Source organism: Ciconia boyciana, chromosome 7, assembly GCF_034638445.1.
Source record: "Ciconia boyciana chromosome 7, ASM3463844v1, whole genome shotgun sequence".
Lineage (NCBI taxonomy): Eukaryota > Metazoa > Chordata > Aves > Ciconiiformes > Ciconiidae > Ciconia > Ciconia boyciana.
This window is the reverse complement of record NC_132940.1, coordinates 39,350,680-39,472,575: the sequence shown is the minus strand read 5'-3', so window position 1 is coordinate 39,472,575 and position 121,896 is coordinate 39,350,680. Positions and strand designations below refer to the sequence as shown.

General features: G+C 51.0%; 1 protein-coding gene across 2 annotated transcripts; it reads left to right on the top strand.

Moving 5' to 3' along the window:
- The first annotated feature begins 6,768 nt into the window (after window positions 1–6,768).
- EPHB1 (EPH receptor B1) lies at window positions 6,769–83,181 on the top strand. Of its 2 annotated transcripts, none has more exons than XM_072867867.1 (16): window positions 6,769–7,000; window positions 33,097–33,161; window positions 37,616–38,297; window positions 60,634–60,789; window positions 63,883–64,218; window positions 67,294–67,475; window positions 68,681–68,843; window positions 70,991–71,099; window positions 71,317–71,381; window positions 75,287–75,409; window positions 76,479–76,726; window positions 77,029–77,244; window positions 79,418–79,567; window positions 80,181–80,374; window positions 80,894–81,049; window positions 81,416–83,181. In XM_072867867.1, the coding sequence occupies exons 1-16, from the start codon at window positions 6,943–6,945 to the stop codon at window positions 81,522–81,524; spliced, it is 3,012 nt and encodes a 1,003-aa protein (XP_072723968.1). In that variant the 5' UTR covers window positions 6,769–6,942; the 3' UTR covers window positions 81,525–83,181. The 2 variants fall into 2 exon arrangements, with proteins under 2 accessions (XP_072723968.1, XP_072723967.1); XM_072867866.1 differs by having other exon boundaries at window positions 68,591–68,843.
- The last annotated feature ends 38,715 nt before the right edge of the window (window positions 83,182–121,896 follow it).

Genomic DNA, 121,896 nt, shown 5'->3' with positions numbered 1-121,896 from the left:
CATGGGCCCACCCAAGGGCTGGGGCTGGCAGCTACTGCTAAGGCTTGAGGATCTAGGGGTATGCTGAGACTGTAGGAGTGGGGACAGACCTTCCCAGTAACCTGTGCTCAGGTGCAGAGCTTTTCTCAAGAAGCACCGCAAATGCTGCTGTCTGTGGGATGGAACTGCTGAGCTGCAGTTCCCAGGGCTTGTGCCCCTGAGGAGGGATGTGCAATCTGGAAAGGGGTCTGGGATGAACCTGGTGACATATATGGGAGAAATGCCTGCAGAGAGGCAGCATATGTGTTCAGACTTCATTAGGACAATTTCCTCTGTAATTAAAAAACTGCCTTGCTGCTCCAGTACCCCTTCCCGGTGAAGAGCATCACCTTCCCAGGCTGGGCTGTGGTCATCTCAAGTGCAAAGCTGGCAGAGAGGCAGGGGGCATAGGAAGCCACTCAGGTGGAGATTATCCTTTTGCCCACAATGAAGCAATCTGGTTGCAAGTGATGGTTTTACATGATCTGTTATAGCACATGCTTGTTAATTTTCAGAATTACTCCTGAATAAGTTTCAAGTTTTGGCTGAAAGATCAGAGCAGGCTTAGCTTTCTTTTTATCCAAACTCAGATTTTTCTATTGGTTTTCTGTAACCAAATCCCAGTATTTGTAAATGGAAACAATTTGGTTTCCTTGTTGGCTTTTTAAAAATGGAAATATAGGTAACTGTTAAAAGCTTTCTTTGCAGACTTTGATCAAAAGTCTTTGCAGGTTTTGATCAAAAAGTTGTGATTTTGGTCAAAAAAGCTGTTGTCTGTTTCCCCTTCCCCCACCTGTATTTCCCTCTCTGCTCTCCTACCCACTTCCACTTAGACACAAAAAATTTCCACAGGCTCAATCAGCATCGAAGAATCAGTTATTTAAAGGGGAGAAGACTATTGTGATGTTTGACTGCCTGTTTTGGATTCTGTGAAGGAATTTCATCCCCTCCTGGTTGTTGCGTCTCTGGCATCCCTCCCAGATCCAAATTCTCTGGAGGACGGAGGCAGAACTATCTCTGAGCTTTGCAGCTGCCAGATGTTAACCGATGAAACGGCAGCCTTGCTGCTTCCTTCTTTACTCTGGGTAAACCTCTGCCTGCCTGCCCTGTTTGAAATGCAAAACTTCCTCAAATCCCCTCTTGCAGGGTTCTTGACGTCTCTTGCCAATCAAGCCTGGCAGAGACTCACTTCATTGCTTTTCCAGCTACTTGCCTTAAGAATTTAACTCAAATGTGGCTGTGTGAAGCACCTGGGCATTGAGACCTGTGGTGTGGAGGGATGGGAGCTGAGAACTGTGCAGTTATCACATCCCTTGAAGATAAGTGTCCTTTCCTGCCTGTCAGAGTAACAAGACAAAGTCTTCCTCCCCTCCTTGTTCCTGGCACAAAGCAGAGCTAGGGATGTGCAGGTCACTAGCACGGTTATGATCATGTAGACCCTAGCTGCCCAAGCAGGAGGTTGTGCGTGGCAGGAGCCAGGATGCAGCATCTCATGGTCTTGGCAGCTGGTCCCCCAGGAGGGGCTGCAGGAAGGGCAGCCTGAATGTTGTCAAGTGACCCTGTGGTGCCCATCATCCCTGTTTGAAGGGGTCCACAAGTGCTGCTGGGGCAGTTTGAATGCATACCTGGGATATACAAAGGGTTAGCTTTGTAAAGACTTTGTTGAGATGCAGGTTTCTCTTGCAAGCAGTCAAATGATCAAGGCAAAACTCGCCGGGTGAGGCTTAGTGTCTATGCAGTCAGGTTAGGGGGTTGCAGTAGGTCCTTCTGGCCTTCACACGCACCCATCTGTGAGATCGATGATAAATACAGCAGGCAAGCTACAGTGCCTGCAGTGACATTCACTTGCTTGTATATGTGTCTAGCAAGTGAGTTTGTAGGTTTGAATATTCCTGGTCTTGTTCCCTTTATCCTGGGAAAAACTTGTGTTATTTTGCCCTGCTGAAGGCAGCAGTACCAGGCGCTGCGTGAGTGCTCATGTGTTATGCTCTGTGCAAGGGTGCAGGACACATGCTCTTGCCCTTGAGTGCAATCATCCATGTAATTACCCTGTGAGTGATACGAAAGGGGGAAAAAAAAATTGTATTACCCTTATGATAGTGTTCATGGGACCATTGATCAAGGTGACAATTGGAAATTCATTGCAATGTAGTAGGAAAAATGGGAACTTTCCTGTGCATGAGATGGGAAGCCGATCCAAACCAGCCATCACAGCCAGCTTTTTGCTCTCTAATGGGTGATTTCAGTAGAAAAAACCTCTGAACAGGACCCTGAAGCAGCAGATATGGAGTAGGCTGGACTGTTCTCTCTCCTCCCTGCTGCTTTAGATAGACTTGCACCCTAAAAACTTTACATCTCTTTGCTTCCAGAAGTAGAACCACAGCTCAGACGGCAACAAGCCAAATGCAGTGATAAAATGAAACTCCTGTGGCAGGTTTCCCTCCCCACTTTTTTTAAAGCTTCCAAAGATAAATTGCATTTTGCTTCAAGATAATGAAATTTCCTGGGAGGGGAGACATATTTTCTGAGCTTTTGCATTGGGAACATGAGAAGAGTTTTTATTTTAAATCTCTATTTAAAGTGTTTGTCTGTCTATATTTTGCTTTCTTCACTGTGAATGCTCTGACTTCACAGAGCCAGTGGAGACCCTGAGACAGAGTGTTTCTGTCACTTATTATAGCTTGCCTTGGCATAAAATTTAATCTTCAGATTTTTTTTGTCCTAAAGAAATGAAAGTTGAAGCCAGATTAGAAACAGATAAAAAGAAATCATTCATCCTCAGACAAGGGAGTTTTTGTTTTTCTCTTTTGCATTTGCCTTTGCTAATCCTCTGCCTTCAAAGGGAACAAAGAGATCCTTCCACCTGGAAAGACTGGAAAAAAAGGAAAAACGCAGAGCAAGTAGCATGCCTGATAGCAAGAAGCATGCGGAGCAAGTATGCCGGAGTAGTGTTGTCCTGCAGCTGGCATGTCTACTGGGACTTGCAATTGTCCTGAAAAAACCAGTTAAAGGGAAAACCTGGGAAGCAGAAATTGCAGCATCTATGAAATCAAAGTGAATTTTTTTGCTCCTAAGAGGAGAACTCACTGATCTTTACCTTGTCCTGCAGAGAAAGGTTGTCGTCCTGTCCATCGCTAGAGGAGCAGGTACCTTCCCTGGCTCTGTAGCTGGTGGCAGTGTAGAGTGGAGAAAGCTGTGGGTCCATTGTGTTATATGATGCCTGGTGTTGCACAGAGCCTGTCTTAATGCTGCTCTCATCTTTTGTTCAATCATGTGTAGTGATTAATATGTTCTCAGGTGCTGAGAGGCTCAAGGCACTTGGCACTTGACTGTCTCTTATTTCAGTACTTAATAAACAGAATATTCGACAAGAAGAACTTGCAATCTATCTTTTGCTACTGTGCAGGGAGTTACTCTGAGTCCTGGCTCTGACTGCATCTCTCTTTTGCCCAGGGAATTAATAGACTCTTCCATAGCCTAGCTCGCTCTGTTCTCACTCCGGTTGCCAAATTAACCTTCATCTCACCTTCTTTTTCTTCACATCTTGCTTCAATTTAGTCCTCAAATTGTTCACATGACAAAGGAGTCGTCCTTCCCACAGCCTCTACTTCTGTTCTGATAACAGACCTGAATTTTCTGTGAATGCCTGAAGAGGAGAATAACTTCTCTCCCTCCCTCCTTCTAGTTTCCTTATGGTATTTTAAGTCCAGAAGTCTCCCTGAGGTTATTTCTCCTGGGAGTACAGTAAGCAGTTTGGACTGCACTGTGCCAAGCAACTGAGTTGTGCCCTGAATACACTGAGCATTTACTGGTGCTAATTAATGTTATTACATCATATTACATTTACTTGCAGGAGGGGGTTTGACTGTGCAGGCGGTGCTGCAGGGGCTGGATGCTGCTTACCAGCATCGCCCATGCTTACCTGTCTCACCTGGCTTGCATGCTGTGGCATGCTAGACAAGTCTGAAATGCTGGAAAATTAAAGGAATCTGCTTTTCTTATCAGGGAGAGGATTTACCAGCTCCTCAGGCTTTGACTTCTAGGAGGATGCTGCAAGTGCATGCTTTTTCTCTGCAATCAATGCATGGGCAAGCTGCTGGAAGCAGCCTGCACTGCCCTGTCAGGATTAGGGATGCGAGAGCACTGCTGAGGACAGCTTCTGTGCTGTGTGGCAATCTTCCTGCCCTCCCTGCAGGCCTGGCCTCAGCTTGGAAAATAAACTGGGAGCATCACAGCTGCTTTAGAGCCTGTGCTTATTCTGGCTAGGGGAGGCTCCTGTGTCCCCTGCCAGCTCCTCTGCTCCACGAGGCTGACACAGGGGAAGGTTTGTTTGACCCTTATGCTGCTCTGAGCTGTTCCTATGTTAGTGAGTGTCTTGCTGGGGACCTCCTGCCACCAAGGGCACCTTCCCAGTGAGCCCCCTAGTCTGAGCTGGGCAGTAGCTCTGGTGCAGGACAGGAGCCTTAGTCACCCGCTGTGTGATGCACCTAATGTTGCAGGAGGTGTCAGGCTCTCAGGGCTCAGGCTTGCTGCTTTGCACCTCAAAGGATCTGGTGTGACCCCCCTCCAGAGCTCCCCATGCAGCATGGTACCCACCACCACACGGACAAGGATGCCTCGTTGGGATTCATCTTTGTGCTTCAGCTGGTCCCTTTGCAGCTGGTGCACTATGGTGGAGGAGGACAGGGACAGTCACAGGCTGTGACACCTGGTCCAGGGGTGGGGACCAGGTGATGGATAGAGTGCTGTGGGAGAGGATTCCCACCAACAGCTGACTCAGGGGGAAATGGAGCAAAATGTGCCAAAAAAAAGGGGCCAGATTCAATGTCCTTTGAGCTTCCTCCAAAGGGATGATGGTGGGCACAGCTCTGGGGTGGCCAGTGGCCATGATCCCACTGGGTGAGCAAGAAAGAGTGGCCCTGTGGCACAATGCTGCTGCTTTCCTGTGCCTGCCCTCCAGACGGCAATGCTTCCTCCAGGAGAAGTGAAACTTTGGTGTTCAGAGACTTGGAGCAAGGCTGACAGAATAGAAAGCTTTTTGAACAAACACAGCTGGCTTTTACCCAGCACAGCCAACTCTTTGGCCAGCTGAAAAGAAATCAGAAGAATATTGATGTATTATTTTTTTCCCCATACAAAAATTGTCAGGCTTTTTTTGGTCAAATGTTAGTTTCTGAATGCAAGTTTTTCTGTTGATAACAATTATTTGTGGAAAAAAACCCAACCAACCAAGGCAGTTCTCTGGATAACTCACAGGCTCAGCTCTTTGCCTCTTGTATTTTCAAATGATTAACATTTTTTTGCTTTGCACATCATGAATATTCTATACTTGAGCTGTTACTGAGTTGTGCTAGATCAGATAAATAACATGGTGTTGCTTTTGTGGCAGACTGGATAAAGATGCAAATAATACTGACATTTACTTCACAGTTTTCTTTCTGTGATCCTCTGAGTGAGTAAACTGGATTGCTGAGATATTCATGGGAAGGAAATGAAGAAGGGTTGTCAAGATGAAAGCAAATTTCCTTAAAACTTAGCCAGAATGTTCTTGGCAATTTTTTCTGTTATTTGCTCAGCTGAATAGGAGCTGCTTGAAATACATTTTGCACAACCACAAAAGAAAACTCTTGTTCCCGTGGCACCCCTGAATATTTTTTTGTGCTCTCTTTCACTGAAAAGCTGATGACTTTCCAGTGCCCAGTACCTCTGTAGGGTTGCTGGTCCCACTGCGGTAGCAGACACGAGCCCTGGCTGCAGGCAGGCGCCCGTGATCTGAACAAGCCCTTGCTGCCTTCCCTGCTCTCACCTTTTGCTCTCTCCTGCATGTGCTGGGATGCATGAAGCCAGCAGGAGGGATGGACAGGGTCAGCTTTGCACCATGCGAAGCGGCTGCCTGGCTGGGGAGAGTAGCTAAGGGGGACGCTGAGCCCTGGGAAGGGCAACCAGAGCTGGATTGGTGCAGTGCATGGGATGAGGGGAACAGGGCGAGTCTCTTTCTTGGAGGGCTCCTTTCCAGCAGCTGCGGGTGTAAATTGCTCCTGGCTGTGCAGGGGTGACATCCCATGCTGCCAAAGGCTCGTGAGCACGAGGACGTCGCCCTGGGTATGGGTGGCCTCGGGGGCAGGAGCCTTGGGCTAGCGGTGACAGGGGTGCTGGCAGGGGGATGCCGAGGGCTGGGGACCCTGGTGTCTCCCGAGCAAGGGAGGGCAGGCTGCTGCTCCCGGGTGCCCATCTTGCTTCGGGCCCCGGAGCGATGCCCTGCGAACGGTGAGGGTGCCGGGAGAAGGCAAGAGGCTGAGGAGACCACTGCATTGACTTGTGTGGCCGCTGTGTTCTGAGCCTGAAGTGGGAGCAGCCAGGTTTTGGGGGGCCAGGGGGCCCGCCTCAGTGTGGGGCTGCCTGTTTGCTCTAGCTTCCTTTTGGGGGCAAAAGAAGGGAATTGGACTGCGGCGGCCTGAGCCAGCCGGCCCCCCTCGCCCCCTCCCCGGGACCCGCGGTGCGGGCTCAGGGTCCGCCCCGTCGGGGGTCCCGCTGAGGGGAAAGGTGGGGGGAGGCGGCGGCGGCGGGCCGCCAGGGGGCGCGGGCCGCCAGGGGGCGCCGTCCCCCTTCGGACGGCAGCGCGCGGCGGGGGCGGGGCGGAGGCGGGGCGCGTTGCGGGGATTGGCGGGGCGGGGGCGGGGGCGGGGCCGGGCGGCGGCGGGGGCCGGCGGCGGCGTGGTCGCGCGCCCCACTCGCGCCGGCGATGTGACCCGGGCGGCGCGGGGAGGCGGCGCGGTCCCGTCCCGTCCCGTCCCGCGGCCCCGGCCCGGCCCGGTCCGCCGTGCCCCGTCCCGTCCCGCGGACGCACCCCCATGCCCGCTCACGGCCGCCCGCCGGCAGCGGCTGACGCCTGCGGAGCAGCGACGCGCGGGGCCCGGGGAGGCGATGGCTGCGGATCTGGTGGTGCTGCTCTGCCTAGCCGCCGCCGCGGCCGCCGTGGAAGGTGAGGCGGGACCGGGACGGGGGAGGGAGGTGGGATGCTGAGCCGCGAGTCCCTGCGCCCGCCGCGGCACGCGTGGGCTAGGAGCGCCACCCGCGGTGTTTGTAACCGGGGACCAGCCGGAGAAGCGGCTCCCCCGCCGTGCAGCCTACCGGGCGCTGCAAACCGGCATGGGGCTGGCTCCCGGCACGGCGCCCGTCCGCTTCAGGGGGCGCGGAGCACGCCCGCAGGCCGTGGGTAGCCTCGGGAAGGGGTAGGGGGTTTTCCAGCTCTCGGTGACGGCTTCGGGAAACCCGTCCGGATTTGCGTGGGACGGGCGGCTCCTCTGGATCCTCTACCCGGCAGAGCCCTGCCCGGGGTTGCGGTGGGGGACACCTCCAGGGTCCCCTCTGGATCCCCTCCCCGGCAGGGCTCTGCTCGGGGTCGCGGTGTGGGACACCTGCAGGGGCCGTGGCTGTGTGGAGGACTGTCTTTGGCCATCCTCCTCCTCCCGTGCCTCCCGACACCAGTGGGAGCTTTGCAGAAGAAGGGGATGGATGCAGCTGGAGGTGTGGGCAGGGGGTTTCCTTCCCTTGGGATGGACTGGGCCAGGAGATGCTCGGCCATTGGTGGAGCAATGGGGCAGATATGTGGCCATCCCTTCAGCAAGTTTAGTGCTGCTGGGCTAAAGTCTTTCCCACATCACCCTCCTGGTCATGCAACTTGCTGTACATCGGGACAGTGTCTGCAGCTGAGACCCAGCCTCTGGGCGGTGGGCCTGGCAGGACCACCAGGTCACCCCAGGCTCGTGCAGGTGATGCATTGTTGCTCTGTGGCCAGCATGGCTTTCCGAAGTATTGCTTATATTATTATTTTTTTTCCTTTATTTTGCCACTGCCTCCTTTTTTCCCAGGTACAACGTGGGTGAAAGGGCTTGTGGCAGGGGTTGCCCAGCGCTTGAGTGGTGGCTGTGAGCAGGGGATGTGGTGCGGCCCCTCTCCTGTTGGCAGCAAGAAGCGCGTGGTTGCAGAGAGATGATGCATGGTGTCTTGTGGGCGAACTGAGCTGCTGGCTGGTGTGGAGCTTGGCCCCTCGCTGGGGGGATTTAGCTGATGTGAGCACATTTGCGGCTGAACTGGAAGCTGCCAGAGCTGGCTGGAGACCAGTGGCTCGTCTCTGGACAGCACGGAGCCGGTTCAGGAGCCGAAACGCTGCTGTGATGGTTTCCGATGGGGTGGGAGTGGTGTTGGCCATGGTTGCCCTCTGCTCGCAAGCATGCCTGCCGGATTGTGGCGGGCAGGCCCACTTGCTGCGGCATCTGCTTTCCACTGGCTTTTGGCTGACCCAGGTGTTTGTTTGCTTTTCTTATTTGTCCGGCTTCCTCCCTCATTGCATCTCCGTAGAAATACCTTGAGATGGAAATGCTGATGGCTTGCCTAAGCGTGATGCACACAGGTGTGTGTTTGCTCAGTCGCAAAGCCGCACGTGAAAATGCAAGACCTGTTAGCAGCACTTTGCTGGCTGGCATTTGCAGCGTCAGCTGCTTGAGGCAGTGCCGAAATCGTGGCTGGCTGGAAGACCTCGGCTTGGTCCCTATCTGAGAGCACTCCTGGGTGTCATGTCTGTGTGTCACGCAGGGTCTTCTCCAGCTTGGCCTGAGCCACCCCTGGGAGCACATGCCAGGCTAGCAGAGCCAGCATCCCTGCCTGGGACCAAACCTGTTGAAGACTGGTGCTATTTCTACTCTGCTGAGGAGGTTACTTGGATAGTAAAGTAGTATCCTGGGAGAGATCTGAGATTTAAGGGAAAATTTTGGATGGGGAATTTCTGAGGCAGAGCTATTTAATCTGATTTGGAGTTAAGGCGACAGTGTCCTGGTGTGGTCATATAAAGAAAACACCTTTTTATGGAGCTTATTTAAATCTTATGGAGCCCCCTGGTGCAGGGGTTGAATTTGTTAGATTAAAACATGGATTTATCTAACCAAGCTGAAGCATCTCCTAGAGACTGACCTACCCTGGGGTCCAGATTTCCCCCTGGAGTGGCCACGAGACCAGTTTTGCCAGCAGTCCTCTCTGGCAGCAAGGCAAAGCTGCGGCTGGAGCCTGGCTCTGCCACGGGCTGCAGAAGCAGCTGAGAGAGGGATGGCTCCCTGCATCCCAAATAAGCAATCGAGACAAAAAGTCTGTTTTCCAGGATGATGGGGGGGAGACATCTGGGGGTCTGGACCCAGTTGGAGGGGGAGGAGGATGCAGCCAGGGTCAAACATCTCTCTTTATCCTCCATAAAACCTTGCTAACTCATTGCTTGTGGCACATGAACCTGGAGATAGTAGAGTCGCTTATCTGAGTTTTGTTATGGTTACTTGATTTTTACCAAATCCTGTGGTTTAGCTGACTGTTTTTTGCTGGATAACTGGATGTTTATAGTCATATAATTTTTTTTTTTGTGGCTTGTGAAGAGGAAGCGGGATGCGAGAAGATGACAGGAACAAATACTCCGACTCTCTCACACCCTGCAATCACTCGGGAGCCACTCGCGTGCTCTCTCTCGTGTTAGCTGAACCAAATATAATCACATTTAGCATATAGAGAGGGTGGTAATGGGCTGATGTTATACGTTTTAACTCTGGAGCTGTTAGAGTTTGAGGTGTCGGTAGGTCAGATGGGGCTGATGTCCATTTTGGTGCAGTTCCTCCACATACACTATTTAATCTGCCTACCTGCTTACCCATCCATCATCTCCCTGCCTTGCGCCTGCTCTTTTAAAAATGAGGTTTTTCTCTCTGTCTCCTGTATTGCTGCTTGCAGCATCACGATAAGCAAAGCATGGGGAGGGAGGTGGAAAGCCCTGCTTGGTGCTTGCGGATCTGGCTTAGTTTTGCTTCCCGTGCTTATCTGCTTGCTTGCCTGCCTGGCCTTTGGAAATGCAGCCTGGGAGAGGACCAGGGATGGGGGTTTGGTTCGAGAGCGACGTCCCTGGCTCCTGCTCCTTGTGTGCCGCCCGCCCCGGGCGCCCTCTCTCCTCCTGTTTTGGCTTGGGATGCACACATCTGTTGCAGGCATCCTTTGGGCTTCCTCTGCTTCCACCAGGCGCCGGAGCGGTGCCTGCGCCGAGCAGGCTGAGAGCTGGCGGCCACCCTGCCACCCTTCCCAGCACCGCCACCACCACCATCACCACGTGGGCTTCCACCTTTGGCCCAGCTGTTTCACCTGAAGCAGAGCAGTTTTCAAGGAGAAGCTAGAAATAAGTCTTCAAGAGAGAATTTTCAAGTGCTAGTATCCTACCATCCCTTTTACTTTTACTTTTACTTTTTTTGTACAAACTATCTGGGGAAAAGAAAAGCCCTAAGGGGAAAAACCTTATTCTTGGCATGATGAGTAAGCCCAGATTTTTGTCAGCCTGAAGGGAAAGCATTTTGTCAAGTCATGGAAAAGGGGCCTGAGACTGCAGATGCCTGTGTTGCTTTTTTTTTGACTAATTGCTGGTATCACTGACTCATTATGCCTTGCCTTAGACTTCCTCCTCCCTTCCCATTTCCCTCGTGCTTCGGGCTCGGAGATGGAGGTGAAGGAAAGGCAAAGTCTCCAAAGGTCCTGCTGTCCCAAAGCTGTAGGTGACCTCGGTGGCTCATGCCATGCAGTGTGGCAAAGTGCTGGAAAACCTGAAGAGGGGGATTTTTGTCCCTGGAACGTGCAAATGCAGCTCAAGTCCTGGTGGAGATGGCTGTCCCTGAATCATTGGCAGTCCCGCTTGAACCCCTCTTGCGGGCGACTTCACCTGCATCTTAATTTCGCGTTGGTCTCCGTTCTTAAGGTGAAGGTCTTGATTTATTTTTCGCCTTAATTAAAGCTTTGAATTTCAGTTTCCCTGAACATAGCGCAGCTGAAAGTTGAATAACTTACAGTGCTCTGGCGGCACAGCTCTGGAAGCCTATTAGAGATGAAAACGAGCACTGGCAATGATGGAGGGATCAGAAAAGCAGCGCTGAAAATGGAAAACCTGCCTGTTGGGCTGTTGTTATTAGTATTTATTTGATGCTGAAGATGGTCTTGGAGCAGTTAATGCAAATAAGGGCCCTGAAGGAGCTGTGTGAAAGGCAGGCATGAAGAAGGTGGGGTCTGTAATAAATATATTTATTTTTTTGCTCTTTCTGCTCACCATCTCTGTATGTAAATTGGGTTGCCACCCTGTGCTCCTATGTGCTTAGTAGCCCTGTCTGCTGCGGTGTGAGCTGCTGGGGGGTTTGCAAGGTGGCTTCTTGCCCATCCTGGGTGCAGCTCCTGACACAACAGGACAGAGCAAAAACCTTCCACTGGCCTTAAAAATCAGGAGACAATATTGATGTTTCGTGATGAAGTAGCCCAAATGTGTTTGGTTCTGGATTCTGGCCGCAGTGCTGAATAATAAATGTTTCTAGCAGAGATGGGTCCTGCAAGCTAAAGAAATACCCAGATTTGGTGAAAAAGAGAAAATAGTACCTTAGGCAATGAGTAACTCGATGCTAATCAGGTCAGCAAAGTCTTGGAGATGCTGGTCCCTGGTGCAGCAGGAGTGCTGTGGGATGAGTCTGATGGAAGAGATGCTCGGAGCAAGGCTGAGGCTTGCGGAGTGCTGTTCTTGTAATGCCTGTGGTGTGTGCTGCACCGCTCCGTCTGAGATCCAGCTAGCTGGAGGAGGCTTTTTTTACCTCTTCCAGCTGTGGGGTGCGAGCTCATCGTACCCTGGCGTGGAAATGGTTTCATGCAGGACACCCAAACTTGTATGATATTCCCTGAAGGGTGCTGCAGCGCTCCATTCCCTCTAAACAGACACAGTTGGTATAAGCAGTCGTTTAACAGCACAGTGAGGCTGAGTAAATAGTTGGGGTTGGGGGAGGGAATGTTTTCCCCAAATATTCATTAGAATTTGAAAGTGCATTTCAATTTGACCTTGTTCTCTTTCTGCAAACATTTGAGCTATCAAGCGTTGCACGCATGAATACTTGTGCAAGGCAAATGTTAAGCTTGGATATTTGCTGGTAGCAATTTGGAAAGGCATAGCCTTGGTTGTAATGTTAGGAAGCCGGAGTGTGTGTCGCTTACGGAGGTCGCTGGAGCTGGTGTGATGGAAGTGGTGCAGATAACCTGTGCAGTGGGAATTGAAGTCCACTGGTGACTGAGAGCACCTTGCAAAGTGGTGCTGGGTGGCGGGGATGGCAAATGAACATGAATCCAGAAGACATTCAGATGCATCGTGGTCCACCTGTAAATGCAGGGTGCTTCCGCTGGCTAAGCTCCTGGCATCCCTCCCTGCTTCCCCTCTCGGCAGAGGCTGGTGCTGGAGCAGAAATGTGCAGAAAGGGACAGAGCGATGGCAGAGCAGTGTCAGGAGAGAGCTGGGACCATGGATGGCCCCAGGACACTGAGCTGGTTATTGCACAGTCCAGCTTTTAGGGGCTAAAAATACAGTCTTTCCAAAAGCGAGTGGCTTTCATGAGAGGCTGCTTGGGAGTGTGCAGGGGAGGGAGCTACCATGGGGCTGATGCAGACACCAACCAGTAGCAGGTAGAGGCAACACAGCCCTTTCCTTGGGGACAACGAGAGCAAACTCTGGCCCAAATCAGCTCTACGGCTTTCCAGATAAGTGGCAGATGTGGATGGGCTCCGACCTGCACTGTAAATGGTCACTCCCAGCCACAGCTGATTTTTTGGGTTGGTGGTTGTTTTTTTTTTTTTTGTCACCATCTGTTTTCCACAAAGTCACATCATGAGAAATGGTGAGAAAAACGGGACGTGTGTTTGTAGGAGCTAAAGGATCTGTGCTTTATTTATTTATTTCTCATAACTTTTGAATTATTAAAGCACGTTCAGCAGAGATTAACTTTCCCTGCTCAATATTTATTATTGTTTCATTTCCCTGGAAGTTGGAGCTATGAGAGCTTTGATAAATGGACTGAAAGGTTCTGTAGTTTCTCTATAGCTAATCTAAATATCCCTGTATCCTTTGCTGAAAAGCTAATTTGTAATTTCCTATGGTAATGCTGCTTAGTGAATTATAATGATACACCGGGGTCTGCTTTTCCTCCTGGTTCTCTGCTGGGGGAATAATGCTACCATCGGAAAATGGTGTGAAACCTGGAAACTGGCCATTAGTCCCCTAAATTTTTGGTCTAATAACAAAAATCCAGAAAGCGTGTGGACCATATGGTCTGTTTTCTCACGTCTGGGCTGGAAAGCATCCATCTCCCCTGAGTTGGGTTTCTGCAGGAGGGATGGGAGCGGTGGCCGGAGCTGAGCCAGAGGTGGCACTGTGTGTCGATGCCACAACCCGTCCGCCCGTGTGGGTTTGCATCTGCAACCAGAGCCCGATGATGTACAAAATCCCTGCTTCTGGAAACCTCTCCCACCACCCCAATTATAAACAAGTGTTATCAGTCTTTTGAATAATTGAAGAGGCTTTCTGTTGAATATTTAATTACAATAATATTTCGTTAGTGGGGGTTGTTGGTGTCCTTTTGTGCAATTGAGAATTGCTGCAAGAAAACAACCTGTTAAAAGAAAATGTTGTTGTCTGATTTTTCTTTTTTTTTTTTTTTAAGCTAATCAGTTACTCAATTGAAATTGGTTAATTAGCTCAGCTCCATTAAGACTCTTTGGCATTTAAACTTGATGTTTCTAAATAATTATAGTTTTGCCTGCTAAGCCCACAACCCAGGGTGACCCAATTACTATTAAAGCATACGTGCTTTGGTCTGGCTTTAATAAGTTCCTGCTGGGAGCCCTGCGGTGAAAAATCACAGAGGCAACAGTTCAAAGGGGAAGGGGCTCTGCGCCGAGCCCCGGCCGAGCAAGACAACTTTCCTTCAGCCTCACTTCTTCCAAGCTAAACCTGGCAGTCGGGATGTTCCCAGGGGGAGGAGAGGAGCCCCAGAGCAGCTGGTCCCTGCAGCCCCCAGAGCATCCTCGTGGCCAGCATCTCTGTGCCATCCACTTTCAGGGCAGGTGGAAGGCGGTGGCAAGTGGTCGCCTGGAAGGGGAGAGGCCTGGGAGTGGTTTTAGATAATGATTGTAATAATTTGCTTGTTTTCTCTTCTAAGTTGTACCTCTTAATAAGCAGGTGCAGTCCTTTCAAGGTCTTGGCAGATGGGGGGGGAGAAAAAAATGCAGTATTAAGTTTATCTTGGGGTTTTTTACAGTATTAAGTTGGGGGGGGGGTTTGTTTGTGTTTTTTTTTTTTTTTTTTTTTTAAATTTGGAAATAGCCATGCCAAATAACTAGGGATAAGTAACACCTCAGTTATGTGCTGATTAGTGTAGTGAGAAAAACGTTTAATATCTGGGGAGGCATCCAGTCAGTGTTACTGGTGTTTGAAGCTGATTAAGCTTTAATTTGTTATGCAGCAAATAAAAGTGTTGTCTGGGAATAAGTAAGAGGCTATGGAAATCCTTGCTGTTTCCTCCCATCCCAGATGGGGGCTTCGTCATGACTTTAAAGGATTATTTAATGATATTTTCTACTGAAAAGTCCTTCTTGCATCCTGCCCACCTTTCTGATGCACCAGTACCCTGTGTGCTCCATCCCAGCAGCAACTGGGCACCAAGTTTTGGATTATTCAAACCCAACTAGCATCTTCCATGTATTGCTTTGAACATGGCTGGGTTTTGCTGTCTTTGCCTGGTGATTTTTTTTTTTTTTTTTTTTTTTTTTTTGAGGGAAAGGGCAGCTCAGCCCACTGCCCCAGTGTTTGGCAGCATTGGGTGCTCTCTGCTCCTGGCTCTGCCAGGGAGCCTTTCCATTCCTGCAAAGCCCAAGACCTGTTGCATGTCCATGTCTTTGCATCCCTTTTTCTATTTTCTTTCTGTTTGTAGGGCAGAGCGTGGGGACACCTTTTTTTGCCTGGCCCTGTATGCCAGTCCCGGAGCAGGGCAGGTCGCTTTCCTGTTGCCTTCCGGGCTCGACTCCGGATGGAGGGGTGCTTCTCCTTGAGCCCCAAAACCTGGGAAAACAGGGCTACAGTGTCTGCTTTTGAGTACAAGATCAATCCCCCCCGTGCCTGCTCCCTGCTGTGGGGTACTGCGGGTGAGCTGGCAAGCAACACCCAAAATGCACTTGTGTGTCAGAGTGGGAGGGACCCCGGGCTGGTGTTGGTCCCCTTTCTCCTGGTGCTAAAACCTACACCATGGGTGGAGAGATGGAGCAGGGAATGGCAACGATTGAAGTTTTATGGAGGTTTTTTTATTTATTTTTTTTGCAATCAGAGGCTGGGGATGGGCCTTTGATTACTAGAGGCCTCTACTTGCTTCAGCCGCTTCCTTAGCTGCAGGGTCAGAGCTGACTCATTATCATCCTTGCTAGGGTCCTGTTGATATGAGGATAATTGCTTTTTGCTCAAAAGACATTAAATCACCACAGAAGAGGCAAAGGGGTGTGAATTACATCTTCCCCTGGAAAACCAGGAACCCAGCAGAAGAGTTGAAAAGGAAACGCCATCCTTGGGAGGCAGGAGGAGAATGGGGCTGGCTGAGGGGGGCTGCTCCAGTCCCGCTGGGCAGCCCCCTGCTCTCTGGCTGGGGGGAGATGGGAAGGGGGCAGCCTGAGGTACTGGGGACAAGCTGGGGTGGCCCTTAGATATAGTTGGGGGCTGGCTTTGGTAGGTGGCTGGGCACTTTAAATTTTTTTTTTTTTCACCTAACACCTGTAGCTTCATGTTTCCAGATGCCCATGGACATGGATATGGACACATAGGGACAGAGCAGGAGCGGGATGCTTTCAGAGTGCTCCGAGAGGTATCAGCTCTGCTTTTCATTTGAAACAAATGTGTTTGAAAAGAACAAAATTTGGCTTTTCAAGATCACTGGTGTATTGTCAGAAGTGCTTCTTACAGTATTTTTGACTCGTTCAGGACCTTTGGCTCACGTAGCGTACCCGCAGTGCCAGTGAGGTTGTTCCATAGGTGGTGTTTGCCTGCGGTACGTAGCAGCACGGAGATGCCCTCACCATGTGGCTGCTCCATCCCTGCACTTCTGCCGTAGTTATTTTTAAAGCAGTGATGTTGGGTCTCTGCATCCTTTATCAAGTGCTGGAAATCACGGGCACGACCTGGCTGCAAGTGAGCCCGAGATGCACAGAGCTGCTCCCCAGCCCGTGGGGTTTGGCTGAAGCTGTCCAGAAGCTTCACACAAGCGGGTGAACCCCATGGAGATGCATGGCCTCTGCTGTCCGTGCTTTGCCCCTTGAGATGAAATTGCTGGTGAGGATCTAAGTCGTTTGAGCCTGTCAGGCTCTCGACAGAGGCACTGTGAGGTCACATATAACGATGTTATTGGGACCAGATACGAAGCTGTAAAGCAGTAATTTCTGGTTTAATAAAATATAGGAGGATCAGCTCTATGCCGCGTTTCCTGGGGAGGGACATGTGGCTCCTTGAGCCATGTGCATCACACCAGGTAACCTTACTCTTGCTCAGTGAAATGGAGAAAAGCATCAGCTGTGCAGGAATTAAAGGCACCAGTGCCTTTTTTCTTTGGACCCATCTTGGGTAGGGCCCTCCCAAGTTCTGGCCATCAGCTGGTGATGCCCCCGCCGAGCCATGGATGCCAAAGCCAACCTTGCGGAGGAGAGGAGGTGGATGCAGGCTGGTGGGAGCTGTAAGGTTGCAAGCTAGTTGTGTTCAGTATCTGTCTAAAAATTGGCTTTTATTATCCCTCCTTGCGCCGTGCATGGGTTATTACTGAAATGGCTGGCACCACTGCGCACATGCAGGAGTCTGCTGCGCTGAAAGGCTTGCTCAAAAGCCTGCCAAAGGCTATAAAAAGACGCTCATTAGCTTCAATGGGCTTTGGCTGAGGCCGGAGAGAATGGGCTGCTTTGAGGAGGATGCTTAGAGTACCCTTCAGGTCTGCCTTTGTGTGCTGGCACTGGACTTTGCTCACCGGGGCTGACTGGGGATGGGGAAACCCCTACTTTTGCACGGTCTGGTCCTTAACTTGTGAGAAGATGGTCTGGCTGCCTCCAACGAGTGGGACCCACTCAGCAGCATCACCGGGGCTCCCTGCCGAGGGGGCTTGGGGAGTGATGGGTGGGTACATACCTTATCCTGTGCCCCGATAACCCCTGTGTTTTCTCACCCCATGCCAGGCACGGACCCCACTGGGCTGGTGTGCGACTCAGTCGCTCCCAAACGTGATCTCTTGAGTCACCATCCCAGCAGATTTTTGGAGGTGGTTTGCGGCAAGGCACGTTTTTATTTCTTTAAAGCTCTGTGACGTTCAGGGGAAACTGGGATGTCTTTGAAACGTTTAAAGTATTCCTAATAGGTTACCTTGAAAGCTTTCTTCAGTCTTGAATGAATCAAAGTGCAAATGTTTATAATGCAACACCCACACAGGCTGGGAGAGGAATTTTATTAAGGCAGGAGAGTCAGAAAACAATAATAATAAAACATGTTTTATGAAGTTGGCGAGAAACTTACAAACTAGGTGAAGTTTTACAGCATATGAATTTGATACAAGTTGTAAATTTGAATTCCCAGGCTGGTCCTCAGGTCTTGCTCTTTATTACCTGAAATAACATTCTCCACTGTTAATAGCTGGCTGCGGCAGAGCGAACACGGTTTTATCTTTCTAAATGATCTGCCGTGCGAGTCTCATAATCAAACTTTCACCTATCCTGAAGACTTCAGCCTTTTCCTTGAGCAACACAGTGGCTGTTGCTAATTAGCAAATAGCTGCTATTTGCTTTGCTGTGGCAGGGGGGACCTTGGAAATCCTTGCATACATCTCTTGGTCTGGATTATTTAGATTTTTCTCCAACAGAAACCATTTTACTGTCTGATAAGGTAATAAGTTTCGTCTTTGTTAAATCTTCAGCAAAAAGGGACTGAAAGATGCTCCCAATAAACCAATGCGCTGCACTAATAACCCGCTGCATTTTCCTGCTTGTGGCACTGCTGGTAGGGACGTGGGCGCTAGCTGGGGCATTGTTGCAAGGTGACCAATGGCCTTTCAAAGTGTCTGGGGCTTTGTTGCCATTTTCCCAGCAAGGAGGTTTCCTTGGGGTGCAATCCAGGGACTGGGGACACATTGCTGGCCAAGCTGGCTTTGGCATCCCCCTCCACGGTGCACGTCATCCCAGGCGTGGCTTCCTGAGGGTGGCACTTAATGACCCCTTGACGGTCTGCTGTGCCTCTGGCTCCTCTGTGCTGCTTGGCTGTCGGCAGCTGTATGTGAGGGAAGCATATAGAAATGGTTTGTCAAACCCCTATCCTGTGCATGCACATGCCGGCAGATTATTCGTCTTCAAAAAATATGTGATTACTTAACTAAAGCATTCTAGCTAATCGCCAGATTATTCCCTTTAAAATGGGAAAGTAATTAGGGATTTTTTTTTTTAAATAGGCTTCCCACCCTTGGATCTGCTGGGATTACTGTATGTGGGTGTGTAAATATTTAGTTTCCAAGGACTCTTCCCTTCCCCCCCCCCCCCCCCCCCTTCCTTGAAGAAACAGCAGTGATAAGCGATTGAAATGAGGCAGCAGCTGTGATTGGACACTTACCCCAGCATCCAAAATATAATTGAAATTAAAGATAACCCACAAAGGAAAACGAAATTGAAGTTTTGCTGGCACGATGCACCAAGCTGGCTTTCAAAACGAGGGTTTCCTCTGCTTATGTTTGAAGTTGAAGAGAAGAGGTTTTGCCTTGGGGTGCTGGGATGCTCGAGGTGATGGAGAACAAGTACCGCCCTGAGTCAGTAAGAGCTATGTTTGAGCGTGGTGGGCTTGGCTGAATCTTCTGCCTCTAGCTGCCCGCTAGCTCGGGGGGATTTTTGAGCTCATTTCCATTCATGGAGGTCTCTATTATCCAAACAATTTAGACTTTTTGCACCAAGGCACTTTGATGTTTGGATTCAAAACCACATCTTGTTCTGAAACTTGTTGCAGTGTTTGCTATATGTTTGTAAACCTGGGAAAGTGAGTGAAAAGAAGCTGAAATCAGAAGCAAAATATGTAGTTAGATGCAAAAACAGTTTTAACCGAGTGATCTGGTGGAGTTGCAGATTAAAGAACCAGCTGAAACCAATAATTCACGCAACTCTCCTAGAGGCCTGCATCCCTTGAGACCCCCAGAGCCATTCCTGCAGCTGACAAATACCCTCGCGGTTAGGGGAGGCCAGTACTTGCATTCCCCATCCATCTAACGAATAAATTCCAAGCTCTAGTGAGGCATCAGAAAGCCACCGGAAGAAAACCTGGCTCAGAAGAAAACCTGCACATCCCTAAGGTTTGGAGGTCAGGAGCCATCATCGGTGTGCTGTGTGGCTTTGGTCCCCATCCTGGCACCTGAGGATGCTTCTGGGCTGTCAATACTTAAAATGCTCATGCACCCATGGTTTCTCTTTCTGGCAGGGGTTATTTATTGCAGGTGTTAACCCAGGGCTGCCGTTCGGGTGCCTCAGTCTTTCTTTCAAAGATTGCATTTGTGCTGTTCAGCTGTAATTGGCAACTTTTGGACTTTTTGTTTGCTTGCCTGCGTGCTGGAAAGCCTTCAGAGGTTGTTTAGGAGGCAAAGGGAGCCTGTGGATGTAGATTTTTTGTTGTTGTTGTTGTTATATATTATTATAATTAAAACATATTTTTAGCAACTGAAATTCGAGCCCGTCTGGGTATTTATACAGCAAGATGTTTTAGATGAGGATTAGGCCAAGACAGTCACATGGTTGGGGCCAACGTGAAACAAAAGAATCCATTTATTATCCAGGCAGGAAATTTGTTCTTCGGGATGTTGTAGCTGCAGACATAATGATTTCATTTCCTCTGGTTCACCCAGATTAATGGTTTGTGCTCTTTTGTTTGTGTGCCTGTGTTATTTCTGCAACGCGGCTTCCCCCCTGCTCTGTGCTGGCATGTGTGAACACGTGTGCAAGCGCCCTGGGCAAGGTGGGGGATGTGGGGTCTCCAGGTTGAGCTGCAGGAGGCTAGTTGGGTTTTTGGGGAGGGATGGGATGCTGGGAGAGCTGAACGAAGGTTGTGGGACCCTACCTGGGATGTCCTTCCTGGCAGTGATGGATGTCCTGGTGCACATGCATCTCCAGGAGTCTCTTCCTCCTGCCATGGTTGCTGGGGCAGTGAGGGGTGTTTTTCCTATGAAGTTGAGATGAGATGGGGGAGACGGAGGGACAAACGTGAGTGTTGACCTTATGGAAGGCATGAGAGCAGCATCTCTTCTTCATGGCCATGCTCAAGGGGGTACATAGGTGTTGTGTACTTGGTGGGAAACGTGAACCTTTGCACCTTCCCAAATACTGTGTCAGGAAACAGCTCCTTTTCCTAGGGAGCCATGCTGATGTGCAGGGATGCGGGTGTCAGCTGCGTGGTGATTCGTGAGCAGCTCCTTCCTTGCTGGCTGGGTTGGCCTTTCATACCAGGCAGGTCCCAGCCCCTTGCGGGGCTGCTGGCCGTCTGGAAGCTGGTGGCACTTACACTCCCTTCTTGATTAAAAAAACAACAGACCTGTCTTTGTGGACACTACAAGATTAGCAGCAGCATTAATTGCTCCCTTTCTTGCTTTCTGAGGGTATGGCTTTTGAAAGCAATGTGACAGGCAAATGATGCCTTTGCGTTGCTATTGTCTGAGTGGTCCTCACAGGGTTTTGGCACAGAGCTTTTAATTTATTGTGTGCAGCGCGACCATGATCTTCTGTTCTGGATTAATCTGAAGTAACCTTGTGGAGTTGGAAGCGCCCATCTGTGATGAAGAGTTGAACATGTTGCTGCCTAGGATCCGGGCTGGAGAAGGTTTGGTGACCATCTTGTTGCCCCTGTGCCCAGCTCTTCCTGTGCCCAGCTCTTCCTCCTTCCCTCCCTTAGGTGTTTAAATTTGGGGAGGAGAGAGAGTTTCTGCCACCCCTTCTGAAGGAGGTTTCCCTGCAGGGACATACCTCACTGAAGGAAGACCCTCTTGGCCATCAAGGTGCATCTGCCATCTTCCATCTTCTGAGTGCTTGTGTGCAATGATCCCATCTTGCATGTGTGTTGCACCTTCTTTTGTTCTCCTGAGCTTTTGTGCCGTGAGGGGTGCGTGGGGCTGAAGGTGTGAGCCCACCGTCCGAAAGCTGTGGAGGAGAGGGTTGGGGAGCTCCTGGTACCCTGGTGAGCTGCAGGCACTTTCTCACCACCTGTCTGCCCTCCCAAATCGCTCCCATGTTGCCCAGGTGACAGAGTTTGTGAGGATGTGACAGCTCCGTTGCGCAGAAGATGATGAACAGTAATGAGATCCAGAGCACAACGTGCACTTAAAGTGATTTATTTCAGTGAGGAAACCACAATCAGGGAGGATGGGTCAGCATCATCAGGAGAAGAGGTGGGTATGGAGATGAGCTTAGAGGGAACTTTATCATCAACCGGTGCCACTTTAAAAATGAGCAGAGCAGGCGTTGCGTGAAATGGAGCCGTGCTGGTCATGCTGGGACCATCCCTTGCCCGTGGTGGACTGTAGGTACCTCCTGGGGGTCGGCTGGTGACCAGGCTGGCTGGCTGCCAGAGGTGGCTGTGGTGGACTTTGCCTTGCTTACCTCCCTGCAACCCCATGCTGAAGGCTTTTGGTGAGGTGTCGCCCATGTGTTAAGTCAGCTCTACCCGTGCACTCAGGAAGGAGACCGTCCTGGCGAGGAGGGGGGGGAAAATAATCCCCTGAACCTGCCTTGGCACGGCTCCTGGTGCACAGATGGCTGTCCTCATGCTAGAGCCTTTTCTCAGCTTGCACCCGCGCAGGTGCTGGGGCTGGAGGCAGGGGTGTGCTGGGCAGGCTGGCTGCCAAGTGGTGCCTCCTGCCAGCATCCTCCTCTTACTCCTCCTCTTCTTCCTCTTCCTTGCCTCCCAGGGCCGGAGGGAGCTGTGACCACTCAGCAGCTCAACTGGCCGCTGCAACTTGCAGGAAAAGCTCGGCGTAAGCACGGTCCTGAGCAAAATCTTGCGATTTAAGGCTGACTTAGAGAAGTGCTTGTTTTTCCTCTCTTCTCACAGAATACGGATCCCAGGGCTCCTGGTGTGGGGGAATGCGGGGGGACAGAGGACTTGGCCCTGCCTCTGTGCAGGCAGGAGCTGGGGGAGGCAGCCAGCAGTTTGCCCACTGCTCCTGGCACGGTTCGAATGATGCACCAAGAGCTTACGAAGATGTGTCCTGAAGCCCCTGCTGTGCACCCCGCTGATGAAGGGCATCTTCCAAAGGGGCAATTGTAGTTGCTGGTAGCTGTCGGTGTATTCAGGCAAGGGTTTTACACAGCCCCGCTGGCCCATCAGAGCTGTTATGGCACCTTGCGTGAACAGGCATTTAGAAATCTTGGCAAACACATTTTGTTATTTACTCAATGGACCAGCTGTCATATGCATACGTATGGCTCAGATTGATAGTAAAATTTTTGGGAGAGGATGTGGGATAGTTACAGATCCTGGCCATTGGCTGTTTTGACCAAATCTGAAAGTGGAAAAAGAAAAGAAGAAAAAGATAAGTCCTGGGCAAAGCTGAGAGAGCCAAGGGATGTGTTTGCAGGGCATTTTGGGAAGCAGAATTTGGATGTGGGGCCAGAGCAAAAAAAAAAAACCCAGTGGGATCTGCTCACGGGGTCTGCTAACAGGGTGCTCTGCCCTTTGTGAGAGACCTGTTGGCTTTGCCGCATCCCCTTTCCCGCGTGTGCAGCTTTATGGCAGGGAGGGCTGGGCAGGCAACGGGGCTCTCTGCCAAGGCATCCCCAGGGGATGCAGGCAGAGCCTTCCCCCATCCAAGCCGTGTCCCGATACAGGCTTCCCCGTGCTGCTGGCAGCTCCGTGAGCTGCCGTGGCGGCACAGATTTATTTCCCTTTGCCTCTCATGCTCTTTGCCTCATTTGCACTCGCGAGCTGACTCCATATGGTGCAAAAACCGGAGAGACGACGCTCGGCACGGTGGCCGGTGCTGGGAGGGGAGGTGGTGTGGGGAGCTGCTTGCTGACAAGCTTTTGCAGTTTCTTCCATTTGAGGTTCAATATTTCCACCTCTGCCCCTTGACAGCTGTGCTGTGGCGGCCGGTGCAGAGCTTGTCATTTCCAGCGGCAGCCAGAGCATCCCTGCACGTTTCCGCTCTTGCTCCCCTGCCTACCCCCTCTCCCCTCTGAGACTGCTAGTGCATGAGCGGGGAATCTTCAGGATGCATCCTCAGACCAGCAATGCTGTTGCTGTTGTTCGGTTCTTATTTACACCTGAAAATAATTGGCCGGCATCCCTGAAGGCTTTAGTACGTGTCGGATGCTGCACTGAAAAATACTGGATCAATCTGGCTGCAGTGGTTCTGTGCCGGAGCTGTGCTGGCAAGCTCGCCCTGCGCTTGCTCTGTGCTTGCTTGTCCAGAGCCGCGGTTTTTCTTTGCAAGCCTCTAATTTTGGCGGGGGGATTTGGTTTCTGGCTCGACTGAACCGTCTGGCTTTGACTGTTGGCAGCCAGTGGGTTTGTCTGGGTGAAAAGGGAGGCTTTTCCCCAGAATTTTGGTGTCGGGGGGAAATGCCAAGGACTTGGCTGCCTTTGGGAGGAGGTGTGCATGGGCGAAGGGATGCTGTTCTCTAACCCTGAGTCCCTCGATGGTGCTTTCTCGCTGTCTGAGCAGTCTGTCATGTTCATAGCTCATGCAGAATCCCTTTGACATTTTAAAATAAGATCTAGTAAATAGGAGCCGGACGATGCCAGGCGCATCTCTTGTCGTGAGGGCTCTTTGACAGCATGGCTAGCATTTTAGATTTAGGGCTCTGAGATGCATGTTTTTGTAGCGAGTGCTAAGCTTTTCTGGAGAATGTGGTCCAAGACAATGACTCATCCTGAATCTCTAAAGAAGTGGTGGCGTGTAGGGAAATGCAGGATAAATGTTTTGATTTTTAGAGCTTTCCTCATAGGCAGTGCTATCCTGGAGTAAGGCAAAATAAATCCAGTGGGGAAGGAGAGCAGCAGGGAAAGGGGACAGGTCTGGTGCATTAGTTCAGCAAAACTTACTGCACCTACTCCAGCGTTGCCTCTGCACTGATGGCCTTGAAGGTTGGCTTTGTAGCTGAGCATGGTGCAGCCATAAGACATGTGCGAGCATGCTGCTGGGGAGATCCCCCTGCAATCCCATGGGTGAATGTCCTGTGCATATCCAGGCGTGAAGACTGCGTGTCCTTTTAATTTATCCTAGTCCGTGTGATTGCAGATGCTATTGATGTTTATGGCTGCTCTGTCTTCTCAGTCAACTAATTCTGTATTTAGAGGCTATCATTTCCAAGGGAATCCCAGTTGATTAGGAGCCCAGTTCTACTGAACTCGTTAGGCTTCCATGGCCCTTGTCTGTGAAATCTCAAACCCTGCTCCCCCCTCCCCTCCCCACCCCCGCCTTTTTGGAGCTCCTTGCTTTCTCGTAACATGATGAAGATCAAGCCCCCTCTTCCCAAGAGGAGACCACCCAGCAAAATGCCCTTGTCTTGGGTGAGCTCACTTGCTTCCATTCATCCTGGCTGGAGCACACCATGTGCAGCCAACGCTGGTACATGGCTATTGACCAAGAAGTGAGCTACAGAAAAGTAGCAGAAAATACAAAGTTGTTGACATCACTCCCCGATGTTTGGTTTATCCTTGCCATCCCTTAAGGTGCTGTGCCCCTGGTGGGATGTACGATGGGTTTGGTGTACTGGATCCTCCTCGCTCACTTGGCTGGTGAGATGGTTGTCTAAGCCAGCTGGTGCCCACCCAAGGAGTCCAGTGGTGTGAGGCTGCTGTGCCCAGCTCGTGCCGAAGCCACCCGACTGTGTGACAAGGGATAGAGTGTCCTCAGGCTCCTGACCTTCAGCCTTCATCTGCTTTGGCATGTGCTCCTGGGTGGTGATAGCATTGGATGGTGAAGAGTAGACGATTGCCCTTCCCCAACCTAAGCAATCCCTCATTTAAGCCAGACCTACTCACACCACTTAGCTGGACCTCGAGCTGGAGGGTGCTACATCTCCTAGGCAGCCTCACAAGCTTTTTGGAGGGTAGGGTTTCTGGGAAAGCCTCTGCCCGTCCCTGGGTGGCTAAGCTCCTGTTCCACGTCTTCTGGAGGATGAAACGAGTAACTGCCAAGCTTGATATACAGTGATTTTTGGGGCAGGCTGCGGCATTCAGTGATGTTTGCTGGCAACCCAGCCTCAACAAAGCAAAGATGAGGATTTAAATGCATAATGACATTGTTCTGGAAAACATTCTCCTGAAAGATAGCCTTGTCATCTTACAGCCCTTTGGATTGCTCCTCTGGTGGTGGTGTGGTGGAGGAGCTGGGCTCTTGGGATGCTTGGGTCTGTCTTGGTGGGCCAGAGTGTTTGTTAAAGTGCTTTCTCAGCCCTGGGTTCTGCTTGACTTCGAGTTGCCAAACGCATCTGCACCCATCTGTAAATACTTATGTATGGACTATGATCTATGTGTATAATATGTGTGGATTTTGTATATCTGTGGCCTGTGTGCAATTACAAAAATTATGCTATTGGTGACTGACTTTGTTACTACGGGAGCAAATGAGGTCCTTATATTTGGAAAATATTGGGTTACCTGTAACATGCCGTCCTGAGATTTTCCCATTGCCTCCGATGTCTGGTTTGAGCTTGGTGGATTAAAACGTGTTCCCAAATTTTCTAAAATGGGTTTACAATTTGGAATACAAAAGATATTGAAAACCCTATCTTCTCTCTTATATTTGATTTGGTCCCCTTTGTCTTTTTTCCTCCATGATGTGTGCTTTTTTTGGTAATTCTCTGCTGTTTCCTTCCCTCTCTCTTATCTCTCCCTCTGCAGTTCTCTCTCTGTTCCTCCCCCCTTCTCCCTCCCCCCTGTAATTTATTTGCAGGCAGGTTGTCTCTTTGATTTACTGTATCTCTCCTTGGTAGGATTATGATAAATGGATTGTATGGCTCCGACTGAGCTCATCCAACACCATGTACCCGTGCTGGGTCAAGCGTAAAAACTGAGGGGAGATGCTGGCGCTGGGTCTCCTCTGTGTGGTCTACAGGGAGGAGTGACTGTTGGTAAATGGGACTTGGTCCTTATGGTCCACACTTCACGTCGCCTCCTGAACTTTTTTAGCCTGTGTTAGATGTGGGGCTTGGTGGAGGGGTTTTTGTCTGTGCTTTTCTCTTGCCTGATATGCTGGGTTTGCCGTGCGTGTGTGTATGCACGTATGCCTGCAAAAATTTAAGCAGGTATTTTATTGGGCACTTTCAAGCACATCAACCAGCATATTTCAATTTACTATATCCTGTTATGGATAGTGTTTGCTGCTTGTAATTAGAGTGTTTCATCCCGCAGTCACAGCAGGCAGCAGTTTATTGATAAAGTTGTTATATAGTTGCTGAGCAAACACCCCCAAATCTGAGCTTCATTAAGTTATTGCCTGCCCTGCTGCGATGCATCTTCATTGCATGCTGAAATCCATGCCATTGATGGGAGATCCCAGAGGAGGTCTGGGGCTGTGCTGTGTGGCCACAGCTTAATGCGTCCCGTCACAAATTGACACAGCACGCTCATCCTCAGCTGATATATATAAATTCTTTCCCTTCCCAACCGAAAGCGGGGTTTTTTTGGCCACTGCAGATCTTCTCCCGCTGGCTGGTGGCTGTGGATGGTGATGGCATGGCTGAGATGTCTTTGCAGAGCAGGCACGGCTGCTCCTCTCCCCGGAGAGGTTCATACAGACCCCAAAGCGGTCGGTTTTCTTTAAAATACAGGCAGAAAATGTTCTGTGTTGACTTGTTTTGTTGTTGTTTAGTGCATCCTCTCCCTTCTTGACTGGGTTTGTTATTCCGCAGGTAATCCTTCATAACAAACCCGCAGGAGATTGATGGGGAGAGCTCGTTATGTGCTTCCAGAGCAGTTTCACCATCGTTCTGTAGCAGCAAAATGCACCATTAAAGGCAGAGAGCCATGGGAATGATGGGACGTAATTAGTTGTTGCTGTAATATTTTTGATTGAAAGTGTATAGATACTGTAAGCGGCTCTTTCGGAAGCTGGTGCTCTCAGGAAACTGTTAAGAAGAGCAGTGCTTATCAAAGGGGAGAGGCTGATCCTGCTCTTACCTTGCCCGCCTCTCCAGTGCTGTAATTAAACCGTCTGGGAGATGTGACGGCGTTCGCGCCACGCAGCTGCCGGCTCCTTCACGGCACGAGGGGCAAGCAGTGGCGCTCCATCCCAATTAGGAGCAGGAAGCAGATGGGGAGGAGTCCTGCAGAAGAGACTTTTTGGTGGGTATGCGCATCCAGCAGCTTGCCACCTCGGTGCCTGTGGCAGAGCCTGTGGATCTTGTGTTCCTGCTTTTTCCCAGCTTAGTCTGAAGTTCAGGGTATATTGAAACCTTGCACAGGTGAACCTGGACTGTGTCTATGGGATGTTGTGGTCAGAAGCGTGGTCATGAAGAGCAACCTGGGATTACTTGGGCAACCTCCTGGTGTGTGCTTGAACCCCTTCGTCTATGGGGAATAGTGAGAATTAAATTCAAATTATTCCACTGACACCTGTGGGACTTTCCATTGACATCGAGAGGTGTGATGCAAACCATGAGCATGTAGGTAGCGGTGATGAAAGCCATGATGCAATCTGGGCTCGACTTGAAGTCACGACAGCCGCGGGAAGGCAGAGCTTGCAGCATCATAGCAGTTAATGTTATTTAGTACTAGTCTTTGTAATAAAGTGTCTTGGCTCTGTTTCTCTATTGTTCCCTTTCTCTGGTAATGTCACCAAACTTGGACAGAAGCTTCCCAAGCTGTGCGTTTGCCTTGGGCTGATTTTGCTGAAGCTCTCAGGAGAGAACGAAGGGGTAGAAAGAAAGCTTGGCATTTATGAGCATGAAATAGAGGGGAAAATATGGTGCTTTGCTTATGGAAAACAGTCTTGCTGTTGTTCCCCTTCATGCTATGGGGCTGGGACTGCCCAGGTGACATGCCCTGGGGCTGGACTGTGCACTGACCCCATTGGTGCTTGATCAGGCTTGCTTTGTGCTCTGTGCTGGCACATCGGGATGAGTCTCCGAAGATCCCACCTGCAGAGCATCCTCTGCCCCTCCGGACCATGGACCTGAGCCCTGCACAGCCACGTGCACCCTGCCCCTCGGTCGACAGCTGCCCTCCCATCTCTCCTCTCCCTCCGAAGGTTCAGCTATCGACACGCACTTCTCTGCTCCCCACTCATCTTGGGGGGCTTATTTCCAGCAGCTGGCATCCTTTCCAAATCTCCCTCTACCCATCTGTTGTTATCAAGCCTCCTCTCTCCTTATTTTGCTTAATTTCTGTCTTTTTCCTCTTGGTCGTCTTAGACAAGCCTGCGTCTGTTTGCATATGCCCAAGCATTTGCTTTCGAGTGCCTTAGGCTGGTTCCTGCCGTTATCTTCTTGCAAGAGCAAGAGCTGCTGCTTCTTGCCCTGGGAGAGGGACCATGTCCCCAAGGCATCTGTTGAGGAGTGCAGCACTCGTAGAAGTTTCTTCGTGGCCTCCCTGAGCACAAAATTTGTCATTGTATCTCTTTCTTTCCAGATGACAATGTCGAAACGCGATCAAGTTGGGTTGGCCTCCTTGCCTCCATCTCTCTGCCCATAGTCAGACGCTGCTCCCTGCCAGGGAGAAGTCACACCTTCTCATGGCGTGATTGGCAGGAGCCTTCCACACTGGGGAGGTCTGAAATACGGGTTTCAGGCTGGGGATTTCAGGAAATAAGTTCCGCTTTGTTTTGGGTAGTTCAGAAGGGTTTTTCTGGAAGAAGCTGAAATCCTAGGGTGGTTGGTTGGCAAGATGGCATCAGCTGGTGTGAAATTAAGGCTCCCATAGCAGATCCTGCACTGCCCTGCTCTGTGCCTGACTACTCTCACCCCAAATAACTTTTTATCCCTGCCACTTGAATAATGCAAGCCCACCCTTCACTTCTCTGAGATGCAGCTTATCCTGCCGCAGGCATCAGCTCCGGCTACATCTTGCACCCATTTGCCTGGGAGGGTGTGGGGAGCCTGGGACGGCAGCAAGTCCTCCCCGCCTGGATCGCGTGAATGCCATCACAGATGGATGCGCTGCTCGGCATCGAGGATGCTGGTGCATTCTAATTGCTGGCATCTTTACTTGTTACGAGTGTAATTGTGAGTAGACGTTTGTTTTTGTATTGATAATTAGGGACTGAAACAGATGGTGAAGGCTTAGTTTAAAGTAATGTGTCCATTAAAGAAAATCTACTGTATACAGCTGAAGATTCTTCACTCTAAGAGAGCTCAGCTCGCCGTAGCAGAGCTCGTCTTCTCCCTAACGAGGGCTTCAGCCATTACAGCCTGGTCAGCAGCCTTTGGTGGAGGCTCAGGTCCCAAAGACTCCTCCAAGCGAATGTGTCGAGCTCCTTCCCGGGCAGAGCATCCCTGGGGCATCTGCCATGCCCACATGCGTGGTCAGGCGTGGAAGGAGTTCCTGGAGGAGTGGTACCTTGAGCAGGGAAGGGGAAGGCGGCATCTTGCCCATGCTTGCCTGCTGGGCACTGAGCCTGTCCGCTGGCATGGTGGAGGTGTGGATACTGGCTGATGCAGGTGGACAGGCGGCACGTGGTTCACCTGACACGGCTAATGATGCTGTGCTAGATGTAGAAGGCATGGGAAGATGATGTCCCCCTGCGCTGACACCCGCATGGGGCTGCCCAGCCTGGGGGGACAAGCACACCCCTCCCAGCAGGACCCACCTGCCCCAAGCAGGGCCCTGGTTAATTAATACCCAGTGCCAAATAACGAGGACTGGTCTTTGCAGAAGGATGAGGCAGTCAAGAGGAGCGCAGGATGAGAGGTGCGAGGTGTCTGCGTGGCTTCTCTGCTGATTAATGATGCTCAAGGCACTGGCCCATGGTAATCCCCTCGTTAGCAGGCAGAGCAAAGGGATTTTACTGCCTGTCCTCCTTTGCCTGTTCCCAAGTGATGGATGGCTGGGAGGGGGTGATCCCCATGTCCCCTGACCAGCAGCAGTGTTTTGCAGCCGAGAGATGGAGACCTGAGCACTGGGTGTCCCCCCTTTCTCTGGGGGATCTTGAGGTGAGGGGCACCGGTGTCTGCAAGCCACCCCCTTGCTGAAGGCGAGTGCTCGGCAGAGCCTTAGCCCTGAGCTGCCTGGCCATAAACGTCCCTGCGAGGTTTCCCCCAGGGTCACAGTGTCAGTCATACATCCCAGAAGATGAAGTAAAATCCAAGATTTCCTCCGAGAGGAAATAGCAGAGGTCAATGGGAAGTTGCTTAGCCGAATGCTTCTGGTGCCAGTACCTCTGCAGTCACAGGGTTTGCGTGAGCTCAGCAGGAATTTGAGCTAAAAGGAGGGATTTAACAATTTTATTTTATTAAAAAAACCAACCAACCAACCAACCAAAAAACCCAACCAAACTGTTTTGCCAGGTTATGGATCTTCTTGTATATGGCAGTGTCCTTGGGAGTCAGGGCAGGATCTGAGCAGGAGATGGTCTGTAGAGGGTCAGGCTTTTAGCCGTGGCTCTCAGCCCTCTTTTTCCTTTGGTTTGCAAATTGCTTTAGAAACATAAAGCTGTTGAAGTGCAAGTTATGCATCTGCGGTGGAAACTTTGCAAGCACAACCTCCCTGACTGCAGGCCGTGCAGTTGCCTTAGGACTCCGGAAACCTCCAAAGTGAAAGCTTCTCTGTGGTTCTTTTCTATTTATTCATTTATTTCTCTATTTAGTTATTTTGAAGTCTCCTGCTTTGGGAGCTGCTGTGTGCCATTCTGGCATTGCTGTTGTCCTTCCTGCTTTCTTTCCAAAACGTGGAGCATTTGGGGAGGAACAGAACAGGAGAGAAGGGGTGAGATTTTGGGAGGGAGCCGCTGGGAGAGATCCTGGTGGATGCCACCTTGGAGCAGGGCTGGTCCTCGCGTGCTACCGTCCCGCACCGCAGCTCTACTTTATCAAAAGTACATTCCACTGTCATCACCCCACTGAAAAAAAACCCACCCAGGGAAGGAAGCTGTGAGTGCATGGGACAGGAAGGGAGATGATGGAGTGAAAATCCTTTCTGAATAAACCCTTGCAAGAAGTGCCTTTCCTGTAACTGAGCGTGTCCTTATTTACCCCAGAGGGTGGGTGAGCCGGGTCTGGGTGCCAGCCTGGCCACGTTCCCTGTGTCACCCTGGGCTCTGCTGCCTCAGTTTCCCCTGCATGGCACGAGGGCACCCTGTTTGCTGTGGGGAAAAACACCAAGCATTTTAGGGGCTCTCAGAGCATCTCTCCCCACGTAGCCCCTCTGGGAGGAGGGACTGGGAGATGTTTGCACAGCCTTTCGCTTCCACCTTTGCATTGATTTATGCATGGGCACGTCTGCCTGCTTATCTGAAGGGCCGTAGCGAGGATTAATGACTGCTTAACGAGGCACGGAGCTGTTTGCAAGGGAAGGAAAGCTCAGTAGCAGTGGGAAGGTGGAGGGCAGTGGCAGCAGAAACTCGCTGGAGATCTGGAGCACAAGCCCCCAGCCATGTTTGGGGCCAGGGAGGAGTTGCAGGTGGATGTGTCGTTTTTAGCTGGCTTCTGTCAAACAGAAAGGGGCTGAAGCTGCAGATGGAGATGTGCTGTGGTGGCGTGAAGGCCACCACACTTTTCTGTTCCCTGCGTGGACCAGGGGTGAAATGTCTCCTCTCCGGGGGCACTGTGAGCAGGAATGGGCACTGTGCAAAACATCACGCAAAGCGTGGATGCAACGGGCTGTGGGCTTTGAAGCAGACCCAGCAGTGCCACAGCAGCATCTTGGGACCCGTTAGGGGTGCAGAAGCTTTGCAAGCTCCCAAAGTGCCTTTTCGCTCCATCTCTGAGGGGCTTGCCTTGCTCTCCCTGCCTCCGTGGCCCCGCTCACCCCTCTGGGAGCCAGGCCAGGTCGGCAGCTCTGGCGGGGATTTCAGGAGAGGGAGTGTTTATCACTCACGGCAGGGCGGGGAGTTCCCGGTCATGCTTCTCTGGCTTCCCATCCTGGAGCAGCCGGAAAAAGGAGGGATGGGAAGATTAATAGGAATCTCATTTCCCGCTTGTGATTGCTGGAGCAGGCGCGGAGAGATTAAAAGCAGCAGTCCAGTGGCAGTTCATATTCCTGGGCTGATTTTTATTTCCTGACCTTTATTTCTCTGGTTGCACCTGTTTTCCTGGTGCTGCAAAGCTGCCGTGAATACCTGGGACCACAGGGGCAAGGGGAGGAACGGGGGATGCTCAGCTATGCCAGCCGGCAGAGGCACATCTCCTCCCATTTGGTCGAGACACAGGAATCGAGGAAATTAATCTGCATGTCTGCTTGCTGCAAACAAATAAATAAAACCTTGAGGATTTTTCCCATCTGTTTCTATATGTTGTTGCTCTCGCTATTATTCTTGTTGTGTTTTGTTGGTTTTTTTTTTAAAGAATAAAAGTAGGGAAATGTCAGCTGTATTATAGCTTTTAAATACTTCCCACCAAATCTGCCATCAGAAGACCCCCAGCAGAGGAACACCGCTCCAACGATGTGATTTTTATTTGCGTATTTGAAAATCACTCTGACAAATAATAACTGTGTGCAGTGACAACTCAGGGCACCAGACAGATGTAGTGCGTAAAAGAGGACGTCTAGCGTTGCAGAGTAAAGCAAGTAGCTGCGAGCAAGTCGGATGGGACCCACCGAAAAGCCTGTATGGAGGCGCTGGGGGAGAGAGTGCCCTCCGCCCACGGTGGGAGACTTTCCCCCAGCCTCTTGCTGCTTCCAGGGAGTTAATGCAAACTTACTGTTCAGCTTTAGGCAGGGTTTTGTACGTGCGTGTAATGACTTCATGAAATGCAGCATGATTCTTAATTTTTAAAATTTTTTTTAGTTGGTGATGCTATTTTCCTTGTCTAGGCTTGGGAGGGTCGGAGATGGCAGCGTGGGCTGCCTCTTTGCAAAGAGTCTTATCCTGCATTGCTTGCTCTGGAGTGAAGCTGCCCTTAGTTCATTAGATGTATTAGGGCACCTGCTGCTTTATTTCTGAGCAGCTCCAAGGTTCAGATGCATACTCTGTGAAAGCAACAGAATGTTTTTCTGTGGCTCTGTGCTCATAGTGTCATTAAAAACTTCAGGAGTAACTAGTTTGCTTTCCTTTTCTTGTGTTTCCTCAGAAACTTTGATGGATACGCGGACGGCGACAGCCGAGCTGGGCTGGACCGCCAACCCTCCTTCGGGGGTAAGTGCCACTTGTCCTGCAGATCCTTACATGATCTCATGGGGTTCACGCTATTTGTCTTAAAACGCTGGTGGGGAGCTGGGGAAGTCGCGGTGGGAGCAGCGGTGCCCCATTGGGCTGGTGTGGGGCGGCCAGGGCATTGCTGTGCTGAGCTGTGTGGCTGGTCCAGGGCCAAGTGTCCCTTCCCTGAACCAGTCCTGGGGTCTTGGTGAAGATGGAGCTTTTCTCCATCCCCGCGCTCTCTCCTCCCCTGCCTATCCTCCTCTCAGGTGAAGGGTCCGGCCCCATCAGTGCTCTCCATCCCCCTGCTCGTGCCTTCCCTCTCCCTGTGCCAAAAGGCTTGTAATTAGGAAACATTAGCAGGCTCAAAACAGCTTTCATACCTGGAACATCATCCGTAATTACACTCGGCAGTGCTCTTCCCTGGCTATTAATGTCACTTTTATGAAGTAATGAGGAACAAAACACCCTGAGGCACTTAAAACATCTTTTTTATATAATACGAGCCTTTGAGGAATGGAAGCATAAAATAACCTGACTCACATTCCCCTGGCAGAGAAAGTGAGAAATGGAGCCAGGGGGGAGAGGAGTGGTGGTGGGAGGGGATGCAAGTTGGTGGATGGGCATCACGGTGGGACAAGCAGCCAGTCGGGCAGGGATGAGTACAGCAGTGGGGTTTGTCCCCAGGGCCTCCAGGACATGGCATCAAAAGGGAAAGGATGCCAGCCTGTGTCTTTGTTAGGGTGTGACTGACTTGGCCAGGTCTTGAAAAGAAATGAGGTTGCTCACTGTTGCCAAAGCTGAACCACACATGCAGTGAGCATGAAATCCTCTCCAGGCACATCAGAGGCCCTTGAAACATGGTGCTTTGCCACTGAATTGCTTTGGAAAAAATCTGGGCCCAGATAAATCGCTGGCAAAATGCAGGGGGGCCGCACGCAGGTGATGGAGACGGGATATAAATAGCTGCCTGCAGCTGCTATCGCTGAAAGCCCGCGCAAGGCAGGCGGGGAGCTTGCGTCATAAGGCACGGTGGTCTCGTCCTCTGCAGAGCAGCAGAGTGAAGCCTCTCCCCAGCCCACATCCTTGCATCCCTGCATCCCTCCAACTCTCGCTCCTCTGAGAGTTACTGGTGAGTCTTCTCCTTTACAGGAGTGTATATTAGATCTTTCACAAAGTATTTTAAAATATCTAGTCCTTTATTTAAAAGACATAGGGTCAGTCTGTAGCGTGTGTTGGAGAGCGTGACTTCCACTGTGACGTCCCCTTGCTTGTGGACTGGGCTTTTCTTTCTAGCATCAGACGCTTTGCTGGGTGGATATGGGGCATCTTAAGGTGTATTTTGGACTCCTGGAGTGAAACCGCCGGTAGGTATCATGTCCCAGCTGAGGCAGGTTTTGGAGTAGGTTGGATGCCAGTTGAAAATAAGCAATGTCTTCCTCTTGCTCCAGGCATGCAGTAGTCTTTACAAGCTGCCTGGTTACAGCACTGAGTTTTAGGGTTTGTCCTGTTTAATAGTTCACAACAAATATTTGAGGGCAGATTTTTGCTGCTTCTTGGCTTGTCCCACGGTAATGACCAGTATTTGGGTGAGGCTTGTCAGAGTGCAGGTGCCAGGGAGGGTTTGCAGACTGTGAACCATCCAAGCAGCCTGGCATAGAGATGCTAAGATACGCGTGGGGATTTCTACTTGTGTTGGAGTCAAAAAAGACCCCAAACTTGGTTGCTCTTTTCTTATTTTTAGTCTTCAGTTCCCAAAAGCAGCTACCCTATGGCTGTGATATTTCTTTTTCACCCCAGACTGTTGAAAGCCGGGGTAAGAAACCAAAGCTTTCCCTCTACCATGCCTTCCTCCATCCAAAAAATGAGAGTGCGCCGGCAGCCTTGCTTTAGGGCTTAGCAACAAGCCATAGCATCACAGGAACAAGTGAAGAAGAGAGGAACCAGAGAGGGAAGCAAAGAAACAAGAGGGAGAAGAGCAGCAGCTCTCTATAAATGGGACCTTCCTGCTCCATGGGACCTTTATGCTCCTTGGGGCAGGAAGGAGGAGACAGGAGGATGGGAGAGGGGCTCCTGGCTGCTGCTGGATTCTCAGCTCATTCTCCCAGGCTCCTCTCATCTCTCTTGGGGCTGGAGGTACAGGGATTTGATGAGCCACCTCTCCTGACCCCAGGGTTGCCATCGGCATGGGCTCCGTGCAGGCTTTGGGTCCCTTTGGGTGGTGGCATCCCCCTGTGGCATGCTGAGTTCCGAGAGTGACTGTTCACCCTGGGTCACAGATGTGCCCTGAGGCTCGGCAGCGTTGTTGACGTTAATGCTGGGGCACGGATGCCAGCTGGGCGGCAGGGACTGTGGTCCCTGGGGACTGGCTGTGGTCGGACGTGGGCTCTCCTTCTGCTCTCCCCACTGGACGTGCTTTAAATCTCAGTGGAGATGGAGAAGAACATTGTCTTAATCCCTGGCTCCCTGTGAATTATTTAGTGGCATCTTGTCAAAATGATGCGTTCATCTCTGTTAGAGCATCGATGGCAGCAGCCGCTGGCACTGTAAGTCCTTCCACCCACGGGGGACCTGCTGCTCTTCAGTGTCCGGTTGCAGGAGCGCTCAACCCAAGGGATGCCCAAGGGAGCATCAGGATCTGTCCCCAAACCCTCATGAAGGTTTTCCAAGTGGCATTTCATGTCGTTTCCAGCTGTGGGCAGCCCTGTGTGCTGGGCACCTGAAGTGCGGCAGGGTCCGCTAGTGGGTTTTGGCTCTGAGTTTTGAGGCTCTGTTTGCAACCCTCCCGTGTCCCGCCCCCCCCCCACTACCCCCCCCCCCCAAAAAAAAAAAAAAAAAAAACAACCAAAAAAACCAACAACACCCAAAACCAAACCAGCAAAGCACAGGGGATGCCCAGTGGAGGGAGCTGGCTCCCTCATGGGCACCATGAATAAAAGGATAGCAGGTCAGGTCCCCTCCTGTGCACCTGGCTGGGGTACAGGAGCTGGCAGGCGGGATGAGGAGGAGGATTCCCACAGCAAAGACAGTGGAGCAGTGGGGCCGGTGTTACGGTGGCGGGCGAGTGCTGGAAGAGGCTCATTGTCTGGCGTTAATTGGATGACAGGGCTGTAATGCAAGGCCCAGGTGGGAACGGGAAACAATGCCAACCCCCTTGGTTGGGGAGGACCTTGCATCTTTCTCATGTGAAAAGGTGTCTGGAAATGAAAGGGCACTGAATCCGCACGTCTTGTCCAGGGTGGAGAGGGGTTTTTGCAGTGCTTTCACGGCATGGCATGAGAAGGGAGAGCGCTTAGCTGGATGTGTGAGGTTTTATTGCTGGTTTGGTAAACATCGCTTAACAACAATGTGCAACCTTGAGCTGTGATCTTTGCTTAAGCTTAGCAGAGTCGAATAGGTAGACCTGGGAGCAAATGTTCTGTTGTGCTTGTTGGCAGCATGCAGAGGACCCTGCTTTGAAAACAAAATAAAAACCTGTATATTTTTACATCAGGGCTGTGGTTTACAAGGAGGGAACTTGGGGAGCAGGTGAGAAACGTGGTTGTTTAATGGAAAATGGAAGAGGGCAAAATCTGTAAGGTTGCAGGGTTGGTTGTGGTGCATCAGCTCTTTGGGAAGACTCAACTCTACAGGGCAGGTCGGTGTCACCCATCTGCCGTTGTGCCCCCACGTAAGCACAAACATGTCCAAGCACTGCTACAGCATCGCTCCTGGAAATTATGCATGATATTCAAAGTGCTGCTTAAAGATTGCCATATGAATAATGCTGTTATGAGGAGACTGTAAACATGGATTAGTTAAAATGAATGGATTATGAGGTTGTAAATCTGTCTGTAGGACTCTAATGCCATCATAGACTATTCACAGTTTGCCGCTGTCCCTTAATTGAAATTGTAGCCTGGATTATATTAATGCCCTTCTATAAATCGAATTGCAAATCTATATTCTCTCATGGCGGTAATGTTTTATTTAGTTAGTTTTCTTTGCCGGGGGAAATGATCCCATCGTGCCGAGAGCCTGGGGTCAGGCTCACTCTCCAGCCCACGTACTGGCTCGGGCTTTAATGAAGCCGTAGCCTCGTATGCTGGTCTTGCCTCTGAGTGCCTGGACCATCTTTCTTCCCATTTTTATGTCCTCTCCAGGGCAGCTAAGGTGATTGCCCACATGGAAAAGATGTTTTAGCATTAGCTGGGAACGATGGGGAGAGGGAGCAGGCATGCGTGGGCAGGGGCAAGAGGGTGAGGATTTCTTCTGGTGCTGACCCAGGTGGTGTTCCTGTACGTGCATCCTGTCATGTGTCCATGACCATGATCCTGCCCCCCTTTGGCGCTTTGGAATCCTCCTTCCAGCCCAGCCCTGCCTTGTGCAGGGTGAGCAGCACCTCTGCAGCTCACGGGCCCCTGCCGGTCCCTCTGCCACCCTCTCATGGCCTCTCTCCCTTCTCCTTTCTGCAGTGGGAAGAAGTCAGTGGCTACGACGAAAATCTCAACACCATCCGTACGTACCAGGTGTGCAACGTCTTCGAGCCCAACCAGAACAACTGGCTCCTCACCACGTTCATCAACCGGCGTGGAGCTCACCGCATCTACACCGAGATGCGCTTCACTGTGCGGGACTGCAGCAGCCTCCCCAATGTCCCTGGCTCCTGCAAGGAGACCTTCAACCTCTACTACTACGAGACAGACTCTGTCATTGCCACCAAGAAGTCCGCCTTCTGGACAGAGGCACCCTACCTCAAAGTCGACACCATTGCTGCTGACGAGAGCTTCTCCCAGGTGGACTTTGGTGGCAGGTTGATGAAGGTGAACACAGAAGTGAGAAGTTTTGGGCCACTGACCCGCAATGGCTTCTACCTGGCTTTCCAGGACTACGGGGCTTGTATGTCTCTGCTGTCCGTCAGGGTCTTCTTCAAGAAGTGCCCCAGTGTGGTGCAGAACTTCGCCATCTTCCCGGAGACGATGACAGGAGCGGAGAGCACCTCTCTAGTGACCGCCCGTGGCACCTGCATCCCCAATGCTGAGGAGGTGGACGTGCCCATCAAACTGTACTGCAACGGGGATGGGGAGTGGATGGTCCCCATTGGCCGCTGTACGTGCAAGGCTGGTTATGAGCCAGAGAACAACGTGGCTTGCAAAGGTAAGGTTGGCCTTGGGTAACAAGGCACTTTTATTGTTTTTAAGCTTTGCTAACAAAATGTTTGTCCCCAAACAAGCTGTTTTGGGCAATATTTGTTTTGAAATCGGCCTTGCACCTTTTACCTGCCCTAGGCGGTTTTGCTTCGGGGACCAGGCAGGGATTTGGGAGCAGTGGTTAACCTGTGGCTTCTCGGTGTGCTCTGGTCAGCGACCAAACTCGGCGAGCAGTGTGGCAAGGACACGAGTGCCAGTGCAGCTGCCACCGCAAGCCTTCTGGAAGCTGCATCTGTGATCCGCTGCCTTCAAAGTGCCATGTGGGCCGGCGCTTGCCAGCTAAGCTGCTTTCATCTGCCTCGTTATTTCCCCAGCAAAGCTGCGGGAGCCGGGCAGCCGCTGTTGGGCCTGACTGCAGCAAAACCACTCTGATTCTTGGCATTAATTGGAATTTTTTTGCTGTTTTTTTTTGGGTTCCCCAAGCCACGCCGCCAGCATGCTTCTGCCTGCTGGAGTCCTCTGCAGCACAGGGTTATAAATACGGGAATAACGCTCGTTGTTTTTAATCTCTGTGCGCTGTTCTGATGAATATTTCTCAAATAATGTTGAAGGATTTTTTTTTTTCTATTAGCTTTACTCTCTGCCCTTTCCTTCTCTCCCAAATTAAGGTATTGTTTTTGTATGCTGCTTGGAAGGATGGAAGAGGAGAGGGGTTTTTGAATAAGAAGCTAACCTCATTTCACTGGCGCTTTCCAAATAGCTTCTAGAAGATGGGCCCCACCAGGTCCAGGAAGGGTTGGGAAGAAGGAGAAGGTCAAAGTTAGGTGTCAAAGTTCTTTAGGGCTGTTTTTGGGGGGCGGGTGATGGGAAGAGGTCCAACTTGGACCTCTTTTGGTGGAGGCGGCAGCACATGTAGCACCAGGCTTGGCTGTGATGCTCCTTGGGGTGACCACCACGGTGTTTCTTCTCTACCTGTAACTCTGGGTATATGAAAATGACAAAGCTGGGATTCAAGCTATGGAGAAACTTGTTTGTTCCTTTGCTTTGAACCTGGGAGCTTGTGTAGGTTTTCACCATGAGAAACCACATTCCCACCTGGCCAAGGTGGGGACAGCGGTGCCTTCCCATGACAGGGCTCCAACAACTGTGAAACGACCAGAGTCTGTGCACTCATGCCTTGCTTTGACATCAAGCAGCATCGCAGGTGGATTCCTTTGAGTTTTGCGGTTGACCCTGAATGTGGTTTTGTTCCCACCAGGAGATGGTCTATTCCTGTGAGGAGCTGAAGCACTCTGTTGGAGGGAGGGCTCTTCGCAAATGGGAGCATTTCTGGCGAGACGTTCCTCTGCTATTGAATAAACAAACAGAAAGCGCACATGGTTTTATGGCAAAATTACATTTTCTCATCATGGAAAAATAAATACTAATTTTAAAGACTGGAATTGGGAAATAATGTCATTTTGCCAGAAATTTAGGAAAACAATGATAAAGTAAAACTGCCACAGGTTTTGGTGGTGTTGACCTTTATATCCACTGCCAGCCAGGGTGGTGGTGAAAGCTGGGGTCTTGAATGCTTCTAACCCCCCCGGAGGAGGGTGTTGCACCTACCCAGTGATCATAGTTTGGGGCAGGGCGGAGGATGGATGACAGCAGGACACAAGAGGCGTGGGAGCAAACCTGCTCAGGGTGGGCGTTAGACCCATCTCTGTGTCTTTTTTTGTTTCCTTTTCTTGTGCAAACCCCAGAACAGTCATGATGTGTTCATGCCATCAAAGCTGCACCGAGCAGACCCCTGTGCATTAGGAATTTGCTGAGTTTTCTGTGCTGCAGCACCCATCTCCAGCTGTGCTCACACTCCTCGGCAGCACTGATGCTGGAGGAGAAACCCCTTGTGCCGCCCAAGTGTGGGCTCTGCAGAGCTCCTGGCAAGCATTTTGCCTTTGTGTGGGGAGCATGCTTTGCATTCGGGCTCCTTGAGGGGAAAATTCAGGATCCTGGCAGGTCTAAGGTGATAGAAATGTCCTTTATGGATTGACTGGCGGCGTTTGGGATCCTGAAAGGCACTGAAGTACACTGTGGGTGCAGACCAAGCAGGTGGTTAAATGGCACCAAGCACGTGCGTGATGACGGGACCATGCTTTTTTGATGATCCTGTGGGTGCTGTTGGGCGCTGGTACGATGCTGTCTCTGGAGCAGAGCTCTGATAACTCCCCTCTCCCAGTCCTGTGAGAGTATTTCCCAGTTTCCACATCAGGAGAGTGGACAAAAGGCTGGGATTGTGCATGGGACCTGCATGTTTGAAGGTCTTGCTCAACACTGGCGAGGAACCCAAAACCAATAAACCCACCAGCCCCTTCTGGAAGTTCACTAAAACCAGTCCTAAAAGCCTGAGCCAGGGCTTACATTAGGACTGTTGGAAAATTAACTGCGTTTGAGTAAAAATCTGACCTTGGGTTGGACTCTGGCTTCTTGGCAACTCATGCACACCCTTCAAGCTCCTCTTTGTATCTCATGGACCTTGGAAGCCATGAGGGAAGACCTGAGCCCATTGCTGCCCTTCCCAAAGGTCAGTGGGCAGGAGGTGGCACATCACAAGGTTTAGAAATAATAATTTATTGGTTTTCTATTTGTCTTCGTGCTCTCGAAGGAGTTGTATTCCCCTGCCTTGTTCACCCACTGGGTTTGCCTCGCAGGGATGCTGCCAGGATTGCACCCTGGCTCTCAGGAGGCACACACTCCTGACACCTGCTCAAAGCCTTCATCATCCAGAGATAAGCCACTTAACAAGCCTGGGGGAATTGTCACCAAGGCGGGGGGGGCGGGGGGGGCGGGGGGGGAAATCCCCCGGTATTTTAAGGCTGAGAAAATGTGCTTAATTCCTCAGCAGTGGGAAAAAAATAGGGTTGAATTGTTTAGCTCCCCCAGCCCTCTCTCATCCCTCCCACCCCCTGGGATAGAGGCTGTGCCTATCATGGGGCTATTAGACCGGAGCGGTTTCGTGCTGACAGCAGAGCTCGGGGCCGCTGAGGGATTCATTAATACTAGCTTTTATCGGCACTTAGCTGCTTGCGAAAGACACAGGCAGAATGCAATCTTCGTCAGAGGTTTTTCGAGTCCCGAAGAGATTATTGTTGTGTTTTAGGGTCAGAGTGAGGGGGTCATTAGCACCTCAACGCTAAGATGGGGGTGGGAGGGAGGGAGATTTTCTTTATCAGTCTGCCCCGTTATTTGTTTCTGTCCTGGCCTGGTTGGGGTTTGGCACAGACCTGGCTGGTGCGAAGGCATGTTGCTCTCAGCTGGGTGATGTCATGCCGTACCCGAAAACCCGGTGGGACTGCTTACCCCATCTGCTTCGGCACCTTGTGCCCGTGAGAGCTGTGGGCCAATGCGAAATGGAGGCTGTTATTGAGTCCAAAATGAATAATTCATTTGGTGCCATAGCCCACGCTCAGTTCAGGTTGATATTAAATCCATTTGTCTTGCTCTGCCCCGTCCCTCAGCCTTGCTTTATGGGTTCCTTGCATGGTCAAGGTGCAATGCATCATCATGCCGGGGAGGAGGTGGGAGGAAAAACAGGAGCAGGGATCATTGGGAGGCCAGGGAAATTGTTCAAGACCTTGGATGAGCATGCTGGGTGGATTTCACTTGTTCTCCTCGAGGAAAATTATTAAACCCTTTCTCTGCTGGTGTTTCACTCTGAAACCTAATGATGGCAAGGTAACCCCTCACTAGAATGACAGCAGTTGTGGGTATCTCTCAGCTTTTATCTCTTTTGACGCTGAGGATGGGGCACTGAATTTGTGTCTGCTGGAATCACGCTGACTTTCTCTCTGACCTTCCCAGTACCAGGCGATAACTCGGTTGCATGGAGAAGCCAGCAAAGAAAAAAGTCTGGATCTAAATCAGCTTTGTGCTGAATTTTTACTTTGTGTTTAAAAACCCAGGGAGAAGGGTTGAGAGAGCGGTTCTGCTGCTTCCTGGGCTTGCCTCACTTTTGTTTTCCCCTCCTGGCAAATTCCTGTTGTAGTGTGGTCAGGAGCCTCCAAGCTGCTGGGGCTTGGGATAACGAACCAACCTGCTTGCTTGCAACAGCTGGAAATCTGAGCTAGCAGGGATGGCAAAATTAAAAAAAAAATCACAAAATAAGAACAAAGCTGGACTGCAATGCCCGCGATGCAGAGGCTGCTCCTTGAGCATCCTTGCCCCCAGGCATCCCTGGCTTTCCACAAGGCAGCCGGTCCCCTGCCCCATCTGCGTCCGGGTCCCCCAGCCCTTCTTCAGCCACTGACTGATGCGCTGGCTGTGCTGAGCCTTTGCTAAAGCTGTGTGTGGGTTTATTTTGGCCTTGTTCATCCCTTTGGTTTCTTTGTCTCCTTTCTGTTTGTCCTTTCCTTCTGCCTTGTGTGTGGAGGGCTAGATTTGGGGAATGGGTAGTGGGGGAGGACACGTCCCACCAGTTGAATGTCAAGAAGCAAGCGGCCCTGTGCCGATTTCCCCATTATCCTCCCCTCCCGCCAAGCAGCCCTGGCAATAATTATTGATTTCCTCCATTTATCCATCACAGAAGGCTGGAAACAATAGCAGAGTGCAGGATTTATAAAGTGTGGTTTTTTTTAATAATAATTATGAACATTTTGTAATTAGTAGTAGAATAATTTGCTAACACTTAAAATAAGGGAGACGTCAAGTTTTCCCAATCAAATTATTGCTTGTGCTGAGAACTGTGTCTTTTCAGTCTCTCTGGCTGTGCCTTTGCCTGCCTTTTCCCCATGCCATGGTCTGTCCTAGTGCCCCCGTACCATGTTGGGGCACCCAGGAGAGGTTTGCTTGGGTGACGAAGGTGATATCGGTTTTGTCCCATGGGCAGACAACAGCAAGGGAGGCCATGGGCTGCTTTGCTGTATCGTGGGGACACGGGACCCTGCTCCCCCGTGCCTTGGGGTGCACCTGTCCCAGGGTGTGCTGCAGCTCTGTCCCCAGTCACCCTGATGCCTAGGTCAGGGTGAGCACGCCAAGCATTGCAGGGGCTGCAGAAAGGCCCTTTTTTACTTTTTAGGGTGGTTTTATTTTTCTTTTTTTCTCCATGCTGCTGGTCCACGTACTTCCCCACAGCTGGGAAGCATCTCTTTTTCCAGCCTCTGTGCAGACCCCGCTGCCTCTTGCCTCCCTGCAGCTTCCTCTCTGGCGAGTAACCCCTTTTTGAACACTTTCTTCTCTGAAACAAGAGGGGAAAACCAAAGAGGTAAAAAGAAAGTGCTTTCCCTGCCCATCTCCCCTTCTGCCTGTCCTTGGATTTGGTTTAGTGGAGCTGTGGCATCCCAGCTCGCTGGGAGGTGCATTCCTCTCCCCATCCCTCGTTTGGTGGCTGCTGCTGTCGCACCAGCTGGTGGCGAGGGTGGCTGTCAGAGGGGTGCTCCGGTGTCCCCTGGGGTGCAATGGCATGCTGGCATCTGGCCCTGTCCCAGGGCAGGGTGCCTGGCTGGGCTGACAGCATCCCTGAGCAGGGTAGGCACATCGAGGTCTGGGCTGCCCATGGAGACCCCTGCCTGTAATCTTAAATAGCTGGGCTTAAAAACCATCAGTGCTTATTCAAGCTCTTTCCAGAGGACCAGGATAAGGTTAACCAGTTTGTTTCGAAACCTTTCCGTCTCGATCTGTACCCGTGGACACACGGTTGATGCACTGGTGGGATGTCTGCCCGGCAGCTTGGGTGAAAGGGAGTCTCTGCGGCTGCAGCTGATACTTGTGATGCTTTAGGTGGCTTTGTGAGGAAAATGTTTCTCTGTGGGTTTGGAAGTAGGATTTCAAGCTTTTTTCCTGTTTAGCATCCCAAGGTGGGGTGGCTGGGCAGTGTGCCAGCACACTGGGGCTGCAGCGGGTCTCCTCCTCCCCATGCATTGCTTGCCTCTGCACCCCTGGGGCTTGGGTGCCTGGCAGACACTAATAATAAAAAAAAGCTGCTTTTAGACCCAAGTGAGAGCATCTGTGCAGCTGGGGCACCTTCCACCCCTATTGGCAGTGGGCACGTCCAGGAGGTGTTTTATTCCAGGTTTAGCTGAGCCATAAACCTCTGACCACTCAAAATGGGCCTTTTCTTTTTTTTTTTTTTTTTTTTTTTTTTTTTAAATATCATATCAGGTTTCCTGCTCCCTCTCCTGTCCTGCATCAGCCTAAGCTGCTCTCCCCAGCTGGGCTGCACTGGCAAGCGGCAGCTCCGCCAGCGCTTCCCGAATCCGGGCAGCGATGCCGGAGAGATGGAGGGATGCTCCCCTTTGTTGCAGGGGCTTTGCCTTCGCCTGGCAGCAATCTCCCTGCTTCCACCGCTGGGTGGAACAGGCAGCCCAGTTTTACCACGGCCATGCTGCGGAGGAGAAGCATTTGAATCACTGCGTCTTGGGGGGAAAAAAAAAAAAGAAAGAAAAAGAAAAGAGTGTGATTTTTTTTTTTTCTTAAATTATACCTTAATGAAGGCATCCATTAACCCCCGTAATAATTTCACAATGAAAATGTCCAGGAAAACCTTGTTAAATTTTTTTTCTAATGAGTGTGATGGGTTTTAATGGAAATCTTAATTAGACATTATTAGCCAAAATGTTCCTCTGGTGGATTCGGGCCCTTTTCTTTCCCCTGGTGCAGGGATGGAGAAGGACCATGCATCCTGGCTGCTGCTGGCAGGGAGGCTCAGGCACTGCAGCCACCACTCTCCAGCTCTGTCCCCCAAATCCTGAGTGGGGTCTGCAAGGTACAGGGGGTTATCCCTGTCATCCAGCCCCCTCCAATGGAGAAATTAAGGAGAAAGCCTGGAAAATGCCCCGGGGAGGGTATACGGGGTCCGGGCAAGCATTGCAGGGCTGGGCTGCCCCGGCCGTACTGTTGCTGCACATGGCCTCGGAGGGATTAGGGAATGGCCTCTGAGCTGTGATGTATGGCTTTATTTTTCTGCATATCATTTTTTTTCTCCTCAAATTGTACCATGGGCCATTTATGTATTTCCCCTCCCCATAATGAGAACTTTTGAGTGTTACATTGATTCCAGTCTCAAAAGAGAAAGACAAATTCCCCCTTGACACCCCCCACCCCCCACCCCCCCCGAGTGTCTTTTCATGAGCCTGTTTACAAATGGGGGCATAAATCTGCTTCCAAACCCTTGGCTTGTTAATCGTCCATCTAGGAAACATTCTGTGGTAGCTGAAGTGTTTGGGGAAGCTCATCTTTTTTGGGGATATCAGGGTGCAAAGCTCCATATGCGCTTGCAGGGGCTGCTGTGGGCACAGATCCATGAGCATCCTTGCCATGGTGGGGCTGCAAAACCCACCCAGCTTTCTTAACCTTATCTGCTTACACCAGCCCAGGAGACCCAGCTCTCACCCTGCCGCCATCATGTCGAAGGCCCTTCGCTCTCTGGCCGGAGCAGGGATTGTTCTCCTGGACAATGGGAGAGCCGTGAGGAAGCACAGGATCCGGCCCGTGTCCGGTGCCCGCATTGTTCCCACCCTTGTTTGCAAACAGCCAGCACCTGGCAAACCCAGTGACTCAGCCTGGGGAGTTTTAAAGCCTTTCTATAACTTCTTCCTTTTTGCCCTTTTTTTTTTTTTTTTTCTAAAGTCACGAGAGAGCTCTTTTGGGAACGGCTTTGGCTGGTGCCGTTTTGCTGCTGTTTGCTTGCAAGGGATGGGGATCTTGCCCATGTTCAAGACTGCACTGCACCGCACAGCCCCATGGCAAGCTCTTCGGGAGCAAGCATCTCTCCCAGCTAGCTAGTAATAATAATTAAAAAAAAAAAAAAGATTTTTTTTTTTACCCCAGCTGGCTAGTAATAATAATAAAATGGACTTTTTTTCTCCCCAGACCATGAGATAACTTACAGGCACTCCCCTGTGCAGGGCATCGTTAGGGAGCCATGCCCTGGGGTTACAGTCAGGCTTTGCAGGTCTCCTGCAACCTCTGCTCTGGGAAACAAGCCTTCACCGATGATGTTTTAGTAAGTGAAAGACTCATTGTGTAAATGCAAGCTGTAAATAAGCCATGGGCTAGGTGAAGCGAGTGAGGCTGCTGCACGTCACCTTGCTTTCCTGTGTCCATCAGAGTAATTTTGCATGGGTCGGACCTGCCTGCATGGGCCTGGAGCACCGCGGGTCTGTGCAGAGGAAGGATGGAGGTTTTAATTTTCCACCCTCTCCAAACCCCTGCATCCGCTACCTGGGTCATTCTGCACCCAGACAGTGATAAATGGAGCAGTGCTGTGGGTGTTAACTCTGAGTGTTTTAAAAGTGGTCATTTGTCACGCCCGGTGTCTTGTATCTCAGAGGATGCGTCGAGAACAGGAGCGCAGTGATTAAATCAAAGCATCGCTCGCGCACCTAAGCAGGGCTTTGAAGGAGGCCTGAGGAGCCATGGGAAAATCCATCCGTCTTCAGCTGGTGCAGCAGACTTGCGGCCAAGAAATGATCCACTCCTTATCTATCGGAGCATCAAACCAGACTAAATATTCAGTTGTGGGTGCCTCAAATTAAGATGTGCAAACCCACACGAGGAGGGAATTGATCTTCCCCCACCTAGGGCTCCCGGGGAGCCTTGCCCAGTGAGCGGCAACTGAGAAAATGTAATTAATGGCATGGGGTGGAAGTGCATTGCTTAGTTTTTGTGTTAAGCCCAGGACTCACCTGCTTGCATGATATTTATGGTAGGAAAATGTTTTTTAGGAAGGAGAGAGCTGTGGGCTTGGGGATAGGAGCTGGTCACCTCAATGCTCTCAGCGTGGCTACATCCTGCATGGTCATCGCTGACCTCCTGGCGGCAGCGTCCCCGTGAGCAGGGAGCGATGCCTGGGCTAACACTGCCCTCGTCTCATTGCTCCCTGGGGCCTCTCCAGGACAATGCTCTGGTCAGTGCGGGCAAAGCTTCGCCCTCTCCTTGCTTTTTTGAGCAAGAGTTGCAAAGCTCGGGGCATGGGGCTGTGTGCCATGCCAGAGGGGGATGGCTCTGACCTCAGGTCTGGTTTCTGGGCTTTGCTGTCTAAAACTCATCCATAAAAGCAGAGGCGTCCTGGGGAACCGATAGACAAGGGGAATTAGGAACTGAATTTCTGCCTTAGCTCGACTGGCTTTCCTCTGCTGGGTCTGCAGCCCAAAGGGTAAATTGCCTGTGAGGTGAGACTTGATAGTGACTTATTTTGATCTGATTTTTTTTATTTTTTATTTTTTACTATATTATAGTACCTATCTGCATCTAGGCCTGATGTCACCAAGGCACTTAAAACTAATCACTCTATAAAACCTGCCCTGGACGTAGCTTTGGGATGGGTTGATGCATGCCGGCATGCATGTCCCCTCTGTGGCGCAGAGGGAGCCAGTCACCTTTCTCGGGAGCAGGGATTACTTTGGTGCTTGTGGGTTTTGCTCTGTTGCAAAATGGGGAATCTGTTTGAAAGCTCGAAACGGTTCTGGGCACAGAAAAAAGGTTCTCTGCCTGTCTGGGTGCTGCCAGGGACTGTCATCTTCTGGCTAAACCCAAATCTCCCAGTTCTGCCATGGGCATCTGTTTTAGCATGCTGGGCGAGCGGGGCCGGGGCTCACAGCGGGACGGTGGTGCTGGGACGAGGGCGACGGGGTGAGACCTGGAGCTGTCACAGACCTCCTGCCTCCACATCCAGTCTGCTCATGAGCTCTTAATCATGTATTATTATTTAAGACAACTTATTCTTAGAGAGCCCAAGGTGCAAATTATGTTTCACAACTAAGAAAAGCTTCCAGAGCTGCCTACGTACAGTAAATCCCTGCAATCTTGGGTGGCTTTGACTTATGTGTAACAGATGTTGAGGATGGAGGAGACTCCTTTTTTTTTGCCCACTTGTTGCTGCCACCGGCGTGGGACACAGTTGGGGATTTCAGCAGGGAGAAGCTGGCTGTGCTTAGAGGTGGGGTTAGTGGGTGCTGTCCCACCCTGCAGCCTTGGGCACCTCTCCTGTCCCTGGCGGTGGCGCCAACACAGACAGTGCCAGCGTGTTGATGGCATTTGCAGAAGGTCCTTTCCCTGGCTGGGAGCTTTTGAGCAGGTTGCCTGCCTCCCTGCTGTGGCATGGGGATGAGCTGGTGTGGGAGTCGTAGAATCATGGAATGGTTTGGATTGGAAGGGACCTTCAAAGATCATCCTGTCCAACCCCCCTACCACGGGCAGGGACATCTTTCACTAGACCAGGTTGCTCAAAGCCCCGAACAACTTGACCTTGAGCACTTCCAGTGATGGGCCATCCACAACTTCTCTGGGCAACCTGTTCCAGTGTCTCACCACCTTCATCATAAAAAAGTTCTTCCCTATATCCACTGTAAACCTACCCTCTTTCAGTTTAAAACCGTTCCCCTTGTCCTGTCACTACAGGCCTTGGTAAAAATTTCTCTGTCTTTTTTACAAGCCCCCTTTATACTGAAAGGCCTCAGTAAGGTCTCCCTGGAGCCTTCTCTTCTCCAGGCTGAACAACCCCAACTCTCTCAGCCTTTCTCAATACCAGGTTTTCCATCTCTCTGACCATTTTCATGGCCCTCCTCAGGACCCGCTCCAACAGGTCCATGTTTTTCCTGTGCTGAGAACAGCAGAGCTGGATGGAGTACTTGAGATGGGGTCTCACCAGAGTGGAGCAGAGGGGCAGAATCACCTCCCTCGACCTGCTGGCAGTGCTTCTTGTGATGCAGCCCAGGATATGCTTGGCTTTCTGGGCTGCAAGTGCACGTTGCCGTCTCATGTCCAATTTGTTACCCACCAGTCCACCAAGTCCTTCTCCGCAGGGCTGCTCTCAATCCATCCATCCATCCATCCCCCAGTCTGTACTGGTACTGGAGATTGCCCTGACCCAGGTGCAGGACCTTGCACTTGGCTGTGTTAAACTTCATGAGGTTCACGTGGGCCTGCTTCTCAAGCCTGTCAAGTTCCCTCTGGATGGCTTCCCTTCCCTCTAGTGAATCAACTTCTCCATTCAGCTTGGTGTCATCTGCAAACTTGCTGAGGGTGCACTCAATCCCACTGTCTATGTTGTTGATAAAGATATTAAACAGTACTGGTCCCAGTATGGAGCCTTGAGGGACTCCACTCACTACTGTTTTCCACTTGGACATTGAACCGTTGGAATGCCGCCTACTCCAGCTCCATCTTGCTTGTCAGCAAGCTGTGGAGGATGACCTACCATAGCTTTCCACCCTTGTGCTTCAGCCTGGAAACTGCTTCAAGCTGCTCCTCACTCCATCTAGCAACACTTGCAACCAGCAACGACCTGATGGTAATTATATTGATGCGGAGTTGCATCAAATTACCGTAATCTGTTGTCTGCTTTGAACTCTCCTTTGAACTTGCAGGCAGGGGTCTCAGTTGGTTTGTGCTGCTCAAGCCCCAGTGGCTGCTGAGGTGGGTCCAGTGCATGGGGTCTCCAAAACACCAGCACGTCCACTGTGGGATGAACATCTCCAGCTCCTCCCTTTGCTCTTGATCCACAAGCCAGGCTCTGCCCTTGGGACCAAGCATCTTCTGTAAGCCAGCCTCATGCAGGGAGGAGAGAGTGGAAATTTGGCCCCAGTCAAATTTTCCCTTGGTGGGTGCAGGAGAACCTCAAAGGGTGAGGGACATGGAAGGGGATCCAACTATTCTGTCTTCCTTGCGGTCTCCTCTCCTCTGCCCCTGGCACCGCAGCGATGCACTGCCCTAGGAGCCCATCTGTTATTTTCACTTTTTCATCTTTCCTCACTTCCTCTTTCTATCTGGTAGTGGAGCCCAAGTGCCATGAGAGAGCATTTTTTTCCAAGGTATTTCTTTTGTAGCAAACACCGTGGGCTGTTGTGGTGCCCGGAGGCAGCTGGGCTTGGCTGCCGGGGGGTTCGGATGCTCCTGGGACCTGCTCTCCTGCCAGCTGGAGCGGGGTTGGGAAGAGTTTTTAAGCTCAACCATGTGCGGAGAGAGGGGAACTGGGAAGGAAAGTCAAAATTTCCATGGTCTCCTGTGCTTTCCTGTGCTGTTATATTGGGGGTGTTGGAAAGATGGGATGAAGGTAGTGAGGTGGGGACTCAGCCAGAAGCTTACTGGGAAAAGGTGCTTGGAAGTGAGCGGTTTGGGCAGGGAAAATTTTAGGAATAGAGCGGAGAGGAAGAGCGTGGACGGGGAAAAATAAATAAGTGGGAGGGAGATGGGTAAAACTTTCAGAAATTGCTTTTTAGGTGTTTTCTGGCTCCAGGAGATTAGGGCTGATAAGAGCCGCTCAGCAGGAGCAGGGCAAGTCAATGGCAGCGGACAGCATTTAACTGCTTAGGGTGGGAAAGGAGGCGTTATTAAAAGAGAGAGAAATCGTACAAAATACATGTAAGTGATGCTTGTATATAGAAATAATAGTAAATTGCACCTGACTGTGGGAAATAGGGCTTGCTGCCGAAAATGCTGCCCCCAGGGGTGGAAAGGGAGGGCTTTGCTCACGCCTGCATGGGATGATGGAGGCAGTTTCCCAGGGGCTGAGGCCGTGTGTGGGCAAGTACACGTGAAAGGCAGGAGCAGCCGGTGCCTCTGGTCCTCTGGTCGGTGCCGCATTTCCCCTCTCCTCTCTGCGGTTGGGTAAGAAGGCGCCTTTCCTCTGAGGAATAGTAATTATGGCTCGTTCCATTATAAATATTCATAGGGGAGCTCTCTTAATTACTATTCTAATTAATTCCATGCATGGGGCTCTTGAGGTGGATGAGGGATGTGGGAGAGCAGTTGCACCTTGGTCAGGACGTCCTCCCCTTGCCGAATCCATCCTCCCCTGCTGAATCCATCCTCCCCTGCCAAATCCATCCCCAGGCACAGTCCTCAAGCACTCAGCCAAACTGCAGCCATTGAGGCTCATCTCCACCAGGATGGGGGGGTCCTGCTCCATGATGGGACACCCCACCATCCCAGTGCAACCCAAGCCACGATGTCCTCCAGTACCCTGGCACGGACACAAGGAAGCTGTGTGTCTGCGTGTCCCTGCCCGTGCCAGCATCCCTGTGCCAGCAGCACGAGCCTGGCCTCGCGGCTGAAGCTCTCCCCCAACCCCATCCCGGGGTGACTCATCCTTCATAGCGTCAGCACTAATGAGGAACCACTTCAGACATAATTAATAAGCACTTGATGTTCTCTAGATTGAGGGGATACTGTATGGCGTGAGCTGGCAAAGAAGGAAAAGGTGCTTAATTAGTTCCTATCAGGAACAGGAGATGTTAGCTTCCCAGCCAGGAGGGGTTTGTGCTTCGAGGAGCCCAGGGGCGATGCTGCCCCAGTTTCCCGGTCGGATGAGGGGGTGGGGTTATGGAGCGACATTGGTGGTTCCTGAAATCCCCGGGAAGGCTCTGCATCATTTTCAGGGGATTTCTAAATACAGCCCTTGCCCGTACCTCTGTACCTGGGGGAAAAGCTACTCTCTGAAATCCACCATGAGTTTTCGTGGCAGCTCGCTTTCCTGCTCATTAGGTGGCTCGATAGCTCATGTAGGCGTTGAAGGGTGAACGCAATGTACTGGGTTAAGCGGTACATGAAAGTATCGGCTCTTCCGTATGGCTTCCAGTCTGTGTCCATCGACTCCCAGAGTCTCACATTGCTGCAGTTCATGGGGGAAATAATCTCGCTCTGTGATTCCTGTATCTAGCCCGATGCCCGGGATGGGAGTAGAGCATCTTCTGGGGCTTGCGTTTTTGGGACATGAGTTCTAGCCTGCATCTTGATCCCCCCAGTCATTTGCTCCAAAGTCATCGGGAGGATTATTGCTGGTGATGTTGCAGTGCTGGGGAAGCATCTGCTCACCGGGACCGGTCCTGGTGGTCCCCTCTCTGGCTCACGCTCTGCATGGGCACCTCAGCCCGATTCACCACAACTGGTGTAATGTGACGCAGTGGGACCCGTGCACATCAGCATCACCAAGGTGGCACATAAGCATCGCTTGCCTTTGCAGCACCAGCCACCTTAAGCTCAGGTGGCTTACTTTTACCACCCTCATTAAAACCAAGCGTGCCCCCAGTTGCGAGGGTTTCCTGAAATCCAGATTACAGCTGTGCCTGTAGTTAAGACGGGGCACCCAACTGTGATAAACCACCCTGTTTGTTAAAAATGGGCAAAGCAGTGGGGCTGGGGGTGCCGGAGAACGGGTGGGAGCAGCTTCTGAAACCCCTGGGCAGACCTCGGCTTTCCTGCCCTGCTGCTGGAGCCCCAGTGCTTCCCCGGCTGCTCTGCTCCTGCTGCCGTCTGGCTCTCCGGCGGTGTGCCCATCCAGCTCACCCATTTTCTCCTTAAATTGTTTTTCATTGCCAGTGCAGGATGGATTTCTTGGCTTGCTCCCCACCTCTTAGCTCTGGTTTTAATGTACAGCAGAGATGTAAATGTTCACCTAGTGCTGGTCGGGGTGGGAAAGCCCAGGAGTAAGGGGGTTGAACACTGCTGTCTTTTTACTAGTAAATCAATCTCCCCTTTCCTTATATCACGTTCCCAGGGGGAGCTGTGTTGTGGCATTTAATTTGTGGCTATTATTCAGATAGCTCCCAACTGCCCCGGCCCCGCTGCCCGCAAGCATTTGGGGCAGCAGTGACAAGCTCAGCCCTGTCCTGCTTGCAGGGCTGACAGCCCTGGCAGAGGGAAGAGCCCGTGGCAGGCTGCATATGTTTTTAAAGAAGAGTATAGGAAGGTTAAATAGCCCCAAATCATTGCCAAGAGCTTCATCCCCCTTCATTTGTTGACTCAGATTAATAAACTCAGGCAGCATTAGGATGGTGAGGAGCATCTGGCACCAGTCACTGCTGTGGCCACATGACTGCCGGTCACTCCACCCTAAACCTCCCTGCATATGTGGATAAATTGTCTAGCGTTTGATCAAATTATTTTGTGTTTGATCACTGAAAGTGGGTGCTTGGAGAGGCAGTGCTGGCCTCATTCTTCCCTGCAGTGTCTCCCTCCTCTTCTCCATAGCGGTGCTTTAGTTCCCAAGGGAGAAGAGCTGAAACAGCGGGAGAAATGGAAACAGGCTGGGGACTGGAGGGTCTCCATGAGATACGCTGTGTGCCCACCAGCTGTGTTTCACCCCTAATTTCACATGCGAAAGTGCTGGAGCAGAAGGTCGGGCATCGTTATTTCGACGGCTGGTTTATGGAAAGGAAGGTGAGCCACCGGTGGCGGAGGAGCCATGGTGTGATACCAGGCAGCCTTGCACCAATGCAAAGTGGAAACTAAAGTGAAGCAAAGCTCAAGCAGGAGAAAAGCGTTTTGCAAAAGTGACCTTGAGAAGTGGTTCTGTTTTTCTTTCCATTGGCTGTTTTGGAGGGCAAAGCGAGTTTCCCCGGTCTGTGGTGAGCTGGCAGCCCCGTGGTGGCGTCTGCCCAGGGTGTGTGTGCTCTCCCCTTTCTCATCCAACAAACAGATCTGGGACAGATTTTGTCTTTAGACCTTCAAAATCCCCCCAGCCATGAAAAACAGAGAAAGCCAGGCCCAGAGGGTGATTAAATGGGCAAGTGTGGACCTGTTGGGAAGACAGGTGCCACAGGCAGCAAGCATCAGGGTACGTGGGAGCTAGAACTGGCTGCTTCCATGTCCTGCTCTGGGCTTAAACTTGTTGTTTAGGGTGATGATACCAGCTAAATAGTTGGTGTCGAAGCTCTTCTGCATCCAGAGACCCTTAATTTTCCCAAGCCCACCTTCCTGGAGGAGAAACGCTTCTTCTGGATGAGCACCGGCTGTGTTTTGCTTGCAGCCAAGCATGCGTAGCTCAATCTGCGAGCACCTTGGTCCGCCCCAGGGGAGCAAATCCTTGGTTGATGAGGGATGGGATTTTCAGGAGAGGCGAACATGGATGCACCCACACCCTGTTGCCTCTAATTGGCCTTGTGCAGCTACCTACCCTGCAAGCGCCTTTGAAATCCTGCTCCGTGCCTTCCCACTTCAATTCATTTCTCATCTGTGAGAAAAAGAGCCAAAAAAAAAAAAAACCCTGAGAAGGGAAAAACCACATTGAATTTTACTTTTTCTCCATGAATAAACCATAGCGGGCTGGGCTTAGAAGCCGCTGACTTTAATTTACATGTGTCCCAAGGCAGATCTAAACCTATTCCTCCAGAGGTGAAGGGCTGGTTTAATTAACTGGCTGTGTCGCGAGGAGCCGAGGCCTCTTTCCTTCACGCATCAGGGAGAGATGCAGCCCGTCGCCCGCAGGGTGCGAACCCAGACGTTGGGATGCTCATGTTTATCTCATGAGTTTCTGCCTACAGAGTGCTGAAATACGGAAATGCAACGCAACAAAGTGGGCACTGTTTGTAATTAGTTTGGGCAAGCACTTGGCCCCAAGGTGGGAGCAGCTCCAGGTGACCTGAAATGGCAAGAATTCATGTGTTAGGCTGCAAAAATGGTGAAGTTTGCACCAAAATGAGGTTTTATCCCTCACTGGGACAAGGCTCTGCTGGGGTGTCCCATCCCCAGGGTGCCAGGGTTTTCTGGCATTGCTTAGGGGCTTGTGCTGAGTTCCCTCCCCAGAGGAGCAAGTGTCCATCTGTCTGAGGATGCTTTGGGGCTAGGGATGCTCAGACTCTGGTGTTTCCCGATCTGCGTCATGCTCCTCATCCTGCCCCAAGGACTGGATGTAGGAAAGGAGATTTGGTGGCTGAAAGGCTGTTTCAGGGCTGGGTCTGATCCCTGTCTCCCTTCTCTGCATAGTCAGGCAGGCAGGATGCATGTGATGGGTACCCTCCCACCCCTCCTTGCCAGAGCATGGCATTGCTCCAAATACAGAAATCTCTTCGGATTAATTTGTGGGTGCCTTGTGGAGGGCGGCACAGCAGGACACCCACTGGCGTTGCCGGCTGCCTTCCGAGCTTGCTGCAGCTGTGCCAGGACTGAGACACTCAGGAGAAGCACTTGGCTTGATATAAAAGGGAATTGGGTCATTAAAAAGTAGAAATGGGTGAAAAAACCCCACAAAACAAGCCCCCAACCCCCTGCCCAACAGAGATGCAGGATGGAAGGGATGACGGGAGAGCATCAAGTCAGGGATGCAATTAAACCTCTGGCAACAGGTGCCCGCTCCCTGCTTGGATGTTTGTGGGGAGGATAACGAGGGACATGAAAGCAGGGTGGCAAGGCAGCACCCTTGTAGCCCTTTGAAGATGGGGAGATGGCAGCCCCTGCTGGGGAGCGGTGGCATGTGGGTGACAGCTCGCCTGATTCTGCTGTTTTTTCCCCCAGACTGCAGCCCACATCCCTGGCGTCATCATCACATCAAAGGGATCAAAACCCAAAAACATTAGTTGTATTACAGCCCGTGGTGGCCTTGTGGCTCTGCAGCCCAGTGTGTGTGTCCCTGGGGGACACGGTGCCACTGGTCCCTCTGGCGCTGCCTGCCCAGGAGGGCGAGCAGGAGCAGCAGTCCTGGAAAGCCGTGCCGGCTGCCGGAGTGCCTGCCCCTGTAATCACAACATCCTCTAAATGCTGTTTTTCTATAGCACGCAGTTTCGTGTGGGTGTTTATTTGCCCGCTGAAAGCATCTAGGAGGGCTTCCTAGCCTGCATGCAGGCTGCACTTGGAGGCAGTGGAATGGGGAGGAGAGCTGCCTTGTCGCTAAAATACCCATAATTGGGGCTAATCAGAAAATCTCCATTGGAAGGCTGAAAAATTGATGGTTTTTTTTTTTCTTTTTTTTTTGGCATGCTTAAAGATAAATACATTATGTGTTGAAGGTGTCTGCAAAATGTACGAGGGTTTTCTAGCAAGCTTCTCCTCTCTATTTTTTGGGTTTCATTGAAAGATTGTGAGCCTCTTGCAGAAAGTGTCAGTTTTAGGAGCAGAATTTGTTTCTTAATGAGAAATTGTTGTTTGCAGAAAGGGGGGAAATGGCCTTTAATCCTTTTCTAGTGGGCTATAAGTGCAATGAGCCGCAGTTCCTCCTTTGTTCATGGCCCGCGGTGTCCCCAAACCCAACAGGGCACCTTCCCTGCTGCCCATCTCCCAGGGGTGCTGGTTAGGTGCCAGCCACACATCTTTTTGGAGCAAGTCTGGAACATCCAGGCTTTTTAATGCCTTTGCATTTGGCAGTCCTCTCCATATCTCCATCTTGCTTGAGGGCATCACCTTGTGCAGCACTGCTACTTCTAACCCATCTTTTTATCACCTGCTGTGCCAGCGTGACCACAGGTGTACTTAAAGACACTGGGTTTGCCCTGCAAAGGCATTGGACCCAAAAGGGAACCCAAAACAAGCATGAATTTGGGAATACCTTGCAAATGTGGTTAGCTCTGCCCCAGTGGGGACATCAGGGGCACGGGAACGATGAGGCAGCGCAGACTCGGTTTGCTGTGAGTGAAGAGAGCTGTGCGGGGTGCCGACGAGGGTCGGGGGGAGGAGGTGGGCTCGCTGAATCGTGAGCTGAAGTCTGTAATTCTTTGCAGAAGCTCCTGTTTTAAAACCTGATAAGGAAAAATGCCACTCCACATCCCCAGGGAGCTTTAGAGCAAGTTAATATAGAGGAGATGTCTCCTTTCTTTCCTTCTTTTTTTCTTTCTTTTTTTTTTTTTTTGACTAAAGCTTCCCTGAGAGAGTAATTAAAAAGTGCAAGTTCCAGGTGCTAACTGAGAGGATTTAGTTTAAAGAATAAAATGCTTGGGTACCCCCATGCTTACACCCTTTCTGCAGAGCGTCTGGTCTGTTGACGGTGGCTTTCCTCGGGCAGGAGCAGGGGTGGATGAGCAGAGAGATCCCGCTTACCTCTGGCTCTTTCTAGAACCCCTGGCACCCAAAATATAAGGGTGCAGGATACATGCTGTTAAGACAGGAGAGTTTTCAGCAGCAAAAAGCCTCTCAGTGCTGCTGTGTGCCACTACTGCTTCAATAATTCATCCCACCCTGTGCAAGCTGCAGAGTGAGGAGGGAAGTAGCGATAGGGGTGCAGGTCTGTGGTGCCTTCGCTGGGTGTTTTGCCCCATGTGGGATGTGGCCGCGTCCCCACCCCAAACCTTTGCAGGGGTAAGAGGGGTGGCTCTGGCCAGGAGTCCCCCGGCTGCATCCAGCCCTGCGGGGCACTGCAAATGGGCTGCCAACCCTACCATCACGTTTTGGGCAGGAGAGAGACTTGCATCTATTCCTCCCCTCCCCCCACAACCCTCCAGTGATGACATCTCACTGCAAGAAGCCTAGGTTTAAGCAAACCCCCAACGATGCTCCCTCCCTCTCCTAAACGCTTGCATCAGCCCCGGGAAGGGTGTCTTGCTGGCAAACCCCTGGCCCTTGCTGCCTGGGGTGCGCGACATCCCCGGTGTGCAGGCAGGATGACAGATTGGCAGGCAACTTTGGGTTATGGGGGGGGTTAAGTGCTGAGCAGGCAGCCCCAGCGAGCTGAAGCTACTGAGCGGCACAGCCGGGTTTCGCGCATCATCATTTACGAACACACCCCTAGTGCTTAAACATGAGGAAATGGATAGTTAAGCACATCATTAATCTTATCCAGCCCACATAATCAACAATCAATTAATTCTTCTCCGGACTGAAGAGATGCACATTGCACCGCAGCCGGGGTACCATTTCTGCAGGGAAAGCTGAGGCAGAGCCTTGTCCCATGCTTGTGCGAGGCGCTGTCGTGGATCGAGACCTTGGCAGCTCTGGGAAACTTTCTTGCAGCAGCCCTTAAATCAAGGCAAACATTGCACTTGCTGTTAGTGGGGTGATTTATTGCTCCCTCCTGGGCTCGAGCCCTCTAGCCGAGCCTTACACTCGGACTGTGTGTTTACCATCTGAAGGATTATGGATCCCATGCTGCGTGGGTGTCTGTAAATCCTACCGTGGCATTGCAGGGGCTTGGGAGTTTCGGCTTCATCTTCGGCATGAGGTTCATGGTTCAGCTCCCCCAGAAAGAGGGGAGACACAGGCAACAGTGAGAGTGGAGGGCTGCAGCCCGCAGCAGCTTTGGGAGGAAGGAGAAGACATCAGCCTCCCCCAAAACTGCGGGAGACTTTAAGCAAGCACAGTGTAATTACAGGAGACAAAAGCTAATTGGTAATAATAACAATTAAGAGCTACGTGCCTGCAGATTACAGAAATTTACGGATAAGCGAAGTGATAAAAGAAACCTGGGGACACTGGGTTGCAGAGTGTGCTTTGTTCAGGTATTTTGACAAAGCATCACTTGGATTAATTGTAATTAAAAATTAACAAACCCCTTCAACCGAGCCACCAACATGCCCCTATGCTTAAAGCTGAGGTGTGTTCATAGCGCTGTGACCCTCTTGTCTTCCTCCCTCCCTCCCTCTCCTGTCCCCTTCCATCAAAATACAGGCAGCCATTCCCTGGTACTGCTGCCCTTTCCTTCTGGCTCCTCCAAAAAGCCTAGCACCTTTCAGGCACATTTTTGAACACATCCTCCAGCTCTACAGCCCACAAGTCACTTGTCGCATGTCTCATGGATGCTAACACTTGCTGGTGGGAGCGCAATGCTGCTGGGACATTGCGGGGAGGTGCTGGTGGGAAGGGAGAGGTGAAGAAATGGAGATCCACCTCGAAGTCTTGGTGTCCACACGTGGTTGTGTCTCCTGCCTTGTGTGTCTGGTGTAACTCTGTGCTTCCTTGTGCTGTTATGGGGCATAGGGCTGTGTGTGTGGCTCAGGGAAGGGTCTGCATCCAGCTGCTTTCTGCTCTGGCATCCTGAAGTTCCCCCTCAAGCCCCCATGTGCCCACCCAGTGTTCTGCAATGCATGGTGACCCCACGTGTCTAGCTGCCTATCTGCACAAGGTGGTGGGTTATGGCCCTAAGTGCTTCCATAAGAGGCCGTACATGTGGGATGGCTGTGGGAGGATGCGGAGGACTCGATGGTCCTCCCATGGTGGGGAGGAGGAAGGGCAGCATGAGATAGTGGCTGGTCCCTCTGGGATGCCACGTCCCCACTCAGCTGTTAGTGCTGTTGGAAAGAGATGGTTCGTCGCAGCCAATTGCATGCCTCAGGCGGGGAAAAAATCTCCTGAATAATAAAATTGTAAAATATTGTTTTGATTTATCCTTTTTTATCATCTTTTAATATCTGGAAAGACTGTGTGAGCAAGAGGCCTTCATGAGTTTTGAATGACAGGTTAAAGGGCTCCAATAAAGATTAGATGGTCCACTATCTCCCAAGGAAATTGCATCAAAGTGGTTACTCCTGCTTGCTCCTATTAATTTCCTCTTCATGGCTGCTAGGAGCTGCCTCATATCCTGATGCAGCAGACAGGGGCTAAGAGGCACTTTCCATTATCTCAATCATCGCTGTGTTTATGAGGCACTTAGGGTGTTTCTCTGCGGAGCCATGCTTTGGAGGTGACAGCATCACAGGGGCAGAGCCGGCAGCCAAACAGAGGTGGGACCACCCTGTGTGCGAGGCCATGAACAGTCTCCTCTCCCCCCAGCCGGGTGGTGGACCTGAATGAAGTCTGGTCCCTTGGGTACATGTGCCAAAATACAGATGTTCCCTTCTGCAGCCTTTGGTTTTGTAGGGGTCACCTGAGGGTTTTGTTAGACGTCAAGGATGGATGAGCATCCATTCATCAGCACCTAGTTGGTGAGGACTAGTTAGGGTGGGGCAGGGACGAGGGACCCCTTCTTTGTCACTCCATCTTCACCTTTTAACCACAGAGCAGCAAGACACTTGATTAATGAAACCTCACCCTGTCACTGATTAAAGCCTCACTGTAACTGTAACTGGAGCATCTTCTCATTTATGAATTAGTTGCCATTTCCTCCTTGAATGAACTTGGAGGCTGAAGGCCGGGCAGTTTATTAGCCCCAGCCCTGGGCTGCGGGGGATTAACAGGATGGACCTGTAAGACACTGTCATGGGTGTCACATCAACTTTTAAATTAAATGTTCAAATTTTGCATGGAAAAAGAGATGCAAAACCTGAGCCATGCTATTGGGATGGCAGAAAGGGATGTTTCAGATCAGCAGAAGGGGAACACCGTCCTGCCCCTGCGTGTCTGTGTCCTCATGGGTGCTGCTGAGGAAGGGGGTCCCGCAGCCCCCTGCAGTCCCCCTGCCTGGGTACGAGCGGTGGGGAGCAAAGCAGCTGCTGCAGACCCCTTGCTCTGCCTGGTTAATTGCGGTATTATTGCTGTGTGATTTCAGTGTTTTCCTAGTGGCTCCAGAAATAATTCATGGCTGGCATGGAAAATTATGGCCATCCTAGCTTCATAGGAAGCTGCTACCCCGTTTAGCTCTGACACAGGTGTGAAGCTTTTCTGTGTCTTCTTTCTTTTATTTGTTTCTTTTCTTTTTCTTTCTGCCTGGTTTCAAGGACAGGACCTGCTTTCACCTCTGCCCTGGAATGGTTCGGCACCCAACCACTTTCCTCTCCTTTCTCTTGCAGCCTGCCCGGCGGGGACGTTCAAGGCCAGCCAGGGCACGGGGGTCTGTGTGCCGTGCCCCTCCAACAGCCGCTCCACCGCTGAGGCCTCTCCGGTCTGCACGTGCCGCAATGGTTACTATCGGGCGGATTTCGACCCGCCGGCAGCTGCCTGCACCAGTGAGTAACAGATTGGAGTTGGCAGGGGGGGCTGCAGGGTCTCGCTTCCCTCTGCTGCTGGGGAAGTGGCAGGGATAAAGTCTCAACCCATGAGCTTTTTTTGTCTTATTTTCTCCCCCTGTCCTGCTGCAGAGAGGAGTGAGAGAGCAGCTGGGTGGGCATCTGGCAGCCAGCCAAGGTCAACCCACTGTCAGGGTTTAGCTTTGCAGAGGTCTGGGGTACCCATATTGAATACCCATCCCTCTCCATATGGCACGGCACCGCCTCCAAGTGCTATAGAAATGCTCCTTGTGCCAACAGAAATCCCTTCACCACCACGCCAGCATAAGCAGATGATGCCTCATCACCTTTTGCTCTGCTTTCCTGGGACACTGCTGTGGTACACACCAAATGATGAGCGATGGAACAGCCCTACAACCCACCTCTCTGGCAGCTGTTTGAATTTATACTTCACCCTGGCAGTGGCAGTGATGGCAGGGAGATAGTCCCCAGGATAAATTAGAATTTAAAGTTATAGGCTGTTGCTGTCTTGTTCATAGTCTTGCAGATGGAGTATTTTTTTATAGGGGGAAAGGGTGCGTTAAGCATTGGTATTCAGCACAGTGTTGCGTGCAATGCATCACTGCTTGGCTGTCTGCCCAAACTGCCTGGGATGGCAGCAGTGGACTCAAACCTGTCTTTTGGTGAGAAAAGAGCCCAGGAGAGAAGAAGGAGCTGCTGTGCTCTTCAGCCCGCTGGGAACATGAGTCTCAGCCTCAGCTTCCCCTCCAAAATACACTCCAGGCCCTTGAATCAGCCCATCAGGGAGCTTTAGCACAAGGATGCTCCAGACCCTTGGTGCTGGGTAGTGCCCAAAATGCACGTTGGAAACGAGGAAAGGATTTGCATGTTTTGCTGGATCACTTGAGCTGTCAGAGCGGAGGTAGTTGGCAGGTAGCACAACTGCAGATAAATCTATATATCTTTATTATGTCTCGTTACATAGCTGATTTACAGTATTGCTGTGCTATAGGAATACAGTATAAAAAAGTCCATTTGCTGATTTTTATTTCTTCTCGTCAACGCTTAATTTTACAGTGCTCTAATTTGAGATGCCAGCTGTTCACTGACAAAGTTTCTCAGTGTCAGAGGAGTAAATAACAGCGTGGAGCTGCGGGCGCTGCCCTGGACCAGAGCCCTTCCCGAGGGCGATGTCTGCGAGCGTGGTTCCTGCCCTGTACCCCTGGCAGGGGAGGGAAGGGGCTGCAGTTAAAGCGGGGGGAACCTGGGGAGACAATGGTTTGCCTCTGGGCCAGGGAAGAAAGATGGTTTTCTCCCTTTTTCTTGAAAAAAAGCTTGAAAAGATATTGTCTGCTTAAGGTACAAAGAGAGGGATTGGATTAAGGTTCCTGAGTTTTTTGGGGTAACTTGCTATTTATTGATCCTTCTTCCCAGCCTTTGTGAGTCCTCTGGTCTGGTTCCCCCCGGGGAACTGATGTCCTTCGCCCCACGCCTGCCCCTGATGTGTCCCCTACCATCCCTCCTGTAAATCCCCTTTGACATCTCCACTACCTGCTAACGGGATTTCTGGGGAGCCCCACGATGGGATGTCTGTGGTGCTTCGAGTCCACAAAAGCCCTTTCCAGCAAGGACACGGCACTGGCAACTGCTACCTAACACATGCATTTACTCCACTAAAGGGGGAAAGAATTAAAGGGAGCAGAATTTTTTTATTTTAATTTTTTTTAAAGGCTGTCATTTTTCTAGGTATTTTAACAAAATGCTTTCATCTGCGGTATCTGCAGCAGTGGCTCAGAGAGGCTCCCAAAGTGCCTGCCTGGATGCGATTAAGGGAGTAGGGGTAGAGGCCAACGCAGGCAGGGAGCTGGGCACTGGTGGCCACCCACGGCCCCCCTGGGCTGCCTGGCAGTGGTGGCTGGAGCAGGGTGTCAGCTGGAGGTCCTTCACATGGGGTGACCTCTCCATCCCACCAGCCACGTCACCCCTGTGCTGATGAAGCCGCCTCTGCCCAGCCCATCCCCGTCCACTAACGATGTTCCCCAGCACACACACGTAGAGGGCTCCCCTGGGATGGTTTTCCCCTTTGCTCTCTTAACCTTTCCTCGCAGGTCAAGTCCTCCATCATTTTTATTGCTCCCCCCCACAGCGGAAAGAAAAAGTCCTTTTTCTTCCTCGGAAGTGCAGCGCCGAGCCCTGCCAGCACGAGTAATTAATTACTTTCCTTATTTAATATAACCCAGCAGCCGGATTTTGTGGTTTTGGCTGCGGAGCTGTCCTGGCTAACCCCAAATCCTTCCCCAGACCTGGGCAGACGTATGTTTGTGCCTCGATGATGCTCTCCCACCTGGATTCCTCCTGAATTGCTTCCTGTCAACTCCGGCCCTGTTCTGTCAGCACGTGCGATTGGAGCCATGTTCAATTCCCGTCCTCCAAAGCATTAGCGATGACTCCTGGCGGATTTGATCAATGCAATTTTGATCTCTTGGCCAACATCCAAGCTGCTCACAAAACAGCGAGCAGTGCTGGGCGCAGAGGAGAGCCTTCCTCTGTGCCATTGAGTATCTGGGCTCCCAACCTGAGATATTGGACTGTTAATTACCACTTGCCTTTTTTGACTCTCTTTTTGCCCACTGCTCCTCTGTTTCTCCACGGTGCTGGCTAGTGGCATTTCTCTCACTGTGATAATCTGTTTGAGGTGCTCCTCCATATGAGCACTGGAGCTATCTCAGCATCTCCTGATCATTAAAATGGGGCCATCTTCGCAGATGGATCTGCGTGCGCTCTGCATGGGGGGTTTTTTTGGAGACTGAGTGGTTTTGTGGCATGGGAGTCTCCATCCTCAACCATGAAACCTCTCTCTGGCTGGCAATGCAGGTGGTTGGTGTTGCCGATGGGGAGAGCCTGACCCTGAATTGGGCAAAGCCACGGCGACCGAATCCCTCCTGAGCCAGGAGGTGATGGGCAGACCGTCAAACAGAGCTGTGGGGTGTCATTCTCCATGCTGGGGCCCCCCGAGGCTCCTGCTGAGCCCTGGTAGGTCTGAGCGTACCGTTTTGGGCCAGGACCTGTCTCAAGTGCTCTGCTTCCCCGCAGGCGTCCCATCTGGCCCCCGCAATGTCATCTCCATTGTCAATGAGACGTCCATCATCCTGGAGTGGCACCCGCCGCGAGAGACAGGGGGTCGGGATGATGTCACCTACAACATCGTCTGCAAGAAGTGCCGGTCGGACCGACGCGCCTGCTCCCGCTGTGACGACAACGTGGACTTTGTTCCCCGGCAGCTGGGGCTGACGGAGACCCGAGTATTCATCAGCAACCTGTGGGCGCACACGCCATACACCTTCGAGATCCAGGCTGTCAATGGGGTTTCCAACAAGAGCCCCTTCCCGCCGCAGCACGTCTCTGTCAACATCACCACCAACCAAGCCGGTGAGTCCTGGGACAGCATGGTGCTGGGGGTTTTAAGCCATACACTACAAGTTGCAAGCTCTGAGTCCAAAGGAAAAAGCTCCTGGGGGGTGAGTGGTGTGTGATGGCTGCGGTAAACCTGCACCCATCCCTGGGCAGGCTGGGGGGAAGGCATTAAGTGGGGAGAAAGGCTGGGAAAAGAGGGAGGGAAAGGAATGGGGGAGGTGGAGGGGGTACCTGCCCGCTGGGCAAAGCGAGAACTGGGTTGTGGGAGGGAAAGGGGTGAGGACCAATACCTGCTTTTTATCCCCCTCTAGATTGCTTGGGGATGAAACGGCATCACCATTTCCCTCCTTTTCCCAGGTGGGAGCAGGGAGATGGTATGAATCCAGCCTCGAAACACAGCCTGGCTGCATCGCAGCACAGGGGGGGCATCATCCCAGGGCTGAGTTCAGGCTCTGTTTCCTCTGGCACATCCCTCTCCCATCATTTTCCTCTTGTCCCCTTTTCCAGGCTCCCCTGCCCCTTTCCCTTCCTCTTCCCAGTCAGGCTTCAGGAGCTGAACAAGCAGCCCTGGACTAAACTGGGATGCTGACAGGGTGGGTGTGCAGATGGCAAGGGAGGACCCAGTCCCAGACTGCAATGAGCTAGACCACAAGGAGCTAAGGGGATGGAAACCTGTCTGCTTTGGGCAAAGAAAGGGGATGGTAATTTCTGCTTTGTGCCGAGCGTGTAATGCAGACAGCCTTTGCCAACCTGCTCCCTTGGGACAGCATGAGACAGAAACCTGGCATAAATATTTTAGTCTCCCGGCTCTGGGGAATACAAATCTATGCTTGTGCCTGGCTGGTATCACTGTCTCGTGAACCGTGTGCAATCAAACCTGCCTCTGGTCTCCAAGCCTTTTCTCCTGGGGTGGGATTTTTGGGGTGTTTCTTTGCTTGTCTGTCACTCTCAGGCTGCCCAGGAGCTGGGAACAGCCAGGGCACCCGCGTCCATCTGTCCGTACCCCAGCGCTCCCTGTTTGTCTTGCAAAGGCTGAATATTAATGTGGAAATGCTCCCAGTGCCGCAGGATGGGCTGCGGGGTAACCTGATGGCAATGCATCAGGTGTGTCAAGGGCAAGATCAGTACTGTCCCTCTAAAATCCCTTTGGCTTTGCAGGGGGTTTATCCACCTGCTTTCCCCGTGTGGGGCCGGATCCAGGCTGGTTGCTGCATCTCACCCCGCAGGGCTGCCCCCAGCCACATCTGCCTGCATGCTGCTATCTGCACTAATGGGGCGGGGAATGCAGCAATTAACAAAACAGCAATCAAGCTAAGTGTTTAATTTCAGCCCACGAGCATCTTCTCGGAGCGTATGTGGAGAGATTAAAAAAAAAATACAGGATTAAATATGTTGGGTAAACAAAGGTGGTGCTGGACTATTGACATCTCCCAGTGCGGCTGTGCGGAGCGGGGCTCCTGCCACCCCCAGATTCCCTCTGTGGCACGATCCCGTGCCCCGAGCTGGTTGTGCCAAGGTCAGCTCTGCCCTGTATCCATGGGGAGGAGGCCTTTTCCCTGCCCAGCACTGCCTGCACTGGATAGGGAGCTTACCCTGCGAGCAGGTTATGCCAGCGCCGCTTTGGGTGTGGAGGGAATTGGGTACCTTTTTTGGAGGCTTTTGGTAGGATTAAGTGCAGGATCAGGGCCGTATTGGCTGGCTCTGGCTCTTTCAAGTATAACTTGGAGGGCAAAAAGCCTTTGGAAAAGTGGCTCCTGGCTAATTTAGTGGCTTGGTGTCCTTGACAGTGGAAGGATGGTGTTGCTGCTGCTGGGGATGCTTGGCTCTGGGGATGCTCAGCTCTGGGGATGCTCAGCTCTGGGGATGCTTGGCTCCAGGGATGCTCAGCTCCGGGGGTGCTTGGCTCCGGGGGTGGTCAGTTCCAGGGATGCTCGGCTCCTCAGCAGGTGCAGAGCAGCCCTGGGATTGCTCCAGTGCATGTGGAGAGCGGGGCAGGGAGCAGTGGCAGTGGGGACAATGTGCCTGGCAGCTATTTTAGGAAACCTGCTCGCTTAGCTCCAGTCTGGTGTGTGAACTGAAATACTATGGGCGGCTTTGCAGAGCAGCGTGGTGTGTGGTGTGGCTGGCAAGACTGATTAGAAATCAAGGAGGCAGGGAGGGAAGGGGGTCGGACAAACCATGCCGGGCTTGCATCCGATGCTGACTGTGTGCTCGGTCAGTGCCGAGCATCTTGCTTTCTCTGGGGATGCTGCGACAAGATGCCCGGGACCCCTGTGGTTTGCTTCCGGGAGGTCTCGGGGCTGCAGGGATGGAGGCGCTGCCTTTCGAGCACCCTTGCGTCATGGCCCTGGGGCGGGTGAGGAGCTGAAGGATGGTTTGAGACTGTTCTGCAAGTGTTTGGGCTTTGGAAATAAAACTCCCAGGAGAAGCACGTTTGGGCGCTGAGGATGAGCATCCCCAGAGAGCCCCTAGGAGTGGACCCAGCAGCTCCTCCAGGCCAGGGCTGAGCCGAAGCTGTGCTACAGGCTCCAGCACCTTGGGGTCCCCTTGCTGGGGTGGGGTGTCCCTGCCCTGGTTTCCTGTCATCATCCTCAGGGTAGGCAGATTTTTGCTCCTACGTTGTATTACTGACAGCATGTGGGGTTGCAGCTGTGGTGCAGGCCCCTGCGGTGCTGGCTCCCCCAGAGAAGCTGTTATGGCAAAAGATGGCAAGCAGAGCTGGGCGCCGTCATTGAGCCTTGGTTTGTCCCTGCTGGGGAGAGCTTTGCTGTCTTTGCCCCTCCATGGGAGACATCCTTGGAGCCAGCAATCCCAGGGAGAAGGAACACCGAGGATTTCTAAGCCCCTAATTAAAAAGAATAATTGGTTTAAATACCAGAATTCCCTCGCCGGCTTGCTGCTCTGGCTCCACGTAAGCTGCTGAGATGCCACTCTTCCCACTGCTCATGTGTGAGCTTGTCCCATGGGGAGAACAACTGCAGGCATGGGAGATTCGGGATGTTCCACGTGCCCAGGAGATTTTGTCCCTCCCCAGGGCCATCGGTCCTACCCCTGTCCATTAATTTTCCCTCCCTCCCCGCTTCTTGGCAGCACCCTCCACTGTCCCCATCATGCACCAGGTGAGCGCCACGATGAGGAGCATCACGCTCTCCTGGCCTCAGCCCGAGCAGCCCAACGGCATCATCCTGGACTACGAGATCCGCTACTACGAGAAGGTGAGCCGCATCTGTGCACCCGACGTCAGCAGCACCGTGGGCTCCAGGCCGGCAGCGGTAAGCTCGGGTGGAAACCTCGCAATGGAGGGTGGAATGGGGGCACACAGAGCTTTGTACAGTGCTGTCGGGAAGCTGCTCAGGTCCTGAGCTTGCTGGGAGAGGGGGAACATTGACAAGGTTTGAGTCAGGCTCTTTGCTGGGAAGGGTCTGGGTAGTGGGACAGGCCATGGGATGGATGCCTGGCTCCAGAGGCTGGGAACGACGTGCAACCAGAGGAAGGGAAGCGATGTTGCGGCTGCAGATGCTAATTCCTCCCCCGTGGGCAGCATTTTCTCCAGCACATCAGTGCCTGTTGCTGCCTTGGCTCTGGTATCTGCTAGGGTGAGCAGGGACCCGGAGTGTGGGGACAGCATCAGGAGGAAAGGAGAGGGATGGTGAAGACCGGCAAAGGTTATCAGGGTTGTCCCTGTCGCGGGTCACTGCCTCCTGCCGGGTCCTTTCGCTGGCAGCTGTCCTTCCCCGCAGGGCACACGCTCTCAACCCTTGTGGTGAACCGTGCCGAGCCCAAGCTGTTCCATCTCTCCTGCATCTTGCCAGCTTTAATTAATTCCTCTAAATGTGAATAATTAGATTATTTCACCAGTGACCCCTTTATGGTAAATCACTGGGGAATGTTGCAAAAAATGAGATTTGAGATGCATGATGTTTCTACCAAGGTTTAGCACAAGGACCCCTGCCAGCAGAGCAGCAACTGTAGGGGCTGGGGTTTTCGGCAGAGGCAAGTTGCCCTTGAACCTGCTTGAGCGGGGTCATGTAGGGCGTGTTACAGTGTTTCCATAACTGCATGACGTTTCTGAAAAGTGCAGGAACGTCAGTGGTTTGAAGATGAGGAATTTGCTGCTTATGAGTGTTTTTGCTCTGGATGCTCTTATTGTTTCCCCCTGCTGTTCCATGCTCTTCGCTATGGTGGGGCCAGGGGGCTGCTGGGGAGGTACGTGCTGCGGGGACCTCCATAGCTCCCCAGAGGCCAGGCAGAGCTTGCGGGTCCTGCATCTGTGGGATCCTCTGTGTCAGGGATCGAGGGCAACCAGGAGGGTCTGAGCCACCTTGCCCAGGCTCTGCTGCTTGTCCTCCTGGAGCAGAGCCAGGGCCACTGCTTTATCCCCCTGCAGATAAACCTCATCCCTGCCGTGAACGGGGACGGATGGGCTGCAGGGTACATTGTCCCCACCGCTGACCGTCTCTCTCGGCCGTGCCCACAGGACCACAATGAGTACAACTCCTCCATGGCCCGCAGCCAGACCAACACAGCCAGGATTGAGGGGCTGCGACCCGGCATGGTGTACGTGGTGCAGGTGCGAGCCCGTACTGTGGCTGGCTACGGCAAGTACAGTGGGAAGATGTGCTTCCAGACGCTGACGGACGGTGAGTCCGGGATCGGGGGACAGGGAGGCAAAGAGGGTGGTTGTCTTTCCAGCGACAGCTTTGGGCTCTAATTGGATTAAATGAACTTGTCTCCGCAAACCTCTCTCCCAGCGGGCAGCGTGGCAAAAGCCAGGTGATTTACAGCGATATCTTATTAATCGCCAGCTGGAGGAGTAATCTGCTTTAAATCTCTTAGCTCTGTTTTCTCCCCTGCTATTTAGCTGCAGTTTTGTCTTTCCTGCCTCTGACTGTGGTGGCAGAGCCCCCACTGCCACTGGCTGTGAGTCTGGCACAGCAGGGTGGGGAGGAGCGAAGGGTTGTAGACCCCTGGAGGAAGGACTCCTGGGATGCTCTCCAGGGTTGCTCTTCTGGGGTGCTCAGAGCTGCATCTGACCCATCAGGGCAAAGCTGGAAGGGTCAGACCCATCACTGAAAACTGATTTCCCACCCTGAGGTGATGTGTCGAAGGGAAAGGGCCAGCTCATGACCTTCATGGCTTCTTCTGGCCTCCTTGTCAGAGTCATGCTGTCGTTCTTCTGGCCCCAGCCTTTCACCGCACCCACAAACACTAGATCCCTTTAGAGACCAATAACTCATGAGAAGGTTTTTTCATTAATCCCAGCTTCAGGACTAATCCAGAAGTCAGTGAGTGAAGCAAGGCTCCTTTCGTGGTCCTACCTCTGGGGCAGCTGAATTCCCTGCAGAGAGCCCCTTCCCTGCCACTGCTGGCATGGTTCCTGCTCCGCTTAGGTGACACACACGGGTCCCAGCCCTGCTTGGCTGTCTTTCCTAAAACTTTTCTTTGTTCCTAAAACTGGGTCGCCCCATGCTTGCACTCATGTCGAATGCCAGCTGGGGTGGGAAGAGGAAAACCACGCAGGGCAACCGAAGGGAAGGAAATGGTAGTAAGCTCCCCCAATGCCTTGAATATTCAGGATTAGAGAAGCGAGAAGGAAAATCCTGCCTCAAATAAGCAATTAATTGAAATTTAGTAAGAATGGATAGTGTAGATTATTAAATAATAATTGATTGTTAGATGAGAATTTCTTAGGATTTAAGCGGCATGCAAGAGATAAATCCAGTTGCTAGTAATTAACCACGGAGTAGAAAAATACAGATAAAAGGGTGCTAAATACTTTCTTTTGGAGTTAATTTTATTTTAACCCTTGCTTGTGGCTGCTTGCACAGCCTGGCAAACCTTGCTGGGGATGGTTGGAGAGGGGATGTTTCTGGAGGGCTGCAGAAGCCCCCAGGATGTGAGCTCTGCTGGATACTGCCCACTGCGGGTACCTACACTGCTAACGGGGTGGGGCAGGAGAAGGGGAAAATGTGGGGAGACACATGGAGGTTGCAAGTGGCTTTCTTGGGGTTCCTCCAGGCATGTCCAGTCCGCCCTGTGCCACCTTGGCTTTCACCCCAGCCTGCTGCTGAAGGACGCAGAGGGTGGCCGAGGGGATGCAGAGAGTTTGAGGGATGCTCAGTATGGAAGGGATGCTGTGGTTGCCGTGGCTCTGCAAAAGGAGTTGGCTCATGCCATCTGTCGAGATGTAAAAACCTACAAGCAGACCTGCAGCAAAGGGGCTCGTGTTCTCCTGGGCTGCTCTCTCAAGGTTCACTGTTGTGTGGTGGACTCTCCGGTGTCTAATGTGGCTGAACTCCTGGCGCAGCCTTACGCAGCTGGTTTTGTTATTAATGCAGTCTTTTCTCTTCCTCCTTTCCTGCAACTTGTAGGAACTTTGTGTCCGTGAGACCTCATGTTAAATTTGGTCAAAATGTCCAACAGGTTTAAATTTATTGAGGGAAGAGAAACCCCAGAGGCACGGACAAAGCCACCTTGTGAACCTGATCTCTTTGGGAAACGGGGCCCATGCGCATTGGTTTGACTTCATTCCCAGGACCTTGTCTTCCATATTTTGAACCCAAAGTATGTGTGAGCCAAGTGTGACAATCGTTCCCTGTGCAACGCAGCACTGGCTCATCACCTGCCTCAACTAGCGCTCCAACCTGGATCCCCCTTTTCCCACCACCCTCCCATGGGAGCAGCACCCACGGAGTCAGAGTGGGCATTATGGGGCCCCTTCCCAGGAGACTGCTCTTACTCCATGAGCATGCAAGGGAGAATTCACCCCGTCCCTCTTCTCTTGCAGATGACTACAAGTCGGAGCTGAGAGAGCAGCTGCCTTTGATTGCGGGGTCCGCAGCGGCTGGAGTGGTCTTCATCGTCTCACTGGTGGCCATTTCCATCGTCTGCAGCAGGTGGGTCCCCGTGGGATGCTGCCTCCCTAGAAGGTGGAGGCAATGAGATGCAGCTGGGAGAGATTTGGGGTAGGAGGGGAGGGATGGGGGATTCCTATAGCTGGAGGGAGCGCCGAGCTGCCACCTCTTGCTGAGTGTTGCTGGCAGGGGAGTGGTTCGGGGCCGTTGCCAGCCGCTGGTTCCTCAAGCCTGGCTGTTTTCTCCCCTCTTCTCCCAGGAAGCGTGCCTACAGCAAGGAGGCGGTGTACAGTGATAAATTACAGCACTACAGCACTGGGAGAGGTGAGCGGGGAAAAGCGGGTAGGGGAAACACTCCTAAACCTGCACATGGCATGTGCCCCAGTCCTCCACCTTCAAATGTGCATGGTGTGGGGATGAAAGCCCCACGGGGCAGATGGAGAGGACTGTAGGGTGGGAGTAGAGATGTCCACAGCTGTGTGTCAAGGTGTCTGCAAGTGTTTTGCAGTGGTGCAGCATTGTGGGTGGGAAAAGAAGAGCAACAGGGGGGATTTGGGGGATGGATCTGGGGGGATGAGGGGCACAGGGGATGTAGTGGGACAGGGGATGGGGAGAGGATGCTGTGAAGACTCCCAAAGAGGGAAGGGAAGGAGGGAGACAGTGTGTGGAGGGGGGATGAGCTTCTGATCTCCTGCCACAGGCTCTGCCCAGGCCAGGATCGGTGCTGGGCTGCTCTTACCGCTAAAGGGACTCTGTGGATTTTGGGAGCGTGGCCGGGGAGTGAGGGCTGGTGGCTGGCTTTGCTGCTGTCCTGGCTGTGCAGCTGATGCTTGCCCTGCATCCTGCTCCGGGAAGGATGTGTGGCCAGTGACTAGGAAGGTTCAACTGGCTTTGGGCTGCTGATCCCCTTGGTAAACAACTAGGAGAGCCTGAGCTTGACAGGCTTTTTCCTAAGACACCTTTGCAGTTAGTGGAGCTGTGCACCAGAATAAATTTGAGGCGCGTGTTGTGTATAATGCGTGCTCAGGTGCTCCTCCAGCTCCTGGTAAAGCAGCCAGCGGGCCGTTGTGATTGCTGGAAATGATAATAAAGCAGCAAAGCAGCAGCTCCAGGGTGTGAGGAGTTGCCACCCGGTGCCGGCAGGCTCCATGCCCTGTCCCCACGGGATGTAAATCCCATTTACACTCTTCTAGAGATGCCTCCCACATGCATTTTGCTGCCTTGCAGGAAGAAACCATCCCTGGGTCCTGGGCACCTGCTTGGGGAAAAGGGATGGCGGCGGGATGCAGGGATGGGTGAAGGATGGCTGGGGAAGTGGGGAGCAGGATGGGTGAGCAGAGGGGAGGGATGGAGATGAAGCAATCAGCCTGGCAGAGAAAACGGGAGGGCTGACAGGGAAGGAAAGGGTTTGGAGGCAGCCAGGAGAGCCCAGCCAAGCTAGCAACAGCTTACTAGATCTCTTTTGACCTTCTCAGCTTCATACCAAACCCTCCCAATGTGGTGATGGGGCTGTGAGGGGCTGTAAACCTCCCAGCAAACAATAAACTCGTTTCCAAACATCACTGGGTGATACTTAAATATGATGGACCTGTGCTTTTCCTCCCTCTTTTCTTTGTGTTTCTGCACCGTGGGTGCCAGGGGAAGATTTATTTGATGCCTGATGGCTAAACCCATGTCGGGCTGCAGGTGGACTTATTTTTCACGTTTTCCCCATTTTGAAATATTCCCCACCCTGTGTGCATCCCTAGCTCGCCCCAAGCACCCCAAAACCCAGGGTTTTCAAACCGGGTAGGAAAGCAATGAAGCGAGTGTCTGTGTTTAGTTTTTAAAGCTAGGCGATGTGAAGATTGGTGCCTGAAAGCCAGGAGTGCTGGGGCTCCTGGACATGCAGCAAAACCCTTTCAAGGTTAGCGAGCCTCCAGGCGCTTGATTATTGCAGATGCTCGAGCAAAACAGGTGGGAAATTTGTGGCGAGCAACTAATGGAGAAACGAGCGCATCCACCAGAACAAATCACCCGTGTGTTTAGTAGCATGGCAATTACAGCCTCCCTGGTGCAGCTCTGCCATTCCTCCTGGGAGCCCCCCGGGGATCACCGGCTGCCTGCTGCTGGCAAGGACTTCCCCGGGTGGGTTTTGGGGTGAGATGGGGTCTCTCAGATTGTAATTTCTCATGCTTTATCTCTGCCACTGCTTCACCAGGAGCTTTGAGATAGGGGAAATAGGGAAAGCACCCTGTTGAAGCAGCAGCAATTCAGCAGGCAAGGGTTTTTCTCTGTCTCGACGATATTTATTCCCAAGGAAAAATGATGTTGGAAGGAATCTTAACACTGGAGTTAGGGTCGCAGTGCAGAGCACTTCAACTTTCAAAGACTGAGAAAATATTTGCCATTGTCTGCAGTAGTGATAAATGGCCTAATCCAGTTTCTAGGAGTATTGGGGCGATTTTAAGAGCACAAAGCTCTCTTTGCAGGCAGGCTCAGCATGAGTTGCCTTTGATGTTGTGCTCCGGTACCCGGCATTTCGTCCAGCTTTTGCCAGCGTGGCGATGATGAGCTAGTGACTGAGGTTTGCAGAGATGGGTAATGGGTTTAGGTGCCCTAATCCCACTCATTCGGATGGGATGGGGATTAGGGGGGAGCTGAACATGGTGTTTACTGAGCCCACAGGCAGACCCTGGGGCATATCAGAGGGTGTTTGAAAACCAGCCTGTGTTGGCAGTGGGCAAGGAAACTTTGGCGTTATTGTCTCCTTTATTTCTTCAATATTTTGATCAGTGAGTCAGTCTCAGTTACGATCCTGTAAATCCCTTTGTAATCCTGGCTGGAGCATCAGCTGCTCTTGTAAAAAAATTTATGGGGCAGTTAAAGTGTATGAGACAGAGCTGTAAAGGGATTTATGAACTGGGAGATGCACAGATGGCTTCATTGCAGCCTTCCCCGCCCACCTCCGAGGCGCAGAGCTTTTGCCCCAGATGCCCCTTTTGGGGATGAGGATGCTCCTGCTTGGTCCCTCCCGAGTCCTGGGGGCCCCGCAAGCAGTTCTCCCTTGGTGGCTGTTTTACACCAGCAGAGCCCTGCTGCGAGGCTTTCATGCCTCCTCCCGAATTACTTGCTGGGAAACTTGCAAAGCAGCCGGGAGCCAATTTAGATTCCCGGCGCGGAGCTGCGCAGAGACGATGCTGTGGTCCATGCGGTCGTCTGTGCATCAGCTCTAGAAAGGCCCTGGAAAGCACCAGCGCAACGGGATCGTGGCCCTTGGTGAGGTCCTTAACAGCGTAATCAAACGCCATTAATCACCATAACACCGAGGTACCCTGGGGAGGAGGACTGGGCAGCGATGTCCCTCCGATCTCCTCCAGAGATGACGTGGTGCTACGCCACCCCTGGTCCCCTTTTTGGGTAAGACATGGTATGGGAGGCTGAATGCCCAAAGGGGCACCACAGCCCTCTCTGGGTCCCCTGTGGGGACCGCAGTATAATGCTAGTGCCCTGCTGAGCCCTGGGGATGGTGGTGGCTGTACTCTGCCCTGTGGCCGTGCTCTGGCCATTCTCTGCCCCCAGGCCGTGCCTGGGGCAGCTCTGCAAGCCCCAGGGCATCCAAACACCATGTCTACAAACCCCATTTGGGGAATGTGGGGGCCTGTTTTGATTTTTCTCCCCATTTGAAAAGGGCAAGAGCCCGCTTGCTGAATCTCCCTGCAGCATGGCTGGATCTTGCTGACGCCTATTGGCCCTGTGCAAGGGACAGTGCACTTGTCATGGAGGCCAGCCAAGCCGTATTTTGTGGCTCCATACAGGTTGTTGATTATAATTGCTGCACTCTGTCAATTTAGTAGCCGCCACAAAGCTATCAGAGCCTTTTTGGGTAAATAAATATTTCTTCACTAATGCATGGAGCCTTGTAAAACCCTCACCATAAAGCTGGCTAATTGTAGTTCAGGTCTGTAACTGCTCCCCATCGCCAGGGAGGAGGAAGAGGAAGGATAACGGTGAAGGATTGGAGGGCAGAGAGGGAAAGGAGGGGATGCAGGGGAGGGTCAGGTGGAGTGGGGGGACCAAAGAGACTGATAAGGGTCTATGGAGGTGGCACAGGTGAGCACAGTGATAGCAGGCATCTTAACAGGTGTACGGAGGGCGTGAGGACACAGGGGTCTCCAGTTCTTGGCCATGGCACAACTGCTCTTTGTTTCTCTCCCTTTTGCCATTGCTCCCATATTTTTTGCAAAAAGGGTCTCCAGGGATGAAGATCTACATCGACCCCTTCACTTATGAGGACCCCAATGAGGCAGTTCGAGAGTTTGCCAAGGAGATAGATGTATCCTTTGTGAAGATTGAAGAAGTCATTGGAGCAGGTGGGTCTCACCGTCCCCTGCTGCCCGTCCCTCCCTGCCCTCTCCACCTCTCCTGCGTGGCCAGACACCTACCTGGAGCAATTTTCTGGGGGTGCACATGTGGTCCTTCACTGGGAAACTCTCAAGGAAGCCTCGAGACATCAGGTTTTCCTGGGTTTGTGGTGGCTTAGGGCAGACACAAGGTTGATTTCTGCTCTCAAAGTTCCTCTGAGTTGTGAAAGCCTTCATGAACATATTCGCTGGGTGACTGGGTGGCCTCTTGGGATTTTCTACTTGGCTTTTCCATGAGATAACAAGAAAAAGCCAGATCTCGCTCTAGTCTGTGCCATGTTCCCATACATATGTATATATACACACGTGTACACGTATCTGTATGTCATCTGTGCTGCTTTTATTGCCATTTTTAAATAACTGTGTTGTACTCGTAGAAGAGAAAGTGAGAAGCCGGGAGGGAAGCTGCAAAGAAGCAATGAGCTAGTTCGGTTGAGATCAAGTTCAGCGATGCATCAGCTGCCCTTTGCTGCTCATCAAGGCAAAGTGCCTGCAAACCTGGCTTCAGTGTAATCCGTCCCCAGGCAAATTTTGCCTTGGTGAAGGAAAAGCTCTCCCGCTGAAAATGACAGGATGCTTTCTCTGTATTTCAAATCAGGGGGCAGCAGTGAAAACAGCCCAATTATTTTCCATTCCAAGATAAGTGATGTGCAAAAAGGCAACTGAGATTGTTAACGCCAACACCTTATATTTGAAGTAGCCCTTAAATGTTGATGCTCTTGCTCTGCAAATCCTTCTTGCGGGGGTTTGCAAGAGCAGCCCCAGCCTCTGCTTCTGTCAGTGCTGGGCTCTGTCACCTTGGAGAAGGTTGCAACCCCAAACACATCCTCAGCAGCAGATGTTGCCCCTTTTAAAGAGGACAGGCAAGTAGATTTATAGAGGAGAGCATCGTTGAAGTGTTAACTGGCTGACATTTCTCAGCCTGTTGGTTTGGAGACCAAGCAGCTCAAGTTACCATTACTCTCTGCAATGTTTTATGTGGAGGAGGAGGTGGTAGTGGATGCACTTGCACTTGCAGGGGAGTTTGGAGAAGTGTATAAAGGACGCCTGAAGTTACCTGGCAAGCGGGAGATCTACGTGGCCATCAAAACGCTCAAAGCTGGCTACTCCGAGAAGCAGCGCCGGGATTTCCTGAGCGAGGCCAGCATCATGGGGCAGTTTGACCACCCTAACATCATTCGGCTGGAAGGGGTGGTGACCAAAAGCCGACCAGTCATGATCATCACAGAGTTCATGGAAAATGGGGCCCTGGACTCGTTCCTGCGGGTAAGACGAGGTGGGGCCATGCGGGCTGTTGTTCAGCTATGGGATTCGGGAATGAGGTGTTGGCATCCTGTCCTGTAAATCCCAATCTGTTTCCTTAGCTTGGGAGGTGGTTGCAGTGTGCCGTACACCCCCAAAACACGTGTGTTTTGGTGCTGGCATACCTCTGCTTTAATTAGGCAGGGCAAGGCAGCTGGGAAGTCCTCTTGGGAGGTGCAGCATTGTCCCAAGGTTTGGGGTGAGCAGCTCTGGTCCCATGGTAGGGTCTGCACACTCACTGTGGCGCCTGCTCTTTCTGATCGCAGCAAAACGATGGGCAGTTCACAGTGATCCAGCTGGTGGGGATGCTCAGAGGAATTGCTGCTGGGATGAAGTACCTTGCAGAGATGAATTACGTGCACCGAGATCTGGCTGCCAGGAACATCCTGGTCAACAGCAACCTGGTGTGCAAAGTGTCGGACTTTGGCCTCTCACGCTACTTGCAGGATGATACATCTGACCCCACCTACACCAGCTCCTTGGTATGTACCTCTTGCAAGACTTGGTCTTGCCCGGCATCCCCCATGCCTGCCTTTCATGCACTGCCAGCTGGAGCTGGGAGAGGGGTACTGGGCGTATGCCCCAGAGCTTCTGCCATGGGTGGGAGCATCTCAGGAGGGTTCCCACCATGTAGGCTCATGGCCTGGAGACCCTGGCTACAGTTCCTGTCTTCTTTTCGTTCCTTTCTCTTCCTCCCTTTTATGAGTGTTCTGCCTCCCTCCTCCCTCAAGCACCTTTCTGCCCTCGGCATTTTGCAGATAAGCCTCTTCCCTCTCCTCCGTGGAGGGAAGGTGCATGGAGGAGTCCCTGGAGAGACCGGGAAGGGGAGGCAGGGAGATCACAGCATCTCCTGATGGCACAGCAATGGCCTTTTAACTCCCCTTTCCCCAGTGCTCCAGGTCTAGTCTGCCTTTCTCTTCTGGAAACTTGTTCCAGGCTTAATTAAAGAGATAAGCCTAACGGGAGCTCCGCCATTCCCCAGCCACCCTTCTCGTCCTTAATTAACTATTCGTAGGTAATGGCAGCCCTGCTCTCCCCTTGCTCCCCACTGCCCCAGGGGAACCCCCAGGTCCCCACCACAGCCATCCTCCTGCCGGTGGGCTCATAAGACCCTTATTGGTGTTAAGGATGAACAGAGGAGAAGGGGATGAGCAACCTGCTGACCTCATCTAATTGATTAATTAAAAAGCATGCATTGGGTGCAAGCACAAGGCTGCACCAACTCCTGCAGAAGCAGTGCCTTGGGCTGCCGAGCTGTGCCCAGGCGCCGGGGCTGGCTTCAGCCTCCAAAATGGTAAACCCACAGAGGTGCCTTTGAGGCTGGCTTCGTGTTTTGGCCTGGCTGCAGCCCCTTGTTCTTCCTCCCATGCTTGCGGGACTTTTCCCCCCTTCTTGGACCTGCCCCGCTCCCTGCCCACACCCATCCTGTAGGCAGTGGCCTTTGAGCAGACACCCATCATTTATTTTTTGTTCAAAGACCCCAGCAGTAGCTGCTGGGATGAGGCATGAAGTAGCCTTTCCCCACCTTTAGAGATAAAAGAGATTATCTCGTCTGTGTTTTTATTTAATTTAGGCCATAATAGATCTCCCCGGCAGCTGGGAAGTGATGCTGTGCCTGCGATTACATCACTCTGCCTCCCACAGCAGGTTTTTAGCTCTGGGGAAAAGGCAGGAAAAACAACCTCGCAGTTAATTTCTCCATTTGTAGTTATTCAAATCAAATTTTTTGCCATTCGTCCTTCAAGAGCAGCTGACTCTTCGTCAGAAAGGCTACAGAAAACAATTGCGCTAAACGATTTACAATGCAATTCTGCTTGGAGTAAATACCATGCATGTCTGTGGTTTTCCTTCAGCCATTGGCTTTTTTTGCTGTTATTTTAGCAGTTATTGCCCAGGGAGCAGTCCCCTCTGTACGTGCTGCCCCTCTGCGGCATCCTTGCCCCCTCGGGAAGGGCCTCCAGCCCTTCCTGTCCTGCCAGGAGCTGGGACCTGCCCTAGCTTGATGGGGTGGCTTGAGAGGCCGAGCCTGATTTTGAGCTTTTAGGAGAAATGAGGGGCGCTCTGCCAAAGACACTTCCCTATTCCAGTGCTTTCCAAGTCTCCTTTGGGGCTTAAAGGTGTTTTGCTTTTTGCCTCCCACTCCAAAAGTGGGACCAGAAGGACCTTCCAGCAGCTGTGGGAGCCCAGATGATGCCATAGAGGATGCTCTTAGGTTAGACCTTGTTTCCACTGAAAACTGAGGGACGGGGATACCTGCGGCTCCATATCTGAGTGCTAGCACAGTCCTGCGTAGCCCTTGTCACCTGATGTCTCCCCAGGAAGGGACCCAGGAATGGGCCACTGATGTGCCAGGTCCTGCAGAGCAGCCAGAGAGGAGAGGTGTCACTCAGGGGTGACGCCTGAGTAGCATAAACCCTTGGATAAACCCTTTTGTTTAGTTTAGCTAAACCCTTTTGTGCAGGTGCGAGATAAATTCATGGAGGTGTTTTCGGCTCCTGCCTCCTTGTCCCATCGGGTACCACCTGCCAACTCCTCAGTGGTGTCCCTGGGGACCAGTGGCCAGGGGTGTGCAGGACGGCTCCAACCCTGTCTCACGGGTGTCCGGGCTCCTCTGTCAAGGGAGCCGTTTCTCAGCTGCTCTCCCTTTTTCCGTAGGGGGGGAAGATCCCCGTCAGGTGGACAGCGCCAGAGGCCATCGCCTACCGCAAGTTCACCTCGGCCAGCGATGTCTGGAGCTACGGCATCGTCATGTGGGAGGTGATGTCGTTCGGGGAGAGGCCCTACTGGGACATGTCCAACCAAGATGTAAGCACTGGGGGTCAACTACGCAGCTCTGTGGGGTGTGTGGGGGCTCATTCCCAAACGAAAGCCCTGCCTGAATGGCTATCAGCTCCTTCCCGGAGCCTTGGCAGCGCTCGGGTTTGGAGATGAAACAGGCTGGTGAGCAAGAGGATGCAAGGAGGGAAATTGGGAAGAAACGCCAGCGGGCTGGTAATTGGACTTCAGGAAGCTGCAAGGCCTTTGAAAATGTTCAGAGGGTTTACAAGCGGGGAAAGAGCTTTGGTAGTTGGACTGCTGTACTCCGACGCGATCTGCCGAGATAATGAGTGGCAGCTCTCCGCTGGGAGGAACTGCAGCGCATGGAGCATCAGAGCGGAGATTAACCTCCAAGAGCCCTGGCTCCATTGGAGCTGGGAGCATCTCCTCCTGCTCCCTTTGCTGATGATCAAATGGGCTGGCAGCTGCCTTCCCGGCCTGCGGCAGCACTGCCTGTAACACCTCTGCCTACACAGGCAGCTCGACTCGGGGAGAGGAGCGGCAGGGGTGGCTCACCCCCCACTGTGGCTGCGGTTTTCCCTACGTAAGACCTCCGAGTACCTCATCCTCATGTGCTGCTTTCTCCCCCACTGCCCTGCAGGTCATCAACGCGATTGAGCAGGATTACCGGCTCCCGCCGCCCATGGACTGTCCTGCCGCCCTGCACCAGCTGATGCTGGACTGCTGGCAGAAGGACCGCAACACCCGCCCGCGCTTCACTGAGATAGTCAACACCCTTGATAAAATGATCCGCAACCCGGCAAGCCTCAAAACTGTGGCTACCATCACCGCTGTGTGAGTCTCCCAGTGCACAAGGGATGCTCTCATGTCGACATCCCAAGCTGTCACAAAAGGGTCCCCAAGTGGCTCGTGCTGCCGGAGGGAAGGACAGGAATTCATAAATCGTTCACCAGGCATGGGGGGTTTCTGTCTTTGCTCCACCTGACAGTCAGACAAAGAACATGTAGTTTTCAGTCAAGCAACAGCAGTAATTCTTTGCTATTGATTCTTCATGGCATCTGACCATATGGGCATGGTGTCTCCTCTGCTGGCGTCTCTATCCCTGCAGCTCCTGCAGCTGGATTACAACGTGCAGGGTTGCAAAGCGCTGCTTGGCAGAGTGGTATTCCCATGGGACAGGCCTTCCTCATGGACTTCCTTGTCTCAGGCATATGCCAGGAGCAGGGCAGTGCCGGGGGAGCATGAGGGCGCAGGAGGGTGGGTTGGGGAACATTGCCATGCACCAGCCGGGCTCGTGCATGGCAGCCCCTTGGTGCCGGCCGGGCTTGTCCCCAGCAGTGTGTCCTGTTGCAGGCCTTCTCAGCCCCTCCTCGACCGCTCCATCCCCGACTTCACTGCCTTTACCTCAGTAGATGACTGGCTGAGCGCCGTGAAGATGAGCCAGTACAGGGACAGCTTCCTGACCGCTGGCTTCACCTCCCTGCAGCTCGTTGCCCAAATGACGTCCGAGTGAGTTGGGTGCCACACCAGGGGTGGGTGCTGCCTGGAGTGGGTTGGGGTTGTGGGGAGGTGGGAAGGTCGGTGCAACACACCTGCAGAGGAAGGGTGTGGGCATCCATCACACCGGTCAGCAGAAGCATCCTGGGTCTGGAGGTGGCCGCATTCACCATCTCAGGGTCAGCATGCAAGTGTCTCCCTGCTCTTGGTCCCTCCTTGCCCCAGTGATGCTCACAGGGCTGCGCTTGAGCTCTGTGTTTGTTCTTCTGCTGAGAGGCATGGACCAGCTGAGCTTACATCCCTCACCCCACTTAGAGACAGCAAAACTGATACACCAACCCTCAGCTGCCCATTGATATTCCTCTGTTTGTCTTCCAGAGACCTCCTGAGAATAGGGGTGACTTTGGCTGGGCACCAGAAGAAGATCTTGAACAGCGTCCAGTCCATGCGAGTACAGATGAGTCAGTCTCCGACCTCGATGGCATGACGTCCCTCATTCAATGGGGAGGGGACGGGGGGGCACGCAGCGAGGGGCAGAGGTGGGAGGGGAGGAACTGACGGGTGCCGCGGGACAGCATTTGGAGAGGTGCCACTGCTGCCTGGGGACTGTGACCACAGACAAAGGATGTTCCTGGGACTCATCTCTAACTGGTGACCTCCGTTCCTCACCAACAGAAGCACACTTACCCATGTCATGGGGAACAGCGTATAAATACATATAAATATGTACAAATCATATATTTAAAAAACAAAACAAAACAAAAAAAGATAAACACAATGAAGACAAACCAATGTGTGTTGGGGAAGCAAACCCAAACCCTAGAGGCCAGACTCCAATCCCACCACCAGTGAGCAGTGGTCAAAACTGAGAAGGAGAAAGGGGCTGTTGGGGAAGGGAGAGGCACGAGATTAAGCACCCCGTCTGGAGAAACCACCTTCCTTTTCTTCTTTTACTCTCCCTCCCTGCCCCAGCCCTTCCTGCTCACTTCGCTCCCCTCTCTGCTCATGGACCGGGTGGAAGTGTCCTCAGATGTCTCCGCAGCTCCCTGCCATCCCACCCAGGTGCTGCTTCGGCAACTACCAAAGGACTTCGCTGACCGCTGCATGGGAGATCCGACTCAATCCAGTTAATGTCTTCATATTGAAGAAGAGATGTACCTTCAATAGAAAACCTTGGGTTTTTTTTTTCTCTTTTGCTTGCATTTTTTTTGCAAAAAGGAAAAAAAAGGATTAAAAAAAAAAAAATCCATCCTGGAAAATGGAAAGAGGTGTTCCCGTGTGTGTGTGCGCTCGTGCGCGTGTGTACGTTGTCAACCTACCGTGGACTCGCTGCTTGTCCCTAACGGAAGATCACTGCCAACCCTGCGGCCAGCGGCCGGCTGGTTCCCAGCCCGGGGGGCGCAGGGGGCCTGGGGTTGTGCCCACAGCCCCCGGGGGCGGGAGGTAGCAAGGAAGTGCCCAGCGGTGAAGCAAGCGCTCGGCATCCTGCAAGCGGGGAGGAGGATGTCAAGGGCCGGCTGGTGCGGCGGGGATGGGATGGGAACGGAGGAGCCGCTGCGTGGTTGTGACTGGGTTGGTGACTGCTGGAGAAGGAGGAGAGATGCTCTGGGGAACAGACTGCTAAGGCCTTCAGAGCCTCAGTGATGCATGGAAGATGGCTGAGGAGGACTTTTTTTCCCCATCTTGCGGACCTAAGGATTTTGATATTGAATTACAGACTTAGGTTTCATGGCTTCAGAGGTAGGTCCATTTGTCTCGTGTACCTCTCTGTCCATCCATCCATCCTCCTCCTCTATATTTTTCAGCTCACTTCCTTAAAGCCTCTCCCAGTGAATGTTTCCCTGTGTTTAATTGGATTTTTTTTTTTTTTTGTTCCACTGTTGGTCTCCTTTGCAAATTGATCTAGTTAAAATTACTAGACATGTGTCAGTGTTTACACAGAATATTGTAAGACTGGGCAATCTAACTTCCCTCTGTGGATCGTGCGGAGAGTTTATAAAATGAATGAACTCTTACTAAGGCTTTTACTTAGACGGTTGTGTGTGAGTTGTAATGATCCATCACCGTGCTTTTGCAGGCACCACGCTGGCAGCAAGCAGCACGCATGTGGCAGGGGGAGTGGCGGCATGGGCAGGCTGCCCAGCTGTGCCTTGAGGGCTGCCGGTCCCTGCCATAATTTGGTGGCATGGTGGCTCATACATGTACGAGAAACCCTCTGTGCTGCTCACGCATCCATCCCTGCCATGGGGTTGCCCCACATCTGCTTGTGCCATGGGGATGCCCTGCATCCATCCATGTCTTGGGGATGTCCTGCATCCTCCTGCGCCACAGGGATGCCCCATATCTGTCTGTGCCATGGGGATGCCCCACGTCCATCAGTGCCATGAATGTGCCTCGAGTCCATTTGTGCTGTGGGTTTGCCCCTTGTCTGTCCTTGCCGTGGGAATGCCCCACATCGATCTGCACCATGGGATTGCTCCATGTCTGTCTGCACCGTGGGTTTCCCCCATGTCCGTCCACGCCACGGAGATGCCTCAACAGATTTGCTTGCTGCCACCGAATACAAGGGGACGAGCCCTTCCTCTGCCTGCTGCCAGCGCCTGTCCACATGTCCTGGATATGAGTTTTGTGCCCCATGCTGGGGCTATCGGGGTGCTCTCTGGCTGGGGGGATCTCCGTGTGTCCCGTGGGGAGTGCATGCTCAGTTCGGGAGAATGGCAGCTGACACCACCAGCAGATGAAGGACCCTGGTGATGGGGTGCTCTTTACACCTCCAATTTTATTTCTTTAATCATCCCACCGCTCTGCTGAAGAACAGGAACTAACAAGATGCAGAAATGAGCTTGTTTCAAATCACTGAACTCCCCCCAGAGAAAGAGGCAGAGAAAAACACCCCTTGTTTACAACAGCAGGGACTGCTCCTCATCCTGTCTGATAGACGATTGCTAATACCTCTCGGGATACTCACGGCCCAAATCTGTATTCCAGGATGTTGTCACACCGAATACAACATGCAGATGGAGTGGGCGCCATGCATACTAACAGGCCACCTCACCACATTGATATTCACCAGCGGTGAAGGATCCTTTGTGGTTTTTTTTAATGATTTATCTTTTATTAGAAGGAAGCTAAAGGCATTTAAAGAAACGAATGACAGCAACACAGGCTAAATATCAAAACTCCACCTTTATGACTCCCTTGCTGTGTGTTGCCTGACTGTGCAAGCACCTGCGAGGCAGCCGGTCCTGCAGTCCCGCTCGGCATCCTTCTCACTCTGCGCCTGGGGCTGCCGGGATGATGCAATGGCACTGTAGCCCTTTTTTAATATAAAACCTTTAATATAAAGCATTCAGTCCTGCCCATCCAGCCCAGCAGACTGGTTACCCATGAGTGGATAAACCGGCTGTCCAGGTGCTTGGATGCTCTCGGAGATGCTGAGTCCTGCTTTACATCTTGGTTTGATTTCCCGGGGTGGACAATGCTCATTGCCTTCCCTAGCCCTTGACTCGCTCGTGCCGCAAAACACCCGTGGACAAAGTGCCACCGCTCTCCCTGCACATGGGAGGGTGGCTGCGGGCAGATTCCTGTCTGGGGAGAAACTTGCACTGTGGTCGCCAGGGTGGGAAGGAAACACATCTGGGCCCCAGGACTGCGGCCAATGGAGGTGGGGAGAGGCTTTTGGCTGAGAGTGGCACAGCATTTGCACAGCACAGGGAAGAGGAGGGTCCATCTTGACCTCTTAAAATTTGTGGGATGCCTTCCAAACCCTCGTTATGCCCTGCTGATGGCTAACTCAGCCCAGCGCTCACCTGCTCTTCTTTTTGGCTGGAAAGCAAGGAAAATGGAGCCATGCTGCAAGTCAAGGGCTGTGTTGGGGCTGGCCTCATGCAGCCTCCCTGGTGCTCCATGGGCTGGGTGAGGAGGTGATGTCTTCCAGACCAGTCTCAGCCCCAGAGAAGCTTCATGTACCGTCCTAAGCTCACCCGTGACACATGGCCACAGCGATGCCCGTTGGTGATGCTGGGGCTGTTGCTCTTGCCACCCTGCTGCTCTTTCCCAGCCGGCCAACATCTGACATCTCCTGGGCTGTGTTGTGGCAGGCGATTCCCATATCCCACCTCTTCTAACCAGGCTTTGCCACGAGGGTGGCATCGCTGACTCATGCTGGGTCAGCAGGGTGAGTCCACCAGCGGTGGCTCAGGGGCCTGGAGACATCCCCTCCAGGGTCACGCGAGAGCCCAGCAGCAGATTAACGGTGCTCAGGGCTGAGCAAGGAGACTGAAGATGGTGCAAACAAATCCCTTCGGTGATGAGGCCTAGTTGGCCAAGGGGGTTGCTGTCAAGGTGATACCTGAGGGAGGGCCACCATAGGCCACCTGCTCTCCTGCCTTTCAATAAAACGCTTTTCATCCAAAGTGGAAGATTTCACCAAAAGCTGTCAGTTTTCTGCTCTGATAATGGAAAACAAGGGGAAAGTGCAAAATAACCATGTTTGATTTTTGCTTTTTATAGAAAAAAAAACCCATTAAAAAATTCAGATTACTTCTGTTGGACCATTTTGTTTCTTTAGAGCTCTTTCTTTCAAGGAAAGTAAGTTTTCCAAACTGCGAAGCCTTTCTGTCCAGGAGTGACAGCGTTATTCCTGCCTGGCCATGACAGCAGGGCTGTGTGTCCTTGGACTGGCCCTTCTTTTCCTTTGTCGGATGCCAAGGAGGAGGCTCTCACTGGGGTAGGAGGTGCAGGGCATCATTGAAGAGGTGCCTCTTAAGTCAAGGCTTGCTGCCAATGTTCACTTTTCTGCATCAACAGGAGATTCCCAGGCACTTGGCCGTAGCCATGTGGCTGCACTGTACAAGTCCTTCAAGAAGTCTCTTCCATTGGTGATGTGATGGAGAAGCTGTCAGGATGCTCCGGCTTTGCCTTGTGTGGAGATGGGGTGGGAGCCGCAGGCAGCTGTGGGACCTGGGGCAGGAGGCTCTGCCTTACAGCTACTGCTGCTTTTTTTGTGGACTGAGGACTGATGCAGATTTGGGTCCGTTGGATGCTTTGGCAATGCGGAAGGGCTCTGCCAAATGTGGGGAAAGAACCAGTGAAAAAAAAAGGAGAAAAATGAAACCACTAAGCGTGGTCTAAAAATGGAAGCTCACATTTCATGCCTTCTTATGTTCCATGCTGTGGTCGGCATTGGAGTTCCTTTCTTTGATCCTAAAAGGGGAAGGGATGGCTCAAAAATTATTTTTTTCCCCCAAAGTTTTGGTTTGCACAGAAATAAAAGGAAGAAAAAGGCATTTCTGATCAAAGTGAACCAACTCCACAGACCTTTCCTCCAGGCTGGGGTTCATCCATCGTGCAAGGTCCTGGTGGGTTCATCTGCCAGGTGCTGGTGCTGGGAGATGCCCTTCGCTGGTGGACCCTGCTGGGACAGATCCTGGCCCCCGGCCGCCTCTCGTAGCTGATGCTTGGCCACGGTGCCTTGCTCCTCTGGCTGCATCCCGCCTCTGCACTGAGCAGTGACACACGGATGCGGCTGCTCGCCCAGTTCGCCTTCGAGTGAGCCCACCTCACGCTCACCCCGATCATGTCCTTTCATGGAAACGCTCTGCAGTTGTCAGCTCCTTCTCTACATTTCTATGGCAACTGAAAAAAACTCAGCCCTTTTGTGTCTTTTTTAGGGTTTTTTTGTGTGTGTCTGTGTTGGATTTGTCTTTTTTGCATGTAGCATTACATCAAAAAAGGGACTTTTTGCTACAGAAACCCTGCTCTGAGCTTGGCCCAAGGTCTGGGTGTGAGAATTGGTGGGCAAGATGGTCACGTCTGGACTGGGTGTTGCCAGCTGGCTTCACATTGCCCCCTCCCTTCTGCATCCTCCAGTGCCAGCCCTGCTGTGTTGCTCCCCTCATCCCCCGCCAAAAAATCCCCTTTGGCAATTCAGCTGCATTGTTTCCCCTGGGCTTAGCTGTGCTTTTTTATACAACCCCATCCCTGTTGGGCTGTGCAGCATGCAATGGAGGAGACTGCAGCTTTCTCAATAGCAGTAATTAAAATGAGATGTCGTGCTGCTGCAAGCGAAGGTGAACTCAGCCACTCGCACATCCAGGGTGAGAGCAAGCTTTTGAATGTGGAAGAGGAGCATGTATTAATAGCATTATTATGTGCCTCTTTCTAGAAAAAAAAGGAATGTATTTTATGCCATTTAATGACCTTCAAATTAACAGTTCTTTGAAAGCACTTATGTATATTTAATTTTACATGTTGCTGCAAGTCAGAGCGGGGCTTGCGATGAAAACAGCAGGCAGCCAGTTTTTAAATAAGAGCGAGCTCAGACCATTATTTCTGAGCCTGTCAGCTTTTGGTGCTTGTAATGCTCCTTTCCCTAGGAGAAAACAGGGCTGTCATTCCCCCAGTCCCCCTTCCCTTCTCCTCCGTCTCTGCTCCAGGAGCTCCCCGCCTGCCGGCCCAAGCCTTGAGGGATCTTCTCTTCTGCTTTCTGCTCCTCTGCAGGGCAATGGCATCTTCCCAGTGAGCTGGTGCAGAGGATGCTGCTCCAGGGTGTGTGTTTCAGAGAGAGGAAAGGGTTGTTTTGGGGTTCGTTTGCAGAGGTTTCATCAATAAAGCTGGCTGCATCCCTGCCTGCATCCTGCCTGCTGGCCGAAGACATCCCTGTGGGAGCCAGGGGAGCATCACAGCTGGCCCGTGGCCTGGGATAAATCACTGGGCATCACTGATGAAGGGGTTTTTTTTGCACTGCCACAAACGCCGTTGTTTTGCGATGGGGACAGACATGTTTGGGTTTGTTAGGTCTGAATTAAGGCTTTTGCCTCTGATCATAAAAGCTGCTGATATGTTTGAGCCACTCTATGTTCACTTGGAAATCATTACTCTTAAACATTGAGTTTGACTTTAAAAAAAGGGATCAATGGGTTTCTAAGATGAGGAATGGATTTACAGACCCTGTGGCGGATTTTCAAGCTCTCAGAAATGTACCATAGCTCCAAGGCCACCCGTCCTCATTAAACTGCAGATGGAAAGGCGGGCGGTAGGGGCTAGGGTTTCACATCCAGCTCATGCACTCATCCAGGTGCTGCGTGTCCCTGCTCCCATAACATCCCCGCTGCTTGAGGAGCCGCGGGGGGTTATTTAACACCCATCATCTGCTTTGGTGCCTCTTGTATGAAAGATCCTGCCAGGATGGATACTGGTCTAATTACTACTTTGGTGCCTTCCAAATTATTTTCAAAGAGCCTGAAGGAGAGCTTCTCTAGTGGTTCCCAGTGCAGTTCCTCTTGATTTCAGAAAAGCCAGAAACTTCCTGAGCGATGACAGAGGAGAGGCGAAGTCCACACTGATGGGACTCCCGTGGTGAGGTGTTTCACCCCGTCAGCGGTTTCTCCACTGCTCCCGTTTTGGGTTATGTTTTTCATAGAATTGGTTTGGGTTGGAAGGGACCTTTAAAGATCCAGGGGGGTCCAACCCTTCTGCCATGGGGGACTGGCTGCGCCTGTCCCAGCTGAGCTCAGCCTCCTCCAAAACCGGTCTCTGGGAGGTATGAGAGCTGCTGTTGTGTTGTGCCCTCCCATTTTTGGTGCCCTCAGGTTTTGGCTCTGCATCCGCATCTCAGGGGAGATCTGCTGGCTCATGTCTGTCTGTTGTTGGACCCTGATGGGCTGTGTTGCCATCCCAGGGCTTGGCGTGGAAAGAGGGGCAGACACAGCTGCTCTGGTCAGGAGAGGACCTCCTCTGCTGCGTGTGGTGGGAGGAGATGCAAGATGAGGACCAGGCACGTGCCATTGGGGACTGTAAGCATCCATGGTGTTAAATCTGGTCTCTTGGTTCGCATCAGAGAAGCACATCAGTGCTGGGGAGGGGAATGCATCTGGCCTTCACCTGGGTCTTCCCGGGTTGTCAGAGCTGCTGGCACTCTGGGGACAGTGTTCCAGGGCCACCTGTGCCACAGGGTTTTGGCTGGCTGTCCTCCACGGAGCAGTATCACGAGCATCCCACCAGCCTGGGCATAGCCGCCTGCTCCCTCCCTGTCTGTGTCTGAGCACCTCTGCTGCTTCTGCTCTCCTTCTCCTCTCTAGTCATCAGCATTTAAAAACGCCGTGAAGCCCCTGGCTGTCTGTCCCCCACTGTGTGGCTCTGCTGTAGTGGCCCTAAAAGGGACATCGCTAGGTCCAAGCACTGCCTAACACACAGAGAGCAAGTGGAGGAGAAACCAGTGCCGTTGCTAGGTGAGATGACTGTGGACAAGGTGGCCCCACCAGTGGCAGAGGCGGGATGGCATTGAGGTCTGCTGGCCCATCTCTGGAGGGAAACGCTGGAGGACGTTAATCTGAACAAACCAGCCATGTGAATTTTAAGTGGCTTAGCTGAACTCCACTCGTTCCCAAAACAGACGTGCCCTTTCGGGGCCATGTGGAAGTGGATTAGGCAAAAATCTACTTAAGACTGCGTTAATTCTACGTAAGTGTTAGGGGGATTAACACCTATCCACTTAAAAAAATTAATTGGAGTGAACTTTTCTCTGTGTCCCCAAGTAAACAAGTCTCAGCAGCTTTCCCCATCTGCCAACCTGGGCTGTGGCTTTCCCTTCTCTGCTCCCATCTCCTGCACATTGCCCAGGAGCTGACATCGCAGTGGGGGTGAACCTTCTCCTCTCTGGATGATTATCCTCAGGGGTCTCATCAAGCAATTGAACCCTTGCATGAAGGAGGAGAGAGAGGGCAGGAAAATTATGGTCACCATCAGTGCAATTATCAATGCTAATTAGTGCCAAGCGGGACTGATGGCAGGAGGTGCAGACCATGCCAAGTGTTGTCTAAGGAGCAAGGTGAGCCTCACATTGGAAACATGGACTGGAGCCTTGCGGGAGCTTCCACGGGCAGGAGACCACAAAACATGTGCACATCAGTTTATTTGTTTATTTTTCCCCACTATACTTTGGCTGAACTCTTTTCAGATTCCCCAGCATAAATATTTTGGAGAGGTGTCCACAGCCAGAGGCTACCGGCAGTCTGGGACTCAGGCTCCAGTCTTTTGGCTGGGGTTAGTGCCTGGGCAGCAGCATTGTGTCCTGACCCTGGATGGGGATGGGGCGCTGGGAGGCTTCTGCCCCGATGTCCCAGGGGAACAGCAGTGAGGTGCAACTCCCCTTTGCAAAAGGGTTGGGTGAGGGCAGTAGCCAGGCTGGTGCCTGGGGAGGGCTTGCAGAGTGGTTAGTGATACGGCAATGGCTTTGGGGCGCTCCCAGAGCTGGGGGCAGCTCTGCGCATGCCTCCGTCCCTTCCCCGCTCCCACCTCCTTCCCCTGTTCCGCAGCAGTGCTCGTGAATAGCAGCTGGGTTGGCAGTGCAGTGCATCCTTTGATCGTTTTGGGTATTTGTGATTCTGCCCTGGCTGCCCCATTCCCATCAGTGTGGAAAAGGAGAGCACCCCAGGGCTGGCACACTGCCTGCATCCCAACCACGCCGTTCGCTCCCCTATGGCCACACTGATGCTGATAACACCTTCCCTTACGGGATGCCTTCTCATCTCACAAACGTGGCCTTTTTATTGCTATTTGTGTCATGCCAACACTTACAGGCTGAGATCAAAGTCCTCTGGGCCGCGCTGCTTTGCAGGGGCTCCCACACCAGAGCACGGGGAGGAGGATGCGCGATGAGGGGGTGATTCGGTGGCTGCATACCTGGGGGATGCTCGACCACGCTGCCCCCTCCCCGTTCTCCCCTGGCTGCTCGTGACCTGTCCCTGGCTGCTCGGACTTGTCCTTTGGGATCAATCCTTTGGGATTGGCCCAAATCGTCAATAGCTGCCCCTGGATCATTTTTGCAAGAACAAAGGGAAGGGCTGCAGCTGCCATGGGAGAGCCAAGCTGGCAGCCACCACCCCAGGGAAGGCGCAGGCTCCCCAGGGGAATTTGAACCCCCAAAGCCTTTCCTGGCTCCACTGCTGCTGGGCAGGTTGGGTGGCTGCAGCTAAATGAGCTGGGAAAGGCTGCAGGGGGAAGGCAGTGGCGGAGCCAGGAGCAGTTCCCAGGGCCAGAGCCATCGCTCAGCTTCAGTTTTAATGTGGCTGAATCTGCAGGCGATATAAATTGCTGTCACCCCACCGACTTGGGTGCAACCACTCTGATTTACACTGGTCCCCAGGGATGCGCCTGGCTCAGCAGCATGTTCAGTATTGTCTGCTGTGCCCTGCATCTGCTGCCTTTCGTAAAACATTATTTGTATTTCTGTTGTTGCTTTTTTTCCAGCCATTTAGCTGTTCTGCTCCCATTAATGTTAATGGGAGCTGTGAGACCGAATCTCCGAGCACGGCACTGAAAATGGACCCCGGTGCATAAGAAATACAGAGTGATATCTTTTCCCCCAGCCGAAGCTCTTTTTTTTTTTTTTTTTTTTTTAAGATAATCTCAATTTCTCTTGCCCTTTCTCCCATTCCCCCTTTTCTGCCAAACACTGAATTACTAAATAAAAGTTTCATTACTACCTAGATTTGCTAAAAAAACCCCTATTTTCATTCAGCAGAATGATGAATTTTAATAGGAGCAAAATGTCAGAGACAGCTGGAGTTTTTTTTTTGAAAATATGGGTATGTTCAAAGAGGCACAGAGATGCCTGACAATAATTACGCCAGCAAGCCCTGGTTATTGGTGGCCCAGCAAAGGGACGCAGCAGTCAATTGCTTTGTTATTTAATGTGGAACCTTTATGTTTCCAAGGTGCAATTGTATATTAAAAGCATCTTTACCTCTCTGAAGCAGCTAAATAATGGGATTTTGCTGCTGCGTGGCACTTCTTGGTTGCAGGGTGAGGAGGTGCTCCTGGAGCTGCTCTTTAGTTCGGAGACCTTCTGGTTTCCTCCTGGCAGCAGAGAAAATGGGTGTTTTTTGTTATTTTGGAAAGAGTGATTTCTTGGTGCTTGGTGGTTTGCTCCTGATTTAGACCTGGGGATACTCATGTGGCAGTGGAAGGGGGAAAAAAGGCACCTTCACTGCTGGGGGACATGGTAACCCTCCTGCCCCCAAAATCAACTCTTAGCCTCCGCTCTCCAAAGGATCTCGGCTTCACAAAGACACATGTCTCTCCATTCCTTTTTTCCCCCCCCGAGGAAAAATTGAGAGCTTTCAGTGAAATCGTCACTTTTCTGACAGCATATTAATTAATCACTGCTTTTTGTGGGGTTTTTTTTGAGAGGCTGTATCTGCTGTAAGAAGTCTTTGGGTTTTGTGGGGTGCAGTCCCCACTGGCCGCAGGGCAGGGGGCTGTGGGGGGGCTCAGTGTCGTGGCGGGTCTCAGCTGTGAAGGAGCAGCCTGTGTTTTTGGGAGGTGCTGCACCTCCAAGCATGGGATATGCTTGTTCTCACCCTCTTCTCATTTCCCTCCCTCTTGCCCTGCAGGGGTGTGAATCCAGCATTGCAGCCGGGCAGCAGCGACAGAGAGGGGATTGTCACCGGTCCCCAGGGACTGCGCCCCACCGCCACCCACAGGATGATGATCTGGGAGGTCTCTGCAGTGCCCTGGGAACCCTGTCCCCGCCGAGCCGTGGCGTGCCCTGTGCCAGCCGGTTGTACCCTGTCCTGTACATAACCAGTGAGATGTCTGTAAAAGATTTCACCCTTTGTAATTTTTTTGCCCTTCTCCCCCCCCCCCCTTCCCAATTTGTTGATTGTGTTGAAATTGTCGGAGTTTGTAACAGTAACTTTCAGAGAATATTGTACTAAAGAGAAAATTGCACTCAATAAAAATGATGAAATAAGCCTGATCCCTCTCCTTCCCCTTCCCAGGGGCAGCCTTTCTGCTGCCGGTTTCTCTTCAGCTCGGAGCTAGGCGAACATTTGCTATGAATATTCATTTGGGGAACTGGCAGTGCTCCATCGCTCCTTGACTTACCTCGAATTTTGATGTCTATCAGATTTGGCTCTCCGGTTTGTAAATGAAGTGACTTTATTCTCAGTGATCTCTATCGGAGGTTGCTTGCTGCAAAAAGCCAGGAGAAGGAATTTTCTTGGCATGCGTTTTTCCATGAAGTACGTTTCAAAGCCCTCGTGTGCAATTGCTCAGGGAAGGCACACTGGAAGCACTGACTGGGATGAAAGTGCTATCCACACTGGGGGAGCACGGCGGCTCCTCGCTTCCCAAGTCTTGCTGGAGCCTGTCAATTAAAAGGCTGATGCTCAGCTTGAACCTGCTTGGCTTAAGGATTACTGTAAATTATTGCAGGAAAATGGATTCTTCATTTTGTATCAGCTATGCTCGGGCATTTTATCCAGTTAGGACCATGCAGCCCATCCAGGTGATGCTACCTGAGGGTAGCTGACCCTGCCAGCATTGGGTGACCACAGGGAATGTCCTCCAGCCAGGGATGAGGGCTAAATGGGAAAGTTTTGTAAATGGATAGATTTAGAAATATGCAACCACCATCCAGATATTTGGGGTTCAGAAAGAGGAGCTACTACTGGCAGAGCTTTTGAGGTGGGGGGTACAGGCTTCCCATGCCCCATGGTTTTGGGGTGATCTTACAGGGAGGGAGGCATCCACTGGTTCAGCTGTAGGTAAGGCTGGCATGTCCCTGAGGTCACTGCTGCCCTGTAATTCTCAGATCAGTGGTATTGCTGATGTGGGGCTTTCTCATGGCTGCTATCAAGAGATCTTTCTGTGTTCTTGCTGTGTCTCTGGGGTTATTACAAGCTGATGTTTTTTGCTATAGGGTTTTTTGAGCAACTGAGTTTCATGTGCTCACGGTGACTGCTCCAGGTCCCTGCAGGCAGGACTTTGCTGCCCCAGGCTCACATATGCACAGTGAGGTTTGCCTCACACTTTGTACACAGGGGGAGAACTGCAGGCCCAGAGTGACTGTTTTTGGGGATTTTGTTTTCTTTTTTTTTTTGCCAAGCCTATTCTGACGAATTAAACCAGAGCACCCGTGCCATAAAATCCAGCCTCCTGGCAGGTCTTTGGACATGCAGGATGCAAATGGGCAGTGGCTGACAGAGCTGAAGTTGTTTGTGTGTCCTTAATTGTGTAGATATTTGATTTAATGGGCTACCAGCGCAGTTTAAATGAATGTTCACGTTTCTTCAGTCCTCTGGGATTTGGGGCACAGAGAGGGTATATCCCTTACACAGGTCGCTCCGAGGTTTTCCCCTTAAGTAACCAAAAGACATTTACAGCCAGGTCTTAATGTTCCCAAAGTAGCTTGCCTGGGAATAGCTGTTTAATAGGGTTTGGAGGAGCCCTGCTGACAGTTTGATGGCTTAACGGGGCTCTGAAGGACGGCTGGGGAGCCCGGGCAGCTGTGCGGGGTCACTAGCAGAGCCCAGAGCCGCTTAGCAGAGCACAGCTGGGGCAGGGCTGGGGCCGGTCCTGCCCTCGCCAGGCAGCTGCCTGTCCCAGGGCAGTCCCCGATGGAGCCTCACCTCACTAACGGGTTTATACGGCTGCAGGGTCTGGCCCCTGTGTTTTTTGTCCCTGGGGGGTAACCAGTCACCAGCTTCACCTGCATCCCAGCTTGAATGAGATGTCATTTACCAAGGCCACACAGAGTCCAAAAAAGTTTTCCTGAGCTTTGAATATAGATACAGGCAGCTGTCACAGCCGGAACGGAGACTAACTCTCAAAATGAAAAATCTTTCCTTCATGGCTCTCAGGTTTGAAAAATGGAAGCAGCACGTTGGCTCCAATTACTCTGCAGCAGCTCCCAGAAATTTCAATATACCTGATACTCTGGCACACCAGCTTGATGCCAACCTAACTCAATCGCCGTCAAGTAGAGTAACTCCTGATTTACCCCACTGCAAGCAGAAAATTGAGCCAGGACTGCTCTCGACATGTGGCAGGAGAAGGAGTGCTGCCGGGCTGGCTCCCCAGGAAGCACAATGCTCCGTGGGGTGTAATGGGGGGCTGCCCCCAGGGGGGTTCACCCCCGGGATCTCATGGGGGAGGCTTGTGCTTGGTTGCTGCCTGGGCTGGTACTGCTTTGCCTCCTTCAACGCTGCCTTGCAGCAGGCGGTTTCTGTTAGGGAAAGGCTTTTCAGGAGCCAAAGCAAAGGGGACCAGTTGGGGACCACCCTCCTGGCAAGCTTTCAGCAAGGGACCCCCCCAGTCTCGCATGGTCTAGGCTGTCTGTCCTTCCAGGGACAAAGGTGACCCCCATCGAGGCTTGACCAGGCTTTCCCCATCCTGCAACCTGCTGAGGGGAGAAAAGCTGCCTTTTTAAGGGTTGGTAAAACACTCTCCTACGACAGCCTGTGATTTTTTGTTTGCTGTTGCTGAGGGCTCTGGGGTGAGCTGCTCCCTGCAAAGCAAGGCACAGGGCACAGCTCTGGCCTGAGGACAGCCCTGGCCCAGGGAAAGAGAGGAACTGGGAAGGTACCGGCTGCGCAAAGAGATGTGACAGTGAAGGAGGGGGAGGTCAGAGATACACACATCCCTGGTCCTCTCCCACCTCCCCTCCCTCCTGTGCTTGGCAATGAAAGACAAATAAAAGACAAGCCCAAGAGAACGATAGGCTAAATTGTAATTGGAGCAATATGGTCCAATTATAAAGTTATGTGCCAACCCGCATTAAATGGCAGCATCTGCTGGAACTATTGGAGATGCCTCATTGCCTATTAAAAGTGCTGGGTTTTTCCTGGAGGACAAGCCAGGCAGGCTGCAGCGGTGCTGGAGAGCCTGTGCCGGAGCCAGGAGGGCTCAGATGGAGCAGGGCTGAGGCTGTTGCTGTGTCGAAATCTCCTCCAGGCCCTGTGGGAGAGGTTTTGGGGGATGGTCTCAAGAAAGCCACCTCCTGTCCCCAGCCAAATTGCTTATTTCTTTTTATCAGGTCACACCGCATACACCTAAGCAACATGCACATTCTTGCACGAACGTGTGTGTGCATGCACAGCCATGCACATGCACAGCTTGCATCTTCCCTGCACTCCAAGGTGCTCAGGACAGGGCAGGATTTACTCTGCTCAACTGCTTTTAGCTGGTTTCCAATTACTGCCTTAGTTAAATCTGCACGGCCACCCCCTTGCTGCCCCCAAAGTCCCCACCAGCACCAGGAATCAAAACCCCCAGCCCTGTTTCAGAGGTGGTTGGGCAACCCCTTGATGTGATTGCTTCTGCTCACAGTCTGGCATGAGGACATCTGTGCATCTCTGCGAAGGGATTGCCCACAGAAGCATCTGTGCCGGCGCCCCTGGGCATGATGAGCAAGGGGATGAGCAAATCAATAACAACAGCTTTGACTTGCAACACCTCTCCTCTGCAGAACGTGTCTCCAGGCATTTTGCATGAAGCTCCCAGTAATGCACTCGCACCAAGCTAACTGGGCAAAGGGTGCACCTCTTGTGATGCAGGCAGGAGGGAAGACAGCTTTCACCTGCTCCTCTGCTGTGAGCTGCGCTCCTCTGCCCCACCATCAGTGATGGAGAAGATGCAGGATGCTTTGGCATCCTGCATTACAGCCCTTTGGCAGCACCTCTCCCACCCGTCTGGCCCTGGAAGAGTGGGCAATACTTTCTGCTATGAGGTGCACCAGGGTGCTGGCGTTAACCTGGGTGGGAAATTGTCTCTGCTGTCACCCCAGCCTTGGGGACTGTCGCTGCTGCTGGGGATGGTGGTGCCTCCTTGCTAGCCTCCCTCCACCTGGCCTGACAGCAAAGCAGCGCTGCGGTTGGGGTTGGAGAGGGGGTTAGCTTCAGTCCAGCTCACATAGGAGCAGCACTGGCAAGCCCTTATTTCTGGTTATGCACAAGCAGGAGGGCTAAAGGCAGGGGACTCAGGGCTCAGCAAGGGGCCTGTTGTGCTGCTGGACCCTGCCTGGCACAGGCTGCTGCCCACTCCCCAGCCAGCTGGCACCAAAGGAACACAGAAAGTGTAAAGCTGGGCTCCCCAAAACCCCAAAATATCTCTCATGTCCTGGCGCTACGAGGTAGTCATTCATTACCCCAGTGGAGAGGATGTTTTGTCCCCCCTGGACCTCTGCCGCACTCGGCACGCAGTGCTGGAGCTGCTCCCCAGCCTTTTATCTCCTGGTGCCACGCGCAGCCCATGCATTATTTACTGTGCGCCTTCCCAGCACAGTGCTGCACACCGAATTATTCATTTCCCTCGTGGGCTTTTTCCATGGGTCTCTAATCAGAGTTTCTTAGTTCTTTATAAACACTAATGAATTTATTTCCTGATGCCCTTATGAGGGAGATGGGGTATTATATCTTCTTTATACACAGCGAGTTCGAGCATGGATTCGGGGACTTCAAAGCCATGTAGGCACCCCGGGAGGCCAAGAGTGCTGGTTTGCCACGGACCGGTCGTGTTTGGCACCTGGCATGTTCAGTGCACCCTGCAGTGGCTATGAGCACTCAGCCAGCTCCGGGTGTCGCAGCAGGAGCACAGATGATGCCCACCCTGGTGCTGGCCCCGATGCTGGTGGTCCCCACTCAGCCTTCATCCCAGTGGCACCTTCCTCCCGGGGGACCCACCTTCCCCTGTATTTAGCATTTATTTGACTGCTTGGCTCTGCAAACATATGGGTTCAATATCGTGTGGTGACTCCACCATGGGACTGCTGCCTGTGCACTCGGGGAAGCCTGTCTGCCTTAATGCTGCAGAAGAGGGTGCAGCTTTGCATGCCGACCAGGTCTGTAATAGCTCCCCAAATGCATGTCCAACTACAGAGCATTAACACCCGGTTTCTGGTGGGAGGTGGCCAAGCCTGTTCTTAAAGCAGCTCCTGTGTTGATCAGTGAGGGTCACCAGACAGCACACACATGCAATTTTTTAAAACAAGTGTAACTAGATGAAGCATAAAACCACCTCAGCAGCTTCATCCACCACCATGGGATTTTTTCCCCAGGACAAGTCAGGGAGAAACCCCAGGGGTTATTTGTCTGGGACCTGCTGTCCCTTTCACCCCGACACAGGCACCAAGCTCAGGTCTGCCTGTAGCTGTAACCGTGGCCCTGGGCTCGCCCGTGGGCACACTGGGAGCCACGTGGGGTGCAGGAGAATCCCATCCTCACCTGGTCCCCATTCTGGTTTGCTGCTGCAGGCATTCCTTGATAAGCTTCCCTCCCCTCTTCTCTGCTGAGTTGCACCAGGGTCCAGATGTTATTCACCGCTGCGTTGGACCTCTTTTCTGGGTGCTGTGCCCTCTAGTGCTCCTGGTGCCTCCAGGCTCCTTGCCTTCCCCAACTGCCCATGTCCCCTCCCCTCACTCTTCAGGTGGCCCCACACTGTGCTGAGTCAGCATCGTTTTGCAGCACTCAGTTCTTGTTTGCTTCCTTGTGTATATGTCCCACTGCTCAGCTCTCTGCTGGACCCCTTTCTTTTAGATTTTCCCTCCTGCTAAGCCCCAGCTGACTTGACCAGGGGTGTGGAGAGAAGCAGTGTGTAGCAGGGCAGGGTGTCAGGTCAGCACTGTTTCTAGCTTGGGGAGGATTTATGAACTGAGGTGTGGTGTGTGCGACAGCCAGGAACCAGCTCAGGGCTGGGAGCACCAAACCCTGCTCACGCAGCACTGAGCTACGCTAATAAGCCTAAGTGACAGGCAAGGTTGCCTCTGAGCCTAAATTAGCACTGCTGGACTCTGCTGTGGGGGAGTAAGCCTGCAGGGTGCTGGGTGGTGCCGGGAGGGAGCTGTGGCCTCCACAGGGCCAAGCTGGACCGAGGAGTCAGCAGCTGAGACCCTTTGCTGCTGGAAGAGGTGGCCAGTGCTGCATTCCCTGAACCAGAGGAAGCTTCCTGAGGAGCAGCAAACACAGATTTCCAGCCTGTTCTCATCAGGAACATGAATGCACCTGGGCTGCTACACGTAGGTATGGGTGCTACCACCATGCACAGGGACATATTCAGCTTCTCTGCAGGAACCTCCTGCATGTGGCAGGCAACTTACCCCTCTTCCCCATGTGCCTGGGATATGAGCCTGCCGAGGGAGGTGGCAGCTGGGTCCCATGCTGGTATTACTGAGCATTTTAGCAGGGCCTGTAGTGATAGGACACGGGGTAACAGTTTTAAACTAAAAGAAGGTAGATTCAGATTGGATATAAGGAAGAAATTTTTCGCAATGAGGGTTTTGAAATACTGGAACAGGTTGCCCAGAGAGGGTGTAGATGCCCCATCCCTGGAAACATTCAAGGTCAGGTGGGACGGGGCTCTGAGCAACCGGATCTGGTTGAAGATGTCCCTCCCAGCTCATTGCAGGGGGGTTGGACTAGATGACCTTTAAAGGTCCCTTCCAACCCAAACCATTCTATGATTCTATACGGAGCCTTCAGTGTGCCAAACAAAATCAGATGCATCCAACGGTGTGTGGAGGAGATCCGGCCATGTGTGTGTGCACTAACACGATGGATGGGGAACAGACCTTGCACTGTTCAGGGGAAGAGTCTGAGCATCCTCCCCTCCATCCCCTCCATCTCCCCACAAAACGCAAACAAACGTCCTTCTCCTTTCTGAAGCTGTACCTGCTGGAGCCTGGGATCTGGGTGAGCTCCAGGCCAGCCCGCGGCCGTGCTGTCTTGGTGTCACACCGTGCACAGCTGTTCTGCCAGCAGAACGCCCGTGATGCTCTGTAGCTCCAGCGCCCACCCTCCCTCTCTCAGCAAAGCTGCCTGCGAGATGCTGCTCTCATTAGAGCAGAGACACCTGTACAGATAGCCATGACAAGCAGCAATTATTGCACTGACAAAATAAAAGTTTTCAGTTGTTTTGCAAATATTTTTGAAGCCCTGATACAGCAGCAGAAGTAGGTGTAATTACACATAAAAATGTATCTCCTTTATAGTCTTTTAATTACCTACTCAGGTGAACCATAATTTGAGGGGAAAAGCTTTAAATCTGTTCATTTCTAATAATAAAAAATGAGGTGGGAGAGTGTTATTTTAATGTAATTAAGAGAAGATATAGCTGGGATCTCTGCTGTGCTCCAGAGACCTTGGGGTCTGCTCCCTTCTCTGTCACGACCCATGTCCTTTCTCCTTGCTGGGCAAGATGTTAACACCACGGTAGTAATATGTTTTTATTCACATGTGGTGCCAATACTAACTAGTCTTGTCATCAGCCTTCCCAAGCTCAGCTTTGCCAGGACCTGCCCTGTAAAGCCTGGGACCACTGGGGGACCACCCCTGAGACTTGTCTGCTCCTTGTCCAGCCACATGTCAGCAGAGCCTCTGGAAGCCAACGTGAGATTGAGAGTTGTACTGAGGGAAGGGGATGGGGAAGGACGAGCCAGCTTGCAGGGCAGTGTCTGCCAGGGGTGGAAATCCCATAGGAACACTTCGCAGTCCTCAAAGCAACATCAGGTGGGATGGGAAGCTGAGAGCACTAGTGATGGTCAACCTACTTGATAGATGGTCTCTGTTACTCCATCTTCTTTCTTCCCGCTATGTGTTTCTTTTGCTCACCAGGTTCATCTTGTCTTTCAAACCGAAATCCCCTTGGGGATCAGACAGGCTGGGCACCTCCCGGGACTTGGGACTCCTTGCTGGGGACAGAAGTGCTCACACCAGTGGTGGCAACCATGTTGCTCTAAGCCAAGTCCTGCATTAAATCTAGTTCCAGGGCTCTAGCTTCTGCCGAGCATAGGCTTTCCTGAGACACTACCTTTTAATTGTTTCCTTCCCACTCTGCCACTTCAATTTCTGAGCTGCTGTCAGGTGGGGCACCTTTTAAAAGAAATTATTTCCATTCAGTCTGCTGTAATGCACAGCTTTCCAAGAGACGAATGAGCACTGAACTTTATTTTTCTTATAATGGCTCCTCAGAGTCCCAAATAAGATCAAAACCTGTCTCTTTTGGGCTGTGTGCTCCACAAGTGTGGTACGTGTCCTGCAGAGCCTGCAAGCAGAATAGATGATCCGTCTTCTGGGAAGGAAAGCTAAAGCACAAGGGGATAAGGTGGCTTTTCCAGGAGTCTAAATGTGGTCCGTCCCAGGGATGCTGCAGGTGCTCATGTAGCACACGCAGCTCCTTGTGTTCGCATCTCCGGGGACCTATCTAGCAAACAGGGAAAGCCAGACTGTTTTTAGCAGTGCACGTGCTTTCCCAGAAAGACAGAAGGCCTTGCTGCCTATCTGCGCTGCTCCTGTTATCGTGAATGTCAAGCACTTTACAAACAGAAGCATTAAATGTCAGATCCTGTCCCTTACAAGCCCTGCTTGTAATTTGAATGCTCAGACATGCTCAGTGGTCATCTCTTTCCTGTTTCCTTCCTCTGATAAGCAGCGTCCCTTGTACCACTGTGTTTTGAGGTGAGACCGCAAAGCAGTGCTTTTTATGCTGCTCTGGACCTTCATCACAGTGTCTTCATCCTCCCTCCCCGATATTTGAAAATATTTAGGATCAGATCTCCACCTGGCTCTCTGCTTTAGGAATGGTGGCGTGCATTTTGGGTGAGGTGTTCAGGTCCTGGTGCCTCTGGTATCTCCCTGTGTTGGTCCCTTTAATCATCAGACCCAAACCTTCCCTTGCAGCTGCGTCCAAGTGAGAGATCCTGTCCTCAAAAGCTCCAGGCTCCAGCTTAGGCACTGTTGCTCCAGGATTTCTGATATGGCTTTGCCCTTGATTTTCTCTTGGGTAAGTGAGATGAGGCATGCTGCATCCATCTCTCACATCTCATGCTGCAAACTGTCTTGCGGCTTCTCTCCCTTCCTGTTTTTCTATCAACTCTCTGTATTTGCTGTTATTTTAGATAAATAGGTGTGGCCCAGCAGTGGTCTGGTTTGTGCCTTTAGGGAGATAACAAGGCTTTCCTGTTCCTATATTATTGCTTTCCCCTTGGTGTACACCCAGGTGCTGTGCTAGTCCCTCTTCCATGCCTGGCAGTGAGAATAGCCACCAAGGCTGCCAGCTTTCTTGTTGCTTGTCCTTGATATAAAAGCTTTCCCCTAGGAACAAAGAATGTGCCAACTCCAAGTGCATGGGTGACACAAAATGCTAAGCTATATTCCATTTGGTGCCTTTGAGATGGCGTTTCTCATTTGCAGTGTGGCATTGACACAGTAAAATAATACAAAAAATACACATAATAAATTAAAGCAAATACTGCATGCTAGTGCCCAGAAATTTGGAACTTGCTGCATGCTCAGTGCAGGCTAACAAGATGCATTTTAATAATTACAAATGAACCTGTGGCCAAAAGAGCCTTTACTGAGCACACCTGTAATGAATGCTGATGCTGCTGTTCCCCACAGAATGCTGATAATCACATTTGCTAGTGCATTAGAGCTGATTTAGGGGTAAACAATAGCTTCCATCTGAATTTGTTTTACAACCTATTGACTGTAGCAGGTAGCTTTTTCTGTTATTGAAATATTTGTAAATATTTTACCAGGCCTTCACACTGCAGTTGTTTGGTTTTTTGTTTTTATTTTTTAAAATTTTATTATTTATTTATTGTGAATTGACAGCAATTGTGTTCACCCTCCATATAACCCAAGGAGCTCATGGTTGTTTCCCCCCTTCTGCATCCTTTGTTAGAATAATTGTTCTTCCCACAGTGACTGCTGCATGGTTTGTAAGCTTATTTCAGGCTCAACTGTGGGGATTAGTGATAACACTGCCTATTGTATGAAGGTTCATATTATTTAAAATTGGAACTAGAACAAAGGCAATTCAATTCCAGTTCCTTGCTTGTATGGGTAAAATAGCATTTACCGACACTGTCCAGGAAATGCAAGGTACGAGCTGAGTTTCTGCCTGTCTTGAGGCCAGTGAAGGGAGTCAAATATGGCTGGGCAGTCTCTGTTCAGTGTCAGAGCTTGGGCAAGAGGGGAGAATGGCTTTTCCTTGGGTTGCCTGTTTCATGATGGTTGTTATTAATGCCCCATTAAACACTACTGTTGACTTATAGATCTTGAAGTAGTTGGTGCAGCAGGAAGGGGACATGGTGTTGCAGTGGAAATGCTCAGGTTTTAATTTCTCTTTCCAGCTTGCTAAAAACTTCCAGTACAGTAGGGTTTTGGGGGCATTTCAAAAGGTCTACACCATCAGCTAAGAGTGGGGCCAGGGCTGCTCCCAGCTCTGGTGGTCGCAGCTGGCTTCACGCAGGTGACCCTCCTGTAGCTGGGCTTCTGCTAAGCTGAAGGCAGGGAGCCTGAGCTGGCAGTCCCTTCCCCTTTCTGCATGGCCAGTAACATGAGCCCAGGTCTCCAGCAGATAGCCATGACGTATATATATGCTTTAAGCCAGGCTAATGCCAGGAATGTTTGCAAGAATGTGCTGGATGGAGTTTGTGCATGCAGAGCTGGTGTCTCCAGGCATCAGGTGCCTGTCAGGAGGCTTCTCCTGGCCTGGTTACCAGAGGAGCTTGTGGCAGGGCTGTGTGATCATCCTGTCCCTTGTAGCAGGGGGAGCTGCAAGTGCAAGGAGGTCCCAGGCTGGCGTAGCAGCAGTGCTGGCCTCTCTTGGACCTCTCCCTTGGGGTTGTGCAGCCCTCTATGCCTGGCGATTCAAGTCTTTGCTCTTTAGATTTCATTTTGACTTGGGATTCAAGGGATGAAGGAGAGATGTTGCCGTCTCTCCTTCCATGGAGCTTCCACAGCCGTTGAGGTTCTTATTAATTTTTGTCAGCAATATTCAATCCTCTGCTCAGCTCTCCTTCTACCACATCCCCGACCCACTCAGGGCAGCATCAAAGTCCTGAACTCCATATGTCCGGTGTGGTGATGCTGACTTCTCCTTCAGGCTGGGAGATGCCTGATGTGACCTGCCCCAGCCACTGCTGGTCCATAACCTGCCCATCATCCTCCTCTCCTACCCCAGCAGCAAAAGGAGCAGAGAGCGTGGGGGGTGTGTGCGGGGGGCGGTGAGAACCTCCAGATACACAAAAGCTGGAGGAACCACTAGCAGCTGTAACCCTGGCAACTGTGTCTCAGGATTTGAATGTAATTATACCTCGAACGTGATAAACACTCCGAAGGACTCCTTATGTGGAGATCATACTAAACAAGTCTTTGAAATTACCCTCATCAAATATTGATAGAGGGAGACTTTAAAAAAAAAAAGGGAAAGAGAGAGAGAGAAAAAAGGCAAATTCTTGCTCTTGCCTGCAGGCCACGGGTTAATGGGGATCTGTTGGTTTATCACTGCAGTGCAAGCCCCACCGAGAGCTCCGGTGCACAGCAAAATTAAAAGCGGGGGTGGGGGGATAAGAGAAATAAAACCATCAGGTGAGGCAGCTGTATCGATTGGCATTTTGCTTTATGTTTGGCATGCAGGAAAGTGATCCCAATAAACACCATTTATCTTGCCCAGCAAAGGTTTAATTGCTGCAGGGGGGGCAGCGGGCAGAGGGGAGGGATGTTTCTGAGGGTCCATCAGGGTGCAGGGTTGTGTTGGTCAGCAGAGTACTGAAGATGGGGATCTCCTCCCACCTGTGGGTTTGGAGACTGCAAGCAGAGCATTTTCCATAGGGAGCGCAGGTCGCAGTCCTGGGTTGTTTCCAGCACCCGTGGAGCAGGAGCACAGGAGGCATCCCCGGGTGCAGTGGTGCTGGCTCAGTGCCACAGCCGTGCTGTGTGGGGATGTTCCGGCACTCATTTCTCCTTGCTGGTGCTCATCTCCTGCCAGCACCCTCTGTCCTTGGAAGAAGTTCACCAGGGAGCATCCCCGGCTCTGGAGGGAGCTGGACTGCACTGCTCTATTTCCACCCTCTGCTTAAGCCCGATAGGTGCAAGGGGTGTACGTCTTAAAAACAACTGCGTGAGTTGTGTTGGGACTGGCTGTTGTGCTCGGCAGATGCCCTGCCGAATGCTTAGAGGAGGTTTGGTGAGCAGAGCAGCTTCTTGTCTCTTGAGTGATCTCCCAACAACATGTGGGACCAGGAACAAAACGGGTGAAGAACCACCCTGCACAGAAAAAGGGAGCAGCTAAAACTTCATTGAAACAGAGGCTCTGGAGATGTGGAGAAGGAGTAGAGGAGAGGTAAACAGCTCTTCACTCTGGCTCTGCAAGCAGTGAGTGTCAGGAGAAAGAAGGCTGGAGAGAGCTAACTTTGTCTGTTGAATTGCTCATTGTGTGGTACTTACTGCTTTTATGAGTTTGCATTTGACACAGAGAAGAGGCAAACAGCCAAGCACATGGGTGCCCTTGCTGCATTTTTGGTGGCTGTGAGCGGTGATTGCTTGACCATAGCTAATTGCCACCCGGACTGATAGAGACCCAGGAGGTAAAGGAGTGTTTGCCCTGTGTGCTGGAGTGGTACGGCGGTGGTGCCGATGCTCTGTGTTGCTTTCGTGTGACTACAGGTTGTATAACTTAGTAAGTGTTTGCAGAGCAAACCTGAGCAACAGAAAAAGAGGCAGCAGCTGACATCTTGATGGGATCCATCAGTGGAGCAGTAGCCAGGGCTGACTGGGAGTGCAGCCAGAGAGCTAACAGGATGCTTCAGCGTTTTAGTATGGACGATGGAGGTCTGGTGTTACCAGCTTAGTGGAGAGCCGTGCATCTCTGGTGGCCAAAAAAAAACCCCAAACAACCCACACACCCTAGAGAATCACTCTTATTTTCTGGCAGGCCTGTCTGAACCTGCACTTAAAACTGCCTCTTAGCACTCCCAGAAGGGACCTGGCAAACATCTCCTGAGCAAGAAGAAAACCAGTTTTGAGCTCCAGCCACCCAGATCTGCAAAGTCAATCTGATGCCAAGAGGTGTGCCAGGATAGATGGAAGTTTTACAGCCTGTGACCAAACAGGGGTGGCACCCAGTTGAGACCCACTATGTGCCCATTGGTCTGGTGCCCCTATCTCTGTGCCAGGGCAAATGTGCAACCAGCCCTGTTTGCTAGAAACAGCGGGCAAAGCTATGATGCACAAACACTGGAGCCTTATCAAGCACTGCTGGCTATTTTATGGGCTGCTTATAAACAGTTGGAAACCTCTGTAATGCCAGTGCTGAGTGTTAGTTACTGTTGATGTAGCTGGGAGAGGAAATAAGGGGGAACTGCATCTCTAAAGGATTTTGCCTGTGTTGTTGGAGTTGCTAGTACAATGCAGAGGGTGGCTTTATGCAGCACCAGCCAGCTGTGACTCAGGCTTGCAAAGCAGTAGGTCTGTTAGACTCCTTGGTGCTGAGAGATGGTTGCTGAACAGCATGTAGTGTGTCAGAGGGAAAGAGCTGCAGGTTGTCTTCTGAAAAGTATTTTACAAATGATTTAAAGAAACCTGCACTAAACCTATGGCTACTCTGCCTCCTGCAGAGCTGCTCTCTGGAGTAATTCCTCATCCAAGAACAGATTGGGGTGGATCCTGTATAGTATGTGATGGTGGCCACTTGCTGTTAGCTGGACCAGTGAAGAGAGGTCTGGACAACTTTTTGTATCTGAAGCCTTTGAGAAGGGATCCAGATGGTGTCTGCATCTCTTGTTTATCAGGGTAAAAATAAATAAAAATTAAAAAATAATTTAAAAACCCTCAGTCTTCCTTTCCCACTGAAAATTACCATGAGTTTCCCTTTCTGGAGCCTTTGGAAGGGAAGAAGGAAGTTGGGGTCCTATTCAGCACCCCTGGAAAGTGCTCCTGCCATCGGCAGAAGATGTCAATGGCTGTGCAGATCCTTTTGAAGGCAGAATCACTGCATCATGGAGCAGTGAGAGGTGTGACTAGGAGGGCAGATGTGGACGAACATCACCCAGGGTGTGTGCAAGGAGGAAATATCTGCTGACGTTAAAAATGATGCTTTGACCTTTTGGAAGAGCTGTCTGTGTGAGGTGGCTGGGGTGCAGTGAATCATTTAACAGAACAGCTGAATTCTTCGGCTGAGCCAGGCAGAGTATCCCAGCATAGGAGCTGTGCCTCCCAGGAAGGGTCCCAGAGTTCATGCTTAGATGGTTCCTTTAAAGGTTAATTCTCACTGGCAGCATCTGGAAGGAAACCTGGAGTGCTCAGAGGGAATTCGACCCACTACAAAGGGTCTTCATGTTTGTGGGTTTTTTGGTCTTTGTTTTTTAAATGTTAAAATTTGCTCTTGTTTTGTTTCTTCAGGGGAAAAAAAACCAAGCCCTCCAAGCTTGCCTCCCAGTGCAGAGGCACAAAGAGAGCGCCGTTCCTGGAGTCAGTAGCAGGGTAGACTGCGCTTCCTCCTGCTCCAAGGTGGCATAATAAAGAGCTCCTGCAGTCATCTTTTTTTTCTAAGAGTTGCATTGTTAAAACCTTCCTTAGGGAAATCCGGGGAGAGTAATTGCTCTGGTCTGACTCTGCCCGCTGAGCTTCTTGAATTAAGTGGGTGTTTTGGCATCCTGAGCAAAGCCTTGTGGGAAGTGACCTTCGCCTTCCGCCGCTGCACTCTGCAACCTGCTGCTAATTAGGATGGAGAGAGCCCTCCTTTGTTTTCAAATACTAGTTTACCTCCATCTTTGCTTTCTGCCGGGAGCTGCCCGGCGTGACTCGATGCATAATGATGGGGCATAGCAGATGGTAGTGCTCCAGTGCTGCGAAACACCACTTCTAACACCGTGAAGCTGAGCAGGAGGGAGAGGCTGGGCTTTGAACCTCTTGCTAAGTCTATTCACAGCAAAGTCTCTCATTAGCCGGCATCGGAATTAATGTCTGAAATGACGCTTTTTTTTTTTAAAAAAAAATAAATTCATTTCCACAGCTGCTTTCATTCAGTATTTGCAAACTTGGAGGCTGGGATGAGGAGGTGCTTTAGCAGTTGTCAATATGAGGGGCATTGCTGAAGTCTGTGGAGATGTGCAGGGTTTGGGGCAGGTGTCAGGCTGGTCCATGGCCCCTTGTAAGAGATGGGCTTTGCCTGCTGTTGGAGCATTCACTCAGGTTATCTCCTTATGAGAATTGCCTTGGCTCTGGGCACTGGTAAAAGGGTGATGAGGAATTTCTGCCTTTTGGAAAGCACCTTGTTTCCAACCTAAAAAAAAAAAAGGGGGACAAAGATGATAAAGTCTTCAAAGGTAAAATTCGGCACATGCCCTGTGGGAGAAACTGGAATATGGAGCACTTAAAGGGTTTAAGCCAAATTTGTTCTTAAAAAGGATTAGTTAAACTGTGTTAAATTTCTATGTGAACACCCTCATTCAAATGTAATCTGGTTTATTGCAATTTGCTTTGGAAATGAGTTTGGTAAACCCAATTAATGTCACTTCAATTCTGAATGAGGGCATTCTGTAGGGATTTACTAACTTTCAAGTAATCCATTTTAAATTCACACCTTCAGCTAATGTGTCCAAACTTTACCTAGCGCTCCTTGTTAGATAGCAGTTAGCCACATCTGGTGACAAGCAAACATGACCCATAAAGAACCCAATAGATTTATTTGGATGTGTGAAAAACCTCTGCCCAAGCTCTAGAAATACGTAGACCTCAAGTCTTCTGAGACATCTTGTGTCAAGGGCATGCACATCAAAAAGCATCAGGCACATGAGTTAGCTGAGCAGCAGGTTGGATATGTGGGCTCCAGACAGTTCAGCTCCCAGTAGGACATCTACATGGTGCAAAAACATGTCTTCAGGCAGCAGCTGCTGCAAACCATGTTGCAGCCTCCTAGCACTTGTAGCTCACCCCTCAGAGACCTGTGGTCCTGTAGGGCAGGAGCTCAGTGGAGTGGGAGTTTGGAGGCAATGCATGGTGGGCCGAAAAAGCAGCTCCTGACCCCTTGATGGGCAGAGGCCACCCTCTGGCTGCCTGTTGGTGACCAAGAGGGTTGCTCTGATGTGGCCAGCACATGAGCATCTGAGAGAAGGAGTGGCCGACCTGTCAGCCTTGGCATGTGGTGGCTGTTGGGAGCAAGCCTGTGGCAACCCCTGCTCTTCCCAAAAGCAGGAGAGAGAACACCTCAGGTTGTAGGCAGGGTGCTGTGGGCTTGTCATGTCCAAAGGCTCCAGACATGCACCTGAGCAAAAAGCCAGCATGCTCCATCGAGCAGAGGACACCTCTGTGCAAAATGTTGTTCATGATGCAGATCCGTGCAAGCTCCTCTGCTCCTACTTGACTGTAGGATAGCCTCAAAATAGGAACATGGTACCCTCCCGGGCCTCATAGTGCCGGGCAGCAGAAACAGGAGCAGACAGAGCGGAGGGTGTGTTGCCCTGGGATTGGCCTGGGGCTAAGACCCTCCTTTGGTGCATACTGTAGCAGGAGTCTGGCCCCTCCTGGGCAGGTGGTGTGGCAGCTCTCTGCTGGAGCAGGAGGAACGTGCCCTACACCTGAAGCAATGGGGAGAGCTGTGATGTGGCAGGCAGTTGAGCAGGTACTCAGTGGAGTGCGACGTGCTGGAGAAGGTGGTGTAGAGACTGAATAATCCACCCTGCAGGGACCTCAGGACCGGCATGCCACGTCAGCTCAGCCTCAGCATTGTTCTGCAGCATGGTATTGCCCAGGCTTACAGGGTCTTAGGAAGTTAGCTCTGCTGTCATGCTGGTCACAGGCTGGCTGGCTGCCTTTGGGCAGAGCTGCCTGCATGGAGCAGAGCAGATGCTCAGATGGTGTCTGCATGGAACCAGCTCAAAGCTAACAACCACAGGAATGACTGCGCTGCTCTGGATTGGAGCTGGCTCTGCAGGAGCTAGCTCAACTACTTGACCTGCTTGAGCAGCCCCCAGCCTAGGTAATCTCCTCACAGCAGATGGAGAGGTAACTGTGCTGCAACCTAGGCTGGGTGCTCCAGTTGTTCCGTGTTCACTAAGTTGTAGCCAGGGAGCAAGGGCTGATACAGGCATCCTCAGCTCGTGCTGCGTGAGTATTATCCGGCACGAGTTGTCTAGGAATTGACACTCAAGGAGGAAAGTGCTTGGCAGAGCAGGGTGTGGGCCTGCCTACCTGCCATCTCCTTTGCTCATCACCAGTTTTCCTTGTGTCCCTAGATACCACTGAGAGATATTGAAGCTTGGATAGAAGCGCCGAGTTGGCAACTTTTAATATTGCTGAAACATAATCAGCTCTTGCTTCTACAGCAATTAGCATGTTATTACCCATAATGTTTTGCATGGCAATTTTGTTGTAAACATTTGTACTAATTCACCATAACCTAATTATTTTTATGACATGTAATTATGAAATATTTTTGGAGGAGGAATGGTTTCATTTTCTATTTATACCATTATTTCCTGGAAGTGTCAGATATTTTTAACATCAGGAAATAGCATCTCCCCCTTCCCCAATTAGGCTTTTCTATTTACTGCCTCAACTTGCCTGGATAGAGCAGTAGCTGGGACCACCTTCTTATGGAGATGTGTGATGGATTCCAGGAGAGCCTAATTGAGCTGTAATTTGTGGTAGTGTGATACTTAAATGTAGGAACCTAACAGGTGGTTTTCTTCGCTGCTCAGTGGGTAGATGTGATGAGTCCCAGTTACAGCATCTGCCATAATGTCCCCTTCCTAAGTGTTTAAGGAAAGAGTGATGTGGTGAACCTGTTGCCTTAGGACCGTGTCTTTCAAGAACACAACCACCCTGAACTCGGAGGCAGGACCTCTTGTGGGAGATGTTGGTGGGTTTTGATATCAGTAACGTATTGTTCAGACCTTGCATCTGGGAGGTCGGGCATCCCTGGACTACGATGACTAAGAGACTCCTCGGTGTGCCCTGTCTTCTGGCTTGGCATGGCTATGTCGTTGTGCTAAGAGGATGGGGATGCAGGGTACAGTAGGTGGGTGGGGATACCTGTCTCCATTATGACTGGGACATTGGCAGAAGAAGAGCAAGGGGAAACATCTGGGCTCTGGTTCGGGCTCCAAAGAAAGATCCTGAACCTAACCTACAGAAGCAAATACAAAATTAGTGCCTGGAGCACAGCAGTGACAAACCCAGCCTTTAGGGAACCCTGTGGGATGATGTGAGAGGTGGTTTTGAATCCCTGCAGCCAGGGAAGGAAGTTGAATTTGTCTTACCCACTCCCCGCATGTATTCTGCTTGCATGGTTACTGCAGTGGGCATGGAGCTGCTCGCCCTGCTTCAAAAGGTTGCAGCAGCAATCGAGTGGGTGTGTGTTGCATGTACTCAGCCAATATTTAACAGCAGGAGGCCCTTCTTAATCTCATTCATGGAGGCACCGTATAGAAAACATTCAGAATTCAGGCTTAATCTTAAAAAGTATGAAACTTGGCAGGCTGAAAGGCTTGTATATCTTGCCTGATCTCCAGTCTGGAGAGGTCTCAAAACAAAGCCATGTGTAGCATGTTGACATCCTAGAAGAATTTCTAAAAAAAAAAAAAAAAAAAGGCATTTTTAGATGACTGTATGTCATATAAATGAGATTTATTTCAATGCCTGTCATGATAGTTGAAGCAGTAACAAATTCAGTAATTGCTAGCCCTATGGTTGCATGAGCTCTGAATGTTTAACTCTGAGCTACATTTATACAGCAACTTTTAGGTAATATAGTCAATCCTTTGCCCATTTTTATATCTCCTGGTTGGCGTATGTGTAGCTGTACAGTGTGTTAGCAATGTTGAGCATGGTGAGTGTTGCATGCAGGCTGCTGTCTCAGAAGTTGCCTAGAACTATCTGTTAATCGTGTGTTACTGATGATGACCGTGGAAATTGGGTTAAGGAAAACTCACTGGCTTTTTAAAATAGCTTTCAATGCTGGATATTAGTGTGAAGTCACACTTCCAGAAAGCCTACAAGTAATCAGAGGTGCAGATCTGAAACGATACAGTGATTTTTTTGTGACTGTAAGACCTGAGAATTGAAGTGGGCTGTTACATGTGGAATTTTAGCAGCTCTTTGCCCTCCCTGAATACCAACAGCCTCCCCCAAATTCCCTCAAAAGTGACTTGTCCAACAGCCCTTCTTAAATAAGATTGCTTTGTTCTTGGGGTTATTCATTGCCTGTGAGAAAAGAGAAGGTGACTTGCAAAGTTCTTTTATCTCCAAAACCCAGCATTATCCTTGATCTTTCTGCAGAAATAATGAATTGAGATTGTGTAAAGACTATCTTATGAAATATCTTGAAAATGAAGTGAACTCTGCACTGAGTTGTGATCCAGACAATACTGTTACTGAGGTTTCTCTTAGCAGAAGTTGAATATTTTGTGCCCAACTATCACTGTGATTTTTTTTTTTTCAGGGATTATGCATCAACAAGGTTATTCCATATATCAACAAACAGTTAAAAATGTGTCAAAACTTGATATCCTGTTTGATGCCTGTCAACTGAACTCCCTTAGAGGCACCACCATTAAGCATCCTGGCCAGGGATTTTGAGCATGAGTCAACGATATCTAGAAGGTCCCAAGTGGCTGGCAATCATTTCCCCATCACACTAATAACATAAGGGGATCACTTTTCTGTGTGATGAGTTTTCTGCACAGGATCTGTAAGCAGTTAGCGGGACAAGTGCAGTTCCAATTGATGAAAATGAGTCAGTCCTGCTATTTTAATATGTATGGGGAATTGTATCTTGCAACTGGGTGGGAGCAAATAGAAGGATATTTCTGTATTTCCAAGGTATCTGGTAAAGATCAGACTGTTTGGCCTAATCTAATACTATGGAGGTCAGGAAATTGGAAATGGCAGTTCATTGCGATGGAGAAGTTTCCTAGCTTATGACTGGAAATAACACAGTCAAGAGGTCTCTGATATACTTTGATACTCTAGAAGATATCTTTCAGGTTGTGTCACTGCTTTGTTTTTCACAGGAACAGGTAAAATAAAAAAAAAAAGAAAAGGAGGCAGACACAAGGGGCACTTCCTCTATATCAAGAATCTTATGAAAAATCCATCCCTTATCACTGCTGGATGTCTTATGAAGACTGAGTTAACTGTCTGTAAGACCACATGAGCCAGATCATGTTTGTGAGAGTAGCCAGATTAGTATCATCTACTCATAAAAACATCCCAAAATATTCCACCTGCTTCAACTTCACTGGTAGAGCACATTCACTTCTGCCTCTGATGTAACCTGCAGTGCTGCATGCTTTATATATATAGTGAAAATAATACTTCATTAATATGTATTGATATGTGCCTTGGTAGAAGGGGGATGGAGATGGGCAGCCTGCAATGGGTGATCTTCCTGAAGCATCTGTTTTTGAGTGCTTGTCAAAACAGATTTTAAAATGACTTTTAAAGGTCATGCAAGTGTCAGAAGGTTACTCTGCAGTGTACCCTTCTGTGTCAGTGGGTGAAGAAAACCACGTGCAGAGCTGACAGGTATCTGAACGCCCCAAAGCCAAATGTGTGTGATCTCATACTGGCCGTGAATTTCTTTTATTTGCCGTGATTATGCCTGAAATGTGCTTGTGGGTTTTATAGTGCCGGGATGTTGAGGGAGCATCATGGGAGCCGACAGATGGGCTCATATAGGAGAAGGTGGCTGACATAAGTGATCAAAATTTATGGTGACCATAAAGACCCCTGCAAATGATTGATTCTGCTCATTGCTCATGCAGATAATGACAGGTTTTAGAATAAAACAGTAACTGATAGCCTCTGAGCTGGGAATTAAATTTCTCCTTCCATGATGTAATTATGATGTCATACTTTATTGCCTATAATTTTAAAATCTATCTGGGCCCATGGCAATTGTCATTGTGCTGGGGTTCATGTGCGTGACGTCACATGTGGTGTCAGCTCTGATCGCTGATGACAGTGCTCTTCTAATTGTGATTTAAAGTGCTTTCCTGTCCTGATGGGGGAAGTTATGGCTTTCTCGGGGCATATCGTGTTCTGGGCCAACTGCTGCCACTGCTGAGGAGGGAGCGTGATTTGGAAAAGTCTTTGGAGGGCAGTGAGTGTAGTTCTCAGATACTGTGTATTCAGAAAAATATGGGTTTTGTGGCCTGGAGGTCACTGTCAGGGTGAGATTGATTGTTAGGGGATGAAAGGGTGACTGACGCATGTAATCCCTGAGTCCTCATGCCAGGTCCTGCATGGCCAGGTTGGTTGGTGGATCTTCATTGTTCTCATTGGAACATACCTTCTCCTGCTCAAATGAGGAATCCGTGAATAAAAAAGACCCCAGGTGAGAAGTGATGTACTTCTTAATTCTAATAAGATGATTTTTCCTCCTGTCCCAGGGAAGTGTGTCTTGCCTTTTCCAACAAAGGCTGAAGAAAGGGAAGACCCCTGGCTCTTAGACCTAAGTAAAGGTGCTCCCTAGGGCAGGTGGAACACAAGCAGTGAAGCCAGGCCTGGGCATAGGCTGCTTGGATCTAGTGAATAATTAAGGTTGGTATTCAGTTACCATGGTGATAAGCGTGGTTTCTAACCTGGATGGATGGAAGGGGGTATGGCAGAGGGCTGTAATCCTGCGTTCCCAAGGACCATACTTCACAGGAAAGCACACCAGACTCTGCTGTGGTCTGACCATGGTGAGCCAGTGGAGAGCCCGGAGCGGATGTTTTGCCAATAAACTCCAGCACTTTTGTTTTGGAGAGGGATGGCTCCTGGGACAGGTCTCTTTCTTGCTTGCTAGCATCACCATGCCTTTTGTGTTTTCCCACCAAGTGCCTGACAGCACATAGTAGTCCTGTTCACCCCTTTGGACTTCTGCTGTAAACCCATGTGGTGGTTATTTTTAAATGGAGGGACTATTTTGACACTTCTATGTCCCATCCTCCCTTTGGTCTCCTCCCCAGCTGTCTGAACTGTATCTGGTTTCCCTCTAACAGAAGGGTAGGCACAGGAGCAAAGTCTGTCATTCTTTTTGCAAAGCCTGTGGCAGCAGATTGCAGCGTTTTCTGTCAGTTCATTAATTACGAGGGCATTAACTTCTGAGACAAGCAAACACTGGAAATAACAAGGTTGCTTCTTGGCTGTTATAAATAACATATTGGGTAGTTCTGAATTGGTAGAGATAGCTCAAACACTTCCAAGTTTACCTGGTAATACCTGGAGTTGTGCTGTGATGGGGCTCAGAGCAGCGTTAATGGAAGAACCAGTGCTTCACTAGCCAACGCAACTCGTGCAGTATGGAAGCAGTAAAGAGTAAATGTGGGATCCATGGTCCTGGAATGACAGGTTAAGCTTGGTGTAAGCCTGCTGCCAGCATATATGAACAACCCTACAAGAGTAAAGTGATATTATTTTTGAATTGTGGCAGATACATTGTCCCAAAACTGCACCAAGAAACCTTAGGAAGTTGATAGCAAAATTCTCACTGGTGTTGTGACCTTAGTCTTTCTGGTGGGTGCCAGCTACTGCAGAAGGAGAAAACCGAATCAAAGACATAGTGGCAGCAACAGTGACACTGATTTAAAAATTTTTTTTAAATTTAAAAAAAGAAAAAAAAAAAAAGCTGCCTCATGGCACAGCTGGCTACTTGCTCAGTGCAACAGCACCAGAGAGGAAATTCCTTCCCAGTGCTCACAGGTGATCAACTTACACATTGAAGCATGAAGTTTGATCACCCTTGTAACTTTTTATTAGCTTGCATAGCTGCAAATGTTATTAATGCTCATAAAATTATCCAGTCCCTTAAAATGTCTGTTCCACTGGTGCGTGTCTCCTGGAATCCACTACCCCAGGAAGTCACGAAGTGACTGTGCTGGGTCAGGTCATATTTTTCTTTATTTCTCTCAAATCTACAGACTTTCTGTTTCATCAAGTACCCCCTGTTTTGATTTTAAATTAAGGGACAGACTAATGTGAAGCAGCAAACTGGCTTTGAGTGCCAACTTTGCTCTTGAATTGTTTTTATTTTTTTATATGTAAATATATACATGTATATAATGTATTTATAAGTAATGTATTTTTATGTATATATGTAGGTGTATACATCTACATGCAAGTGTGTGCATCTATATATGTATACACACATACGTGTATTTACTGTGTCACTTAAGCATCTTGTTGGGTGGCTTGGGTGTCAGTGGTTTGCTGCAGGGATCACGATCCCCCTCTATATGCCTGTGAGGGATGCTCTGGGAGGCAGAGTAATAACAGGGAAGAAAAATGTTGCTCTGAGCCATGTGTCAGCAGACTTCAGACACAATGGGGCCCATGTTTCCAGACAAGCCTTTTTAGCTAATTAGCTTAGTAAAAAAAAATCTATTTCTCTTCTTAAATTCCCTGTCATCCATCTACCTAATAGAGTCAAGCAGCTATATATTGTGTGTGGGGTATGCAATGCATCATCTATCTCCAGTATTTATCTCATTGCTCCCAGCTTGGTCTCACCATCTCTCTGTCCACAGGAGCTGCCAGCTTGCCCGTTCTGGCTGCTCCCTTCTGGCAGTGACCGTAATGCAAACATGGTGGAGATCTCCTCCCCTTCTGGGTTTCCCTTTGCTGTCCCACAGCAGCTTGGCCATGCCCATGTCCTTGCTTGCCTGCTTGTGTTCCTGCAACAAACCTCCAGAAAGCAGAGACTCCTGCAGCTGTGTGGTCTGGGTGACCTTCTCACCCTGCTTTAGGCAACCTGCATAGGGTCTAAACTGGTCTTAGCTCAAGAGGTGATGGTGGAGGTGGGATGGGTGAGGAATGGGGCTTTGGGGAAATCAGGGAGAGCTGCTTTGGCTTCAGCATAACTGAGGCAGGAGGATGCGACCCCTGAATTTGGTTGCATGGCCAACCACTTGTAATCAAGTGGAAACATCTCTTCTGGAAAGACATTTAAATCTCACAGACCTATATGGCAACAATTTTCACCTAAGGTCTGTTTTTGGATGTTTCAAGCTCCAGCCTCCAGCTGTTGGATTGCAGTTAGCAAGATTAAAGAGCCACTAATATCAGAAACTGTTTTGTGTAGGAATGCGTGGACCAGAGTTAAGCTGCCTTTTAACCTTCTTCTTAGGAAATTAAAATGACTGAACTCCTTAAGGTTCTCACCTTAAGGCTGGTTTTTCACACCCTAAATTATTATTGTAACTATTATTTGAACTCTCCATTTCTGACACTTTTTTTGGAAGTGTGAATACAAAAACTGGACACAATGTTCTTTCCAGCAGCAGGTAGCAATGTGAAATACAACTCCCTTTATACTCTACTGGGCAGAGAAAGTGTGGTTAGCCTCAGCTTGATGCTGGAAGCTTGTGTTTAGTCAGATGTCTAACTGACCTTTGCTCACTGCCCCAAACGGGGCTCGCTAAACCCTCCTCTACATCCCAGTGAAGTGCATTGCACTTGGAGATGATGTTGCAGGCATGTGGGTTGTCAAGTACTTAGGGATGACAAATGCTTGTTAAATGGTGAGCTGGTTGCTTCTTTCCTGGGCTCGGTCTTTGTTTGCAGCTCTCTAGATATTTAAGTAGCATGGAGTCAGCTTCTCTGGCTGGAGGAGAGGTGCTGTCACATTGAGTGGGTGTTTGTCTTGAATTTTTTTTTTGTCTGTTTACAACCTCAGATTTACTGGCATGAAATTGTTGAACCACCATTAGTTTACCAAGAAAATGCATTTCCTACAGACTGGTGACCTGTCCTTGTCTGGAGTTACTGTGCTATCATCCTTCACGTTTCCTGCAAATGCTCTCAGCCATTTTCGAACACATCACTGAAAACCCTTGAACATTAACAGTGAGCTTCTGTGGTCTGTCCCCTCGTTCGTATATCTTTTTACTGTGTCACTTGTTTTAATAACAGAAATTGAAGTGTTGGGCGACAATTTCTAAAACTGTTTAAAAACAGAACAAAGACCCAAGAAAATTCTGGATCAGAATGCCTTTGTTGGCGAGAGTTAAGGTTTGTAAATATTTATTCTTCACCAGCAAAAAATATCAGGCTGTTGTGATAGAAAAAGCAGGCAATTCAAATTTAAAGTGACAGCCCCCACGTACGAATCGTGGACCTGCAGAAATGTCAACAGGTCAGAACCAACCATTGTATTGGCATACAAGCTCCTCTGACATTGAAATTCATGAGAATACTTTCTACCCTTTGCTGTAACTTAAAAAATAGATACAAGTGCATTTGTGTTTCTGTGTTCCTCTTGGTGTATCATCTCGACAGTGCTTAACCTGTGCTGCATCCAGCTGCTGTCCCAAAGCCTTGCAAGCTACAAGTCCTCCTGTGTTCACCCTGGTGCCTCCTCACATGGACCAGAGATGCGCCACCTTCTACAACCTGCCCAGTGCAAGCAGTACCTCATTTCTTGTCCATTAAAAATAAAAAGGCTTCAAAATCTGTTATCTTAATTAAACACCGTTGCCATAAATACTCTGCAATGTGCTTGATTATGAAACATGTATGAGAGAAGTTCAATAAAATAAAGTTGTTGGGCAGCGCATATTTACCTACCCTTGTTAGTCTATGTTCTTTGCTTGGCTCTCAAAGTGTGTGGTAGCTCTCTGACATGGCTTGTTGCAGTGCATGTGAAGGTCTACTAGCAGCTTCTGGGAGATAATTCTGCACTGTGTGGATGCAAGGGGAAGACCTTGAAAATGTTGTTCTGAAAGAAAAGCAATATTCTATAGCAACTGCTTTTGACGGGCCTTCAGAGTGTTTTATAAGCAGAGTAAGGCACAGAGGATGTTCTGCCAAGAAGGACTTGCATAAATCGTCTTCTGCTAAGATGCAATGTGAAACCCCACCACACAGCTCTGCTTTCTCACTTGCTGTTGGCTCTGCTTCTCTGGCTGCCTTTTGAAGCTGGGTGGAACAGTGATCCCAAAACACCTTCCATGGCTCCTGCTAAGGGTCAATGGGGTTTGCTGAACGACCAGTGCTGGAGGTCTGTAAACCTTGGTGTGACTCCCGAGTGCAGATGACTGGCATTAAGGTGTAGTTTTCAGCCTCAGCATCGGTCTATATAGTTGGAGATTTTCTGGTGTGGTTGACACCAGAGTGAAGCCCAGAGGTTTTGAGGAAAACCAGCACAGTTAAAGGAATTCTGTGTGACTGATACAAGGGTTTCTAGTTCCAGGGAAAGAAAAATCCTGGGAGCTAGGTCTGTCCTGCAGCAGGGACTTGATGTATTTCTACCTGCAGAGAATAGGAGCTCACATTATCTCCCTCTCCATTGCCAGAGCTTAAGCATGAGATTTCCTGAGTGACTCTGCCTGGCTAGACCCTCTGGAAGCAGTGTGAGGGAAGGTGCGTTGGCTGCTTGGAAAGTCTGCTGAGGACTTGGCTATCTGGGAGCTTTTCTTTCCTGCAGAGGAAGGAGGTTACTATAGCATTCTTGCATTTTGCAAAGTCAGGGTTGAAAGCTGGGAGTTCGGCATAGCAAGTTTTTTCCTAAAATATTTTTATTTTATTTATTTATGGGAAAAAAACTGAAGACATGACAAGGTAGCCTTTCTTCTGCTTTGTATTCTTGCCTAGGAATACTCTGTTCTGCTCTGCATTAATCTCTGGTTTACTGTGCAGCCTTGGTGCTTAGACACCGAATCCTCAAAGGAAGCATGTGTGAAGATATTCATGGAGGTCACTTCACCCTGCATCTTTGAGGCACAATTCACTTTTTGTGAGCAATAATTCATTACTGCTGCCGTACCTTGATTTCCCCATCATAGCGGGCGTGCCGCAGTTGGACAGCAGGAAGGAAAGCTGGGAGCTGAACCGAGCAACGACTCCTGCAACCAGAGCAGTCATGATGAAACGGCTTCAGCAAGGAGCTGGAAAAATGACAGCCATGAGGAGCCTAGAGTCTCTTTCAGCTCTGACCTTCCTGATCCTGAGCGAAAGGTCACAGGCTGTAGCAGATCCTTTCAAAAATGAGATCCTCTCTGAATCTAGCCACTGAGAATTAGGCATGGGGATGGTGGAGAGCTCAATGCAGGCTTCGGGATGTGATGGACATTAGCAAGCTGCGTTGTTCCCTCTCTGCTGTTCTTCGGAGTTGCTGGTTTTGGCAGGAATTAATGGATCTGGAAAAGGATGCTGTGGTTGAGGCGCTGGGGTCAGGTAACAGCAGGCCTGGAGGTGACCGGGTCTGCTCTGCCAGCTGTTTGACCATCCTGCCTGCCATCGCAGCATCATACAATTAGAGTTTCACAGAGCATATTCCTGTGCGTCGAGCTGTGATGCTCCTAATTTTCAGGCCTCGCTATTTGGTCCTGTGGGTGTGCGCCGCCTTATGAAAATGGCCACCTAATGTGCCCTAGATGATTAAGCTGAAATTGTTGCGCTGGTGAGTATGTGTTTCACCACGGCTGCTCCGTCTCCTGTGCTCCAGTGTCAGGCTTGTGTGGCTGCTTTCTTTGCATCTCTGACTTTTGCAGGACTGGGGAGAGCAGGGAATTTTTATCTTCTCCTGTGCAGTTAATTAGGAAGCATTCCAGTTTTGCCGTTTGGTGGGGAATGTATCCAGGCTGTTCAGTGATGCTAGCAGAGAACAGACCTTGCAGAGAAAGTAGGAACTCCTGATACTGCTACCTAATTTGGGATGAGCTGAAATTCACCAGCCAACTTACTGTAACCTTTAAGTCTCAAGATTGGAGCCCCCTACTGCAATCATTGGCACTAGTGAATGCAAAAAAAAGAATATTCATCTAACAGTGGAGAGGTTGGTCTGTCCTTGGCCTGGGATAGCTGGCTGACTGTGTGTTAGATCAAGGAATTGGAGCAGGACTTAGCTGATAGAGGACACTGAGTTCATGGGGAAACAAATTGCTTAGCAACTCCAAGTGGTCTTCACACAACGGGTCAACAGCAGCTCTTGCTGGTAGCGGTTGGCTAAACAAACTAGTTTGGTATAATAGAGAGCAAACTGCATTAAATGGCCTTTGGGATTAGATGAGCTCTGTGATGGGATTAGGCTGTGCCCTGGAGCTCTTGGAGAAGCTCCTACACTCAGGAAGGTACCTCCAACCTGAGCGTGCAGTGAGGGGAGCAGGTGTAGCAGCATGCAAGGTCAAAGTATGCTCCTTATTCTGCATTTTCTCACCAGCAGCTGCTGGGGCTTCATGAATGGGAAAGGGAGGTGGGCCACGTGCTTCAGGCTGGGAAGGATAATCTATTTACGTGTGATTGACACTGGGAAAACATTAGTGAACCCTTGCGGTAGGGTGGCAGCTCATTGGGATTCAGGGCCATGCTGTGCTCAGTTGCTATTCATCCTCTGAAATGTGCACCACCTGGCAGGATCATTCACCTCTACCCTCAGTGACAGAAAGAGATAGCCACCAGCTCTCAGTCACCACTGGGGGCATGTTGCTGGAAATGACAAACTGGAGGGGAAGGAGCACGGCATAGGGAGAGGGGGATTGCCCAGGGAGTGCATGAAAGAAACATCTGACTTGGATGAGCTCAGGGAAAGTTGAAAGAGCAGCTGCCATCGCATAAGTACCATTGCCCATCCTCTTCTGGATAGGTGGGTGAGAGACTCCTGCCTGCCACAGTGGTGGGGATGTGCTTCCTGGGGGCCAGAAGGCTTGGAGATGGAGTGGCGTGGAGAAGGCCAGCCTGCAAGCGAGACCATTTGGGACAGAAATGCCTTGCTGAGCCAAACCAGTGGTTCATCTAGCCCAGCTCCCTGCCTCCATCATCATCATCAGCAGGTGCCCTGCGGAGAGAGCATGTGGGTCTGGCCTTTCTTGCTGTCCATTCCCCTTGTGCCCAGCATCTGCAGTCATTGGAAGAGGGGTACTGAAGTTATCTCTCTGCCTTGTTGCCTTGTTCCTGCAGTCTCTCTTTTTTTTTTTTTTTTTTTTTTTAAATCTACTGTCCATGAGTCTGTTTAGTCCCATTTTGCTGCCTGGTGGCCCTGTGTTTTGATGATGATTTACCATCACCCACATCCCAGCTGAGTTTGTTGTTGCACTCCTCGCTGTTGTAGCATCACATCTGTACAAGGGTTGAAGAGCCTGTCTCTTCCAGCTTTCCCCAGTGAAGGAGATTGGGTGATGCAGGGTGGTCGCTAGCATTGCAGTGTTACCTGCACCTTCATGACAAGTCTTGAACTTCAGCTGTCTTCAGCCGAAGCTAGTTTTGCTATAGCCTGGCAGCTGGAGGGAGCTGCTCTGTGTGGTGCTCTGCCACGCTGCTGTGTGTGGGAATTGTCTGTATGAACATGTTTTCTCTGTCCTGCTCCATTCCCATCTT

Coding starts and splice junctions, on each gene's coding strand:
- EPHB1 (XM_072867866.1), top strand. CDS start 6,943: ATGGCTGCGGATCTGGTGGTGCTGCTCTGCCTAGCCGCCGCCGCGGCC. Junction 60,790..63,882: donor GCCGGCAGCTGCCTGCACCA/GTGAGTAACAGA, acceptor GCTTCCCCGCAG/GCGTCCCATCTGGCCCCCGC. Junction 67,476..68,590: donor TGGGCTCCAGGCCGGCAGCG/GTAAGCTCGGGT, acceptor ATCCCCCTGCAG/ATAAACCTCATCCCTGCCGT.